The sequence below is a fragment of the Lemur catta genome, chromosome 20 (genome assembly GCF_020740605.2).
Source record: "Lemur catta isolate mLemCat1 chromosome 20, mLemCat1.pri, whole genome shotgun sequence".
Taxonomy (NCBI): Eukaryota; Metazoa; Chordata; class Mammalia; order Primates; family Lemuridae; genus Lemur; species Lemur catta.
This window is the reverse complement of record NC_059147.1, coordinates 29,883,993-29,996,476: the sequence shown is the minus strand read 5'-3', so window position 1 is coordinate 29,996,476 and position 112,484 is coordinate 29,883,993. Positions and strand designations below refer to the sequence as shown.

The 112,484-nt window shown below is 59.2% G+C and overlaps 4 protein-coding genes and 1 long non-coding RNA gene across 12 annotated transcripts; 4 read left to right on the top strand and 1 right to left on the bottom strand.

Annotated features, from left to right (window-relative positions):
* Window positions 1-2,287: 2,287 nt before the first annotated feature.
* LOC123625276 lies at window positions 2,288-10,719 on the bottom strand. Of its 2 annotated transcripts, XR_006730447.1 has the most exons (6): window positions 10,441-10,719; window positions 7,102-7,180; window positions 6,790-6,990; window positions 6,299-6,437; window positions 5,710-5,934; window positions 2,288-3,639 (listed from the first exon to the last, which is right to left on the bottom strand). It is a non-coding gene; the product is annotated as an uncharacterized LOC123625276 (long non-coding RNA). The 2 variants fall into 2 exon arrangements; XR_006730446.1 differs by lacking the exon at window positions 10,441-10,719 and having other exon boundaries at window positions 7,102-7,577.
* On the top strand, window positions 10,198-47,128 carry ADGRG1 (adhesion G protein-coupled receptor G1). 4 transcript variants are annotated; one of them, XM_045533631.1, is made up of 14 exons: window positions 10,198-10,290; window positions 35,740-35,838; window positions 36,379-36,801; window positions 37,737-37,869; window positions 38,227-38,374; window positions 38,970-39,101; window positions 39,443-39,559; window positions 39,799-39,844; window positions 40,078-40,181; window positions 40,969-41,087; window positions 41,813-42,099; window positions 43,098-43,206; window positions 44,024-44,292; window positions 45,669-47,128. In XM_045533631.1, the coding sequence occupies exons 2-14, from the start codon at window positions 35,775-35,777 to the stop codon at window positions 45,797-45,799; spliced, it is 2,082 nt and encodes a 693-aa protein (XP_045389587.1). In that variant the 5' UTR covers window positions 10,198-10,290; window positions 35,740-35,774; the 3' UTR covers window positions 45,800-47,128. The 4 variants fall into 4 exon arrangements, with proteins under 4 accessions (XP_045389587.1, XP_045389588.1, XP_045389586.1 ...); XM_045533632.1 differs by lacking the exon at window positions 10,198-10,290 and adding an exon at window positions 11,223-11,449; XM_045533630.1 differs by lacking the exon at window positions 10,198-10,290 and adding an exon at window positions 17,542-17,714.
* A 2,764-nt stretch (window positions 47,129-49,892) lies between these two features.
* Window positions 49,893-65,171, top strand: ADGRG3 (adhesion G protein-coupled receptor G3). Its single transcript, XM_045533628.1, has 12 exons — window positions 49,893-50,031; window positions 52,529-52,682; window positions 54,736-54,874; window positions 56,416-56,562; window positions 57,337-57,471; window positions 57,944-57,983; window positions 58,181-58,281; window positions 58,429-58,541; window positions 60,760-61,040; window positions 61,205-61,298; window positions 62,462-62,745; window positions 64,324-65,171. The coding sequence occupies exons 1-12, from the start codon at window positions 49,980-49,982 to the stop codon at window positions 64,434-64,436; spliced, it is 1,653 nt and encodes a 550-aa protein (XP_045389584.1). The 5' UTR covers window positions 49,893-49,979; the 3' UTR covers window positions 64,437-65,171.
* Window positions 65,172-68,267: 3,096 nt separating this feature from the next.
* DRC7 (dynein regulatory complex subunit 7) lies at window positions 68,268-88,889 on the top strand. Of its 3 annotated transcripts, XM_045533626.1 has the most exons (19): window positions 68,273-68,314; window positions 70,728-70,959; window positions 71,356-71,530; window positions 72,246-72,371; window positions 73,059-73,253; window positions 74,937-75,095; window positions 76,259-76,477; window positions 78,768-78,896; window positions 81,230-81,302; window positions 82,093-82,221; window positions 82,366-82,494; window positions 83,832-84,052; window positions 84,820-85,035; window positions 85,604-85,714; window positions 85,799-85,909; window positions 86,789-86,983; window positions 87,686-87,825; window positions 87,919-88,171; window positions 88,616-88,889. In XM_045533626.1, the coding sequence occupies exons 2-18, from the start codon at window positions 70,763-70,765 to the stop codon at window positions 88,010-88,012; spliced, it is 2,619 nt and encodes an 872-aa protein (XP_045389582.1). In that variant the 5' UTR covers window positions 68,273-68,314; window positions 70,728-70,762; the 3' UTR covers window positions 88,013-88,171; window positions 88,616-88,889. The 3 variants fall into 3 exon arrangements, with proteins under 3 accessions (XP_045389581.1, XP_045389582.1, XP_045389583.1); XM_045533625.1 differs by lacking the exon at window positions 88,616-88,889 and having other exon boundaries at window positions 68,268-68,314; window positions 87,919-88,196; XM_045533627.1 differs by lacking the exon at window positions 88,616-88,889 and having other exon boundaries at window positions 73,095-73,253; window positions 87,919-88,196.
* Window positions 88,890-91,198: 2,309 nt separating this feature from the next.
* Window positions 91,199-112,201, top strand: KATNB1 (katanin regulatory subunit B1). Of its 2 annotated transcripts, none has more exons than XM_045533624.1 (20): window positions 91,199-91,252; window positions 92,607-92,903; window positions 97,339-97,469; window positions 100,746-100,863; window positions 106,253-106,353; window positions 106,686-106,727; window positions 107,293-107,376; window positions 107,509-107,624; window positions 108,096-108,167; window positions 108,287-108,437; window positions 108,582-108,772; window positions 108,899-109,029; window positions 109,407-109,457; window positions 110,126-110,193; window positions 110,318-110,437; window positions 110,543-110,692; window positions 110,966-111,042; window positions 111,115-111,189; window positions 111,441-111,557; window positions 111,797-112,201. In XM_045533624.1, exons 2-20 carry the CDS (start codon window positions 92,864-92,866, stop codon window positions 111,927-111,929), a joined length of 1,968 nt encoding a protein of 655 aa, XP_045389580.1. In that variant the 5' UTR covers window positions 91,199-91,252; window positions 92,607-92,863; the 3' UTR covers window positions 111,930-112,201. The 2 variants fall into 2 exon arrangements, with proteins under 2 accessions (XP_045389580.1, XP_045389579.1); XM_045533623.1 differs by lacking the exon at window positions 91,199-91,252 and adding an exon at window positions 91,353-91,510.
* Window positions 112,202-112,484: the final 283 nt, after the last annotated feature.

Below are 112,484 nucleotides of genomic sequence, written 5' to 3'. Positions count from 1 at the left end.
GTGTTTGTCAGCCCCAGGGGAGAAGTCCCTTCCCTTAGGGGAAGCCGGCTTCCTCCTCAGCCAACGGGCTCATTCCGCAGCTGGGTTATTTATTTCTCCGCAAGCCTTATCGATGTCCTGCATTTGTATGGTTTAAAATAATCATGGTTGCCTGGGGTGGAAGTGGAGGGGAGACTGACTGCGAAGGGGCACGAAGGAACTTTCTGGAAAGATGAAAATATTCTACATCTTGGTTGGGGTGTTTATTACACGCGTGTACACATTTGCCAAGTCATCAACCTGTACACTTAACATGTGGAAATTTTATTGTAAGTAAATAAAGTTGATTCAAAAGCAAAATTCAAACCAAAGCCACAACTATTCATTTATGTTGGGAGCCACTCTGGTTCGTTTCCATCTGAGTTCTGACCCCTGTTCTCTTCTGCACCGTGTGCTAGCTGTCGTTCAGCCGTCATTTCAGCTGCTCCCAAAGTCAGCATTTACAGACTTCTGCCACGTGCTGGTCACAAGAATGGATAAAACAAAAGAGAGATACATTTGGCAAAACAGTTAGCACAAGTCAGGCAGGAAAAGGTGGATTAATCAACAAGTGGTGCTGGGACAATTGGTTCTCCATTTAGAAGCAAAATTAGATCACAGTAGGGTGACGATTGTTAACAAGAATTGAGAGCATATTTCAAACTAACTAGAAGAGAAGGTCTGGAATGTTCCCAACAAGCAGAAATGATAAATGTTTGAGGTGAATGATATCCCAATTACCCGGATTTGATCATTATACATGTATCAAAATACCACACATACCCCATAAGTATGGACAACTATGATGTATCAATTTTTAAAAAGGGCTTACTCCACAAAAAAATTGAACCCCTGCCTCACACCATGTACACACGCATAGACATTCTGGATGGAATAAAGATGGATGGATTAAATGTTAAACAAAAACTATAAAAGTATTAAAAGAACATACAGGGGAATTGTTTAAATAAATTCCAATCAGAAAAAGCCATTTAAAGCAAGATATGAATGCCAGAAGTCATAAAGGAATGTTACATTGAACTATATAAAAATGTAAAACTTTTCTATGACACCAAGAATTTAGCTAAAAAGCATGCAGTAGACCACGGGAACATAGTTGTTTCTTAAGTATTAAAGAATTCAGGTTTCTAATATGCAAAGAGGTCCTGTCAATCAGTAAGAAAATGACAAAAAGCCCAATTAAAAATGGGTAAAGTGTATAAACATTTGTTTCACAGGAGGAGAAATAAAAACGGATGATTTATGAAAAGCTATTCAGTCTCAAGTATAATTGCAGGTAGGCATAGTAAAACAATGAAATCACCTCTCTCTAGATTGACAAAAGTTAAAAAATATCGGTGTGGATGTGGGCAAATGGGAGCTTTCATGCAGTGTTGGTGGGAATCGAAATTGATATTACTTTTTAAGGGGGTGCAATGTAGCAATATTTATAAAATTTCTAATTGCACAACTCCATGGCCTAGCAATCCCTCTTTTAGGAATCTATCCTTCAGAAATAGCCCCAAAATATATGTTAATTACTGCAAAGTGTATTATGCTAAAAATGGATACTGCCTAAATTTCGTTCCATAGAGGATTTTGGCTAAGTAATTTTACATTCTGTGCAATGGAATTCTTGCATTAATTAAAAAGAATGGAAGAGAACTGCATGTACTGACCCGGAATGATGTCCATTATATCTTGGCAAGAGAAAGAAAAGCACGTTGCAAACACCGTATAGCATACTAATCCTATTTTTGTACAACAATTGCCTATGTGAGTTATAGGGATAACATATTAGAATAACAATGCCTTACGGTTATTGAGGGTTTGTTGTACACACCAGGAGCATGGAATTATTATTATTCCTATCCTGTAGATGAGGAAACTGAGGCACAGAGTGGTTAAGTAATTTGCCCAAGGCGACACAGCTAGTAAGTTACAGCGCAGGGATTTGAACTCTGCAGCCTAACTCCGCAACTTGAGCATGTGACCTTAGTGCATGGTCTTATAGGCCAAAACCACTTCTGTGGCTAGTGGTGATCTCTCAAAGCAACACTGGAGAGGCCAAGTCACTTTTAATAAACCCTTCTCAATAGAGATTAAAAAACACAAACTTGTACCAAGGACTTCTAATGAAAAACCCCAGTTTCCTCCAAACCCCTCCCCAGGGGCACCCACTACTAACAGTTTTAGTTCATACGGCGGTTACCTTCAGAGCAGTAAATAACACACTTTCACTGCCATTTCTTGATTTATTAACCTTGAACATTATCTGGTGGCTTCTGCAAGCTTCCAAAAAAGGAAAACCCAGCTTATCTTTGGTTTTTCTTTCTTCTTGCCATGGTGCTGCCTGATAACATACCACAGTCGCCAAGACTAGGCCCGCTGAGGCTCAAAGCTGAAAAGGGATTTGCCCAAAGTCACTGTGAGTTGGTGATGAAGGGGACACTTGACCCCTGGTCTTCGTGGCTTCAGGGCTGGGCTGTCTCTGTGACAGGCTGTGGCTTTCCCTGGGGCTGACCGTGGTGCCCCTGGGCCCAGGAGGCCTCTCTCACTCCGGCAGAGGCCTGGCAGGGCTGGGTGGGTGGCCCTGGCTGGGCCTCCTGTGGCTCCGTGGCAGGGCAGGCGTATTTGCAGAGCGGCAGGTGCAGCCTGCAGGTGTTTGACCAGCCGAGGGGTTTATTCTCCGCCACTGGCTGATCGGCCTAGACTTTGACCCTCGGGGTGTCCACACAGCATCCAGATCACCGCCCCCATGGCCCCTGCATCTCTGGGGAAAGGCTGAGCCAGTGGCTGAGGCGGGTGGAGTGCTGAGTGCCTGACACCCCAGCCCCTTGGGAAGAAAGCCCCTACTCACATTCCCGACCTTGTAGTCACCTTTAAAACATTACCAGTACTGCTCACCATCACCAAATCAAATCAGAGACTGCGGTGGGAGGCCTTGGGTCTAGATGGAGAGGAGCCCAGAGAGGGCAGTGATTTGCTGGAGGTCACGCAGCAGCCGTGAGATGCGGACACGGGAGTGTCCTGTCTTCAGCCTGGAGAGAGGCAGGCTGGCGGGTTGGGGACAGACAACAAAAGAAACGCAGGGTTGGGGTTCAAACCTGGGGCTCGTGGGGGGCCCTGACAGTGAAGGGAGGCCTTGCCCACCATGCAGGGGACCCTGAGAGAGTGTGAACCGTACTGTCCCCACCCCTGTAGCCTCCTCCGCCCTGAACGGTGAGCTCCTTTGCAGTCTTATTTGTGCTGTGTCTGCCCTAGAGACTCTTTGCCTCTCTCAACCTTGGTCTCCCCACCCATAAAATGGGTATGTGGATGGGAGTGAGGGTGGAGGTCGAAGACTGTGGGAACCTTCTGGTTTTAAAATTATGAACCACAAGGAAGATCCCTTACGGAGCCCGCGCAAGGCAGGCTATGACTTTGGTCGCCGTAGCAGACACAGAATAATGGTGGAGTCCTGTCCGTAGCCACTGCCACCATGTCCTTCGGTCAGCGGGCAGGGGGGAAGCAGGAGGAGGAGGCTGAGCCTCTTCTTTTTAAGGACGTGATCCAGGAGTTGCGGACTTTACTGCCACTCACATCCTACTGTCCAGAACTTGGTCGTGTGGCCACAGGTAGCTGCAAGGGAACCCAGGGAATGACGCCTTTATTCTGGGGGGCTGAACAGAGGGGGCTGTATTGCTACAGAGGGGGCAAGTGGATATCGAGGAGCACCCATGGTGTCTGACGTGCAGCCTAGAGGTTGCTAGCTGGGGGCCCGTGGGTGGGATCTGGCCTTCGACAGGCTTTGTCTGGCTTCCAACGAGCTTTAAATCCATTTGAATTAATTCTCAACTTCTAACAACTAAGATTTTCACATAATTGCCAAATTCCTGGCATCGCTTGAAAACCTGATCAAGCCACATGGGGCCCGTATTCTGTCAAGTGACAATTCACTGGAGCTGGGCAGTGCCCCCAATATGGCCTGTACTCTCCAGTTAGCCCCAGGCCCCCTCACTCCCTACTGCCTTCCACCCACCCCCACTTCCCTGTTCCTCTCGCCAGCTCTGCCGCCTGGCCTCTGTGGGCACTGTCGTTTGTAACTCCTGGTCCAGCGTAGCTGCAGGTTCTGCAGACAAGGAAACTGAGGCACAGAGAAAAGAAGGGACTTGCCCAAAGTCACCCAGGGAGCGTAGACAGAGCTGGGACTGCAGCTCCAGCCTACAAACTCAGCCTCAGTGTACCTCCTGCCACGCCGGTCGGCCTGAGGATCAGCCGGGGAGGAAGGATGGCGCAGTGGTTAAGCCAGTAGGGTCTTCGATCCTGGCTCCGCCGCTTGGAATGCCAGAGCAAGTGACATGGGCTCTCCGAGCCTTGTTTTGTTTCATTGTTTGTTTTTGTTCTTGACGATGACATGGGCTAATCACACAGCCCGCCTTCGCAGAGTCATGTGAGGACTGAAGTGAGGCGCAGGGCCACTGGCACCTGACAGCGAGCACCTCAAACTGCATCCTAAACACCTCGCCCGCCTCAGCCTGCACAAGACGCTCTCATTATTGCGACAGGAGCTCAGAGACACGTGGAAAAACACAGCGATTTATCCTCGTGCGAGTGGGAGGGGCCGTGGCTGCCCCTTCCGGGTGACGGGGCACAGTTTTCTCCCTCTGGGGCATGGCACCCCCAGACTGCGGAGCCCGCTCTGCGGGGCGAGCAGACTCTGTGTGGGGCCCCGGAAGCACAAACACCCTCTGACTGAGCGGCTGCGCCCACCCGCCTCCGTCTTCAGCAGTGAGGGCCGCCTGCTGGGGTTTTAGCTCCGACATGGTTGGTGCAACCTCGGGGAGGCCCCAGCTGCATCTCCTGCCAGCTCCTCCACCTGCAAGGGTGGCATGCTTCGGGGCCAGCGCGGCCGCGGTCCCCAGGGCACTCCCCGCCACAGCCCAACATTTGGATTCTAGCTCTATTTATAGACATCTGTGTACCTCGATGCTCACGGGACATAGAGTTTGGTTTTGCTTTGATTGCACGAAAAGCATTAGAACGGCTATCATGGAAATAATTCTAAAATAGAAAAAAAGCACCCACAATCCTGTCGGCTCTGCTGCCTAATAGCATCGCTTAAGTGCGTGTGACAAACCAGGCACCCTGCTCCCACCGTTGATCTCCCGGAAGCTGCACAACCATCCAGGGGCAGGAGGAAACATGTTACAGAGGGGAAACTGAGGCGCTGAGTGGTGACCACCTCCTCAAGGTTACGCAGCTAGGATTTGAGGCCACCTCCAGTGTCCCATGCTCTCCCACTGCGTGGGGCTGTCCCTCCTTGCCCCGTGTCCCTGCCCCCCCTCAGCTTTACCCAGAAACAGAAATTCTCCACCATCATTCACGCTACGCAGAGCTCTTCTGAGTAGTGCAGGGCATCTGCCCTGTCTCAGAGCGGGGAGACAGATCCCTGCGACAGGTGGAGATACTGCCTTTCTTTTCTGCTTGTGTCACTGAATGTCACTGTTACAGTGGCCCCTCACTGTTACAACGGTCCCTCGGTGTTCGTGGGGGATTAGGTTCAGCCCCCGTCCCCCAAGGATGCCAAATCCAAGGATGCTCAAGTCGCCCACCCCTGCCAACTTATACGGATGGCCCACTGCGTAAGTACTTTATTTTTGATGTGACCATATAACCACGAGGCAGAGGTGACCAACCCTCCCGGTTTACCTGGGACTGTGGGGTTTCCTGGGATGCAGAAATTTCAGTGCTAAAGCAGGAACAGTCCCGGGCAAAATGAGAAGGCTGGTCACCCGGAGGGCAGAGCTGGGCTGTGCTTTCTGGGCCAGTTCCTGGTGTTGGGCACTTGGGCTGTTCCCAAGTGTTTCCCGTTCGGGCTGAACGGCCCCGTGACCACAGCTTGTCGCTGGAGAGTCCTTTCTTCAGGGCCCCTCCCTGGTAGGAGGAGACCAGGCGTTTGGGATTGCTTAGAGGAGATGGACAGGACCTCACCAGCTTCCCTGAACTGTCCCTGCAGGGAGGTGGGCTGGGCACACAGGACAGGGCCAGGGGAGGCGGGGGCCAGTGGTGTGTCCAAGCCTGCTGTTCTGGCCTGCAAGAACTGGTTGTTACGATTTTAGACATTTAGTGAGTTGGCTGTTAAACATACACACTATTAAGAATTAAATTATATAAACAAAACTAAATTACGGTCACATGCCTCGTAATGTTTTGCACAACGACAGACTGCATATATGAGGGGCAGTTGCCCCGATCTTGACCCTGGCAGAACTCAGTCAAATGGAGACACGGGGCAAACCTGGTGACGTCCCATGATGCTGCACAGGGACAGCTCCCGCAACATCACGGAACACCAAGGATGTGGCCTGACGCTGCTGACTCACGGAGGCTTGGGTGAAGCGCCGTGAGCTGTCTTTGGTTGCCCTGAGTCTCCTTATCTGTAAAATGGGGCCAGATAACATGCCTCAGAGATGCTGGGACAGGCAGATGAGGCTCTTGTTGGCACAGTGCATTTCAGAGTGGCCCCCTGCCCCCTGCCCCCTGCCCTGGGTCTTCTCATTTGAAAACACTGCAGGACAGACCTTCTCATTATTCCCATTTCACAGATGAGGAACACTGAGGCTCAGAGAAGGGCCTGACCCGCCACACAGCTGGTGAGTGATAGCCCCAGGACAGGAATCAGGTCTCCTGAGCCCAGACGGAGTGCAGATGGACGCTCACATATAGACAGAAGCTAGAAGACTGGATGTGCGTGTGACTGAAGGCTACAGAGAGTGGGAATGGACTTACCGCGGGAGGCAGGTAACACCACTGGCCGGCCCTCCGCCTCTGTTCTGAAAGGCCTGGTGGGGGTGGTGGGGCTGGTCTGAGGGCTGGCCGTGGAGCTGTGGGCTCGCACATCCACATCTGGCCACGGAGAGAGACCACTTCTTCCAGATGTGGCCGGAACGGAGGAAAGTTGTCCTGTTGTTCCCATGCAAGGAGCAGAGGCTAATACCGTTCCACAGAGAGGCAACACGGAAGACCAGAGGGGGCCGTGAAAGGTCAGTAATTTAAGCTCCCTCTGCATTTGGACACGGCGAGCATTTACTGGGCACTTACCCTGTGCGGCCGTGGTTGGAAGCACTTTAGTATCGTCTCGTTCAATCTCGTCTAATCTTCACAACTTCATGGATAGATTCTGCTCTCAGCCGCAGTTTGCAGATAAGCAAACCGAGGCGGAGGGAGATAAACCAAGTGGAGCTGGATCCACACCCAGGAAGTCTGCTCTAGAGCCCCGTGCAATCACGCCCCCGCTGCCTGCCCTATGGGCGGTTTGTTTTCTAAAGCTTAGGGCCCCGGCACCCAGCAGTTACTGTGCAAATATCAGCCTAGTGGATGAATACGTGAATTAGTGAAACGTGGCCCACGTAAACTAACCTGGGAGCAGGAAGCGATTTTAGAGACTATTTAGTCCTCCCCGTACATGTGGCAGGTGGCTTCTCTGCATCACCCCCCACTGAGCAACAACACCTTGGCTGCCCTCAGAGACGGGAAGCTCACCCCCGGCCTTGTGGGAAGCAACAGCTCTCGGGGGGGGGGGGGGAGCGTGGAGGCTGAGCCTGGGGCCCTGCTGGGGCACAAGATGTCCGAGCTGGGGGCCCCTTATGCCCCTCCACGCCTCCCATGTGCCCAGACAGGGAAGGGGTCTGCATTTGCTGGGGTCCCCCCGAGCAGGGGTGGGCGTGGGCAGCAGAGCGAGGCTGGGATCACCCAGGGTGGGTAAAGGGCCTGGAGTCCTGGTGAGAGCTCAGTCGTGCTCCTCAGCCCCTGTGCCCTGCCTGCACGCGGGGGCTGCTGCCTCCCGGGGTGTGGCGAGGAATCAAGGACTTAGCGCGGTGCCTGGTGGCCAGGGTCATAGCTGTCACTGCCATCTCTGCGGCCATTAGATGTGCGTGTTGGACACTCTCCGGCTCCGTTTCATTGAATCCTTCATCTGGGTGCTGGGCTAGGTCCTGGCTTGGGGGGTCCCAGAGATCCAGCCCCTCACTCACAAATGCCCCTCAGGTACCTGCCCTGGCGGGGCCTGCCGAAGCAATCTCCTGCCCCCATCCCTTCCCCTCCTCTGGAAGGCAAGCAGGGCAAAGGCGCGAGTCCTCATTTAATAGATGACCTGAGGCACAGAGAGCTTGAGCAACTTCCCCAAGTGCACCCAGCAAAGGAGGGTCCGAGCCAGGGCTCCGGGCAGAGATGGGGAGACCATCGCATGCCAGGGACCCCGGGGGCAGCGGGGGTGCGGGTGGAGCGTGGTGTCAGGAGTGGGGAAGTCACCGGTGGGTATACAGGAAGTCACAGGGACTCCCTTGGTGTCCTTGTCAGAGTGGGTGGCATCTCGGGGGCCGTGGCGGAACTCTGGGGCTTGGGAGTCAGGCGTCGTCCTGCAGGCCTCCCCCTCTCAGACACTCCATCTGCCTCCCGGTGCCCCCCATCTGTGCCCAGCCAGGGGGCTCCCAGCTTCCTGCTGGGCAGAGCAGCCGCAGAAGTGGCATCAGCAGCTGGGAATTTGCCATGGGGAAGAGCAGAGAGGGGATCTGGGGACCAGGAACCCCAAGGGGTCTGGGCTGGTCTCCAGGGATGGGTCTGAGCTGTGGCCGGCAGAGAGAGCCCTTCCTCGCCTGCTCGGGGGATGGAGCCTCTCCAGCAACTCGCCAGACCTGTGCTCACCCCCACTCCCCTCCGTCCATCTGTGCGTCCACCCTCACGTCACCTCCCTGGCCTCCTCTTGGCCTCACTCCTTCATCCAGCCACACAGCCGAGCCGGCCTCCTCCTCGTTCCGTGAACGCACCAAGCACCCACCCCAGGGCCTTTGCACGTCCTGTCCCTTCTACCTGGAACTTGCCCACTCCTGACAACCCAAAGGCTCCCTCCCAGCCGGGGCCAGTCTGTGCTCAAGAGTCGCTTCTCAGAGAGAGTCTGTGCCCACCCTCAGCCTCCATCACCTTCTCCCCCCTTCCTGGCTTTATTTTGCTCCATAATTCTGACCACTGGATGTATTTCATATTCATTTGCTTATTGATTCGTCGTCTGTCTCCCCCAGCTCTAAGAGGGCAGAGATTTTTGCGTTTTGTTGGCTGCCGTCTCCCCCGTGCCGGGAACAGTGTGGGAGCACAGTAGCCCCCCGTGAGCGCTTGCGCAGTGCCTGGCTGCAGCCGTCCTGTCGTCCCTCGTCATCCTTTCCTTCTTCCCGCACTCCCTCCTTCACCCACATTTCTCTGTACCAGGCCCTGCGCTGGTTCTTGGGTTTGGTGACCTGGCGGCGGAGCACACCCCTGGGGGATTGGCCAGAGACGGGGAGCCCAGGCGGCTGTGGGGGACACAGCGGGGTGGGGGTCAGGGAGGCTTCCTAAGGTGCATTATGGACACACAGCGCCCCGCAGGGCCTGGCCCACAGCGGCAGCTGACACAGCCTTTGGAGAATGAATCGGGACTCCTGGACCGTGTCTTAGAAGCAGCGGCAGCAAAGCGGCAGTTCTCGATGCTGGGAGTGGGTGCCTGGGTGTGAGAATGAGGCCTGCAGGTGGAGCAGGGGCCAGCAGGAGGGGCAGGGGCGAGGGGGCAAGGGCAGGCACCTCCTTCGTGTTGGGGGAGGGGACGGGTGCGCCCAGGGCGCCTCTGCTGTGGGGTAGAGACCCCCAGGGCACTTCCCCAGGAAGAGGCTCCCATGCCTGCCCACTCTTGTCTGCCTCAGTTCCCCCTTTGTCCCGCGTCCTGCAGGAGGCTGGACATTGTGCGAGCAGGAGGCCCATCCCCCCGCACCCCACCCTCACTCCTGCCTGCTGCGTTTGGTTTTATTACAGGCAGGTGAGTCTGGGCCCAGGATTCAGGTGGGGCCTCAGCTCAGGGAGGAGGCAGGAAGAAACTCACAAAGGGCTGGCAGATTCTGGATGGGGGGCAGCACCTCCCAAAGGCCCTGGGGGGGCCCTGAGACCCAGAGACACCAGCGGCTCCCCCGGCTCACCCAGCAACCCTAAGCGGCCCCGCTGCCCGGTGCAGAGGTGCCAAAGTCCACGGAGAGCTGAGGTGAGGGGTGGGGGCCTCAGCACCCACCGGGGAGGGCAGCCCTGCAGGGACACCCAGGAATGAGAGGGGGTGGTGGCAGCTGCAGCTGTGGGGCGGCCGGAAGTGGGGCCAGACACAGGCGGAGCCTCACCTGGGGCTGTCGCCTGCCCAGACAAGCTCAGACGGCCCGTGCGCCCAGGGAGGCGGAGGCGGCCCAGGCAGTCTGGCGAGGAGCCTGCCTGGACCTGGAGGTAGGCAGCTGCTGTTGAGGTGGGGGACGGGGCGGGAGAGGTCAGCGGGGGTGGCTGCCAGCCTGGCCCACTTGACCTTGGCCGTCCCTCGGGTCTGGTTCATTGCCCTGAGGGTCCCTGTGCGTGTGGCCTGGCCCTTGGCCTGCTCACCTTCCGGGCGTCTCCAAGCGGGGGCACCGATTTGGAGGTCCCGGCTGTCCTGGGGTTACTCCTTGCTGCTCAGAGTGGGGTCACCCTGGCACTGGGAAGCTGGCAGGGCGTGAGGCGTGTGCCCAGCGCTCAGAGGAGGGGACCGCGGGACGTCAGGGCAAGGGTGAGACGGTGGACCCCAGAGCTGGACGGGAGGCTTGCGGCAGGGACCCAGAGCCTCCCGCTTCCCTGGGCCTAAGCCTGCTTCCTCCTGGGATCCCTGGGGAACCGGTTTGGGAGCAGGTTGGCCAGGGTTGCTTGACTTTTGACAAGGGGGAAGAAGGCAGCCTCCCTGGTGAGCGGAGTGGAAGGGACAGGGCCCAGGCCTGGGGGTGTGCACGGTCAGGGGCCAGCAGAGGGTCCCTCTGCCTCTCCCCAGTCCCCTGCACCCAGCAGCACAGCCGTCCCCACCCTGGCGGCACGAGGTAAAAGTCAAAGGGTCCCCTCTGGGCCAGGCCCACCACCGGCTGCTACCCACTCTGGGCCAGGCCTCTGTGGTGAGGCTCCTAAGTGGCAGTGGAGGACGCCCTGGGACAGGGAGCCGTCACGGAGGGGCCTGTTTCCCATCTGTGCCATGAGGGAGGCGGACAGGGCAGTGGGCCCCTCCCCTGGCCCCTGCACACCCTATTTCACGGGCCCCACAGCCAGCCAGGCAGAGGTGGGTGGCTGGAGTCGGGGGGGCGGGGGGCTGGCACTGGGCCGGCTCCGCCCCACCGACCTGGCTCCCTGGGGTGTGTGGGCAGCAAATGGGCCCCTGCTAATGGGTGGTTGTCATCATGGCGCCATTACGCCTCCTGAGCCACCTGCGCCCCAGCACTTAGGGGGAGACCCCGGGGGCTCCCTGGCACGTGCAGAAGGCGGCCCTTCTGGGAGGGGCTGGGGGCTGGGTGCTCCGTGGGCTTTTCCACAAAGTAGTTTCAACAGCAGCTCTTCACTTGGCCGACAGAGAAGTGGTGGCAGCTACTTCCAGGTAAGGACACTGAGGTGCCCCGATGACCCCCCAGGTGGGTCTCCTGCAGCCAAAACCTTAGTGCATTCTGTGCTGGGCACCAGTCGGGGTGTGTGCGTGTGTTGGGGTGGGGGTGGGGTGCATGGGGAGGTCAAGGCTGATAGCATTGACCTTGGGGACTCCGTGACAGTCCAGTGAGATGGCGCATTATCCCCCTCAAGATGGAGCGAATCCTGCCATCTTTGCACACTGCTGTGCCACCTTGTGGGTAGTCACTAAACCTCTCTGGGCCTCACTTGCCTCCCTTGGCCCAGGAGCGAGGATGCCTCACTGCCTGACCAGAGGCACCTGGCCTACCTCGCAGGCCAGGGCAGAAGTAGCCGCTGATTCGAGGAGCACAACTATTGGGGGCAGCTGCAGTTGGGATGGCCTTGGGGGAGAGGGGACGCAGGTGACCTCATCCCAAGTCTGGGCCCCCTCCTTCAGGAAGGGAGGCCCCTAGAGAGGAGTTAGAAGCCTCTCCCGCTCCCCACTACACACTGGGGAAATTTGCATTTCACAAGAGAACTGGGGTGGGGCAGAGGTTGATGCTAAACCAAGGACAGGATGGTGCAGTGACATTGTAATTCCCAGAGGCCCATTTTACAGGGGCACACTGTGGTGAGGAAAGGTCCGGTCCCGACTGTTTGGTGCCAGAGCCCACGGTTGGCCCTTTGCAGGGCTTTGGGCCATGGTGGGAGGAGCATATCTGGGCTGAGGGGCAGGATGGAGCCCCCCAGCCACCGGGCTCCCCCAGGGAAGGCTGCCTCTAAGCTGGGCGCCGGGCAGGGGTCCTCCCAGGAGCCACACTTGGACGAGGGGCTGCGGTCCTGGCTCCAGAGGGAGAGTGTGAAGCCACCATCCCGGGCACCTAGCTCCAGTCCCTGAGCTGCAGAGGGGCACCCTGAGGCCAGAGGCAGGCAGAGTCTCACCTGGGAAAGCCAGGCCCCTGCACGCCCAGCCTGCGCCCTGCAAGAGGGGCCCAGGCTGGCAGGCATGTGATTAGGGCGAGGAGAGGCTTGTTAGAGGTGGCCCCCATCCTTGCCCTGGGCTCAGGGGCTTCTGGAGGTTGGAGGGCAGGGGCGCGGCCATCGTGACCTAGGCCTGTTCTGGCTGGATCCAACATTCCTGCCAAATGCCCTTGGGAGCAGAGGGTCAGACATTCCGTCATGCCCAGGAAGAGGGGCCGGCCACCCTGTCTACCTTCTATCTCAGGCAGCTGGGCACCCAGGCGTGCCTGCCCCCCGGGGCGGTCAGCGGGGGTGGCCCTTGGAGGCCCAGCCAGCCTGAACTCTAAGGAACTGCATTCTGCAGCGGCCCCTTCCCGGCAGGGCAGGAACACGGTGACCATGGGGGAGGGAGAAAGTCTGTCTGCGCCAGGTCCAAGGCCACTTGTTGGCATACGGTCAAGATGCCATCGGAACCAGGAAGAGGGTACTAAGGGGGAAAACAAGACTTCAAGTCGCATCCTGGCTTGAATCCTGTGTGCTCTTGGGCTGGCCTCCCCCAGCCGCCAGCCCCAGCCTCGGTCTCCTCCTCTGGCAAATGGGGCAAAGCCTCCCTGACAGCACCGTGGGAGAAAATGCAAGGCACTTGCCTGGCACAGGATAAGAGCTCAGGAGGGGCCCGTGGGCTCCAAGTCTGGAACCTTCCGGGGAAAGGGTGGAGAGGGGCCAGTGCTGTGGCCAGGCATGGACGCAGGAGCCTGGCTGGCATCCGGGGAGTGGCTCTTGCCTGACCACAGCCACGGTGCTTTTGAAACCGGACACAGGTAAACGTGGGCAGGGCACCTGCACGGGCTCCACCCCCGAGGGAGCCGGCTGGATTGAGCCTGTCCTTGGAGCACCAAATAAGGTCTCAGAAAATAGGCTTAGGACCGGGGCGCTCTCCTCCCACCTGTCTGGGCTTTCATTCCTTCACTGAGCTGGCACCAGCCTCTTGCACCCCAAGCCCGGGCTTGAAGCTCCGTCGGACTCGTGCCATTTTAATGGCCGAGGCCAGCTCTTGCCCCCCCCATCTCGGCTGTGTCACGCTCCCTGCTCTTTCCCCAGCTGGGGGATGGGCTGCGGGTGGCGGAGGCAGGCCCAGGGCACAGGGCACACAGCTCCCTTTGTGAGGACGGCTGAGTCACATGCGCAATGCCATCCCTGCTGGGCCCTGGGGCGGGCGTGATGGGAGGTGGCGTTACTGTGTGGCTGCGGCTGCCCCCGTCCCCAGGAGGCTTTCCCACGGGAATGAACCGGGAGGTGGCTGGGAGCACAGGCCATAAAACACATGGTCTGGGTTCAGGTTCCGACTCTGCTGCTGACTTGCTGTGAGGCTTTGGGAAGATCCACTCTCTGACCTCAGTTTCCATCTCTGTTAAATGGGAACGATCATCACTGTTTTGTAGAGGAAGTAGTGGATGTGAAAGGGCGCTCCACACTGTGGAGTGCCGGGCCTTTGGCATGTGTGTTGATTTTATGGTGATAATGACATTGGCCCACATTTATTAGGTACCTACTGTGTGCCAGGCATTGTGCTCGATGATTTACAAGGTCACTCAGCTTGCAAGGCGAGAAGTCTGGACTTGAGCTGCTCTTGTCCAATAAAGACCCATCTCTGAGCAGGCAGTGGTCACCCACGGCCATTCGCATGGGTGGGTACAGCTCTTCAGTGTTTGCAAGGCTGGTTCACACTCAAATGCTGCTCTGGCTGGAGGGTTAGAGATGGAACAAGGGGCTAAAGACCCCCTCCCAGTCCCAGGATGTCCTCCTACTCACCCGGGCCTCTCCCCAGGACTCAGTCCCGGTGGGCAACAAGGATTGCCCGACCTCCTATCCCTGTCCTGGGATCCACAGGTTCTATAGGCCTCCTCCTACCTCCCTGGTGGCCCCATCCCTGCCTGCTCTGCGGGTTGCCCTGAGCAACAGTGCCCAGGCCAGCGCATCAGGGTGCTCGTGCTGTGCCAGGCCTGGGCTGTGAGCTCTACCCATGTGGCTTCATTTAATTGGCCCAATGGGCGGTGCTGTTTTTGTCCCCACTTGACAGGTGAGGAGATGAATGGATAGAGAGATGCTTGCCCAAGTCGCCCAGCTGGCAGGGCTGGGAGTAGTGGCCAGTTGGCCCGAGACGGGAGTCTGGCTCCTGACTTCTCAGTGGCAGCGTGAACCCCCCTCCTTTGTCCCTTAAAGTGAAGGGTTTCCTGCACCTTCAGATCTCCGTGCTCGTCACCGCGTCTATGGCCTCTGTCACCGGTCACTAAAGCTTATGACCTCCTCTGGGGCTGGGGCACCCTGCCCTTCCCGCTGAGCTCCAGCTGCGTGTTGGAAGCGGGGTGGGGTGGGGGGGTGTGGCTCCCACATGCTGCAGGGCCCCCCCATCCCCTGTGCCACGGGCAGGCTCTTCCCTGCCTTCCAGACCCGCACCCCATCCTGTGCCCCCACGCTGCAAGGACATTTCTGACATCTCCCCGCTCCCCCATCCCTACATGTCGGGTCTGGGGGGTCCCAGCCCTGCTTCTGTGGTGAGAACCAAAGGAGGTGGTGAATATTACGTGCCTAGCGAGGGCCTGACGCCTGGTGTCAGGTGTCTGGTTAGAGCCCACGTGCCAGCTGTGTGTCCTTGGCCAAGTTACTTCGTGTCTCCGGCCATCTCCAACATACTAGCGGCACCAGCCCACAGAGTGGCAAGGATGAAATGAGAATGCCCCACACAGAGTGTCCAACGCGGTAAACCCTCCCGGCATGGCGGATTGTTATTAGTCCTACTGTTAGTACTGATAATAGACAGTATTGTGTTTAATAATAATTTATTTGGTTTCTCTCCTTTGACTCCCAGAGCCCTCTGGGCTCTATGGTGCTGATAACCAACTCCGAGTGTCACCACGGTGACAGCCAGGCTTGTCTCCCTGGCCAGACTCAGAGCTGGGGCTGCTTCCCCACCTGCCCGCCCCAGAGCCTGGCACAGTGCCCAGCACATAGTAGGTCTCTGCAAAGCCTGGGGGTGGGAGGGGCATGGAGAGCTTGGCAAGGCAGCTCCTGCCCCGGCCAGGCTGCCCCACAGGCCTCTCCTGTGTGGCCAGGGTGACAGCTGGCTCCAGGCTGCTGGGTCCCTCCCTTGGCCATCTGCAGAGAGTGGAGTCTTCAACCCTCCATGTGCCCTGCTGGTCAGCAGCCTCTGTGGGCTGCGGGGCGGGGAATGGGGGGACAGCTGCCCTGCTGGCCTGGCCCCTGGGGATCAGCAGAGGCTGCCCCAGCTACCAGCTGGCCAGGCCCTGAAGGACTGACCTTGGGGAAACTGAGGCTTAGAGGCAGCAACTTGCCCAGGGACATGGCATGTCAGGGACTCCCCAGCCCTTCCTGGATAACTCGCTCCTGCTCCCTGTGTGCTGGCCCCACAGTGTGGGCTGACCGTCCTGCCCTGGCAGTAAGGAGTGCCCACCGCAGCCCTGGGAGGGGCGGCAGGCCTGACAGGGGCCAAGTGCTCACCGTGCCCGCCTGCCTGGGCATTGTGCCCACGGCCTGGACAGCGAGGCTGTCAGTGTGGGGAGCACAGTGCCGTTTTCTGGACGCTCTGGCCTGTGGCCTCCCCGCACCCCACAGCGTGGCTTTGCTGCTCTTGCCCCTCCCTGCGGCTCGGTGTAGGGCAGGCGGGTGAGGGGCGCAGTTCACCTGCAGCAGCCGGGCTCCAGGGCTGCCTGGAAAGCTCCCTGCCTGCTGCTTCCACGTGGCGTCGGGCAGCTTTTCCAGCCCCTCTTTTAGGTCCCACCCGGAGCAAAGGGACCTTAAGTTCCCTGAGCATCCACGCGTCCAGCCCCCACGCCGGAGGCCAGGGGAGGCCGGGCGGATAGTGGCTGGAGAGCCGGCTATAGAGCCACCGCCCGGGCTCCCCCGTAGCCTGGCACTGGCCGGCTCTGCGACCTTGGGCAGGTCAGCTCTGCTCCCTGAGCTGCGTGTCTCTGCCGCGTTGTCCCCTCCTGCTCCCTACGCGGACGGAGAGCATCTGCTGAGGGCTGGCAGGTGCCGGGCGCGGGTCTGAGCCACAGGTTAGGCTCCTCGGCACGAGGCAGTGGCACTGTGGCGCTGGCGCTAGGAGGGGCTGGGATTCATCACTGTTGTTCTCACTGCTGTTATTGCCGCCGCCGCCCGCCCTCCTCAGGCTGTGACATCCTCACGGCTTCTGACCCTTCTGCCCGGGCTGCGGGAGCCGGGAATCTCCGCAGGGCGAGTGAGTTATCCGGAGCTTCCCGGCTCCGCGGGCCGCGAACTTGGCAGCGGGAGGGGCCGCTGGCAGGCGAGTGGCCAGAGGGGGCAGGGGCGTTGCGCCGGCCCGTTTCCAGATTTCTCTCTCCGAGCTTTTGGAGCCGCCAGGAGTGGCTCTTCCCCTGGGCCTCAGTTTCCCCCGTGGCTCAACAGAGGCCGTTTCCAGGAGCCCCCGGGGTCTCAGAATCCAGAACTTGAGTCGTGGCGTGCTGAACCTGTGGGTGCTCGGGGAGCACTGCGCCGGGCCCCTCACGGTGAGGACCGACTCGGGTCAGCTGGTGAGTTGTGCGTGTCCGGCTGGCCTCGCGCCAGGCCGCCTGACACCCCCCGCCTCCCGGCCTGCCTTCCGCCCTGCCGGTCAGTGCCGGCTCCCGGCTGCTGCCAAGGAGGCTGGACTCTCCTTCAGGAAGGGGCAGTTGTCGCCTGGGCCCGGGGGTGGGGGAGGGCAGCATCCGAGGGGCCTGTTGCCGTGGCAACCCTGGGCTCTTTGCGGGAACTTTGGGGAGACCAGCTCCGGGGAAGTGACAGATGGAGGGTGAGGAAGAAGAGTTATCCCCAGCTGTGCCCGTCCCTGAAGCCTGGCACCTGTCTGCCTGGATGAGCGGTGAGGCTGAGGTGACCCCTCGCCCGGTGCTGAGTCACGGGCATCCCCCAGGGTCATGGTCTCAGCCCTCTCAGTCCTGCCCCCTCTGGTGTCTCTCGGAGAACTGCGTGACTCATGGCATCCTCCGTCATCCCCAGCCCAGCGAGCTCAGGGAGGAGGGAGGAGCCCAGCTGGGGCAGGGGGGTGTCCCCCACCAAACACACCGGCCCCTCCCCCGGCTCCGCACTGGCTGCCCGCCCTGCCCGCTGGCCGCCGCAGGAGAGGGGCTGGGAGCCTCCCGCATGCGCCGGCCCACTCGGCAGCCTGCGGGGACCAGGACCGGCAGGTTCAGCCTCCGGGGTGGACCCTGGAAGGTGGTCCGGCCCTCTGCCCCCACGCAGGACCCTCCACCTGGCACCAGGTACCCGTCCCAGGGCTCGACAGCAGGCGGGAGGAGGCATGGGGGTGTGTATGTGTGTGGCGGCTGAACAGAGAGTGTGGGGGGTGTCGGTATCTCTGTGGGGTCCAACTGAGCATGGCTGTGGAGGGGTCTCTAGAGTCGGGGTGCTTGAACAGGGAGATGCCGGGGTGAGGGGGCTGGGCCCAAGAGGAGCAGAACCTCTCAGGGCCACGAGTCGTTTGGTAGCTGGGGAAACTGAGGCTCACAGTGGCACAGTCACTGGTCCCAGCAAGCTGGGGTCTGCTCTCTGGGCTGTGAGGTCCCTGCTCCCACTGTAGAGATGGGAGGACTGAGGCTCTGAGGGGCAGGTGGCTTGCCCATGGTCACATAGCAAGTCCAGGGACGCGAAGCCGGGCCAGCTCAGGGAAGAGAGGGCACTTTGGGCTGGGCACGGCGCCTCTGCGGGCGGGGTCCCTGCAGCTGTCCTGGGGGCAGGGTCCTGCTCTTTACCGCCAAGTCCCTCGTTGGGAGGAGATGGTCCCGGCAGTGGGGTCTGAACACAGGGCACGCGGGAGACGGTCCTGGGAGCCGGGGCAGAAAGACGGGAAGTGCAGGCTGGGGACCCAGGGCCCCTGCCCGCCAACCACCAGACCTCAGGGCTCCCGTCTGCTTGGGACTGATAGGACCTCCCGCCCGCCCCCACCCGGGGGTGGGAAACCGGTGGTTCTTATCCTTCCCCCACCACCAGCCTCCTCTGTGTGCGCAGAGTTGGGGTCTCAGGGCCCCTGGGAGGGGACGGGGGCCCTTTTACTGAGGGGGGTGGGGGACGAGTCCAGGCAGGGCTCATGTGTGGCCGCTGGGGCCTGGGGCCAGTGGGGCGGGTAGGAATAGCCGGTGTGGCTCCTTCAGGGGGCCAAGGAAGTCAGCTATGTTAAGTAAATATTTGTTGAGTGCCTACTGTGTACTCCATGCTATCCTGGGGACGTGGCAGTGAATGAGGCAAGGTAGGTCTCTGGGAACTCCTGTGTGGCCCAGACCCAGGGCAGGGGTCTGCCCTCCCTGCGGGTTCCCTGGGGCAGAGGCTGGGTGAGAAGGAGCCTATCTGGTCAGCAGGAGCCACAGGCTGCCACGTTGGTTTCCCCAGAGCCCAGGCCAGGGTCCTGGGGGTCTTCCTTGCCAATGTCCAGGGGTGGGACACCCGACTTTGCTACAGGGCCCCCAGGGACCCAAGATACAGACCCGCCTCAGCCGTAGCATCACTGCAGCCACCTTGCCCTGCCTCTCCTCTGGGCCTCAGTTGCCCCGGCTGCTAAATGGGTGTCCTGCCCGGGGGGCTGGGGCTTGGCTCTGAGAGTGCAGGTGAGGGAGAGCTCGGGCTCCAGGTGTGGCCACGAGGGAGGGGCTGTGCCCTGGCCTGAGCCACTGGGCCCGGGCAGTCAGCCTGGTGTGACACCCCCTTTCGGGGACACAAACAAACAAGACAGGGGGTGAGATTAGCAGGTTAACAGAGGACCAGGGAGTCTCTGCAGAAGGCAGTGCACTGGGAGGACGGTGGGAGGGAGAAGGCGTTGACATGTGTGTCCCAGCACGGGGGACAGGAGGGGCCATTCCTAGCAGAGGACGCTGCGTGGGAAAAGGTTTAGGAAATGATGCGAGGTGGGGGGCTGGGGGGCGCTGGAGACCCGGCATGGGTCATGTCATGGCGCTGGGTGGACCATGCTGGTGGGTCCCAAGCTGCTCTGCAGGGGAAGGGAGATGGGGGCATTTGGCAGGGCGCGGCCACCAGCAACCGGGCCAGGTGGGTGCCGTGTGGGGCTGGGGGCCCAGGCTGCAACCCCAGCAGGACGGGGAGGGTGGGATGGGTTTATGATGTGGGGCTGGCCGCGCCGTCCCAGTCCCTGTCTGCTAGGTTAGGGCTCATGCTTAGGGGCAGCTTGGTGGCCGAGGGGAAGGGCGAGTGGGAGGTGGAGCTGAACTGGGCCCCAGGTCCCTTCATCCCGGGCAAAAGCTGTGTATGGGTGGGGCGGGGTGCTGTGCCGGCCTCAGGGATGCAGGATGGGCTGGGATGTGGCAGGGAGGCACGGAGGAGGCCGTGGGGATGTCGGAGGAGGAGGGGAGAACGGGCGAAACTTGGCAGCACAACCCCAGACCCCAGTGTAGCCTCCTCCCCCCTGGACCGGAGCCTGAGCGGGGCCCGGCACCCCATCCCCATCCTTGTCCCCATCCTCGGGGAGGCCCCGTGGACCCCGCCTTCTGACTCACAGCAGATGGGGGCATCATGTGAGCGAACTCGGCAGCCGGGGGTGACCAGACTCCAGGGACCGGGCAGATGGCAAATGGGGGGCGGGGCTGGCTGGCACAAAGGGGCCTCTCAACCGGGCGGGCGGGGCCCTGGCACGGCCTCAGCCTCCCCCCTGCTTTCCCCTGGGACCTCGCCCCTCCTCCTGCCTCTGGTCTTCACGCTGCATCTGCAGCTCCTGGAGGCCCCTGGGGAGCCCTGCAGATTCTGGGCTGAGGCTGGGATGCTGGGTAGGGGGCCGAGGGTTGGGCAGGAGCCTGGGACACGTATTTTCTGACCAGGGCCCAGTGCCGGCCTGCCCTGGCAGGAGTGGGTGAGACACCTCCCTGGTCCCTGTGGTTTAGAGCCTGGACTAGAACAATCCTGGACCTTCCTTGCCCTCGGACTCTGCCAGGCCCTGGACTGCTGTGCCCACTTTAGAGATGAGGTCACTGAGGCCTAGGAGGCTTACCCAGCGAGTAACTCCATGTCTTTGGGGCTCCGGAGTCTGGGCTTTTGTCTCTGGGGGTGGAGGGCTCCTGGGCTGGCCGAGCACCATGCTGGGAGCCGGAGGTCACGCGCCTTTGTCTCGAACCCCTTCCCTGCCACTGGCAAACCCATACCCCTTTAGGGTGACGAGGCCCATAGAGGTAGCAGGGCTGGCTCTCCCAGGGAGAATCTTGGCTTTGTTTCTTTCTGATTGTGTGAACGCAGGCCTGTGCCTCAGTTTCCTCATCTGTAGACTGTGGATAATAATCACATCTGGCTCGGGGGCTGCTGTGGGCACCAAGAGAGTTTATAGGGAAGCGTATAGGACGACACCTGGCCCGTGTACACGGTGAGCCTTATCGGGCTGATGGGTGCAGGGAGGCCCAGAGATAACCTGCGATGACTCGTGGGCCCTTCTTCCTGTCCCCCTCTCGCCAGGAGAGCTGGGGCCCCCTGGACACCAGCGGGACTCCCTCGGCCCCCTTCAGCCGGACTTATGCTTTGGCGGGGAGGCCCGTGTGGCGGACACAGGCTCCCGGAATGGCGCCGGCTCGGGCGGTTTATGGTGCGCTTGGCAGTTTCCAGGCAGAGATAAAAGCGCAGCCCTGGAGGAGCTGGCAGGGCTTCCGGGCAGCCGTGGACAGGCCCGTCTGCGTTAGGGGAGACGGCCGGGGCTGCGGGCTTTGCTGTCCGGGCGTCAGCCCAGCTCTGGTCCCTTGGAAGATTGGTGGTTCTGTGGCTAATGGCTCCAGCCTGGCTCTCCGGGCTCCCGGCCACTTACACCAACTCCAAAACAAGCGAGAACGAGGTGGCAGGCTGCCTCCGCCATGCACGGACCCTCCCGTCCCCAGGCGCCCTGGCTGAATGCTCAAGGCGCGTGGGGGCAAGAGGACCCTTGAGACGCGCTTTGGAGACTTGCGTCCCGCTGCCAAAGGTCGCAGCGTCTCTAGGCCTCAGTTTCCTCGCCGGTCAGTGGAGATAACAACACCATTCCCTTGCAAGGTTGTTGCTGGAACTTAGGGCAACAAATGGCCGCAGAGTGTGTACCTAGCACAGTGTGTGGCTTCAAGAGGTCCTCCCGAAACCTCAGCTGAAGGGTCATGGGCTGGCTGAGTTAGAAGCAGGTTCCAGTCCTTGAAAAGTGGCCTTGAGCAAGAGACTCGATTTCTCGCAGTCTCACTACTTGGGCTGTAAAAATCTCTCACATCTAAACGAGACCCTGTGGGGATTACCTGAGACAGCCACACGTCGTAGGGACTTGGGACAAGGAGACCCTGTCCCCAGCTGTCCTGACTGTTGCTTCTCCATCCCCCAGCCCAGCTGCCCCCTGGGAAAGACAGCACGAGGTGGGCGGTGAGAGGTGTGGGCTCTGAGCTGTCTGATTCGGTCCTAGCTCTGCCGGCTGTGTGAACTTGGGCAAGTGTATTAACCTCTCTGTGTCTCATTTTCCTAAGCTTTAAAATGAGGATGGTAACGACACCTCGAGAGGCATAAGTGAGCCATTAGATTTTAAATGGTGAGTACAGTGTCTGGCACGCCATAAGTGCTCTTGTCACTGCCACTATTCTGGGCCACCACCAAGCCCTTCTCTTAGGGAGCAGCAGAGACTTTATCCCTAGATGTCACTGGGAGAGACACCAATCCCCAGAGACACCAAACCCTTGGGCACTCCCATCCAATGGGGTCTTGGTCTGCTGGCCTGAGGTGGTGTCCAGCCCGGAACTCCCTCCTGCTCCCCAAAACCCGAGGCCTGGCCCCAGGTTTCCGAGTTAGTTTTAAGTGACCCTAAGCCTGGGGAGCCACAGAACTGCTGACCTTTCAGGCGACCAGAGGCCACTGTCCTAGGCCAGGAGAAGAGGCCTGGATTTGAGCTGGGCTGGCTTCCTGGGGCTGAACAGCGCTCTGGTCTCTTCTCTGCGGAGCTCAGCTCCCTTGGCCCCCAGGGGGTGGGCAGAGCAGCTGACCCCTTCTGGGTCCCTGGCCTAGTCTGGCTTTTAGGGTGTGGCTCTGTGGCTGGCACCCTGGGTCTTTGACCCTATGGCCGAGGGACAATTGCCCAGACCCACCTGCCTTGATGGTGACAAATGCTAGGGGTGAACCTCAGGGGCTGGCTGGGGCAGCTGAGTCATGCTCGGCCCCGTGCCCTCTGCCCACGGCTCTGCTGTGTCGCCGTCCGGGCATGCGCCAAACACTTCTCTGCCTACAAAGACCCTCATTCAATCGCGGGTGCTGCTGGCCCTCTGCGATTTGAATCTTTATCCACATTTCACAGATGAGGGGGCAGGTCCAAGGTCCCTGGGCAGTCAGTGGTCGTGGGACATGAACCTAGTCTCTTGCCTGTGAGCCTGGACTTTTTCCCTGTAGTCCTACAGATGGTTGTTCCCACTGGAGGTAGTGAGTTCCCCGTCCCTGTAGGTGTTCAAGTTTGGCAGGGAAGATGTAGAGAGAACTTGGGCATCGTGTGAGGCTCCTCTTCACGACTCCTTTGAGCCCTTAGCTTTTCTGGCCCTGGGGGAGACGGGCACCAAATTCCCACGGTCTCCCCGGTTGTTAAGTCCCAAAGCAGCACCCAAATGGTGCAGTGAGCCGAATGGGAGCCACAGAGGGGGACAGGGACCGGCAGAAGAGGCCTGGAGCTGGGGTCTGATGGGGGGGTCTGGAGGAGGTGGGACATCCACCTCCTGAATCTTCAGGGCCCTGCTGTCCCTTACCCAACAGGCCCGAACCTGCCCCAAGGGTGTTCCCAACCCTGTGGCACTTCCCCCTTCCCACACACCTGCATGTGACATCGCCTCCCTAGAGCCGTGGGCAGTGGGCAGGGTCAGAAGCAGCCCTGGTGCACAGTGTCCTCAAAGCTGTACCTTATCCTGCGCTGTGGCTGAGCCTGCCACACTCTGTGTGGGGGCCAGAGGGACGGGGCTGTTCTCTGGCTCCTCTCCTGCCGGGGTCCTGGTGCCTGAGCTGGGGGAGGGGGAGCAGGGACTGAGTGCAGCACCCTTTGGCGGCCCTGGTCGGGGAGGACAGCCAGTGCCTCTCCTTGGAGACCCTGCCGTGGACGCCAGCATGCCGGGAGCCCTGGGTGTGGGGAACCGGGGCCAGAAGCTGCAGTAACTGCCACCCAGGGAGGACGCTGGCGTTTGCAGCCCACGTGAGCATGGGACCGAGCGAGGTCTGGCTGGGCCCTGTTCCTGGGCTGTAAAGCCGTGGGCCCGTGGCTCAGCCTCTCTGAGCCTCCATTTCCACCTCCACACAGTGGCTGTGCTTATGCTCCGTGTCGTGGAGGTGCCAGGCCAGGGGGCGGGGGTGCCACGCAGGACAATGGAGGCAGCACAGGGAAAGGAGTGCACAGAGCTGCATTTGGATCCAGTTTTACCGGCTCTGTGTCCCTGGACAAGTGGCTTGTCCTCTCTGAGCCTCAGTTTCCTCGGCTATAAAATGGGCATGATAGTCTCTCATAGGGTGGCCATGGAGTTATGAGAGGCCAAGTGCATATCACGTGGTTTGTGCCCACATGTGGTTCCCTTCCCTGCCCTAGCTCCCTTGAGAGTCTCTGCAGGTTAGTCCTTGGGGCACACCCCATCCGCAGGTTCCTAGACCCCAGGTCCTCCCTGGCCACAGACAGGTGCCACTTCCCCCTCCTTGCTTGAGAAGCCCATGGGGAGCCCAGGCAGAAGCTTGGCACTTGCAGCAGTGGGAAGGTGACCCACCGGCAATGGCAAATCTCCTGCCTGGCCCTCCCGTAGCCCTGAGCCACAGGAGTGGGCCTTCTGGGGCCTTGGGGGTGTAACTCTGCATTTGTGTAGAGAGAAAACCCAAGGTTTGCTGCTCATAGATTCGGACGGGATCTCAGACATCCTCGAATCCAGCATACATTAAAACTGTCTGTGGCCCCAGTGGTTTAGGAAAGGCAGCTTCTGCACAGCAGGACTTGTCAGAGCCTTTACCAGGCAGATGTGTATTGGAGGGGGAGTCAGCCTGGTATTTCGGATCCTATCCCTGCTCTCAGGCTATGCAGAGTCTTGGAGGCCCCACTGTGGCCAAGCACCTGGCAGAGGGGTATGTGTCCCTGATCCAGGCAGAGGCTGGGAAGTGGGGGATGGCTTGGTGCTTGACCTCTCCCCTCTCCCCAATCCCCATATACCCCGAGTGGCACTTTTGGGTTGGATCTATAGTGTCAGGAATTGGGTCCTACTGGGGAGAGGCTTGGAGCCTGCCTGACCTGGGTTGGAGCCCCAGCTCTGTCTCATTCACTCACTCATTCAACGAGTAGTCCCAGGGCCTCTCCTGTGGACCAGGCACTGTGCCAGGCACGGGAGAGTCAGTGGGGGGCAAGACAGACGAGACGGCACAAACGCTGAGACGTGGGTGACAAGTAAGCAGATTGCAGGGTTGTTTTGGTGTCAGGGGCCACAGAGATAACAAAACAAGCACGGAAGGGAGTGACGGATGCAGAAGGCAATTTCGATGGGGTAGTCATGGGGGCCTTCTCAGGGGAGGAGACATTTGAGCTAAGGCCTGGGCAGGAGCCAATCAGGAGAAGGGTCCTGGAGAGAAGGTCCTGTGTGGCGGGAAGAACACGTGCAAAGGTCCTGAGGCGTGTCTGAGGACACAGGAGGTGTGTGTGGAGTTGGCGAATGCAGGGAAGGGACGGGGTGGTGGCGGGGTGGAGTGGGCTCGTTAGCTTGGCAGTCACGCTGCTCCCGGAGCCTCAGCTTTCTGACTTATAAGCCTCGTCATTTGTGTCCCCCACCCTCCGCCCTGGTCAGGGTGTCGTAGGTGTGAAGTAAGCAAGTGGCTTGTCACCCTCTTTGGCGTTTGGCTCTGCACAGCCATGAGCTGTCAGAGCATCTTTACTGCTGTGCGTGGGTGGGGTGTTTTGGGGACTACGACTGGGACGGGGGAGGCTGTCTGTCTTTCTCTGGGCGTTGCTGTCGTGTGTGTAAAAGGCCGGGTGTCCCATCTACGCCCCCGGGTCCCCTGATCCGCAGCCCCCTGCCAGTTCCTTTCAAGCGCAGGAGCCTTTGATCCGACAGAGCCGCCTTCTCTAGCCCGGCAGGCCCCGATCCTTTCCGGGCGAAGGTTCCACCAGAGAACAGCAACTCCTTTCTTTGCTTTCTTTTCCTCTTCCTCCGGGGGGCCAAAAATAGTGCCTGAATGGGACCCAGCTCTGGGCCGGCAGTGGGACAATAGCCGCCTCCTGGCTCTGGTCCATGGCAGGGATGCCGTTGCAGGCCCCCCCCCCAGGCCCCTGTAGCCTTTCCCATGGCCTCGGCCAGAAACTGTCCCAAAGCCCCTCCACCCCGTTGGCGTGTGATGGCCAGTGGGTTCCCCACTTGCGCTCTGGGCGGGTGCCCATAGCTGGTTGACTGGGACCCGGGGTCCCCTTGCACCCCTGAGCAGCCCAGCCGTAACCGCTGGCCCCGCTGCTGGTCTGCAGCCAAAGGCCTCACTGGGGGCCCAGACCGCTGGCTCTCTTTGGTGCCTCGTCTGGCACACGGAGGACACCTCAGGGTTTTGATGTCCTTTTCCCTTTGACTCAGTGGCTATGAAGGACTCTTTAGAAATCAAAGGAATGTGTCCTCTTGGGAGGAAGTGAGCTCCCTGTCGCTGGAGGTAGTCAAATAAAGTTTGGCTGTGCACCAGGAAACCGGGGGAAGTGGAGGGTTATCAAGCATCAGATGGACGTTTGGTCTGGATGCCTTCACCGCTCGGAGGAGATCTCTGTTTGACTTTCACACCCCTCCCTCACCAGCGAGGCGGCCTTGAGAAAGTCACATCCCCTCCCTGAGCCTCTGTCTGCAAGCCGGTTCCACAGGGCTGACTTGGCAGAGTGGGGGGCACGGATGCCTCAGGTGCCCAGTGTGGTGCCTGGCACAGGGGAAGGGTTTCAGAGGTGTGTCTCTGTGTCCCTCCCTCCCCAGGTTGGAAGAGAGAGTCCGAGCCACTTCTGGGCCCCAGGGAGCTCTGGAAGAAACTGCCAGGAGGGACCTCCAGCCCCAGGGCTAACTCAGAAGGGGGATTCTTGATGGACTATGACGATCTGGGAAGGCTTTCTGGAGGAGGGGGACCCTAAGGAATTTTTAGGGAAGTATGATGCACACGTTGTGCCCACGACAGCCAATGGTGGGAGTTAAGGGGTGCCCAGCCTGGCGTGAGGCCAAGGCCACGGTCTGACAGCCTCCAGAGGCCAAATCCAGCTACCAGGAGGCATAACTCGGTCACGGGGGTAGCTCCTACTGGGTTCTGAAGAGATGCGGTTTTAAAGTCAATGAAATTTGCATGAATTTGCATGAATTTGCAAATTGCAAGTAAAAATCTACGGTTGTGCTTCTCTTCAGAAACTGGAAGCTCTGGCCCCGTGAGGGCCCTTCGGGACAGGCAGGTGTCCCCACTGTGCCCCGTACCCTGCTGTCCTAAACCCTGCCCTTCCTCCCGCCAGCGCCCTGCCTGGACCAGACGGCGTCCGAGGCGAAGGACTTGGGTACAGGACAAGTCAGGGAGCCGCGCCACCATGCTGGGTCGGAGCCCAGCAGTGACTTAGTCCTTGCAGCTGCCAGTGGTTGCCAGGGCAACGGTTGCCAGGGGCTGCTGTCACCTGCGCCCCTTCTCCCGCGCTGGCGGCTGAGGCTTCTCAGCTTATCTTCCCCGGCCGCCCCCTTTGTTTGCGGCTCCATTGAGGGGGTGGCGGCCGGGGTGGCCCAGCTTCAAAGTCCCCTCTGTCTTCTCAAACCCGGGGAGACCGACCCGCCACCCCAGCAGGCTGCTGCCCGCAAACAAGGAGAGCGCTCTGCTCAGCCATTCGCGCTCTTTACATGTCTGTGGTCCGCTCTGTGCCACCCGGAGGCGTCCAGGTATGATTCTGCGCCCCCTCCGCCCCCGTCCCTCTCACTCCTGGCCCCTCTCCTCTCTCCCTTCTTCTCCCCTCCCCTCCTCGCCCTGCCTGCCCCTCCCCCTCCCCCATCCTCTATCTCAGTCCTCTCCCTCCACCCCTCTCCCCTGCACTGATGGTGCAGCTAGCGGGTGGGGTGGGCACGGGCCGGGGTGGCCGTGAGGACCCTGGGGAGTCACAGGTGGTATCCTACGGGGACATGGGCAGTTGGATGACAGCCTCAATCACAAGGAAGTGGTTGGGGGTGAGAGCTCCACACCCCTCCTCTCCGTCAAACCCTGGCTGAAGAAGATTCTTTCTGGTGCCCGGGCCGCACCCCAGGGTCAGAGAAAAGCCCCTGTGACGTGCTGGGAGGGGTGTCCCATGCGTGAGGAAGGCAGGAGGTGCAGGGGCGGGAAGAGCCGTGGAGTGGGGCTGGGGTCCAAGGTCACCTGGGCTGTCGGTGACAGCCCCCCTGACCTGGGCCCTTGGGGGACTGGCATCGAGCTAAACCCAGGGCAATGCATTCTTGGAAGCATTTTTTCCTGTGACTTTTAAAGAGAAGTCCTTTCTAACGGCCGGCAAGTTCAAGAGGGAAACAGGCTCCCAGATGAAGAGCTTGGGTTCCAGGGCCGGCCCTGGGTCACACCCAACCTTCACTGCTCGCTAGCTATGTGACCTAGGCAGGTGACTTGGCCTCCCTGGCCTCACTGTCCTTACTTGCTAAATGGGTGTGAGGTTTTTAGAAAGATTAAATGTTTTGCTATGTGTGAAGAGCTTAGACTCCCATCTTGCATGTTCAGAGAGCTTAGTTAATGCTAGCCGGAGCGGAGAGCACCGTGCCCGGGCGGCTGGGATGGATTTCTGCTCAGCGCCGCCACTTCCCTTCCGCAGAGGGGCCCAGGCCCCCAGCGCTTCTGGGGCAGGGCCCCATCCCCCCCCCCAGCCAGGGATCTGGGATCTGGAGGAGGAGGAAGGGAGAAGGAAGGGAGGTTGGTGGCCGACCTTGGGAATGCTCAGGGTGCTACATTCCAAACATGGGCGTTCTGCCAGGCCCCGGTAGCTGAACTGCAGCCCCCAGAAAACAAGCAGGGAGATAACTGGGCTGGCCTTGGGCAATATGTGAACACAGACAGGGAAGGGGAACTTGAGCCAGACAGCTGAGGTCGGCTGTGGTCTGAGAGGGAAGAGGTCTGGTCGTGGTGGGAGAGGGCCGGGCACCCTCCTTGCGCCCACGGGGAGGTAAGCCCTGCCCGTACCTGCAGGTGCTTGAAGCCGGCCCTGTTTTGAGGGGCCCTGGGCTGCAGAGAAGGTAGGTGGGGGACCGGGATCATAGTCGTTCACTTGACAGAGGAGGAAACTAAGGCCCAGAGAGGGGACAGACTGGCCCAAAGTTTTCAGGCCACTTGGCCACAGAGATAATCCCAACTTTGTTCCCCTGACTCCTGCCATCCCCGCTCTGGGAATGTGCATTCCTGGGCAGGTGCTGACTGGTGTGTGCGCGCGGGAGGCCGGCTCAGCTGCTCCTTGGACGGGGCAGGGTGCAGACGTGGCCAGAAGCCCCTGCCTGGCTGCAGACCGCCCGGGAGCATGAGCCGAACCGGCCTGGCACCCGAGTCCTGGGACTGCTCGTGCAAATCCCTGGTGCCCAAGCCCTGCCCCAGACTGGGCTAACTGAGGGCAGGCAGGTCTGGGACCCCAGGACTGGCTGCCCTCCTAATCCCTTGTCCTCCCTCAGCTTCTAAGTCACTTTAATCAATTCCAAAATTCTGAGAGGCTTTGATTCTCAGCTCCTCAAAACTCGTGCATCTTCAAATTCTCTCTCTCTCTTGCTTTCTCTTCCAACATTCTGAGTGTCTTAGCTGCTTGGGGCCAGGCCTAAGGCCCAGCTGGCTGTGGCTGCCTTTAATGGAATGGCCCACCTGGGGACAGGCCTGGCAGTGCCCCTTTCCCCATGAGCTGGTGCCGTGGGCCAAGGGAAGGTGGGATAGGCCTGAGTATATCCCCGGCTCACTGGGGACCTCTTGCCTGGAAGTGTCAGGGATGGTGATAAGTTGCCCTGGGGAACACTGGAGTCTCAGTGGCTCCTGCAGCCCATCTCATGCTAGCTAATGGCCTTTGGGATAGCTCAGAGGGGAGGAGGGGGCCTGGAGAGGCTAGCCGGCTTCTATCTCCGTAGTGTCAAGATATCCAAGAGCTTGTTTTTCATGTTGATAACAGGTGTCCATGCAAAAACGGCTCCCCCTTCACATCGGGCTGGCAAACTATGCCCAACCAAGTTCTGTGGGTTTCTTCCTGCAGCACTTGTCAGAACCTTTGATGTGCTCACGTACAAGAGGAAGTAGGACCCACGAGCATTTCTCTCATCTGGGGACCAGTGCTCCTTGAAAGTGCTTTGGCAAGTTATCTCATGGCAAAGATGAGGAGACTGAGTCCCAGACAAGGGAAGGGCCTCCATCGACCACAATGGCTAAAAGCGTGGCCTGTCAGGGTAGGTGGACCTCGGCCGGGCTGGAGTCCACGCTTGGTCACTTACCTGCTGCGTGATCGTGGGCATCACAGCTTCCTTACCTTTAAAGTGGGGACACAGGTAGCATTGGCTCTGCAGGGCGATTGTGAGGACTGAACAATTAGTTTGCGGCAAGTGCTTTGCGCGATGCCGGGCGCTGAGGGACGCTGTGACCCCCCCCCCCCCGTCTCCTCGTGGATTCCAGGGTCCTTTTCACTGTGCCAGACAGAGCCCTGCTTAGTCTCCCCGACCTCTGATGTCCTGCCAGGCGCCGTGGGGCTGGGGCATGTGGAGGCCTGAGGCCCGGAGCAGTGGGGCTCTCACAGACCTGTCGCCAGGCCGGCCTCACAGGGAGGAGGATGGTTTGGAGGCGGGAACAGCGAAGGCCAGGCTCATCCCTGCCTGGGTGACTGTGCTGGCATCTCTGAGGCCTCTTAGGCCAATGCCCAGGTCCAGGTAAAAGAGGCTGCAGGGCGGCCGGCTTTGGACGACGGGCTCTCTGGGAGGACTCAGAGTCCCTTCGCGGGGACGGGCCCTTCCCCCCCAGGCTGGCAGGGCGCACCCCTGCTGCTCCCCTTCCTCGGTCTCCCCACGGGGCCCGGGCCCATCTGGGCGCGCAGAGAGACTCGTGGCCCAGGGACTCGGCTGGACCAGAAGCCGCAGGGGGGTGAGGCCTGTGCTGGCCGGGGTGGCCGTCCAGCGGGTCTGGCGCGAGAGTCAGCCTCCCCCTGGGCAGTGGCAGGCCGGGCCTGGGCACCCGCCAGCGTCGGGGGCAGGCGGCTCACTTAATTTTCATTCTCCTTTATTGTAGAAAAATTCCTGAAGCCTGAAGTCACTCTGCTTCCCCCGCCACCCCGTGATCCCAGAACACCCTTCCCGTGGCCACCTCGCCCACCTGTGACGTGGGGGTGGGCGGAGGAGGGAGGGCCAGCGTTTGCGAGCTATGCTCCCAGGAGCCATGGGGGCGGCTGGGAGACGGGGGACGGGGCTGGGAGTGGCGTGTGGCCCCGGGTCCCGCCTGGGTCTGACAGGGCGTCTCCTCTGAGCTGTCAGGTACATGGTGTTTCCAAGTAAGATTTACTTTTATAAAGAAGTTTGGAAACCGCTGGAAGGAGGGTCCTCTGAGCTTCCACCCCACCCACCAGGGAGGAAACACCTGCAGGAGCCTGTGCTCTCCGGGCTGGTCTCCTGCCCTGTCCCCTCGGCCTCTGCCTCGATCTGAGCAGCGTCCTGTGCCTCCTCTGCAGAGCTAACTGCCCCCCGGCCCCCTGCACACGCACCCCTGCACGTGCAAGCACCCCGTGTGCACGCCTGCACGCCCAGCCCCGGCCCCCGGGCCACATCCTTCCTCCCCAAAGCCCTCTGCCCGGGCTCCGTGTGGCCCCCGCCTGCCGGAGAACAGCCGGGACAGGAGCTGGGTCCCCTCCCTCCTGCTGTCCCAGCGAGGGCCCCCTTGAGTGGGAGGCCCCCATACGGGCGAGACCAGGCTTGAACCTGGAGACCGACTTTGGGGCTCCCTCATTCCCACCTCCCTGGCCCTGTTCCCACCGCCCCCCCCTTCTCCGGCTTTAGGCGGCCCCTCCCTGGTACCGGCACCGGCACCCGGCTAAATGCTCGGGGAACCAGAGCGGGGCGGGACATGGGCTTGTCGCAGGGCAGGGAGGAGGCAGTGCAGGAAGGCAGGTTGTCCCCCGGCCTCCGAGTCCAGGCCCTGCCATTTAGCAGCTGGGGGATGTGGGGGGGGCCCCACCCCTCTCTGACCCGCTCTCCTTACACCTGTCCCCGGCTTAGGCTTGCAAACGGTGCTTCCCAAGCCCGGGCGTGTCACTAATGGGGCACTTGTTAAAGCCGGGCCCCTGAGCCCCACCCTGCCTGACACATCCGCTCCTCAGCGGGCAGGGCCTGTGAATCGCGTTTTGGCACTCGGGGACGGGGCTCTGGCCCACGGCTAGGTGTGGGCACCGCTGATGCGACCACCTCATGGCAGTGGGGGCGTGTTGAGTGTGGGCCGTGGGCCGCAAGAACACGGTTAATTCTGGTGGCGATGGGTGATTAGGGACAGCTTCATGGGGAAAGCGCGTCTCGGTCCCGCTCAGAGATGGGTGGAATGTCACAGGGCCGGGGAAGGCATCCTGGGCAGGGGACAGCGTGAGCAAGCCTGGGGGTGGGATGCCTGCGTCTAGGGGCGGCCGGTGGCCCAGCGTGTGTAACGGGAGGGAGAGGGACAGAGAAGGGGACCGGTCAGGTCTTCCCGGCTGGAGGTGGCAGGGAGGCGCCTGCCCGAGGAAGGGTTAACCCCAGAGTCACCGAGGTCCCGTCCACTCAATTCCGCCTCCATCCTCTGAGGAAATGGCTTTTCCAGGAGCTTGGCCGGGGCCGGCGGTGACTCGAGGCTCCACACGGGGATGGCGGAGGAAGTGACTCAGGCCCCCCGGGAGAAAGTGAGCCGTGGGTCCCCTGCCCGCCGTGTGGGGGGCAGGGCTGGGCCCCAGCTGGAGCCCCTGTTCCTGGACGGCCAGCCCCGGGGGGGGGGTGTCTTGGCTCAGACGAGCCCTGGCCCCCTCCCTCCTGCTGGACCCGTGGGGCCCCCACGACGTGGCCCCCATTGTGTCCGGGCAGGCCGGCCTGTCCTTTCTTGTGTGTGTTTACGGAAGGCCTGAGGTCAAGGGCGGCTGCTCTGGAAGGGGAGCTGGCCCAGCCCCCTCTCAGGCTGGAGCTCTGCCCCCCCACTTTCCTTCTCTATGGCGGGGGTCCCAAAGCCAGGGGTGGGCACGTGTCTGGGGCCTTCACCAAGGCCGGCTCTGCCAGGAGGGGCGGGCTCGGCACCACCGCTGTGGTCTTGGAACAAGCAGCCTGTCCCCAGCCTCGGTTTCCTCATCTGTAAAATGGTACAACAGCAGGCCCCGCCTGACAGGGTGGCTCTGAGGATTCACTGTGATAGTGCAACCCTGGCGACTCACGCCACAGTTGCGGGGCTGCTGCTAGGGCACCGCTGCTCCGCGACTCACACTGTCCCTGTCCCCGTGCTGCCCGAGGGGAGGTGACGGCCTGGCCTGGACTGGGTAGTGGGCACTTGACAGTCGGGGCCAGTTCTGAGGTTCCAGGACTCCAGACACCCCCGGTGCCCTGGGCGGGGGGTGGGTGGCAGGTGCGTGTATGCGGGGCAGACCTGGGGGCGCAGCGTGGCGGGGGACGAGGGGAGGCGCTAGGTGGACAGGCGGGACAGTGCCCTCCCCCTGCCCAGTCTGGGCTGGAATCTCCCTGTCCCCAGCCAGCCCTCCTGCCCGGCAGGGCTGCGGGAGGGAAGTTTCTGGGTGGGGTTCCAGCCTCCCCGTTGCACTCCCGGAAAGGAAGCTTCATGTTCTAACAGTTTCCCCTCAAGGTGCTCTGCGGGTGAGCTGGCTGCGGGGCGGGGCGGGCATGGAAGTAGGGGAAGGGTGAGGAGGGGCCTTTGCCAGGCCCAGGGGACAGGCATATTTAGCTGACATGACGGTGCCTGCCGTGCCCATGGCCCTGTTCTAAGCCCGTGACAGGCATCAATTCATTCAATTCGCACAGTGACCCCGGGGGTGGGCTTGATTTTGATTCCTCTACACAGATGAGGAAAGTGAGGCCCAGAGAGGGTGAGTAAGTAGCCCAAGGACACACAGCTAGCGAGTGGGGCAGCCAGGATTCGAACCCAGGCGGTCTGGCTCTAGTGTCTACCCCACTAACCATGGCCAGGCAGCCCCTCCCCCTCAAACCTCAAGAATGCTGATGGGGCCCAAGTTGTGCCCCTCGGAGTGGCTGTTCCAACAGCCAGGGAGGACTCAAAGTGTCAGGGGTAGTTTGTCCCATGTGTGTGTTTAAATCCCTTCCATGGCACCCCGTGGTGGTACAGTTGCGCTTGTGGCCTTCCAGTGATGGGGAGCTCACTCCCTGTCCCTTCTGTCTTACTCTCAAGGGCCAATCCGGGAGGGTCGATGGCAGGCGACGGTTCCGGGCTGTCCTGCACCCTTGTCGCCCGACGGTGGGGCTTGGGTTCTGGCCAGCTCCTCCCTGCCCGCTGTGCGACCGCAGGAAGTCACTGGCCCTCTTTGGGTCTCAGATGGGAAATTTGAGTCAAATTCTCCAAATGATCTGTCAGCTGTGAGTTTACAAGTGGAGAGTGGTGGTCACAGCGAGGGGGCTGCCTGGAGGAAGTGACATTTGGATGGAAGATTAGAGGTGCCCAGCCATAGGGACTGGCAGAAAGTAGGAGAGAGGCGGGGGTGCAGAGGGACATGTCCCTGGATGTCGGGCTTCCTTCCACCGGCCTGAGGTGGCAGGAGGTGGTTTTGAAAGGAATCAGAATGTAGAGAGACAGCACAGTGAATCACACCCTGGGAGACTTGGCCGTTCCCTAAAACACTTTCACATCCTTCTCTAGGGGTCCTGCGATGCCACCAGGGCGGGATGATGAGCTCATGTGCCCTAGGATTGGACCAATGAGGCCTGAGAAATTGGGGATCCATCCACATGGTGGGACATAGGGACATAGGGGACCGGCTGTCATTTGAAGGGGCCAGGTGCATTCGAGGAAGGACTGGTCCGAGAGACAACGAGCTCCTGCCTGAGATACCCCTGTCTTTAATGCTGTCCTCAAATATTCAGTTCAAAGGCCACCTCTTCCCGAAAGCCCTCTTTGGTTTCTCCCAAACTGAGACTATTTGTGTGCCTGTGCCAGGTATCCCTTCGTCTGGCTTGTGACAGATGAGCGCATCTGTCACTGTGGCCAGATGCAGCTTCCCACAGGATGAAGTTGCCTGTTTATGTCTGTGCCACCCGCCTCTGCCACAGGGCCAGCTGGCAGCACAGAGGGCCAGGCCACCCGGCAACTCTCTATGAGCGCCAGGCCCGCAGGTTCCCTGCCAGGCACCGCAGTCCTGAGCAGGCAAGGAAAGGCCCTGGCCTCCGGAGCGTTCTTGGGCAAGTCATTTAACCTCTTGGGCCTCAGCTTCCAAATCTGCGTAATGGGCCGACAGTAGTGCCCACTTCACAGGGTTGGAGTGAGAATTTGTGCGGGTATGGGGATGGGGTGGGGGAAACCCAGACGCTGGCAAATGGAAGATGCTCCGCCAGTAGATGCCGTGGCAGAGACAGAGGTGTCCACTGAATGCCGGGGTGGGGGGCCTCCCCCGGTTTGGGCAACACCGAGTCCCAGTCCCCAGCAGAGGCTGACATCCCTCTGCTGTTCCAGCTGCTCCGGCCCCTGGGAGCTGCCTCCCCCTGGTGGTCATGCTGGGAAGCGCCATCCCCTCCAGCCCCTGTAGAGGGCGCCGTGGACACGCTGAGCCTCCAGCTCCCTCACCCACCCACCCCGCGGCCTTGGTCCCGCAACCTCTGTGCTCAGGCCCTGTCCACGGAGATGGATCAGGAGCTGCCCCGCTGACCGAGCAGGGACGCACCATCTCGCACTGCCTGGGGGAGGCTTTGGCCAGTGGTGGGAACCAACAGAGGCTGGGACTGACTCTGGGGGGAGTTGAGGAAGGCTTCCTGGAGGAGGTGTCCTCTGAGCTAGGTGTCAGGGATGGCGATGGGATAGGTAGCTGGGGACAACTCTGAAAGCTTCCTTTTTTCCATACCTCCTCCGGGTTTGGCAGGGGCGAGATGGTGGTTCCAGGTGGAACCCTCACCACCAGATTCTAGGCAAGATTGCCCCGTCGGTTCTGGGTCCTGGAGGGAGGTACTTTTATTAGCCCCATATTGAGTGACTTGCACAGGGTCCTGCAGCACGTGGAAGGTGGAGCTGGGACTTGAACTCAGCCACCGCCTCTTGACGCGCAGCTTTGGCTGCTCTGGGGAGGTGCACGGGCTGTTTCCACACTTGCCTCCCCGCCTCATGCCGTCCAGGCTCCCGGGTGACACTCCTGGCCTCTTGCAGGCGGTGACTTCTCAGTGTGACTTGGCGGGACAAAGATGGCTGCCCAAGTGCTGCTGCGGATGGCGCTGTTCCTGCCGACTCTGCTCTTCCTGGTCCAAGGTAGGCTCTCCCGGGGGCGCCTGGGGGCTGTCGGCACTTAGGTTAAAAAGCCCACACATCCGGGGCTGCTGCAGCACTCATGCTGACTCCTGCAAGCACAGGCCAGCTGGTGGCTGGGGTCTTGGAGAAAAGAGGTGCTCATTCCTTCTGGCACACGCAGCCCCACAGCGCACAGCTTGGGGTGGGAAACTGGGTATCAGCCCCACTCATCTCTGCAGCTACAGCATCCTTGTGCAGTGCACAGCCTGTGCAACCATCTATAGCAGCCATGGCCTCATTAAATACTTTATTTCTCTTAAAAATATTTTTTTGCCTTTGAAATTTTTATTTTCAGTTTGCTCTTTTCATGTTTTGAAGCCAGTAATTTTTGGGCGGGAAAGACTAACATAGTTTCGTAGACTCTTTGAGGTAGTGTAGGCTTTGGAACGTGTGCGAGTCCCAGGCTCTGGGCTCGCGTGTTCTCAGCCCAGGGCCTGTCTGCTCCCGTGCCTCTGGCTGGGTCCCGCCACAGGGCCCCATCTGCAGTCTCTGCCTCCTCAGGAGCCCACGGCGGGGGCCCCCGGGAAGACTTCCGCTTCTGCGGCCAGCGGAACCAGACGCAGAGGAGCAGCCTCCATTACCAACAGTCGCCAGAGCCGCACATCTCCATCGGGAACTCCGAGGAGGCGCTTACAGTCCGAGCCCCCTTCCCTGCGGCCCACCCGGCTTCCCGGGTCTTCCCTGAGCCCAGGGGCGTCTACCACTTCTGCCTCTACTGGAGCCGGCGTGCTGGGAAACTGCATCTTCGCTACGGCAAGGGCGACTTCCTGCTGAGTGACCGAGCCTCTGGCCTCCTCTGCTTCCGGCACCAGGAGGAGAGCCGGGCCCAGGGCCCCCCTCTGCTCGCCACCTCCGTCAGCTCCTGGTGGAGCCCCCAGAACACCAGCCTGCCGGGTGCGGCCGGCTTCACCTTCTCCTTCCACAGTAAGGCGACCTCCGGGCGGAGGTCTGGGTGCAGGAAAGGCAAGATGCAGGGGACACGGCCCTCAGTGTCGGGCCACCGAGCTCGGGCTTTGTTCACAGGCAGTGGGGAGCCATTGAGGGTGTCTGAGGAGGGGAGGAGTGTGGTCCAAGGGGCGCTGCAGGAAGCTTTGGGGGGTGGTGGCGAGGCTGCAGGGACGGTCCAGGTGAAGGAGGAGGAGGTGTGACCAGGGTGGGAGACGGGACTGGGCATCAGGGGACATGGGAAGGATTCTTCATTGGCTTCAATGTAGATCGTTTATCCCCATTTCACAGAGGAGGAAACCAAGGCACAGAGAAGGTGCCCAAAGTTGCACAGCTAGCACACGGGGGAGACGGGATTTGAATCCAGCTGCTGATTGGGGTGGGGGTGCGGGGAGCAAGAGAGGTCACAGGTCAGGAAAGTAGCGAGGCTGACTCTGAGGTCTGGAGACTGTGCCTTCTGCCAGGGTGTGACAGGGACGATGTGGCCCCTGCCTCCTGTTAAGTGCTGATGGGACAGGGCGGGCGGGCAGGTGGGTGGCCGGAAGGAGCGAGAGGCTGTACTGGGGGGTCCCGATTCCTTTCTGACGCCTCAGGTTTGGGCTGGGGCTCCGCAGGGCTGGGGCCGCAGCACCTTGCTGTGTTAGCAGGCCCGTGACAGTGCAGGGCGGTGGGGCGGTGGGGCGGTGGGGCGGTGGGGCAGTGGGTGGTGGGGCGGTGGAGCGGTGGGGTGCCATCCAGTGCAGCACCCTGGGGGAGCCCACTCCGCTTCCTGGAGCCTCAGTTTCCCCTTCGTAAAGTGGGGAGAGAAGCGTGCGGAGTCCCGTGAGGATTAGATAGGAGTGCGCTGGGGGGGTCTGGCAGGTGTGGCCTGGAGCCTCCATCAGCGGCCTCGGGGGCCCGTCCTCCCCCCGCAGACCCCCCCCACAGGGCCCCTCTCAACGCCTCCCCCGACGTGTGTGAGCTGAAGAGGGACCTGCAGCTGCTCAGCGAGCTCCTGACGCATCCCCGCAAGGCCCCGAGGCGGCCCTCGGCCAGCCCGGCCGGCCGGTGAGTGCGGGCCTCCCTGGCTCGAGTGGTCCCCGGACGCTGGTCTTTCCGTTTCGGCTCCGCGGCCACAGGCGGGGCCGTGCGGGCGGGGCTGGCCGGGCCCGGGTGCTGCAGCCCGGGGGGGCCCCGCCGACCCTGTCTCCCCACCGCCCCCGCGTCGTTCTTCCTGTCCCGCAGCAGCTGGCTGGCTTTCTCTTCTGTGTCCTGTCTTCTCTCCCTGACCCCTGTCCCCTCTCGTTGTCTCCACCTCATCCTGCTGTGTCTGCCTGAGTCCCCTGTCCCTCTGCCTCAGTCTCCCTGCCAGCCCGGGCGCCCCCCTACCCCCCGCATCCCCCACCGCTCTCTCCTTCCCGCCAGGCAGCTGCAGAGCCTGGAGTCGAAGCTGAGCTCTGTGAGGTTCCCCGGGGACACAGTGTCCTTCGAGGAGGACCGGATCAACGCCACGGTGTGGAAGCTGCCGCCCACGGCCGGCCTCCAGGACCTGCACATCCACTCCCGGCGGGAGGTCAGGGTCAGGTTCAGGCTGGGTGGGGACCGGGGAGGCGGAGCTGTGAGCACTCCCTGCAGTGCAGTGTCCCACCTCGGCCTCTCCCGGGCCCCCCGGGAAGGTCCCAGGCCCCGGGGTCACCGTCCTCAGTCAGTGGCTGCCCCGTGGTGTCGAGGACCCTACCTGGGCTTAGTGGGGGACCTGCTCCGAGCTCCCCTGTGTGAACGGAAGGCCAGGCCCCCGATGCCCGTCCGTGCACCCCTGTCTTGAGACTGCCCTTGAGTTTCTGGGTAGCTGGGAGCCATCGCTCCCCCTGCGTGGCCCCCACGCCAGGCTGCAGTAGGCGGAGTTGGCGTCTGAAGCCCCAGACAGCAGGGCACCCACCGCGTGGTTCTCCCAGGCCTGTCGGGAGCCCCAGGGTCTGACCACAAGGCTCCCCGGCCAGAGCCGGTGCCAAGGAGGGGAGGGAGGAGAAGGGCTGTCCTGAGTCAGGCACGACTTCCTGCAGGAGGGGGGCTTAGAGGTGGCAGCGTCCAGGGAGGAGGTGTGTGCATGTAGGGGGTGGCCTGGGGGTCCACAATTGGCCGGGCCCTGAAGGGACTCTGGGCCGCAGGAGCCGCAGAGTGAGGTGCTGGAGTACTCGGTGCTGCTGCCCCGAACGCTGTTCCAGAGGAACAAAGGCCGGAGGGGGGAGGCCGAGAAGCGGCTCCTCCTGGTGGACTTCAGCAGCCAAGCCCTGTTCCAGGTACGAGGCCCTCACCCTGTCCTCCCCTGGGGAAAGCAGCCTGCCTGGCGGGGAGGTGGAAAGCAGGCTCGCAGCCGAGCTTCTTCCCCAAGACTCCAAATCCTCCCTTGTAAACTCAGAAATTGAACTACAATTGCAAATCTCCCTGCGAGAGGTCTAAGGGGTGTTGTTCTCACTACGGTGTAAATGACTACACATGCACAATTGGTTCCAGAGGGAGACTCAGCATCTCAAAGCAACGTGCTGGGAGAAGCAGTAATCTAGAGAGGCTAGGAGACTTCTGGAGCCTTCTCAGCCCTGAACCCCCTCCCTACTCTCTTCCCCCAATCCCTTATATCTAGGACAAGAATTCTAGCCAAGTCTTGGGCGAGAAGGTCTTGGGGATCGTCGTGCAGAACACCAAAGTAGCCAACCTCTCAGAGCCTGTGGTGCTCACGTTCCAGCACCAGCCACAGCCGGTGAGTGTGAGCAAACCAGCCATGGGGACAAGGGTCCTTGCTTGGCCATGTCCTCCTTCCCTCCCCCCTCCTGACTCGCGAGCGAGTCTTTGATGAAAAGATTGCCCGGTGGGGGGCACCTGCCAGTCAGGTCCCACTGGGGCGGGCGGTGGCTTGACCCTGTTCTAGACTTCCTCTGCCTGGCCTGTAGACGGGTGGACCGTCATGGGATCCGCTCTCCTCCTTTCTTGTCCCTGCAGAAGAACGTGACTCTGCAGTGCGTCTTCTGGGTTGAAGACCCGACACGTGAGTGTGGAAGGGTCTCTGGGCTGGGCAAGGATGTGGGAGAAAAATGGGGTCGTGGAGGGCGGGGGAGCTGGAGTTAATCCCGGACGGCTTCCTGGAGGGAGGTGGGCTTTGGAGAGGGAAGGATGGCAGGCTAGGGATCCGCCGAGGGACACAGTTGTGCATGTGGGGTGGGGAGGACGGGGCCCTGGGGGCGAGGGCTTGATCAGGGTCCCCTGCCGTCCCCTCCTCAGTGAGCAGCCCGGGGAGTTGGAGCAGCGCTGGGTGTGAGACCGTCAGGAGAGAAAGCCAGACGTCCTGCTTGTGTGACCACCTGACCTACTTCGCGGTGCTGATGGTGAGCGGTCCCCTCCTGCCTTGCAGCCACGCCACAAGCTGAGTTCAGGTTCTGTGCCAGGCGCTTTTCACACACTGAGTCATTTATTCCCCCTAACAACCCAGCAAGGTAGCTCGTGCTGTCCCGTTTTATAGAGGAGGACACAGAGGCTCAGAGAGGTTAAGCGCTTTACCCACGGTCACACAGCTAGTAAGTGAAAGGGCTGGTCTCCAAAGCCCTTGCTCTCCATTCCCAAACGTTGGTGTGTGATCAAAGTGCAGATCCCTGGCCCTAACCCGCGGTTCTGATTCCCCAGGGCCGGGGCCGGGAGTGCGTTTCTAATGAGCCCCTGCGTGGACGCTGAGGCCCAGCATGGAGGCCCCCGAGGGGGACTCCAGTGCCCCTGCATCTCAGAGGCTTTGTGTCCCAGGCTCATGCTCCCAGAATCGTAGGATTCTCTCTGTGGGCGCCCAGCTGTGGCTTGAACACCCCTGGGTCCGGGAAGCTCACCCCCTCACAGGAAACCCATTGACTGTTATAGATAAATAGTTAATGCCAGGACAGAAAACGGGGTTCTCTGGTGAGGGGCTCTTGGCCTTTGCGGGTCAAGGAGCCATTTGCGGATGTGGTGAAAACTGTAGGCTGCACCCCCCAAAATGCACTCACGGGCCACGTTCTGCCCAGGTGGAAGGGGGCGTTCATAGGTTCCGGGGATGCAGCGGGGACCACGGGTTAGTCCCTCACGCAGGGCAAACCCTCAGGGTTGAGCCGGGGACACGGAGGCCAGCCCCGCTCTGTCTCCGGCCAGGTCTCCGCCGTGGAGGTGGACGCCGTGCACAAGCACTGCCTGAGCGTCCTGTCCTACGTGGGCTGCGTCGTCTCCGCCCTGGCCTCCGTCCTCACCATCGCCGCCTACCTGTGCTCCAGGTGAGGCCTGGGAGGGCGGCGCCAGGGGAGGGGGCACCTCCGTTCCGCGCCCCTGGCCAGGACCCCACCGCCGTGGACCCCGCCCCAGAGATCGGCCCGCCCGGCTGACCCCACGGGGGTACAGTCCGCTCATCCCTGGGGGCCACATTTCCTCCTCAGACCTGTGGTGTTTGGATAAAATAGCATCTACGAGCTTTAATTAACTGCCAACATTTAAAATGGGGAGAGTTCCCATGAGAGTCTGTGTGTCTGCCTTTGAATGAGCACATGGGGCGGCACCGGGCGCACGTGGCACTATAATGGTGACGACGATGCTAATGTTAACGCTCACATCCACGTGCCACGCGCTGTTCTAAGTGCTTGACAAGCGTGGGCTTGGTTCAGCCTCACAAAGGCCCTAGGAAGGAGGGCTCAGAGAGGGTAAGTGACTTGCCTGAGGTCACACAGCAGGAAGCAGCAGAGGTTGTCAGCTTGTCAGTGCTTGGCTTGGCCTAAATTGGGGTCCCCTTACAATCAGGCCCTGGGCCCATCTGGGGAGGAGGGAGACACCCTTAGTTCTGGGGGATACTTGGAGTGACCTCACGGTCCTCGACCAGGAGGAGGTGAGAGTGGAGCTGTGTGTGTGTGTGTGTGTTGGGGTGGTGGGGTGGTGGGGGAGTCTGGGAAGGCTTCCTGGAGGAGGAGGAGCACACTCCCCTCTTTGCCTTCCCACACTGGCCCACCAGGGTGCCCCTGCCATGCAGGAGGAAGCCTCGGGATTACACGATCAAGGTGCACATGAACCTGCTGCTGGCCGTGTTCCTGCTGGACGTGAGCTTCCTGCTCAGCGAGCCGGTGGCCCTGACGGGCTCCGAGGCCGGCTGCCGCGCCAGCGCCATCTTCCTGCACTTCTCGCTGCTCTCCTGCCTCTCCTGGATGGGGCTGGAGGGCTACAACCTCTACCGCCTCGTGGTCGAGGTCTTCGGCACCTACGTCCCCGGCTACCTGCTCAAGCTGAGTGTCGTGGGCTGGGGTAAGTGGGTGGGGTGAGGATCTTCTCCTGGCTCGGGGTGGGGGTTAGTGGGCCCCCCAGACCCACCTTTGTCAAAACACAGGCACCCTGTTCTGCTTCTCCACCCCTCTCTGCCTCCTCCCTCTGCTGCCCTCAGCCATCCTCAGGTGTGCCTCACCTTGGCTGGGTCAAGGTCCCCTTTAGGAAGATGAAGTGATGAGCTCTGTCCCCAAGAAACCCTTCCATTCTCCACATCACTCACTCCATTCCAGCGGGATTTGTGGGCAGGGCCACAGTGTATGGACGTGCAGGTTGTGCACTGCTCAAAGGCACACAACCTGGAGGTCAGTGGGGCTGAAATCCAGTCCTCCTCCACTCACCTAATTCACTCCGGCTGGCAGGGCCCTGCCTACCAATCCCCATGAACTTCGGGTAACAGATTCCCTGTGGCTTTGGCATTTTATTCTCGGCCACCAACAGTCCAATTCACCTACGGCCCAGACCGCTCGTGTCAGACCCACAGCCCAGGGGCGCTCGGACCGCAGTCTTTTCGGACACTGCACAGGCACCTACCTCCACATGTCCCAAACCCCACCTGCTGCTCCTCCTGTGTTTCTCATTGGCCCCTTCTTTGTTCACACCCCATTCATGTGACAGCCTTCAGGGTGGGCTCTGCATCGGGCCCCAGGTGTTTGGCGGTGGGCCGCCCCCTCCAGGGAGCTCTCGATCTCTAACTAATGGACGAGGTCAAGGCCCAGTGTAGACATCCCCTGGGGGCAGCACTCTTGCCTGTCCCATCTCTCCTGTGACATCCAGCCCCGCAGCTGGGAGCTGCAGGCCTTTCTCCTGGGGGCCCCAGGATGGTGAGGGGACAGGGTCAGGTTAGGGGAGGTGGATTCCTGTTATGGGGAACCCGAACTGGGATGAGGAAGGGAGGGTCCAAGCTTGGGGGACCTTCCCCAGATGGGAGCCCAGGCCTCAGAGGGTGGGGATGGAGCTCCACGCTTTGCTGTCCTCAGGCTTCCCCATCTTCCTGGTGACACTGGTGGCTCTGGTGGACGTGGACAACTATGGCCCCATCATCCTGGCTGTGCACAGGACTCCGGAGAGTGTCATCTACCCTTCCATGTGAGTAGCTGTGTGCGATGGGGACAGGAATGTGGATCTCTGGGTGCAGAGGCCAGAGAGCGGCCCAGGTCACGCCGGCCAGGAGCCACCTGGGCTCCAGTCCCCTGGACGTATTGGCCTGGCGGTGGCTGGAGCAGTGGTCTAAGGGTCATGGAGGGTGAGAAATGGCCCAGATATGCCACTGCCTCTCGGGTGACCTTGCACATGTCCTGGCCCTTCTCTGAGCCTTGGCTTCCTCACTGGTGAACAGGGGTGGGGATTGGAGCAGAGGGCCCCACCGTGTTCCTTGGCCGCACTCTGTCTCCCCTGCAGACGGAAACACGGAGGCTCAGAGAGGGCAGGGGCCACTCTTGGCCACACTGAGGGCCAGAGCATTGCTCAAAGGCAGGGGACGAGTGGGGCTGAACTCCAGTCCTCCTCCACGTGCCTGCTTTGCCCAGGCTGGCAGTGGCCCTGCCTGTGCGTCGCTCCAAACCCTGACTGGGTTCCTGAGCTCCAGGCTGGGCTGGAGTCCTTGCCGTTGGCTCGGTGTTTTGAAATTTTCAGCCCTTCATATCACGACCCAACGAGTTTTGCCTCCCTTGGGTACCATCTGTATCATTACTTTCTTAATATTTTTCTTTAAATCATCTGACTTGTTAACGTAAATGTGTTTTTTAAACCATCACATCAACACTATAAATAGAAAACAAGCAGCATTTGCCATACACAGTGCGTCATCATGGAAACAAGCATGGTGACAATGGTGACAACCACAACCTCCCGGGAAATGCTGCTGCAGCCTGGCTGTGTGCTTTCCCACACGCCCTCCCCGCAGGTGCTGGATCCGGGACTCCCTGGTCAGCTACGTCACCAACCTGGGCCTCTTCAGCCTGGTGTTTCTGTTCAACATGGCCATGCTGGGCACCATGGTGGTGCAGATCTTGCGGCTGCGCCCGCACACCCAAAAGTGGTCCCACGTGCTGACACTGCTGGGACTCAGCCTGGTCCTCGGCCTGCCCTGGGCCTTGGTCTTCTTCTCCTTTGCTTCTGGCACTTTCCAGCTTGTCGTCCTCTACCTCTTCAGCATCATCACCTCCTTCCAAGGTGGGTGTGGAGAAGACCACGCCCCCCTGGCCCAGATGGGGTGTCTAGACATGGCGCACAAGGCAGGGGAGAGATGACCCGGGCAACCCGAGGGCTTCCCTTCTGTGGGCCTTGGTCTTCCCATTCATAAGATGGGGGTACCCAGGCCACAGTTGACAAGTGTTCATTGAGCATGTGCTATGTGCAGGCCAATGGCAAGCCTTGGGGCTACGGTTGTGAGCTGGGTGAGCGTGGGCCTTGCTCTCGGGGAGCTCAGCTCTCGGGGAAGACCGTGCGTAAGAACGCACGCGGCCATCGGAGGTGACCTCACAGAGCAGGGAAGCGAAGTGGGCAGCGTGATGGCAGGGCCTGGGCTGGGCTGGGGCGCCCTAGGGAAGGCAGCCAGGGGGGCCTCCCTGTACAGGAGACATGCGAGGACAGCAGGCAGACCCAGCCATGGGGAGATCTAGGGCCTCGCTGCTCCAGCTGTGGTCCAGGGGCGGCAGCATCGGAGCGTGTTAGAAACGCAGCATTTGGCCCACCCAGACCTGCTGAAACACAATCTGCGTTTTCACACAATGCCCAGGGGTCCATTACCGGGGGAGGAGCCCTGGCCCAGGGAAAGAGAGCTCCAGGCAGAGGGAGAAGCAAGAGCAAAGGTCCTGAGGCCGGGACAAGGTCGTGTGTCCACAGGGGAGCGAATAAGGGGCAGAGGGGCAGGATCACTTGGGCCTGGGTTGATGCCAGCAGGGCCCATTCCTGCTCTACCTGCAGCCGTGCGCCGCGCCTCCTCCACTCGTTCAGACACACACACACACACACACACACACGTGCACACACAGACCCCTCTGTTCCTGGCCGTGCTGAGTGGGGAGTGGCGCGGCCAGGCCCGGGGCTCGCAGGGGTTGCGAGGCCAACCCCCCGCACGGGCCACAGGATGGGGAGGAAGATGTCACTAAATTCCAGCTATTTCACTTTCGCGTCTTCCTTTTCTCAGCTGTGGGGCTGTGAGGAAGGCCCTCGCGTCCACATGTCCCCCGAGCTCTCGATAAGGCATGGCAGTGTTATTTGTGGGCGCAGCATCGCGCAGTGCCTAGATGGGGGGCTCCGGAAGGAGCCTCTTCACCACCATTTGGCTCCTGGCTCAGCCGAGTCCCCTCACCTGGGCCTCTGGGGCCTCAGGTTCCTCATTTGTATGACAAAATAGTAATGAATAGGACCGACCTCTGGGAACCTTGAGAGAATGCAGTGAGGTGACGGTCAGGGACAGTAGGGCTCCCTGGACGGGGTGGGGGAGGGGCAGAGCAGATCTGCGGCAAGGTGGCCCCAGCAGGGGTGGGGTGGGGATGGAGGGGCTGCCGCCAGCCTGCTCAGCCCTGTGTCCCCGCTGCCCGCAGGCTTCCTCATCTTCCTCTGGTACTGGTCCCTGCGACTGCAGGCCCGGGGCGGGCCCTCCCCTCTGAAGAGCAACTCGGACAGCGCCAGGCTCCCCATCAGCTCGGGCAGCACCTCGTCCAGCCGCACCTAGGCCGCCCGCCCGGCCCCGGCGGTCAGTCGGAGACTTGAGAGAGCCCGAGGACCCTGGGCTGTCATCATGGCAACTGGACTCCCAGGCCGGGCCTTCTGAGTTGGCCGTGGAAGCCACTCGGCTGTCAGATCCAGCCCCCAAGGGACTCAGGAGAGTGTCACCACGCTGGCTGTGGGACTGTCACCATGCTGGCTGTGGGACTGTCCCCACAGCTGTCCTAACCTGGGGCTTTCCTCACCACCCCTGGGCCCAGCCCTCATTGCTGGGGGTCGGGCCTTGGATCTGGGAGGCCTGACACATCCTTAGCTCCGTGTCCCTGCCCGGGACAGACATGTGGCCCTAGCCGCTCTATTGCTGGTGGTCACCTGCGGACACGCTGCGGCTCCTATTTTCACCTAAGGGTGGCAGCTGGGGCACACGGGGCTCGCAGCCGAGCTCGGGGGCCAGAGCCTGGAGGAGGAGAGGCCCCTCCCCGGGGCAGAGGGCAGCTCGCCTACCTCTGAGCTCTGGGCCCTCTCCCGCCATCAGCCTCCTCTCCCGGGGCCTCCCGTCCTTCACCCCCAGCCTGGGGCCCCAGTTCCAGTGCTGTGACTTGGGGTGGTTCCCAAGGGCTTCCTGGTGTCTGCTGTAAATTTTATCTACTGCCCAGGCCTTGGCCTGCCCCGACGCAGGCTCAGCATCGACTCTTGGGCTGGGCTACGTCCGTCTGTCCGTCCAGGCCCCTTCTGAGCTGCATCACCCCTGCTCACCAAGGCCAAGCACACACCTCAGGGGAGCCCCGGCCTCTCCCAAAGCCCTCTCTTGTGGCAGGAACTGTGGACCGTGGCAGTCTCATCTTGTTCCATCCCAGCACTCAAGGACTGAGACCTACCTCTTCTGGTGACACTGGCCTAGAGCCCAACACTCTCCTAAGGGGTCCTCTCCAAATCCCTGCACGTGGCTCCAGACACACTCAGCTGCCCGACCCGCAAACACCCACGCGGCAATCGCCAGTCCGTGCTGGGGGGAAGGGACACGATGGCCAGGCCTGGTCGCTCCGGCTGCGAGCCCTCAGTCTAGTGCGTGAGCCGTGCACCAGGCCAGACACCCTGGAGCTGCAGGCCCAGGTCAGAGCTGCCGCTGCTGGCTGGGACTGCAGGAAGACTTTCTGTAGGAGGTAGCATCTGAACTTGATCTCAGCCTTAGAGAGGTAGAGGATGTTCTTTTTAAGTAGCAATGCATTTGTGTTTTGATACTAAAAAGAAAAAGTACATGTTCGTTGTAGAGAAGTTGAAAACTGTAGAAGGAGTTCGAGATGAAAAGTAAAAATCAACTGTTGATATCACCTAACCTGGTGTGAGCATTTTAGAGCATTTCATTCTGAGCTGTTTTCTGTGCTTCTGTTAAGAGGGTCACTAATACAACCCCCTCGGGGCCAGTCAGGAAACAGGAGCGAGGGAAGAGGGCTACCTGCGGGGGGGAAAAGCCGACTGCTGGAAGTCCTGTCAACCAGGGCAAGGGGAGGACAAAAGGCAAGTTGGCGTCCGTGTTGGGGGCACAATGGGGAGAGGAGGGGTCTGCGGCGAACTGGAGAGTCCAAACCCCACGCTGAGGGGGCGGCCACTCGTCAGCTCTGGCTGGCTGGTCACTGCCTTGCAGGCATGAGGGCCCAAGGGGCCAGACCACCTGGCTTTTATAAGAAACGAGAAATCCAGATTGCGGTGTGAAATCCCCTGATTTAAAAATTTTGGTAAGTCCAAAAAATTCTCTGGCCAAAAGCATCACATTTGAGGGCTGCATCCAGCCCACGCCTGGCCCTGTGACGTATGTAACCAGTTCATCTCCCCGGCCTGCCTTCAGCCTTGTCCTGCCGAATCTCTCCTCCCCATCCTGTGACCCGGGTGAGGCAGGACTCTGTCCCCGACCCCCCCCCCCGGGAGCAGCCAGGTTTGATCGCCGCTGCCGCGGGGTGCAGGTGAAAAGTCCCCCTGCCTCTGACTCAGCCCTGCCCCCGGCCCTCAGCCCTCTCCCTCCACAGCCTCCTTCCCCCTCTCCTGGCCGCTCCTGGAGCTCGGGCAGGGGAAGAGGCTCCAGTCACTGGGGTTGGCGCGGGACAGGTGTGAGAACACGCCAGCAGCACCGGCTGCCAGGGCTACGCTGGCAGCACCCTCTGAGAGGCATGAATGTGGCATCTTTGGGGACCTACAGGAGCCTCGGTGTGTGGGAATCTTCTGCAACCTGCTGTTCTCGCTACCCCCCACCAAGTTCTTTCCTTTGGCCTCTGCCCCACCTTTCTCCACACAAGGGACACCTGAGGACAGAGGCCAGACCTTCCCAAGCCCCCGCCCCCAGTGTCCTGATGGGGCAGCCCAGCGGCGTCAGAGACAGCCTCCCTCCTCACAGGTCTCTGGGTCTCTGCAGGGCAGTCTCCCCATCCCCATGGCTGGGCTGGGCCTGGGGGGAGCGGGGAGGCGAGGCCCCCATCATGACAGCTCTATGGTGCTCCTTTGATGGTCCCAATCACGCACCTCCTGGGCTGCGGGGCTTGAGACCACAGGACGGCCCTTTCCACCGGGCACGACCAGGTCTGCGCCCGGAAGCATCTCTCTGGCATGGGAAGTAGATTGCAGTGGCCAGGGGGGTCTGGCCGGAGGACAAGCCGGGGACAGGAGGTGGCAGAAAGGGAAGCTACAATTCTGTTTGCCCTGGGATTTGGGGGTCCCAGGGCTCCATAAGTGGCTCCACGCCAGTCCGCTGTCCCCGGGGACCTAGGAAGCGTGACTTTCAGAGAAGGGGCTTCAGGGAAAGGTGGTCTTCCTTCTGGCCCTGCCTGACCCTCACCTGTCCCCTTCCCGGCTGCCCTGAGCCTGCCTTCCCAGGAGGTCTGAACGCTCTGCGTCCCAGGCTGCAGACCTCTGGGCCCTTCCGCCCAAACTGGCACCGGCGAACCCCTCTGGCGGCCCAGGCACCCGTGGTGGGGCTGGGGTCCCGCAGTGGCCCACCACTTCACCTCCCCCTGCCGCGGCTGGGAGCGGAGGCCGGGCAGACCCAGCGGTTCCCGTCTGCCCGCCGGACCTTCCCTGTAGAGGAAGTTTCTGGGGCTCAGGAAGCCCTGGGCTCTGACCTGCTGCCCCACACCAGGTCCCCACCTGCCTCCTGCCCCCCACAGTGACCCTGACACGCCCGCCCCAGCCCTCCCCAGGCCCAGAGGGCTCAGCCGGGACCGAGGCCTGTCTGGACACCGAGCGGCAGGCGGGGGAAACAGAGGCCAGCGGGGGCCAGGCGGGCCCCCAGCTGGACCCCCCAGGCTAGCTCTGGCCTCGTGGGCCTGAGGCGGGTGCTGGTGAGGACACACTTTCTTGGTGGTGCACCCTCTCCCCCTGATGTCCGAGCGGGGCCAGCGTCACCCCCACGGCTTCCTTGGGGCCAGCGGAGTCGGAGCCTCAGGGTCGGCCCTGCCCTGCCCCCGTGCCAAGGCCCACGGAGATCTGCGGCCCCTGCCTCCCTCCCGGGCCAGCAGTGGCCAGCGGGACTGAGGACAATTTCACGGTCCTGATGGTCAGAAAATGATGGTAACGGTCACAGCCCGTCCTGTCATCCAGGCTGGGGGGAGGCTCGGGCCGCAGGGCCAGCTAATGCCCTCGCCCCCCACACCTCCAGCCTGGCTCAAGCCAGCGGCACCGTGCGCGTCTTCGTCCTCATCCCCAGAGCCAGGCTCTGTGCCTGGCTTGTTGCCGGTCTCATCCAACCCCGACACAGCCTGAGGAAGCAGCCTTGTTGCGATCTCCACTTTACAGAGGAGGAAACCGAGGCTCAGAGAGGCCCCCAGCTTGCGAGAGGAGGGGTGTGTGTGGCTGTGCCTGACTCCAAAGCCCATGCTCATCTCCGATTCCCAGGGGTCTGCTCCGGGACGGAGGCCTCTGAGGCTGCGGGACCCCAGCCCCACGGCACCCACCCGGCGCGGCCCTGGGAGCACTCCCGGGGGGCGGGGGCGCAGCAGCTCCCTCTGCAGGTGGACTCACGGCGGGGCGAGGCTGGGAGCGCGGCCCAGTTCCCCACCCTCACCTTTCACAACCCCACCGATGGCGCCACTGAGCAGGAAGGGTGAGAAAGCACAGGAAGCGGCGGGCCGGCTGGGAGGGCTCCGGGCCTGGAGGCCACACAGCCACAGGGCTCTGGCCAGAGGCAAGGCTGGCCAAGGATGGTGACACCCAGGGGCCTGGTGGCCCTGCTCCTGCTGCTCCTGGCCTCAGGTGAGCAGCCAGCTCCTCGCCCCTCCTGCCAAGCCTGGGAGACCCTGCTCTGCGGAGGGCTCGGGGCAGGGTCTGGGGTCGGGGGAGCCGGGGACAGGGCCAGGGGTGGAAGGGCGTGAGGACTGGGGTGTCCGGGGTGTGTCCCCTGAGGACCCTCCCCGACCGCCTTGGCACCTCCTCCAGCCTTGTCGCTCTGGGTCAGTTCTGTCGTCCTGCCAAACCTCAGGCAGGGCTGGGTCTCAGGGCCCCTTTCAGTGCTGTGGGGACGGGGGGAGGACAAGAGTGTCCCCACCCCCGACTGGGGCTGTGGCTCCCTGTCAGGCCTGGCTCTGGGACAGGGGTGGGCCCTGGACAAGCTACTGTCCGGCTGGCCAGCGGGCTCCTGGGTCGAGGGTTGGGACCCGCTGGAGGCTAAGGCCGGGCAGGGCTCGCACCCTTCCTCTGGTCCCTCCACCACACACAGCACCCCACACCCTCCCTGTCCCTGTCTCCGCAATGGCCTGTGGTCCTCAGCGACAGGGCCAGGCCCACACTCCCCCCGCCCTGGCCCCGGGTCTCACTCAGGTGCACAGGCAGCTGGAGGACCCCTGGCCCGGCCCTCGCTGTCCCCTCTCCCGGGAAAGCCACCCCTTGCCCGCCTGGCAGGCTCCACTTACCCTTCCCGGCCACTCTGTGGCGTCTCAGCCGCCCCCTCGGGCGGAGGGCCGTGTCCTCCTCGGTGTCCCCATCTCAGGGCCTCGCGGGCTCCTCCTGTCTTGCTCTTGACTCGGTGACGGCCCGAGCGGCATGTCTGCCTCCCTGTGTGTCTGTCCAGCGTGCGGTCTCGTGACTTTGGCCACGTGGATCAACCTCTTGGGCTTCAAAGAACCCTCTTCTCTTCCAATGTTGGGCGCGTCCATGCAGTGCAAAGTTTAGTCCCTGGCTCTAAAAAGGGTGAAAAATGGCAAGTGCTGTCCTAGCGGCCTGGGCAGGTCCTGGTACAGAGGAGGCCACCAGGTGGCACTTGATGGCTTCATTAGCTTGATAACCGAAGGTGGCCGTCATCGGGTCTCACGGGCATGGTAGGGCCAGGCGCTTTGCAAAAGCTGTGCTCGCTGGCCGGGCGTTCAGGCCCTCCCAGTGACCGTGTTCCGCCGTGGTGATGCGGGAACTCTGGTTGGGGCAAAGCGTCAGCTGTTTGAATGGGCGAGGAGCTCTGAGAGGTTCGTATCTAGAAGTAAGACGCTTCCCTTTGGGGACGTGTGTGGGTTAGTCACCATTGGCTCATTCGTCCATCCGTCCATTCATTCATTCATTCACTCATTCAGCTGTGCCAGGCCCTGTGCCTGTGCACCTGGCCCCTGCCCTCAAGGGGTCACAGCCTAGCAGAGTGGCAGAGCGTGGTGAGGACCCACATGTAGGACCGGGCAGTTAGGGCCAAGCAGGGGACAGAAGCAATGGAGGGGCTTGCATAAAGGGACACGTTTCAGGGGTGCAGGCAGAGCAAGGGGAGCCAGGAGGGGGGCTGGCACCCGAGGGCAGCCCCCAGCACCCGGGCCTGGAGGGCGCGGGAGGGGTCGGTCCCCAGGGTGCATGGATACCCGCTGTGGCCGCAGGAGGGAGCAGCAGTGCAGCGGTGGTGGGCCGGCAGGGAGGGGCTGAAGGGGCCACGGGGGTGGGGCCAATGCCCGCCTGCCCTCTGACCTGCAGGGGGGCGCCATCCCATACACAGGCCGAGTCTGGGGTCTCCTTGTCTGGACTAAATGCTTCCGACGTCCTCAAAGAATAATCATGGAAAAGATACTTAACAATTTTCTCTGCGCTGGGTGCTCGCTGCGAGCACTGAAATTCCCAGCAGGCTGGGGGGGAGGCCCTGTCATCACCCAGCAGGTGCCACCTGCACCCATTGGTGACCCGCTGGGCAGACAGCAGGACAGGGAATAGCATCTCCCCTCAAGTTGACAATTTTCTCTTCCTTCCTCTCCTTTTCTCTCCTCCTCCTCTCCTGTCCCCTCTGTTTAAAAAGCAAACATGGGCCCTGTTACATACACGCTCACCTGCCGTTTGCCGTGTCCCATGAAACAATGTATCGTGAATGTCTTTACAATCTGACAGCAACGTGAAGTGCCTTTACAAGCTCATTAAAACAACATGGTCACATAGAGTAGAGTATTATAAAATCCACTCTGAAAGATTATTTTTTAACCTTACGTTTACTTTTTGTTCAGCCATAATTTTTACGATGTATTATTTATTTATTTATTTATTTTTTGCTGTAATGATTAAAAATCTACTTGTTTCTTTTAAATTGTGAAAGTAATACTGGGAATAATTTTTTTTTTAAATCAAACACCAGAGAAGGGAATAAAAAATGAAAAGCGACAATCCCTCTGCCCACCCCACCCCAGCTCTGTCCACCCCAGCGGAAGCTCACCCGCACCATCAGACTCTGGATGCTCCCCGCCCTTGCTTCCTCTCCTGGCCCAGCCCACTCACACTCTCTGCATCCCTCCCTTAGGCGAGGAAAACACCACCGAAGAGCCGAGAAATGTCTGCCGGAAGCACAACAATGAGGACTATTATGAAGCCTCCAGCTTGGAGGACAAGGCTGAGTGTTTCACCAAGTGTGGGCAGCCGGAGAGTGAGTCCTGTGATGTGGAAAACCTGCAGAGGTGAGGGGGCCCTCTGAGCTGCAGCGGGAACCTGGGATTCCTGGGAGCGGGGCCATTAGGAAGGGATGGGACCATCTACTTCATGGCCCCAGAAAAGCTGCTACAGAAGGGTGGGCGAGGTTCCAGGTTAGCCCAGAGGAAGGAATTCTGCCAAGGCTTCACAGAGGAGGCAACCCATGAAAGGGCTTTGAAGGGTGCATAGGAGTTTTCCAGTTGAACCCAAGAAATGGTGGAGGATACAGGCAGAAGATCTGTAGAGTACTAGGGGAGAACTATAATGCTTTGAACTGTGAGAGCATAAAGTGCTGGGGGTGGAGGAGACAATGGGAGACAGGATGGGTGGGAGATGGGACTGGGAGTAATAGCAGGGACTAAGGTGTGAAAGATCGTATAAGTTATACCAGTGGGGGGAGGAGGATGGCATATTTTAAGCACAAGAAGAGTGTAGTCAACTTTTTATTTCAGAAAGATTGCTCAGGCTTCAGGGAAGGCTACAGGGGTGGTGATGCAGGAAGGGACATGACAAAGTAGGGTGCAACTGCAGTGGTCTGGGTAGGATTTGGGGCTGAACCAACGCCACCACCACTACCAGCTGGCATTGCGCACTTGGAAGAGAGAGATGGATGAGAGATGGTATGATGTAGAATCAATAAGACCAAGGGACTGATTAGATGTGGGGTGACGGAGAAAGAGTGTTTAGAATATAACATTTTCAAAAATCATCTCTATACTGGGCAAGGTGGCTCAAACCTGTAATCCTAGCACTCTTGGAGGCTGAGGCAGGAGGATCTCTTGAGGTCAGGAGTTCGAGACCAGCCTGAGCAAGAGCGAGACCCTGTCTCTACTAAAAATAAAAAAAATTAGCTGGGCATAGTGGCACATGCCTGTAGTCCCAGCTACTCAGGAGGCTGAGGCACGAGGATTGCTTGAACTCAGGAGTCTGAGGTTACTGTGAGCTAGGCTGATGCCACGGCAATGGAGCCCCAGTGACAGAGTGAGACTCTGTCTCAAAAAAAAAAAAAAAGTCCTCTCCAAAAATATTTCTACCTCTCTCTCCTCCTCTCCCTTCTAATCAAAGTTACCCAAAACTCTTCTGGGATACCCAGAAAAGCACCTGGCATACAGTTGGTACTCAATAAACATTTGTTGAAGGAAGGAATGGCAACCTTGTGCTCTCAGGCACGGTGTTAGGACGGCGGCCTGATTATAAGACACGATTTCAGTGGCCTGGAAATGCTCCCATCTTGCCTGCAGCCGCTCCAGGTGCTTCTCAGCAACCGAAAGTTGCTGGAGGGCTCTCTCCGTGCTGCCTAGGTATATACCCAAAAGAATTTAAAACACGTCTTCAAACAAAACCTTGTGCATGAATATTCATAGCAGCACTTTTCATGATAGCTGAAAACTGGAAGACCCAAATGTCCGTCAGTGAACGGATGCACAACCAAAATACGGTGTATCCATGCAGTGAAATAACATCCATTCATAAACAGAAGGGAAATACTGACACACGCTACGACACAGATGAACTTTGAAAACATTGTGCTGCGTGAAAGAAACCAGACACAAAAGGCCCCATACCATGTGATTCCATCTGTACGAACCACCCAGGATACGCAAAATCGTAGGGACCGAAGCAGATCAGTGGTTATCGGGGGCTTCGGGGAGGAGGAAGGGAGTGACTGCTTAGTGGGTCTGGGGTTTCCTTCTGGAGTGATGAAAATGTTCTGGAACTAGACAGTGATGATGGTTGCACAACACTGTCGATGTACCTGATGCCATTGAATTGTACATTTTAAAATGGTTAAAATGATAAATCTTATGTTATGTGTATTTTACTGCAAAAAAGACAAGCACGTGAAGTACTCAAAGGGACTCTTGGCTGGAATCCCACAGTACCAGCCTGGATTGCTCTTAAGCCACAGCTTCTTCCTCCTACAGTGACCTCAGGGTCTTTAATTTGATATTCTGGTCCGGCCTCTCACCACAAGAACCTGGTGAATGAATAACTCAGCCTCCAAGACCCTCCCCTCCTCTGTTCCCCGGCCCCCTGCAGATACTGGCTGGACTACGAGACCCACCTGGTGGAGAAGAGTTTGTCGGAGACAGTGAACATGTCTTTCGTGAAGGCTTTGGTCCGGAACTTCAGAACTGATACCCCAGAAGACCTAATCTTCTCTCTGCAGCCCACTCAGGTGACGCGGTCTCCTATCCCTACTGGCTGGTTCGGACCCTGTTTTCCTTGGGCACGTATTTCATAATTGTAAGGCAGTCAAGTCCTGTGCTTAGAGTCCATCAAAGCTTACCCTGCCACGTCCCGCTGGGCAGGGCTCTGCCACCTTGTTAGCGGGCGCTGGCGAGTTAACCGGGTGAGTGGACCCTGGTAATAGAGTGTCCAGGGTGCTACGATGGGCATTTGGGGGACCTGGGTTCTAGTCCTCGACCTGCCACCACGTCACTAGATGTCCTCCAGGAAATCCCTTTCCCTCGGCGTCCTCAGCTGTAAAATGAGCTCTAAGTGTATCCAAGTCTGCAATTCCCACGAGCTCGTCCACCCAGGGAACATGTTGAAAACCAGGGAAGGGGCACACTTGGCAGCCACGGGGCTCAACGGGCTGAGTCTGGATTCCCACTGATCCAGATTCAAATCCCGGCTCTGCCGCTTACCAGCCATTGTGATCGCAGGCAAATTACTCCTCTGAGCCTCAGTTTCCCCATCTGTAAAATGATGAAGGTATTGCCCGTTTTCAAGACTGAGGGGAGGAGCAAATGAGATCACGCGCAGGGAACGCTTGCTACGATGCGGTCTCTGTAGCCACCTCCCACCTGCCTCAAGGAAGGAGCTGATGCCGGACGTTCAGGCAGCGAGACCGGCTGGGCATCAGCGAGGTTCCTGTCGGTCTGTCTGGAAAAGGGAAGATAGACAGGGCCTTTCTCACGTTCTCAGCCGTTTAGTATGTCACTCAAGCAGCCGAGCCCTCTGCGTGGGGTACCCACTGGCCCCAGAAATCACCCACATGTCCTTGTGACAAGGGTCTGGGCAGGGAAGGAGAAGGTTGGGGCTTCGGCTCCGGCTCTAGCGCCGTGTGTTCAAGGCGCGTGGGTGCTTCTGAGCCCGGCGGGGCGGGGCAGCTGCAGCCCCGGGGAACAGGGGGTCAGGGAATATGGAACAGGACATGCTTTAGCACGACCACCAGAATTTAGTGCAATATTTTGACCGCCGTTAGTTTTTAAAAAATTCGTTGTTGTTGTTGTTGGGTGGGGAGGTTTCCACATTCGGTGTGAACTTGTGTGTCCTCCGTCTCTGCCCTTGTTCTCTCCCTTCCCGAACTTCCTTCCTGGTGGCTTTATTCTTTCCGTTTATTCCTGAGTCAGAAGCCAGACGCTGTCCCCAGCAATCCCTGCGTAAACACAGGGGCTGTTAGGACCCTGGCCAAAAGCACGCGACAGCCCGCTGTCCTCACACTTGCACAAGTGTCACCTCTTCACAGCCCGCGTCCGCCCGGCAGGTGCCCGAGCAGGCACTGGGTCAGCTCCGTCCTCCAAAGGGTCATAACTTGTCCAGGGGCCCACAGCAGAGCTTGCGCTGTGCCCAGGTGTCCTGCCTCCCAGAGCTGCTAGTCCCAGCGCTGCTTCTCCACCCAGTGTGCCTCAGTTTCCCCTCCCAGCTGGGGGAGCGGCAGGACCTGCATCGGGGGCTGGGTAAAGATGGGAGCTGCTGGGTGTGTGGTTGCAGATTCCGAGGCAGGTGACGAAGGATGAAGATAAGCCCCCAGACAGAGTCCGACTTCCCAAGAGCCTTTTTGGAGCCCTGCCAGGCAACAGGTCCATGGTCCGGTTGGCTGTCACTGTTCTGGACATCGGTCCGGGCAATATCTTCAAGGTGAGGAGAGGCCTAATGGGGACTCAGGGAAGCTCCAAGATTAGGTGCTAGGTGCTCCAGGGTCCCCTGCGCCAGCTTGTGCTCACTGGAGCCTGCTAGGGGACCCGAGGGGGACGGGGGAGGTGGTGAGCCTCTCGAGAGTGTTTCTAAAGCAGCTGCAGTCATCCAGGACCCTTCTCTCCGGGTCCGTGGACGGCAGGCTCAGGCTGGTCACACTCACACTCAGATGTCTGGCACCCCCCACACCAGTATTCTTTGGCCTGTACATGTGTCCCAAGTGTGTTCATGTACCCTCATGTGTCCTTGTGCATGCACATATGTGCATTTCCTTTTCTGTTCCTGCACACACATAATCACGTGTGCTCAGGTGTGAGCATGTCCACACGGGCTCTTGCAAAGGTGTGTAGCAGGTGTGCGCACCCTGAGCTGCAGCTCCACTCGTGTGCACATGTGTGTATCTCTGAGTGCTGGTGTGTGCACCATGGCACCCACTGTCCCCCACTCCTTGGATGCTCTCGCCTGCGCCTCTCTAGTTAAGAGGGCTGGAGCTCCGGGGGCCGGCAATGGAGAGCCGCCAGGTGCACAGCTTTGCGGCCAGGTGGCCAGGAGCATGGGGCCTGGCTGGGCCCAGCTGGAGCAGGAGGCTGCGGGGAGCAGCAGGGAGAAGGTTGCCTGTGGCCTAAGGGGTCCTGGTGCCCTGGGCTCAGGCCCCCGGCCAGGGTTGGGTTGGGACAGCCCCTCCTGCAGCCTGGCCTCCTCCGTACCCCCTCACAGGGTCCCCGGCTCAGCCAGGAGGATGGCAGCAGCGTGTTGAACAATCACCTGGTGGGCTTGAGGGTGGGCCACACCCCCGTCACCAGGCTGGCCGAGCCTTTGGAGATCACCTTCTCCCACCAGCGTCTGCCCCCCGTGAGTCACTGGCAGTCACTGGGGGGCAGACAGGCGAGTGGGCACACGCAGGCCTGTGGGCTCTGAGCATGCAGGGACACTGCACGTCTGTCCCTTGCCCTTCCACATGCACCCAGGAGGATGCCGCACACACAGTTGTGCCCAGAGACACATGCCCACCCTGCGCACACGTGTCCCCCAGACACCCTCCCACTCACCTGCTCACACAGGTGCACGGAAGGCCCCGCACCCCTCCCTGCACGCACACGCATTCCCCTCCCCCCACACGCACGCTCGCACAGACTGGCAGACCCTGCCGCCCACAGCCCCACGCCACCCTCGGGCCCCTCACACGCACAGCTGATTTTCCTGTGCGACCCACGGGAGTGAGCCTCGGGTTCTGCCCAATGCACACACAGCCCAGACCCTGCCCTCCCCTGCCCGCCCCCAACCTCCCCCTTCTGCTCCCCTGACTCCCACTCTCTGGTTCCAGAACATGACTGTCACCTGTGTCTTCTGGGATGTGACTAAAGGTAGGGCCTGCAGGACCTTTTCTGGGGTAAGATAGGTGGGGGGGGGTGCGGCTCCCTTGGGGGCGGGGCCGGTTGCACTGGCTGGGGCCCTCCCCTCCCCTGCCCTTCCCTCTCCATGTTCCCACCCCCCCCCCTCCCTTCCTCTCCCCGTCCCTCCCCTCCCTGCCCCTTCCATGTTCCCCTGGCCTCCTCTCCAGGGCCAACTGGAGACTGGGCTTCCAAGGGCTGCTCCACGGAGCCCGGAGCCAAGGGGACTGTCTGCCGCTGTGACCACCTGACCTTCTTCGCCCTGCTGCTGGTAACAGCCCACTCCACTGTGATCCCAGCAGTCCCAGAGGCTTCCAGCTCCTGCCCCTGGGAGGGGGCGGCCTGGTGAGCCCAGGGCCTTTGGGGTGCGCGGGCCTGGCCTCCAGCTGATCTGGTCCGGGTTCGGGGTTGCCCACAGAGGCCCATCTTGGACCGGGCCACAGTGCAGGCCCTCAAGCACATCTCCCAGGCGGGCTGCGGAGTCTCCATGGTCTTCCTGGCCTTCACCATTGGCCTCTATGTTGCCCTGAGGTGAGTGACCCCCACCTGCCCCCACGTCTGCCTCCTGCCCTCAAGGAGGCAGCAGGGCAGGGGAGAAAGCTCCCCGGTTGTGTGGCCTTTCACTGGTATCCTCTGCGCACCTGCAAAGTCAGGCGGCGGTTGCAGTGCATCAGGGCTGTTGTGGGTGCAAGCGGCAGAAACCCAGCTCCAATCGGCTTAAACATACAGGGAATGTGTGGCCCATGTCAGTGAAAAACTCAAGGCAGATGGACTTCAGGCAGGGTTAGATCCAGGGGCTCAAAGAGGTCCCAGAACTTGGTTTCCCTCGGCCTCTCCCAGCTTTGCTTGGCCTTGACAGTCACGTCAGGCAGCTCCTCCCCCTCCGGGGGACCCTGGGGGCCCTGGGCTTGCGTCACAGCTCCGCAGCTGCTCATGCAGAAACGAAAGCAGTCTCCTCTTCGCAACTATTCTAAACTCAATCCCAGAATTGAGGTGGTGGTGTTTGTTTTTTTTTTTAAAAAAAAACATTTTACCTTGAAATAATTATAGATAGAAAGTTGCAAAAACAGTGCAGAGTCTTGTTGTCCCCTCCCCTAGCTCCCCCAGCGGAGACACTTATGTAACTGTAGGACGACGTCAAAGCCAGGAGGCTGACGGTGCAGTACTGTCGACAGGAGTGCAGACCTTGTTCGGTTTTCACCATGTTTTCCATACATTTGCGTGTGTGTGTGTGTGTGTGTGTGTGTGTGTGTGTGCATCAGCCTCTGCAACTTTGTCCCATGCATACAGCAGAGTGGATTTTACTGCTCTGACCCGGACCGTGGGCCGTGCCCGAATGGGGCCCTGTGGTCAAGGGGTGGACTCACTGACCAGCTGGGCCAGGCCACGCGCGCTGTTGCCTTTGAGCTAACAAAGCGCCAACCGCCACCACCACCTGCCTCCCAGTGCCACGGTTGAGAGTGGGGAAGCGTATTCCCCAGGGAAACTTGGGGCTGTTTCCAGAGGCAGGGGGAGCGGGCGTACGACAGGCAGAAACGGCAGAGAGCACTGCAGCCTCACTCGCCTGGCCTGGGCCATGGATAAGGGACCCGCAGGACCCGCCAGCTTGAGGGAGCCAGGGGACCAGCCCGTGCCCCAGCCTGCCCTATCCAACGCCTCCTAGAGGCGCCTTCCTCCATCCAGGGCTCTCCTCTGTCCCCTCCACGTGGCTCTGTGCCTCTGTCACCATTTGAGGTGGGCTGCAGACCCCCGAGCCCCACCCACTCCAGCATAGACCAGCCCGTGAGTGTAAGTGGTGCCACCCCCCCCCCACGCCTCCAAGCCTATGACACGGTCCCCAAGCCCGACAAGCTGAGGAGGACCTGCCAGCTGGCCGCATGGCTGGACCCTGTGCACTGGGCTTGGAGTCATCACCAGCTCCCAAGGGCGGGGCCTGGCATCCGGGTGGTGGGGACATTACCCTTTATGCCCCCTCCAGGCAGCCTGGGTTCCCACCCCTTGGGTGAGAGCCTTTGGGTCTGGTTTGCTCAGAGTTCAGAGTGGGGGCTGCACAGAGAGGGAGGGGGGCCCGGGGGAAGCACTGGGCAGGGAGTCTGGAGCCGGGGTTGGAGCCCCCGCCCTGCCCTGTGACTCCGTGAGCGTCCCTGTCCCTCTCTGAGCCTCACTGTCCCTACTCCACGCACCCCTCTGTGCATGCCCCACGCATGCACCCATGTGTCCGTCCCCTCAGCTGGCGATTCCTCAGGCCTCGCCACCGTTAGGCCCGAGTTCACAGCGTGGGAGAGACGTGATAGCGCAGGGCAGAGAGTTACACGGCGCTGCTGGAAGCTCCCAAATCAGCCCGGGCCATTCAGACACAGCCTCCCCAGAAGGGACTATCCAAGTGGGGTTTTGAAGGCAGAGCAGGAGTCCGGCAAAGAAGGTGGGAGGAGCGGGGAGAGGCATTGAAGGCAGAGGGAAGAGCACGGGGAAGTCTGGGAGGTGTGCGGAAGCAGGACGCATCCAGGGACTTGCTCGATACGCGGTTTGGCCGATGCATCGAGTCAAGGCCAGAGGCCGCAGATCCCTGTGGGCCGTGAGAGGGCTCCTGGACTTGAACCTGAGGACGCTCACGCTCTGGCTGCTGCTGGCAGGGTGGAAGCTGGAGGCTCAGGCAGGAGCTGGCGGTGGGGGTGGAGAGCCACAGGCTGGCAGGACGGACAGGCCCGGGTGCCCCGTGGGAGCTGTGGCCTCTCATTTCTTGCCCCAGGCTTTCCCGGCAGAGGTTCAAGTCGGAAGATGCCCCCAAGATCCACGTGTCCCTGAGTGCTAGCCTGTTCCTCCTGAATCTGGTCTTCTTTGTCAATGTGGGGAGAGGCTCAGGGGTGTCCGATGCCGCCTGCTGGGCCCGGGGTGCCATCTTGCACTACTTCCTGCTCTGCGTCTTCACCTGGATGGGCCTGGAAGCTTTCCACCTCTACCTGCTTGTCATCAAGGTCTTCAACACCTACTTCGGGCACTACTTCCTGAAGCTGAGCCTGGTGGGCTGGGGTAGGTGCAGAGGGGACAGCTGGCCCTGAGGGTGCAGAGAGGGATACAGGCTCAGGGAGAGAGAGAAGGGGCTCCCGGGGCTCAGGGGATGGGCAGCTGGGCCGGATGTGGAGGAGGACGTGCCCCGGGAGCCCTGTGATGCCGTACCTCTTCCCTCGCGCCAGGCCTGCCTGCCCTGATAGTCATCGGCACCGGGAGTGCCAACAGCTATGGCCTCTACGCCATCCACGACCGGGAGAACCGCACCTCGCTGGAGCTGTGAGTGGCGGCTGCGGGGGCAGGGGTGATAGCGAGTCCCTGGCTTCGCACGTCGGGGCTGGAGGGAGGTGGGGGGAGGAGGGAGTCCCAGGAAGAGAGACCAACTATGTCAAGGCCGGAAGGATCCTCAGATGCAGCCGGCTTGTGGCACAGAGGGGTAAACTGAGGCTTGGAGAGGGGAGGTGAAATGAGAGAGTTTGCCCGAGAAGGGAGAGGGAGACCCGGATCAGGAGGCAGGTGCCGTGCTGTAGACGGGGCCGACACTCACCCACACGGCGCCTTCGGGCAAGGAGGAAAGGTGGTCCCTGCCCACGCCGGGTGCTCGGCCTGGTGAGCGGAGGACATGCTGCACTTCAGCCCCCACCTGCCCCTCCACCAGGTGCCCTTGCGTAGGGCACAGCCTGCCCAGTGATTCCCAGCAGCCCTGGGTCTAGCCCCGGTTCTGCCCTTGTCTACTGTGTGTGCAATCTTGGCAAGCCCATCCTCTCCCAGGGCCTCAGTCTCCTCATCTGCACAATGGGGGCACTGATCGACAGGCTGTCTCAGGCCCCCTGCCCTGCAGTGCGGGGGGCAGTGGAGCTGAGCTGAGCCTCCAGACTCCACCCGGTGATCTCCCAGGGTGCCCGCCACTGTCCCCATGGCTCTGTGCTCGGAGGGGCTGGCAGGGCCTTGGACCTGTCCCCAGGGCCTCTTAAGCAGGGGCCACAGGAGCCTGGGAGGTAACATAAGTGCACGTGGTGGGCCAGGTTGGGGACGGTGGCAGACGAGCAGTCACAGGCCCATCTGATGGGCAGTCCGTTATGGTCCTTCGGGAGGGCGTCCGCAGAGCTGCCAGGTGGATGGTTGTGTAAGAGAAGCAGAAATCTGGGCAGGCACGCCAAATCTTCCGATTTTAAAGAGTGGGCCAGCCATTAATTCAGTTTTTTTTTTACAACGTAATATGGGGCAAATGAAACATGTCCTTGGGGTCACTTTGGCCCTTTTGCACCACGAGCCTGAAGAGTCAGCAGACTGGAGGCTGTCGGTGGCCCCTGCCCAGCAGAAGAGCAGGGGACCCGAGGGCGGAAATGGGAGGAGGTCACAAAAGGTCACTTGGGGGAACTGCATGGGGCTTGCCGGTCGTGGGTCCCTCTCTCAGTCCCGCTGGCCCCCGCCTCCTCCAGGTGCTGGTTCCGTGAAGGAAGGGCCGTCCCCGCCCTCTATGCCACCGTCCACGGCTACTTCTTCACCACTTTCCTCTTCAGCGCGGTGGTCCTGGGCCTGGTGGCCTGGAAGATCTTCACCCTGTCGAGTGCCACAGTGGGCAAGGAGAAGGGGCAGAACTGGAAGGGTGTGCTCACGGTGCTGGGCCTCTCGAGCCTGGTGGGCGTGACGTGGGGGCTGGCGGTCCTCACGCCCCTGGGCCTGTCCACCGTCTACCTCTTCACTGTCCTCAACTCCCTGCAAGGTGAGGCGGGCCAGGGAGGCGGCCAGCTGCCCTTCTGCGCTGGGGGAGGGGAAGGGGAGAGCGGTTTGCTAGAAACAGCGTTCCACCCGGGCCAGCTCCGGTCAAGTGTATGGATTCTAAACACCCGGGGCCCTCTGAGGGATCCCAGGCAGCAAGGGTGGCTGCATTCACGAGAGATGCCACCGGGACCGGGAAAAGCCACGCAAAGCAAAGCAGATCCTTTCCCCACCTCTCTCTCTGGAGCTGTGTGTGTTTCCCGTCTGGTCGTGGAAGCTCCTGTGTTCTCTGGCTGCTGTCCTGTCACTCGCCAGGGTCCCCAGTGGCTGCCCAACAGGGCCCCCTTCACCCCACGTGAACTTCCACATCAAGTGCCCCTCTCTGGTCCCATCAGCTGTGACCAGGAGTCAGGGTCAGGTGACTTGATGTCCACATGACACAGACGGAGTCTCCAAGGAGCTGTGGAAGCAGAAGGAAGTGATTGCTGTGGCTGTCACCTGCCCCCGCAGGGTCCTTCTTCTGAGACCTCAGCAAAGGGGGAGGGGCGCAGGGCATGGGTCACAATTTCCTCTCTCTTAGCTCCTCACACCCACAGCTCAAAGAGGTGTCACAGCCTGCCTGTGAAGTTAACAGCCAAGAAGGGAGTGACAAGGCTCATGCCACCCAGAGGAGTCACTAGGAACCCAGGCATCCTAGACACAGTGGGTGCAAGCCCACAAGACCAGTGCCCCGGGAGACTGGGTTGCTTAGTGGTTGGGGCCAGGCAGCCCTGGGCCCAGATCCCAGCTCCACCCCCAAACACAGCTCCCCTGATCCTCACTCTAAAGTCCAGATCACCCCAGTACTTAGCTCACCAGATTTCATGATGAACGACTGTGGTGAGGCACGTGTGGACTCAGTAGTCTTCAGTGTGTGAGAACTATATTAGTAACAGTAGAAATCATTGCTGTTAGACCATCTGAGATTGTTCCCAGCTGAAGAATCACAAGTCCATGCCTGGAACATCCCAGGGGTTAAGGACTGGGGAGAGATGCTCATTGAAACTGTAAATTGTATCACTGGTCTTTCAGAGGTTACCTGAATATTTAAGCCTGCACACTTCACTCTGAGTTAAGTTTCAGCTGAGCCTGAGTTATTCAGTATTTCTGTCTTCCTCCCGAACACAACAGAGCCCTTGGTACACTTTTACTGCCCATTTGAGCTCTTCGCAATATTTTTATTGATGTGTAGAGTTCTAGTTATAAATTTTCCTGAAACACACACGAAGTTTTTATTTCTCAGTCCCTTTCTGTACTTACTAGAATTTCTTGCACTCCATACTTTCCCTCTTCTTCTTGCTGAAGCGCATCCTGCAATAACCCTCTACGGAGGTGGTGGTGGTGGTTTTGTATGTCAGAGAGTTCCTTTATTTTACTTTTTCTTTTCTGTGATAGATGTGTGTATTTTACTTCAAGATCTCTGTTTTTCATTTCCCAGATTTCTGTTTGGTTCTTTTGCAGGTGTAGGTTTCATTTTTGCCTGACTTTTTCAGAAGTACTTGGGCGGTGACCGTGGTACTCTTTCTCCTCTCCCCCCTGACAGGCGTCTTCATCTTCTGCTGGTTCGCCATCCTCTACTTCCCGGGTCAGAGCACCGCAGCCCCCTCTTCCGGCACTGCCCGCGTGGACCAGACCCACTCTGTGTCTCACGGATAGGACGATACAGCCCTGCACTCTGGACTCAGCTCTGATGCCCCGTGGGACCTTGGGCGGCTTCCTGCCTCCCTCGGGGCCTTGGTTTCCTTCTCTGTACCGTGTGGCTGGGGAGGGAAGAGAGGGTGACCAGGTTGGACCACGTGGCCTCAGAGGTCCGCCCAGGTCTGTCCATGGGTCCGAGAGTCCACGCACGCAGGTTTGCAGCACTCTGACGTTCCCGTAGTCGTGAGACACCCCCCACCTCCGCCAGCAAAGCACGACGTCTTCACCCCCACGTTCTGCCCTCACAGCAAAGCAGCCCTTCTCTCCCTCATCCACCTTCTGGTCTCAGCGAGGGCCTGAGCCCAAAGACGGGTGTCTGCTGTTGGTGCAGCCTCTTAGGGGGGCCCCCAGCCTCTCCCTCCTCCCCCTTGTCACTGTCCTCCCACAGCTGCACGCTCCCACTGCCCGTATATTCAGGGGCATTCGGGAGGCCATCGTCCCCTCAGGCACTGGGGGGCCGCCTGCCCCTGCTTTCTGCCCAGCCTGTTCTCACGGAAGATACCACTCCATTCGGTGGGCTGCCACCCCCCAGGTGTCTGGGGACGCTGGATTTCAGAGAGTGCCGCTCAGTGGGTGCACTACCTCGAGCAAAGCCTTATTCCCGCTCTGACTGCCACGTGGGTGCCCAACCCCTGATCTGCTGTCCTCGTGGAGGGAGAAGACAAATGCGCCCCTGGGGTGCGGGGCCGAGGGGCGAGGGTGGGGATGGGGGTGGGGGTGGGGGCATTTCCACCGGAGTCTGAGCTCGTCCAGCGCAGGGCCCCGGACGGCCTCTCTCGCCGGCCAAGCACAGGGCCCGGCCCCCGGCAAGCCCTGAATAAATATTTGTTGGCCGAGTGAATGGCTGTCTGAGTTTGGCCCCAGCCTGGCAGGGCCCAGAACCAAGGGACTGTCCCCGGCCAGACCCGGGTTGGGCATGGCGCTTCCAGCAGCGGGGCCTCCGTTTCGCAACTGCACGCAGCTTCCTTAGTAGGAAATGAAAAGGAGCAGAGATAACAGAGATAGAGGTGGAGATACAAAGATAGAGAGATGGAGAGAGAGATTTAGCAGACAGGCTGACAGGAGAGGACAGAGGCAGAGACAGATGCAGAGATGCAGCCCCGCCCTCGCGCCCCACCCAGGGGCACAGCAGGTGTGGGCATCAGTCCTCTCCCCGGGGCCTCACCCCACAAGCTCTGCCCCCACTCCAGCCTTAACTTACCCACCACCCTCCCTACCCAGCCTCCAGCCCTCTCCAGCTTCCCGGGGTGCCGTGTGGACTGTCGAGCACTTTCCACAGGAGGGAAGTTATTGTGATTGTTGGAATCGATCCCCCCCACCGACAGCCCCCAAAGCCGTGGTCTCAGCCCCCCTCCCCCCCACAGCCGGTGCTGATGTGGGGAGTGGGTGCTCCCTCTTCCCCCCGCTCCCCACACGCAGTTGAAAGACAGGAAGGAGGGCCTTCGCTTCCTCCCGGGAAAGGAAACCTGGGGTGTGGACGTTGTGTCAGCTGAGCCACGTGACCAGATTTTGTGGACAGCCTTGGTACGTCTGCTGGTTTATCTTCACAGACATGTTTCTCCTGCCAAAGGTCCTGCCCGCCTTTCTCCCAAGCCTCAGCGCTAGCACCCCGAGAAACAGCTGCCCCTCTGTCCGACAGGCCCGGGTTAAACCCCGGCTGTGCTATTAGATGCTCTGTGACCCCGGCATGTCAGCTCAGCCCTATGAGCCTCAGTTTCCCCTCCATAAAATGGGAGTTATAAAGTCCTTGCGTCGTCCTGACAGCATTAAGTGAAGTGAGGAAGATAAAGTGCCCAGCACCGACTCGGCAGGAGCTCGCTGGCTCTCGAGCCCCGCTTGGTTTAAAGAAAGACCAGCCGAGGGTGTCGGAATGAGGAAAGGGAGGCCCAGACGGGCCCAGCGTCCTGCCCAACCGAGGCCACTCCGTGAGCTGGGCTGCCGCTACGGCTGGGCCTCCCTGGGTTGTGGACTCCTCCTCCCAGAGCATCCCCTGGGTTCAAGAATCATCACCTGGTCCCCACCCCCAGTCTCCGGGGAAACCCTGGGCGGGAGCTTCCCCAGGCTGCTCGGTGGCTGTGGGGCCAACAGCCCTGACGGCTGGGCACCTGGGCAGGTGTGGCCGACATGGGGGTGCTCTCCTTTTCCGGCTGGCTCTTCACCCCAGGGCCAGGCAGGGGCTGAGGGGCTGGGGTTCCTCACTGCCTAGTGTCACTCCAGAAGCAGTTCCAAGTGCCCAGCTGAGCACCTGTGCTAAGGCCAAGCGTGGCTATGGCAACAGTACACCCCGAAGACCGGAGCAGATGGACGGGGTTCCTCTGACACTGAACAGCAGTGTGACATCACCACGATTAAGAACGCAGACGCTGGCAGCGGCCTGCCAGTTCCACCTCCTGCCTCTGCAACTTGCCTTGGGCAAAGTGCTCACCTACGGAGTGGAGCAGGGACAGCAGTGGCAGTGTGCCTGCTTCGTCCCCCAGGACGGAGGAAGCAAATGAATAAATGAGTTAATGACTGCAGGGACCGCCCAGTGCCTGGCCCACGTGACACAGCAGGAGTGTGACCGAGCCAGGGCTTTGCCTTGGCCGTCCCCTTGTCAGGCCCTGGGCACAGTGGTCGTCCGTGAGCTGCAAGAAGGTCCCTTCTACCACGGCTCCTGCCTGGTTCTCTGTTCTGCCCACATGTCTTCATTCCTGGTATTTTTTCATTACCATGTGACAAACATACAGGAAACAAGAAGACTTCTTTGCTCCATGCTTTCCGACAGACAACTTAAATATGAAAAGACATAAATCCTTCACCCACTAATGAATTAGTTCAATGCAATTCCAATAAAGATTCTGATTGATTTTATTTTTTAGATTCTCCAAAAACTTATTCTAATATTTATACGAAAGCATTATAGGCCTTAAATCGTTAAGCCAGCCTTAATGAAAGAGAGCACAGAAGGAAGACTTGACCTCCAGATATAAAGATATTGCAAAGCCGGAGTGGTAGATGCAACATGGAGTTTGTGCAGGGATAGGAAAGAAGATCAGTGGAACAGAACGGAGCGCTCAGAGGCAGACTCAAGTACTCAAGTGGAGGACTTAATTCATGATGAGGGTAGCACCACCAAGAAGGGGCGAGTGGTCTGATGATGGTGTTGGAAAATTGGCTCATTATATGGAGAAAAAGGAAAGCAAGATCTTTGCTGACCCGTCGTGCTTTTTACATGCTTGGCTCTGCAAAAAGATAACATCCACAGTGGCTAAATTCACCACACAGTGGGGCAGGGGCCGTGGCAGGCTGGAAAATGTTCAACAACTGGCTGGCTGGGAGTAAAAGCCCTGTCTGTAGCATCTGCCAATTCCTGTGGTGTAAACAACCCCATGGCCACTTTTAAGCTATCGGACCTTACTGAACGGAAGTTGAGATGCAAAGCGCTCCCCCCCCCCCAGTATCTAGTATTTCCATTGTACTGACACAAGAGCATAAATGACTTCAAGAGCATAGACGATGGTAAAATATAGTAAAGTAATTAGTGATGGGTCTTGAGTATTTATTACTTTTGTTTTTAACAGAATGATTTTGTTTTTATAGAATTATTCACATGGGTTTTATCATTTAATTTTTAATCATGGCTGGGTTTGACAACTGGCTCACAAAAATCCCTGGAAGTTTAACCGCCAGCCCTCTCAAGCTGCTGCGTGGCTAGACCGGCACACCGCAGGCACGGGACCGAACTGTCCCAGAAGACTACATTTCCCAGAAGCCTCCTCCCCCGGGGACCTGCTCTCAGCTTCCAAAGCTGTTACCATGGAGATGGCTAACAGATAGCACAGGCTGTCCTCGGAGGGGTGAGGAGGGAGCAGCGGACGGGACTGGGGGTGGCTGGACACTGTCCCGCAGGGGAAGGGGGAGGCTGGTGGGGGAAGGGGGCTGCTTCTTCCTGGGGCCCCCAGCCCTGATCTTTCTGGAGAAGTCTGTGGGGGGGGTGGGCGGGGGGAGGAGGTTGCTACCGGGGAGGGGTGCAGGAAAGGGCCTGGGGTGCGGGCAGGGTCCAGGGAAGCTTGGGGCAGGCCTGCCCTCCACACACTGGGCCCCTCCACATGAGGGTCCCCCAGCTCTGTCTCTGGAGGTACCTGCAGCCTTGGGCTCAGGCCTATCTCAGCACCTGCCTCGGTGGTAACCCTGGTGCCCACTGACACCTCGGCTTTCTCTCCATCCTGTGTCTTTCTTTACTCACTACTCCCCCCCGCCGCCATCCCTTCTAGAACTTTCCCCTCTCATTAGGCCTGGGGGCACATGGGTCTCAGAACCAGAAGTATATGGGTTCAAACCCCAGATCTGCCACATACCAGCTGTGACCTTAGACAGTTCACTTAACCTCTCCAGGCCTTAATCTTCTCGTCTGCAAAGTGGGTATCATGAATGTCTGCCTTATGGAGTCCTTAGAGGATAAATGCGATGATTTCTGCACCACCCTTAGGGCAGGGCCTGGCACCCAGTAGGTGTTCAGTGAACTATAGGCGCCTTGTTATGGCTATTACTGCCCTCCCTGGGCTCATCCGGCCCGGGTCCAAGATGTAGACAAACAGATCGATGACCAGGCAGTGCCGCTTGGCCAGAGGTTTGCCCCTGGGGAACCGGGGCCCTGAACGGCGCTGGCCCACCTGGGCCGTGGGTGGGCTGACCTCCTGCAGCAGGGGCGTCCAGCCCCTCCAAGAGCACAGAATGTCAGAATTGAGCAGAAAATCTCTGTCCCTCCCTTCACATCGCAGAAGGGGAAACTGAGGCCCAGAAAGGGGCAGAAGGTGGAGCTGTTGGCAGAGCCAGGGTTTCCCCCAGCCTGGCTCGGTCCTGGCTGGTGGCCTGTGACTCACCTCCCCGGGAGGTCGAGGCAGCCCAAACAGGGGTGTGGAGTGGGGAGGTGGGGCCAGCCTTCACCTCTTGGTCCCTTTTGCCGTCCTGGTCATGGCTTAACCCCGGGGGGTGACGACAAAGCTGGGGAGACTCTTTTCTTCTCTCCCCACTACCCTCCCCCCACCCCAATCTTGTGGGTTGGGTCGGTTTTCCTCCTCTCTGGAACCTCGCCCTGTTTGCCGTAAAGAACACAGATATTTGAGGTGGCCAGCGCTGGGCTGGGGGCTACAGACGGGTGGGTCAGCTGGAGTGACACTGGGTGGCTTGTGGCAGGGACCCGAGTAGGGGCTGAGTTTCTCATGCAGTGGAAGGTTGGCGGTGGTGTTCCAGGACGCTGGGGCACCACTGGGGACCTCAGCTCCCTTGTCTCTCTGCCCTGCCACCCTTAGCAGGCAGCTGGCCCTCGTGTGTGGTCACTTCCCAGTCTCGCCTTGGCCGCCCCATACCCCACTTTATGTCCGCGTTCCAGGCAGGCAGAGAAGGGCAAAGGGCCACACCTCATCTGCCAGAACTGGGTCACACCCCAGGGCCACCTCTAGCTGCAAGGGAGTCTGGGACGCTGAACATTTCAGACCAGCACTCTGCGGCCCCTCTACAAAATTGAGCTTCTGCTGCACGGAAGGGGGGCCCGGATCTTTGGGTGGGTGACAAGTGCAGTCTACTTCAGCAAGGCTGTGCTCTGTGGCCGCACACAAGGCCTTCCCTTGGGCACAGGAGCACGTGTGGCATCTTGGGTGGCTCTCAGAATGATGCCTGTCCTCTGGGCTGACACAGGGCTTGGCCAGGAGAGTACGGGCTGTGTCACCTCCACCCCCCACCCCCGTCCAGTGCCTTGGTGGCAGCCCTGCCCTCTCACTCTCTGTGCCTCAGTTGCCAGTCTGGTCAGATGAGATATCATTCACCTGCCACCTTCATTTTTTTTGTGACCTCTTCTGTATCACCTTACGAGTATGAATGATTTTCTTTCAACCAATTCACTTACATAAATAGGAAACTTTATAACACGACAGTGATTCCTACAGCAGGAGCATCCCTTGCCGAAAAGGGAAGACAGCTGTCAAAATAAACCTGCTAGAAGCAAAGCAGCACCTGCGCCTGCCCTGGCGGCGGCTCCCAGCCCGAGGCCTGCGTTGTCTCTGTCGCAAAGGGGCAGGTGCAAGCGCTAAAGGTGTTACAGGTGCGCTAGCAGCGGAGACTTTCTCCTTGATTGGAAGGAAGTTTCGGAGGGAGTCACTTCCTCTCCATGTGATCGGAACCACCCCAGACCCCCTCCCAGGGCACCCAGGGACGCGCAGGTGGCCTGGTCTGACGGTTGGCATTGCTGGGTACATTTCTCCTTCCCCGCAGAGACGCTCCATCTCCGGACAGCCGGACCTGCCGGCATGGAGGTCTTGAAGGAGAAAGTGGAGGAGGAGGAGGAGGCCGAGCGGGAGGAGGCGGCTGAGCGGGCTGAGCGGGCTGAGAAATTGATGCAGCCTGTCGAGGTGCGGAAGGAGGAAGTCACCCTGACCCCCGAGACGCTCAGAGACCTGGAGAAGCAGCTTTCGGAGATTGAGACCCCTGCCTCAGTGGGGCCCCCGTGAGTGTGAGGGGCGGGGGCTTTGGGCCCAGCGGCCCTGGCCAGGGCAGACCAGGGTTGGGCACAGGAAGAGCCAGGCGGAGCGGTGGCTGGCAGGGGGACCAGGACGTAGAGGGAGTCAGTTAAGAGTGAGGGCTCTGCTTTCGGACCGCCTGGGCCGAGTCCCCACTCTGCTCCTCACTAGCTGTGTGACCTTGGGCAAGTCACTCAACCTCTCTGTGTTTCAGTGCCCTTATCCATTTAAAAGTGCAGGTGATAATAAAGACAGCTGCCTCCTATGTAGTTGTTCGTATTAAACGAGGAAGGGGCGGAGCCAAGGGCAGCCAGGTGGGTCCAGGGTTCCCGTGTGCCATGCACAGCCTCCCTGGGGCTGATGCCAACCCTGTTGTGGCGCAGGGTCATTACCAATGACACCATCGACATCTCCAACCTGCCCCTTTCCTACAAAACCAACACCCCCCAGGAGGAACACCTGCTGCAGGTGGCAGAGAACTTCTCCCGCCAGTACAGCCACCTGTGCCCGGACCGTGTGCCCCTCTTCCTGCACCCCCTGAACGAGTGTGAAGTGCCCGTAAGGCCGGGACGTGGAGGGCAGGGGTGGGGGGTGGGGACTGGAGAACACGGGGAGGTGGGGCTGGTTCTCCAAGGTCTCTGGGCCAAATCCCAGACGCTTGTGGGTCAGAGCTTCTAGTCCAGGCACAGCAAAGACTCAGAGGCCAGCAGGCTTTGTGTGAATCAGTCCTGGAGTCCTGCGGTGGCCTGAGACCCCCTTGAAGAGGCAGCCGCTGATGGCTGCAGGGAAAATGCAGGCCTGGGGTTCCCAGAGCAAGGCCCTGGGAGGAGACCACAGAGCTCCGAGGAAGCCTGGGACACAGCAGACCTGATCTCACTCAGCCCTGATTTGCTGGGTCACCCTGGGCAGCTCTCTAGGCCTCTCTGGGCCTCAGGTTTCCCGCTGGCGCCCTGGGGTTAGAGGCAGGGAGCCCTCAAGGCCGTTCCAGCCCGAATCCAGATACGCTTGTGCTGTCTCTGGGTGCCGGGGGCGCGAGGGGGGCCCCCCAGGCGGTGCCACTGCTCCATCGATTGCTGCCATGTGCCAGACCTGGGCGTCACCTGGCCGGCCAGGGGCTGCTGTGCCACCCCAGGGCGCACGAGCCTGGCCTTCTGCACGAGCTCGGGCCCCCAGGGGCTCCCTGTGGATGTGAGGGAAGCCCTGCCAGGCACTGGGTCTCACAGGTCCCTCCTGAATGAAGGTGGCCCTGCTGGCAACATCTCTCCCCTTGCAGAAGTTCGTGAGCACAACCATCCGGCCCACTCTCCTGCCCTACCCCGACCTGTACAACTGGGACGGCTGCGCCCAGTTTGTCTCCGACTTCCTCACCATGGTGCTCCTGCCCGACCCCCTCCGGCCGGTGAGCGCCACTCACAGGCTTCGTCCTCGGGCCCGTTAGGCACAAGATGGGAAGGCAGGCATGGTCCGGCCACAGCCCCTCAGAGACCCCCTGGGGGAAACAGGCCCAGAGAGAGACAGCCACTTGCCTGAGGGCACACAGCAAGCCTGGGCTTCTGGTCCCCACCTCTTTCCCTCCTTTCCCTGTTTCTGCCGTCAGAGCCTCCCCTGCTCAGCTTCAAGGGGTGCAGGAAGGAGGGGGGGCCTGGCTGCCTATCTTGGGCTTCAGACCGGCTTGGTCTGCTTTTCACCCAGAAGGGAGGGGGGGGAGGGGGAGGGAGGCAGGGGGAGATAGGGCAACGGTGGGGAATCGGTAAAGGGAGGAGGAGGGAAGGATGGGGGCTAGAAGGAAGGGGCAATGTTGGAGCAAAAGAATAAAGCAACCCATCAGAGGCCATTAGAGCAGAAGCTTCTACAGTCCAGTCTTCCCTATCAGGATGTCCACGAGCCCCTTAAAATTCTAGGCAAATGTGGATTGTGCGGGGTCTGGTCCCCATCCCATTCTTAGCAGCTCCCAGTAAGGGTTAGGAGCCCTCTGGCGGTCCAGCCTGCACGTTGCCCCGGCCCCGCCCCGACAGGTGGGCTGTGACAGGCGAGGACAGGTGGGGGCTGCGGGGGCCGGCTGTGCTGACCAGCCCGCGGTGGCCAGCCCTCGTCCCTGTACTCCTCGACCACGGTGCTCAAGTACCAGAAGGGCAACTGCTTCGACTTCAGCACGCTGCTCTGCTCCCTGCTCATCGGCTCCGGCTACGACGCCTACTGCGTCAACGGCTACGGCTCGAGGGACCTGTGCCACATGGACCTGACGCGGGAGGTGTGCCCGCTCACCGTGAGGCCGAAGGAGGTACGGCCAGGCGGGAGCTGCCCGGGCACCCCAAGGGACGTGCGTTCCCGGTGCTGTCGCGCCATCCTTAGAGTGCCTTGTCCCTGCCGCTGCCTTCTGCCCCTGTCCTGGCCATGGGGACACGGCCCCATCACCAGGCAGCCCTGACGCACATTTCAAACCACTGCGGATTTCTCTGTCCTCAGCATCTTAACACCTTCTGCCCAGTTCTCCAAACTGGCTGTCCCCTCCCTGCTTGTTCTAACTCGGTTTCAGCTACGGGTCTCCCCACTCGGTAAATTTTATGAACACTACATGGCTTAAATCCTAAGTCAAACGATTCCAAATCTACCCTTTTGGTAAAAAATCCACCCAGGCATTTTTATATAAGGAAATAACAGACGAGTGGGCAGACGTTTGGTTCCCAGTACCCGCCCACCCCCACCCCCGCCCCCACCCCAGGGAAAATGGCCCCCTTTTAATAGCAAAAAAAAAAAATCACCAACCTTCTAGTGGGGAGTGGTTGACTGAGAGTTCCGGAGTGACTAGAGGCTACTGCAAACACAAGAAACACTCTTAAATGAATTCTAATTATAGAAATCATAGGAGCACCTCTTTACGTTTGCAAAATAGTCACACTACAGACAGAAAGTGCTTTTTGTGAACCACATTCATTCCAGGACTCTGCGGTCGGGGTCGAGCCCCTGGGGGTGTCTGAAGCTCGGGGGCGGGGATGCCCGCACACCTGCGAGCACCTGGGGAGGCCGGGCTGGGGGTGCCCTGGTGGAGGAAGGGCAAGAAAGCAGGGGAGGCCTCGCTCGCTCGCTCAGGCCCCCCCACCCAGGAGAAGCTGGAGCAAAACTCCAGCACAGCCTGTGGCTTCAAAAGCCTCCGAGCTCACGCATGGGCCTCTTAGCTCAGCCAAAAGTTTAATAACTAAAATGATATCCATAAGTACCAGATGCAGAGAACTTCCTGGTTTATAATCCCCTTTCATGTCCCTTGGCTTAGCTGCTCCTCACGATGGCCCGGTGGTGTCATCACTCTGGTTTTTGCAGGTGAGAACGCTGAGATGAAGGCGGAAGGTAAAATAACGTGGCCAGAGTCACAGAGCTGGTAAATGGAGGCCCAGAGACCGAAGCCTGGGTCTGTGTGACTCTGAACCCTGGAGAGTCTCTGTTTGTCCCTTATCACTGTCACAGGCCCTCTGCGGCCTCTGCAGTGCTCTTTCCTGGGAGCAGGTCTCGCCACCTGGCACACATTTGTGTACACACACACACACACACACACACACACACACACCCCCACCCACCCACGCTTTCTTCTCCTTCCTGGCCTAGTAAACTCTTACTTTAAGTCAACACATGAAACCCTCCAATGCCAAGGTCTGGAATATTCAACTCCTGATGACTCACCCGCTCCTGGATCAGATCCGGATGGTAGGTAGGACGGGCAGCGGCTGCAGAGAGGAGAAAGTGCTTCCTCCTGAGCTCCCGGCCCGTAGGCCTCCCACTCGGGCATCTTCCTGCCTGCGCTTCTCGGGACGAGCCTGACGTCCAGAGTGGCGAGGGGACCTCCCTCTGCCCGTGGGGCCAGAAAGTCCGCAGGCTCCAGGAGCAGCTGCGACCCCCTGGTCCAGGGGACCGGCGTGAGTGAGGGAGGCCACGCAGGGCCACTGATCCTCCCTCTGTTGTCGGGTGACAGCCGGTCAAGAGGCAGGAGAGGCTGCTGTCTAAGAAGTACACCATCAAGCCCCCCAGGGACCTGAGCAGCAAGTTTGAGCAGGAGCAGGAGATGAAGAGGCAGCAGGAGATCAGAGCCAAGGAGGAGAAGCGGCGGCAGGAGGAGGAGGAGCGGCTCATGGTGGGTCCCCAGCTCAGCGGTCAAGGAGGGACTGCTCGGGATGGCGAAACAGGCACAGGTCGAGGGAGGGACCCCCAAAGCACCCTCACAGCCATCCCCCACCTCTGCCTGGCCACGTGGGAATCTCCCACCGGTGGTCAGCCCCCTTCTGATGACAGATTGCTCACGCCGGAGGGCTCTACTGCCTGGGCAACTCCCGTGCTCTCCTCGTTCCAGACTTTCCCTGGAGACGTGCCTACACACGCCCACCCCTCCATCCTCCCACCATCCATCCTGTCATCCCTCCTCCCATCCATCCTCCCATCTCTCTTCTCATCCCTCCTCCCATCCATCCACCCTCCCATCTCTCCTCTCATCTACTCTCCCATCCATCCCTCCTCCCTTCCCTGCTCATCCCTCCTCCCATCCATCCTCCCACCATCCATCCACCCTCCCATCTCTCCTCTCATCTACTCTCCCATCCATCCCTCCTCCCATCCCTCCTCATCCCTCCTCCCATCCATCCTCCCACCATCCATCCTGTCATCCCTCCTCCCATCCATCCTCCCATCTTTCTTCTCATCCCTCCTCCCATCCATCCTCCCACCCATCCATCCTGTCATCCCTCCCCATCTCTCCTCCCATCCATCCCTTCTCCCAGCCATCCACCCTCCTATCCATCCTCCCCTCCTCCCCTCCTGCCATCCATCCTCCCATCTCTCCTTCCAACATCCATACTCCCATCCTCTTCTCCCCGCCTTCCCTCTTTCCTTTCCTTCCGGAGAGTATGTGCTGAGCTTCTCCTCTGGCCCAGGCCCCGGGGATACAATAATGAACATGATACAGTCACATTTCTCCCAGAGGGAGGCAGATAAGGAAGCCACATGGTGTCCCATTATCTTTCTGTGGATGAAACCGCAGCCAGAATCACAAAGCCAGTAAAGCCCAGATATCCAGAGGCCTGAAGAGTTCATTTTGTAAACCGCAGATCGAGTCAGATCTTCACATTGTATTGATTTTTAAAATAGGCTTGGGGTGGGGGGTGACAGTCACACGGCCAGCCAGTGGTGTACTCTGGATCAGAACTCAGTTCTCCTGCTGGTTCCCCAGCCCTGGCGAGACGTCTGAGCCCTGGATGCCCCCCTTCCCACCCATCCGCCTCATGGTCGCCCACCTCTCTGCAGGAGGCAGAGAAGGCAAACCCTGACCCCCTGCACGGCCTGCGGGTGCACTCCTGGGTCCTCGTGCTGTCGGGCAAACGCGAAGTGCCCGAGACCTTCTTCATCGACCCGTTGACGGCGCGCAGCTACAGCACCCAGGACGACCACTTCCTGGGCATCGAGAGCCTCTGGAACCACAGGAACTACTGGATCAACATGCAGGACTGCTGGAACTGCTGCAAGGTGCCTCGCGGGGCTGGGCAGGAGCGGCGGGCACCGTGGGAGGGGGACAGAGGGGAGACCTTGGGGACAGCTGGCCCTGAGGCCACAGGGCTTTGGACTTCCCCCACAGCTGAGTCCCCACAGCCACTCCGTTGCCCATAAATAACCCTTTCTGATATGATTATCGTCCCTCTTTCGATTTGCATATCCTTTTAAAATTCGGATTGAGTGAATTTTTTAAAACTTTGAAGTGTAACATACATGCAGAAAAGTGCATTCATTCATTAAGCGCACAGCTCAACAAATTCCTGTAAATTGAACATAGCCCAGATCAGGAAATAGAGCATTGCCCAGACCCCACAAAGCCCCTCGCGTCCAGTTGCTACCTCCCCCAGATTGTGTTTTTAACTTCTGTAGGTGGCACTGATACACACACACACACACACACACACACACACACACGAGTGTGCAGAGGACAGCGTCATTCTAAGTGTACACCTCATTGAATTGTCGCACATCGGACACACCCACATAACCAGGACCAGCGCCTCAGAAGTCCCCTCCTGGCCCCTCCTGGTCACTAGCCCCTCCATCCTCCCCAGACTTGAGCACTGTCTGAACTCCGCACAACATCCATTGGTTTTACCTATTTTGGGGACAGTCTCCGCTCTTATGCCTGGATTTGCTCACCGATTGTCATGTTCATGAGATTCATCCATGTTTTGTGTGTAGCTGTGGTTTGTTCATTTTCATTGTTTATTGATTTTCCGTTATTTGAAATCCAGAACTTATTCATTCTGTAGTTGCACATTTAGGTTGTTTCTCGTTTGGGGCTATTTTCAATAGTGCTGCTATGAACACGTTTATACATGTATTTCAGTGGACAACGCACATACTCGTTTCTGTTGGGTAAATACTTAGGAGCGGAAGTGCCGGGTCCTAGGATAGGCATGTGCTGTTTTAGTAGATGCTGCCTGTTTCCCAGAGGACTGCGTCAATTTACACTCCCCCCTGCAGTGTGCGAAAGTTCCAGGAACTCCACCCACATCCTGGACAATATTGGATGTTTTCTGTCTTTTTCATTTTAGCTATTCTAGTGGATATGCAATGATATTGCATTATGGTTTCACTTAAAAATGCAATTGATGCTGGATGTAGTGGTTTGTGCCTATAATCCTAGGACTTTGAGAGGCCGAGGCCAGAGGATTGCTTGAAGCTGGGAGTTCAAGACCAGCCTGAGCAACACAGCGCGACCTCATCTCTACCAGAAATTAAAAAATTAAGCCAGTTGTAGTGGCACACCCCTGTGGTCCCAGCTCCTCAGGAGGCCGAGGCAGGAGGATCACTTGAGCCCAGGAGTTTGAGGCTGCAGTTTGAGGCTGCAGTGAGCTATGATTGTGCCACTGCACCCAGCCTGGGTGACAGAGTAAGACCCTGTCTCTACAAAATAAATAAAAATAAAAATGCTATTGACTTTTGCAAAACTGTCCACATATCCTGCAAGTTTTAAACTTGCTTATTAATTCTAAAAATTAATCTGTAAATACTTTGGGATTTTCTACATACACAATCATATACCAGCAGTTTTGTTTCTTCCTTTTTAATTCTTTTATTTATATAAAATTTTATATAAAAATTAGAAATACTTTTTATTTCTTTCTGTTGTTTTATTTCTCTGGTTAGTACATCCTATCTAGTGACAAACTGAGGTGGGGATTGTGGGCGTTCTTGCTCATTCTTGACTCAAAGCCTTAGTATCACAGCTTTTCACTATTTGTATGATGTTTATGTTGACTATAGGGTTTTTGTAGCTACCCTTTATTCAACGAAGGGGATTTCTTTCTCTTCTTAGTTTACTAGCAGTTTGTTTTGTTTTGTTTTTTGTTTTTTTTTCTTTTTGGGGGGGACATGGTCTCACTCCTTGCAGGCAGCTGATCTTCTGCAACATGATTCGGGGTGGGGTCCCCTCGCCCTGAGGAGTAGTCTGGAATGTGGGGTGCTCCCCGCCTGCCAGGCTGAGCCACTGTTACCGAGGGGACCCAGGCCTCAGGTGGGCCGGGTGAAAAGAAGGCAGAGGACCCCACCACGGGAGGAAGTGCCCAGCTTCCCCTCCTCCCTGGCTGGGGTGAAAGCACGAGAGGGTCATGAGGGTCATGCCGTGACCCTCTCTGCCCTGGTGAGATGGGGGGGACATGGACTCTCCGACATGCCGCCCCTCTGAGACCGGGGCCCGGGTCCCTTCTCTGCCCACCGAGCAGGTGGGGATGTGGTGGCCATGGGTGAGCCCCGCTGATGACCCCTCCCCCACCAGGACTTGGTCTTTGACCTGGGAGACCCCGTGAAGTGGGAGTTCATGCTCTTGGGGACCGATAAGCCCAACCTGTCCTTGACAGAGGAAGATGACAACGAGATGAACGATGAGGATGACGTGGAAAATCTGGTGAGTCTCAGCGGTGCGTGGGGCCAGGGGGTGTGTGGGGAAGGCCTTGCCCCCTGCGTGGCTTCAGGCAGCCTGACGAATGTCCCCACCAGCATGTATGTCGGCGGGGCGGGAGGGGGGGAGTGGGAATGTCCAGGCAAAACAATTATAGATTCCTCAAAGCAGAAAGGCCTGGACAATGCCTCATTTTACAGATGGGCAAACTGAGGCCCAGACAGGTCCAGTGACCTGCCCAGGACCCCGCAGTGGGCTAGGGGAAGGGTGGGACTTGCATTCGGGTCTCCTGTTCAGAAGTTGCCCTGCTCCTTTAGAAAGTATACCCTTTGGTGCGGGGTCATGAGACCCTCTCTGCCAGTCCCTGGGAGCCCCGAGTGACTGTTCTTCAGCTCCACCCTGAGCAGCCACCGTGAGCCCCCTGCACTGCCAGGCCTTGGTCGTCTGACCTGTCAGATCCCCTAAAGGTCATTGGCCCAGGGTCAGTTCCCCAAATCTTCAGCCTCCCTTCCAGGGAAGTCCGCGTGAGGCCCTGTGCGTGGAGGGGCCCAGGGGCCCTGGTTACTGACAGCGTGACCTTGGGCAACTTCCTCATCTTTGGGAGCTTCAGTTTCCCGGCCTGCATGTAAAGTGGGGGGAGCGAGGGGGTGCCACGGTTGTACTCACAGCAATCCCAGTGGGCATATTAATGCTCCAGCAAAGGCCCACAGACGAGGGGATTTATTTTCTAACAGTTCTGGAGGCCAGAAGTCCAGGATCAAGGTGGCGGCAGGCTTGGTTTCTTCTGAGCCTCTCTCCTCAGCCTGCAGACGGCCGCCTTCTCCCTGTGTCCTCACACGGTCCTCCCTGCGTATGAGTCTGTGTCCTAAAATTCCCTCTTCTTATAAGGACACCAGTCACACTGAATTAGGACCCACCCATATGGCCCCATTTTAACGTAATCACCTCTTCAAAGACCCTGTCTCCAGATACAGTCACATCCAGAAGTACGGGAGGTTAGGACTTCCGCATGGAATTTCGGGGGACACAGCTCAGCCCACAGCAGTAGGTAGCGCACACGTGGTCCTTAACAAGCACCGGGCTCTGCTGGACACGCTTAACCCGAATCAACTCGTTTGAAGCTCCACAACCACCCGGGGAGGTGGGCACTGGTACTGTCATCCATGATGAGCATCATCCCATTTTATAGGTGGGAAGACTTACACACAGTGGGGTTAAGTGACTCACCCACAGTGACAGCCAGTAAGTGCCGGAGCTGGGATTTGAACCTAAACAGTCTGGTGCTTCAGAGTCTGGGTGCTCAGCGGCAACTCTGTTCTATATCAGCAAAATGAGACCACCGATGTGATGTGCTTGGCACAGCCCCGCAGACGTGCCTGGAAGGGGTATCGCGGGTTCTCAGCGCCCTCATCTCTGGAGCCTGGGGACCTCCCCCGTGCAGTAAATCTAGGCATAGGCGCCCCCTGCCGGCCTCCAGGAAGGGACCGGCCAGCACCCAGGGAGCCCAGCTGGGGACAGCATCCTTAGCACCTCAGCCCGTTCATTGTCAAACAGTTCCAGTCACAGAGTCCCGTGGCATCCCCGGACCGGGAACCCCTGTTACAGCCAAGATGGACAGGTGGTGACCCTAAGACTCGGAGCCCAGTGGTGCGTCCCCAGCCTCTGGCCACGGCCCACCCACCTGGCCATCTTAGAGATTTTTGACAATGCTTACCCATTTTCGTCCCCGGTAAGAAATCACAATTAGATGAGCAGTTGTCAGAGGACTGAGCAGTGTTTGTGGGAGAAAAGTTTTAAGTTGAGAAAGTCTTACCCAAGTTTCTGTGATCACCACTTGTTTAGATCGGGCTTTATTCTACAGATGGGAAGCTAAGGCTCAGAGACAAAAAATAATAATCATGTCAGCCAGGCAGCGTCCCAAGGCCTTTCTATATAGTGTCTCATTTACTCCTCCCAGGAGGTCTAGTCTACAGTTAAGGAAACTGAGGCTCAGAGGGGTTGAAGGGCTTGCCCAGGGCCCCATAGCTGGTGTTGGGCAGAGGGTGGGGCTTGGGCGCACCTGACTCTGGCATAGGGCGTGTGGCCGGCTCAGGGACGGCAGGGCACGCAGGGCAGCAGGTGTTGCCATCCTTCGCCAGGAGGGTGCAGAGAAAGGCTCTCTGCCCAGAGCTGACTCCTCTTCCCCCTCATGCGTCATACTCATGACCTCTGGCTTCTCTGGGGAAGCTGACGGACCACCTTGGCTTGGCTCTGGGGGGAGAGACAGAAGCTTTGACCATAACTTCTGCTGCAAAGCCCTGACCCGCAACCCCCCACCCCACCTCGTCCCCTCCCAACAGGGCAAGGAGGATGAGGACAAGAGCTTCGACATGCCGCACTCGTGGGTGGAGCAGATTGAGATCTCCCCAGAAGGTATTTGCTGTTTGTGTGTTCACGGGTCCTCTCCAGAACCAGTTCCTGGGCCTCCGGGGAGCTCGCAGTGACAGCTGCTGGCAGGGGGACATGGCAGAGGCTGCCCTGGCCTTCATTCCCACCCTTCTGGCTTTCACTGTCTGGGACGCAGCCCTTTCCCCTGTCACATCCCCCAGCTGGTGCAGGGGGTGTCAGCACTGGGGAGGGGCAGGTGGAGAAGGCAGGAGGCGGGGACCTTCATGCCCCACGTCACCATCTGCTGGCCGCTGGGGTGCCCATCTGGGATCACCCAGACCCACAGGGAGGGCACGGGACATTCACCGGGGCGGGACATGCTAGAGAGGGTGTCGTGCAAACGCAGAGGAGGAGTACGCAGCCCAGCTCCAGGGTTAGGGACTGGGAGGTGGGGGGGCAGAAAGGGGTTCCAGAAGGGGAGGGGTCTCCGCAGCTAAGTTCCAAAGGCTCAGAAGCTGGCAGCCCACAGGGGCAGCAGGGCTGATGTTTCTGCAGCGAGACCTGCACAGGGAAAGGCAGGTGAGCGAGCGTGGCGTGGCCGGGGGCGGATCCTCTGGCTGGGCTCCGTCCCGTTCTTGCACAGCGTGTGCTTCGGCCTGAGAACTCCCCAGCGCGGGAGCCTCCCCCGGTGACTGTTCTCTGTCTCCCTGGCGTGGGCTCGGGGCCTGGGGGAGTTCAGCAGACAGTGAAGTGGGCGGGGGCCAGAGGAGTGGCCGGGCGGGGTCGGCCCTCCCTTCCCCAGGCTGGGAGACCCCTGCCCCCTCTGTGTCCACAGCGTTCGAGACCCGCTGCCCGAACGGGAAGAAGGTGATACAGTACAAGAGGGCGAAGCTGGAGAAGTGGGCCCCGTACCTCAACAGCAACGGCCTCATGTGCCGCCTCACCACCTACGAGGACCCGGAGTGTAAGGGAGGCGGCGCTGGCTCCGGGGCCAGGGTGGCGTCTGCTCTCCTCGAGTGCGTGGGGGCATCGCGGCCCCTGCGTGCCTGGCACGGAGGTTGAAGGCCGGGCCCTGGCCTGGCTGCAGCAAGCGTCCTTCGGCCCACAGGTACCAAGACCGTGGAGGTGAAGGAGTGGTACCAGAACCGGGAAGACATGCTGGAGCTGAAACACACAAACAAGACCACGGGCCTGATCATCGACTACTTCAAGCCGGGCCACCCCCAAGCTCTGCGTGGTGCGTGGACCTGCTGCTGGGCCGGCCGGGAGCCTGGGGCGGGGGACCTCACACGCTCTTCAGAGCAGCTGCCAGGGCGGGTGGTGTGTGGCGGGAGGAGGCAGCACCTGCATTCCGGTGGGGTTCTTGGTGGCAGCAGCAGCCGCCTCTGCCTCCCTAAGCAAACCAGCATGTGGGAGGTCCGGAGAAGCTCAGAAAGTCCAAGGAAATGTGACAGACATTCCTCTGGGACAGCCAGGGCCACGTGCCCATTCTGTGATTGGGATCAGGCAGGAATCCCACCAAGAGGGCACCCAGTGGGGGCCACATTTAGAGGGGGTGAAGATACTGAGCAATAAAGCCAGCAAACATGCCCACAACGGCAGAGGGCAGAGAGTCCGACATGGCCGTGAGCCCATGAGGTTGGGGAGGGTGGGGAGGACATGTCTTGGGAGAGAATCAACGACCCTAACCAAGAATTCACAAAAGGGGCCAGGCGAGGTACTCATGCCTGCAATCCCAGCTTTGGGAGGCCGAGGTGGGAGGATCACTTGAGGCCAGGAGTTCAAGACCAGCCTGGGCAACATCGCAAGACCCCCATCTCTACAAAAAATTTAAAAAATTAGCCAGGTGTGGTGGCTCATGCCTGTAGTCCCGGTTACTAGGGAAGCTGAGGTGAGAGAATCTCTTGAGCCCGAGTTCAAGGCCACAGTAAGCTATGATTGTGCCACTGTACACTCCTGACTGGGTGACAGACTAAGGCTCTGTCTCAAAAAAAAAAAAAACAAAAAACAAAAAACCCAAAAAAAGAATTCATAGAAGAAAAGCACAGGTCCACATACATTTGAAAAGACGATCAACCTCATTTTGTAGTTTAAATTAAAAAATGAAACTAAACCTCTAAGGGACCGTCTTCTAACCCTCGTGTTGTCAAAGATGAAAAAAAAGGTCCTACTAGGTGTGAGCAAGTGTGGGAAGCAGTAATCACTCCCTGTCACTGTTGGTAGCAAATTGGCACAACTTTTCTGGAGGGCAGTTGGGCAAAACATATCGATAATAGCCTTAAAATGTGTATACTTTTCGAAGCAATTCTGCTGAGAATTCGTTCTTAGCAAATAATGGGCAAGAACAAAAAAATGCACAATGCAGATGTTCATCATGGTGTTGTTTATAATAACAAAAAGTTGGATACGAAGTAAACACCCAGCAATAGGGGACTGGTCACATAACGAATGCTCATCTATATGTGGACCTGCCTTCTCGCTGGGCCTGGGGCTGGGTTGTCGAATGAGCAGCCAGAGCTCTGAGTACTCACCCGGCCGTCTCCCCCTGCCTCCCGCCCCGTCCTCCCACCCCAGTGCACTCGTACAAGTCCATGCAACCTGAGATGGACCGCGTCATGGAGTTTTACGAAACGGCCCGTGTGGATGGCCTGATAAAGCGGGAGGAGACACCCCTGACGATGACAGAGTACTATCAAGGACGCTCAGACTTCCTCTCCTACCGCCACATCAACTTCGGGCCCCGAGTCAAGAAGGTTGCTCTGGACAGCGCAGAGTCAAATCCCCGGCCCATGGTGGTAAGAGCTCCCCGGGCCTGGGGACGGGTTGCCTGCCTTTACTGGCAGCTGATGTCACCTCTGATTGGGGAGACCCCTGGCTCTGGGGTGGCATCAAGGCCTGAGACGTTTGCAGGGCATGGACTGTGAGCCAAGCATTTTACCAAATGCACGGTCCCGGGGCTGCCTGGGCCAGACTGTCCTTAACCACCGGGCCAAGGAGGCATTATTTCCTTGTTGTTATAAAACATACACACTCATGACTAACCATTTGGAAAATACAAAGAGAAAAGTAAAAATATCTCAGAATGGCAACTCTTAGATCTTACTGTAGATTAATAGGTTTGGTTTTGAGAGTTGGGAGGGAGGTTAGAATCCCCATATCACCCATTTAACATTAAATTGTGCATTTTCCCCCCTCCATGTCATTACAAATTATTTGGCAATTGAGCTTAATGGCCGCATGCCAAAGAAGCTCTTCCTAAGAGATGTCTGGTGATGGGGTTGGCTGCCTGGAGAGGTGGTGAGCTCCCCATCGCTTGGGGTAGGCAGGCAGAGTCTTGTTGAGGGGACTAGAGAAGTCCAGCACCACACTAGCCTGGAGTGGCCTGGCCCTGAGAACCCACGGGAGCCGTGAAATCCCTTGTCTGGCTAGCAGGGGCTGCTCCACACGAAGCCCCGACTGAGCCCAGACTCTAGCATCCCGAGTATCTGTTGCTCCTGCCCACTGGGCATGCACAGAAATCTCCTCCCCTGCCTCTCACCCTGTGTGCCCTCTGGCCTCCCAGAAAATCACAGAGCGGTTTCTCCACAACTCTGCGAAGCCTGCGGATGAGGATGTGGCCGAGCGCGTGTTCCTGATCGGCGAGGACCGCATCCAGCTGCGCTACCACTGCCGCGAGGACCGCATCACCGCCTCCAAGCGCGAGTTCCTGCGGCGCACCGAGGTGGACAGCAAAGGCAACAAGATCATCATGACGCCCAACATGTGCGTCAGCTTCGAGGTGGGCCAGGGGCCACGGCGGGCAGGCGAGGGCCGGGGTGGGCTGAGGAGAAGGAACTGGGGCCCTGCGGCCCATTCCGGCAACTTGGGAGGAGGACTGGGATGGACACTTTGGAGTCACGGCCAGGAAATTCATCTTTGCCCCTTGGGAAAATCGAAAGCTCCCAGCTGGGGACTTGTCTCTTTGTACCTCCTCTGAAAATCTTGCCTTTTCCACCAAAAAAGAGAACCCAGCAGGCCGTGACTACTGCTCATGGTTCCCATTCCCCACCCAACCCCTGGTCAGAGCAGACCCCAGATCCTAGGGAACGATGCTGTAGGAGAAGGTTCTCACCACCCCTGAGGGGCTGGCCTTCCTAGTCACATCCCCACTGTCCTGGCACAGCCCTTAGCCTCTGAGTCTTCAGTGCCTCTTCTATTATTAACCGTACTTTTGTAGGTGAGGAAACTGAGGCCCAGAGAGGTTGAGCAACTTGCTTAAGGTCACACAGCAGGAGTAGATTTGAGCCCAGGTGGTCCCACAACCCTGACCACTGCAGCCTGGCTGTGTCACTGTGGTTGTTGCCCAGGTGGAACCCATGGAGCACACCAAGAAGCTGCTGTACCAGTACCAGACCATGATGCACCTGAAGGACGAGGAGAAGCTGTCCAGACATCTGGCCTGGGAGTCGGAGCTGGAGGTAGGGTCCTGTGGGAGAGTGGGCAGGTGGGGGGTGGCGGGGTGGGGGTGCCTTCTTCCTGCCCTCCATCGCTTCCCAATTCAGGTGCTGGAGATCCTGAAGCTGCGAGAGGAAGAGGAGGCGGCGCACACACTGAGCATCTCCATCTACGACACCAGGCGCAACGAGAAGAGCAAGGAGTACCGGGAGACCATGGTGAGCCGGCCCCCTTGCCCGGGCCTCCTGGCTGCCAGGGTGGTGAGGCCATCAGGGATTCTGCGGAGAAGCGCCCTGAAGGGGATGAAGCTGATGACACCGTGTGGTCCTCCTTGCTGCTGAGCTGCCCGTGTCTGCGGTTCGCCCCAAAGAGTACCTGGGATCCGGGCCAGGCCTCCCCCAACCCCCAGGGGCAATGGCCAAGCCAAGGACTGTGGTGCATGGGAAAAGAATTAGAACTGTGCACTTACCTCCCCCCGGGGCTCCCACTGCCCCAGCCAGCCAACCCTGGCCATAGCCCAAGCTCTCTGATGCCTGCAACCCAGGGCTTTCCGGTTACACCCGCGGGCTGCAAAGCCCAGCTTGGTTTTCAGGGCCGGCTTCTGAGTCCCCTTCACCAAGCTAGAAGAGATGTCTAAAAATAGTTTGGGGTTGGTGAGGTGGGACAGGGCATCGGGTGACTGTTCTCAGATCCCCAGGGGAAGGTGCTGGCCCTCACATCTCCAACTTCACTGGCCCCTGTCTGCTGGGAGAAAGAGAACTTTTGAACTAACTTTGTAATAACCACTACCGTTTATTAGATAAGCACCTACTGTGACTGTCAGGCAGGCTGTGTGCTTTACAGACGTGATCTCGTCTGAGAAGGAAAATGAGGCTCAAGTAGAGAGACGCGAATGTGTGTAAGAAACAGGAGTTGGCTGTCACCAATAAACACGGGTACAAGAGACCAGCACGTGGGCCCCGCTAAGGCCTGTCTCAGGCGCCAGCGCCGGGACTTGCCTTTGAGGCCTGGTTTCGTGCTGGCACCGGTTGCTGCAGGGCCAGTGGGGCGGTCTCTGCAGCCCCAGCCGATCCAGCCGACTGTCCCCACCTCCGTAGGAGCGTGTGATGCACGAGGAGCACTTGCGGCAGGTGGAGACCCAGCTGGACTACCTGGCCCCATTCCTGGCCCAGCTGCCGCCGGGAGAGAAGCTGACACGCTGGCAGGCGGTACGCCTCAAGGATGAATGCCTCAGTGACTTCAAGCAGCGGCTCATCGACAAGGCCAACCTCATCCAGGCCCGCTTCGAGAAGGTGTGGCCAGGGCCCTGGCAGGGGAGGGGACCTCAGCATCCCCATCTAGCAAGCGGGCCCAGGGCTGCCTGTGCACCACCTCTCAGACTTGTGGGGGACTGGTCAGGGCGAGAGTGTGTCGGTGCTTGGGGCCTCCCGATGACTGAGCTGTTCTTCCTCGCTCTTGTTTGTTGGATGGATGTGTGGGTGGATGTACGGGTGGGCAGAGGACAGGCAGAGGGATGGACGGGTAGAAGGATGGCTGCGTTGGTGAGTGGGTGGGTAGATGGACGGACGTATGGTGCATTATGACAACTCTTGGCCTGTGACCCATGTCTGTTGGTCAGGCACACATAATATAGTCCCCACACATCATCTGATTTAATCTTGACAAAGAGCTCTACAAGATGTAGGGGCAGTACAATGACCCTCATTTTGCAGACAAGAAATTGGAGGTTCTAAAAATGTCAGTAACTTCTCCAGAGCCACATGGCTGTCTTTCTTGACCCCTGTTCTGACCTCACGGACATGATATTCTCCTAATCACACCACAGTGGCTCCCGCCCAAGACATTTGGTGGCCCCTGACTCCGCTCCTCTGGAATGTGTGGGTGGGGGCATTGGGCCCAACCGCCATGGGGCTGTCTGGTGGCCAGTGAGGCTGCAGCCTGGGTGAGGGTCTGTCCTTGCTAACCCTCCTGCTCTGTCCTCCCCGTGCCCACAGGAGACCCAGGAGCTGCAGAAGAAGCAGCAGTGGTACCAGGAGAACCAGGTGACCCTGACGGCCGAGGATGAAGACCTGTACCTGAGCTACTGCTCTCAGGCCATGTTCCGCATCCGCATCCTGGAGCAGCGGCTCAATCGGTGAGGGGGCCGGGGTGCGGAGGACCCACTGGGAGGCCAGACCACTGGCTGTGTACCCCCCTCACCCTGTCTCATTCCTCCCTCTGACCTCAGACACAAGGAGCTGGCCCCGCTGAAGTACTTGGCCTTGGAGGAAAAGCTCTACAAGGACCCACGCCTCGTGGAGCTCCTGAAAGTCTTTGCTTGACACTCCTCCTGGGGCAGAGCCGCCAGAGAAAGCCAATCTCGCCCACAGCCAGGCCCCTGTGCTCCCTCGGCCCAGTTCATGCCATCTTCTCAGACGCCTGGCCTCGCTGCCACGCTCCCCCCTGCAGCCCTCCATGTTCCTGCTGCTCCTGACTTCCCTGTAAATAAACACATTCAGTTTGCCATTTGTGCCTCTGATTCACAAGCTCCAGTACCAGCCTTTTTCTCCTTCCCTTCTTTATCTCCCGCCTGGGACCAGCCCTTTCCTCCCCACCTTGGCCACCTTCCTCATTTGCTTCCTGTCCTCTGTCCATTGGAATGTGGCGTCTTCATAGCGCCTCTGCATATGGTCCCATAGCCACTGGCAAACGAGATCTCAGTGTGGCTAGGGTGGCTCAGCTCACAAAGTGGGAGGGGCAAGGCAAAGGTGCATGACCCAGAGGTTGAGGGCTTGACATTAGAGTGCAAGGGGCTGAATCCCAGTTCCTCTTCTTACCCATCTGTGAGATGGGGATGGCATTGTCGTGTTAAATAAGACTTACAAGGTAGAGAGGCTGGCAGTATCTACTAAAGCTAAACTATGGCTTAACAATTCCACTCCTAGGTTCCACTCCATCCACCCATCCATCAAAGAAGAATGAACAACTCAACAGAAATGGAGATACGTAGACAGCTATCCACCAAAAGGCATGCACTAGAATGTTCACAGCAGCACTACTGATAATAACACCAAACTGGAAACCACCCACGTGCCCACTGAGAGTAGAATGGATGCATAAATTGTGGTCTTGGGATATTTTTGGTTGTCACAACTGGTTAGGGAGAATGCTTCTGGCATCTAGTGTGTAGAGGCCTGGCATGCTGCTAAACATCCCATAATGCACAGGATAGCCCCCCCCCCCCAGCAAAGAATTATCTGGCCCCAAATGTCAATAATATTGAGGGGGTTACAGAAAAATGAAAATGAATGAACTTCAACAACATGGAATGACATGGTTGAATTTCTTAAGTATAATGTTGTCAACAGATTCCAGATACCAAAAGGTACGTACTGTAAGATTCCATTTATACAAAGAATAGAAACAGGCAAAATTAATGGATGGTATTAGAAGTCAGGAGAGTGGTCATAGTGTGAGGGTTAGTGAATGGTAGTGAGTACTGGGGGCTTCTCGTTGCTAGTAACGTTCTGCTTTTTGACCTAGGTGTGCTCAGTTTGTAAAAATTCATCAACCTGTACACATACAGTATGTGTCCTTTGAAGTGTTTTTAAATGCTTGTCATGAATCTAATCAAGCCTTCAGACCTAACTTCCATTTAACAAGAAACTCAGGGGAAGAGGAACAAGGTAAATGACACTAGAAGAAAACAAATTCATGATGAGGGACATCTATAAGGTAAATGGTCTAATCTCTTCAAAAGATCATGTCATAAAAATAAAAGTTGGGGGACAGAAATAGAATGACGTTAAAAGAGCCAAGTGTGCTGAATCTTGATTTGTTCCTACTTAGAAAAAAAAGTTATTAAAGATACTGTTGGGGCTGGGCGTGTTGGCTCACGCCTGTAATCCTAGCACTCTGGGAGGCCGCGGCGGGAAGATCGCTCGAGCTCAGGAGTTTGAGACCAGACTGAGCAAGACTGAGACCCCGTCTCTACTAAAAATAGAAAGAAATTAGCTGGACAACTAAAAATATATAGAAAAAATTAGCTGGGCATGGTGGTACATGCCTGTAGTCCCAGCTACTCAGGAGGTTGAGGCAGAAGGATCCGCCTGAGCCCAGGAGTTTGAGGTTGCTGTGAGCTAGGCTGATGCCACGGCACTCTAGCCCAGGCAACAGAGCGAGACTCTGTCTCAGAAAAAAAAAAAGATATTGTTGGGACGATTGGGCAGATGTGACTATAGACTGGGTGTTAGAGAATTAGGGGTGGTGACACAATGATTATGCAGAATAAGGGCCTTATTTTTAAGAGCTACCTGTTCGGTATTTAGTGTCAGGGGTGAAACGTCATATCTACAATTTTCAAATCGTTCCAGAAAAAAAAAAATACACAAAGCAAATATGGCAAACTTGTTAGCAAGTATCAAAATCTAGGTTGTATCATTATATTATCAAGTTTTTCATAATACACAGTGAGGGGAAATGCAGGCTGGACAGTTTAGATCCAGTGTTACTCTGTTACTCTAATCTTTTAAGAGTGTTCCAATGCCTGGGACTGCTTCCCAAAAGTATCACGGCACAGGTGGACCCTCTGCCTCTTGTCGAAGACAGAAGAGGTGCGTACAGTAGGCAATCCCCAGGCTTTGGCTTTAGGGACAAGGGTTCGAATGCTGGGGCCATTACTCTTTGGCTGTGTGGTCTTCTATCAGCACCTTAACCCGGGACTCAGTTTCCTCATCTGTAAATGGGAGCAAGAATTCCTACCCCTGAGGGTTGTGGTGAGCGTTAGTGTCAGCCCAAGCAGCCCCGACCTGCGCTGAAAGACGGGAGGATAAACGGGAAAGTTCGAGGGTCTTTAGAAGCCTGGACCACCTCGCGGCCGACGGGGCCTGGCCCGGGCAGAGGCTTCCGTGGGGCCGAGTTTCTCCTAAGCGGCCCCGGACCAGGCGAGGGGCCCTGACTCGTGGCCGGTTACTGCTGTTCCCGGAGCCCACCCCGCCCAAGGTGTCACAAAGTCGGCCACTCTCGACTTCCTAGACTGTGGTCCCCTTACGGGAGCGGCCACTTGCGCATTCATCCATTGGCCGAGGCTGCTGCGGGGCAGCACACGTGACTCGGACCCGGAATCAGGCTGTCTCCCTCTAGGCTTCCCGCGGTGGAGGATTCAGGCCGTCATCGATGAGGGGCAAGCAAAGTCCTCAGGCCACGGCGGCGGTCTGCAGGGAAGGGGCAGACAGACAACTTCGGCAAGATGCCGACTAAGGCCTCAGGCGGCTTCGCCCCACTCCAAGATGGAAGGGCCACGGCTTCGCACGGCTCCCGCAGGCCCCTTCCCATTGGCTAGCTGGGAATTGGTTTTTCCAATAATGCGGACGCTGATTGGCCGATCCAGGACGGTTGCTAAAGCAATTGGTGCAGCCGCCATTGGAGGGCGTCTCGCAAAGTTTTCAAACGCAAACTAGGTTCAAGGAAGAGAAGGAAAGGGGAAGTAGAGGGAAAGCTTGAGACAGAGGCGGGAGCAAGGAAATGGCAGCCCGCATTGGTTCGTTAGAGGCCGAGGGGAGGCTCTTGAACGCTCCTTCCTCGTGAGTAGTCCGATTCGGGAAAAGAGGGCGGGTACTTAGGGAAAGCGGCAGAAGCGCCTGGTTCCATTGGTCAATCCTGACGGGAGGCGGAGCGCCCGCCGCGGCTGATTGGTGCGGGAGGTGAGGTGGGCGGGGCTCTGGGCTGGAGGGTTTGTTGTGAGGGTCGGTTGTCAAGCAGCGGCCAATCAGGGCAGGGGATGGAGGCAAGTAGGGGTCGCGCCGGGAGCAGAGCCTCGGCCTTCCGAGCCGCAGCTGCAGGTGGAGTGGGCAAGGGGACGAGGAGGCGAGGGGACTGTGGGCCCTGGGCCGGGCCGAGCCAGGCGGGGCCGGCCGGGCTGCGGGGAAAGAGGGCTCCCGGCGGGGGGAGGCTAGAGCCGGTGCCCCGCAAGCTGAGAGGGGTGGGAGGATCAGCCGAGGCCGAGGGACCAGCCCAGCCTCCGGACGAGCGGGGCCGGCGTGGAGGCGGGAGGGGGAAAACCAGGGAGGCCGGAGGCAGAGCTGGGGGTCTGCAGGAGGATGCATAATGAATAGGGAGAAGCAGGAGAGTGAATGAATGGGGGACACCGATAGCAGATGGGAGAGGGGAGTGAAGGGAGTGTGGCGAGTCAGGGGCCAAGTTAGGGAGCTCAGGAGACAGGATATGCCTGACTGGGAGACTGGGGCGGGGGATGGGAAAAGAGGGTGTGTGAACGGAGGACTAGCGAGGCAAAACTAGGGGACCCAGGAGAAAGGGGACGGGAGGCGAGAGGGTTCATGGGAAAGAGGTGAAGTGGCTGTGGGAGGCACCATGAGATGGCCTTTCAGTTGAGGAGTCCTACCCTCTCACACCCAGACCGGAGGCCTAGTTCCCAGCCCTGTGCTAGGGAATTGCAGTGGGCAGGAGTGGTTCCCTTGCCAGGAGCTGGGGTTTGGACCCTCAGGGTCCTCTTTGAGATTCTCCCCAAGGAGGACCTTCGGTGGCTGTCTCTGGGTTGCCTCTCGTGGGCCCCCAAGCTTAGCTTCTGACTCCACCCCCCATCCTGTACGTCAGGCAAAAACAGTGACTCCCAGAAATCTGTGTGAATTGCAGACACGTGGTCTTCCCCGCCCCACTGCAGCTGCTGCACTTTAGGCAGTCAGCATCCCGGAGCAGCCGGCTCCCATTAGCCCAGCGTCTGGGAGGACTTTTTCCCTGTGTTCAAGTCACCCTGCCCGAGGTGCTTCCTCTGGGATTCTCAGAGCCAATTTGTGATGCAGCTTCTGGCTGTGGTTGCTTTGGTGGGTGTTAGTCTTTACCGAGTGGCCTTGGTGATCCAGGGAGCTGCAGCCCTTACCAAGTTTTCCTAACCAGCCATTGCCTCTGTTTGTGTTCCAGCCCAGTGTTGAGCTGAGATGGCTCAAGCCTGACATTCCATGATCCTGGGCCCTGACCGATGTGTACAGGCTGCTGCTGCTGTGGATGATTTAAAACCACGAGGCGGTCCGGGGCCAGGAGACGAGGATTCCTCTGCCTGGATGTTTGGAAACTCCTTGCCAACTTGATTGGTGGATCTGGGGGGGATCCACCCCCACCCCACAAGGAAAGCACAGTCCATTTTGTGGGTGGGGCTTCAGGTGCCAGCCAGCGGAAGGATGGCCACTCCTGTGGTCACCAAGACGGCCTGGAAGTTGCGTGAGTGGTTTTTGTTTTTCTTCGTCACCTCGTTTCTTCTGTTACCTGCTTGTTGCTGGGGGGCCTGAACGCTCAGCTTTGTTCTTGGCACAGGTGGAGATGCTCAGGCCTTGAAGTAAAATAGACCCAGGTGTAAATCATGACTGGTGCTTGTTAGCTGGGTGACATTGTGCAGGTGACTCAACCTCGCTGAGGCTCAGTTTTCTCATCTGTACAATGAGATAATCACACCTATGTTGGTTGGTTCATACCTGCGTTGGTTCTATAAAGTCACGTGAGAGAATGACCGTGATAAAGCACTTAGCACAAGATTTCCAGTTAGGCTGCCAGGCAGAATGGGGTGGGAAATCCGGAAAGTTGTTCTCCGCATTTTCAGACCTCTTACAAGTCAAACTTCCCCGGTCAGATAAAAGCATCGCGGGAGTGGGGGTGGCGGTGAAAGGAGCAGAGGGGTGGGCAGCGGAATGCTAACAGGGCTCTGGATGCGTGAGCACCCCATCCCCGCCTTTACTCTATACTAGTGGTTCTAAACTCTTCGATCTTACGACTTCTTTGTACTTTTAAAAATTATTGGGGACCCCAAAGTGCTTTTGTTAATGGGGGTTGTATCTATCAGTATTTATCATGTTAGAAATTAATACTAGACATTTTAAAACAAGAATATATACTCAAATATATGTTCTGGAAAACTCCTCTGTATGCTTGTGAACACACGAGTGCAAAAAGCAAATATCATCTTAGCAGTAGTATGAAAATAGCTTTGCCCTCTCAGATTCCCTGAAAGGATCTTGAGGATCCCAGGGTCCCCAGATCATTGAGAACTCTTCTACACATTGGCACCACCTGTGATAATTGGTTGGCATAGCTTTGATGTGCTCCACCTGGTCACCCTCTGCTGTGAGCTGTCCCTGGGCTGTGTTCAGTAGCTGAGGCAAGATCCACTACTTTTTAACCACGAGACCCTGAGCAAAGCCCTTTGTTGGGGCCTCTGTTTCCTTATTTGTAAAGTGAGAGGTCTGGGCCATTTTCACATTGTTCCCAAAGCCCTGGGTTTTTGGGAGAACGCTGTTATGGATTCCTAAGGAGGGTACACTTTGGACAGAGTGGCTTTGTATTTGGGATTATGTATCCATCCGTTCAACAGCGGGTCTTTCCCGAGCATAGAGCTAGTGGGGGACAAAACACACAAGGTCCCTGTACAGTGGGCGCTCAGAACCTGGGGAGAGCGACAGGCAAGTATTAGATCACCGTGCCCATCTGTCTCTCATTCTGTAATTCCAAGCTGGTGCCTGTGCTTTGAATCAATTAACTGGGTGATAGAGGTGGTGGTTGGGGCAGGGAATGCTGTAGGCCGCATGAACAGCAAGTGCAAAGGCCCTGAGGCAAGAAGCTCAGTGTATTGGAAGGACTCAGAGGAGACCATGGGCTGTGACACAGCTACAGGAGGAACATGGTGCCGCATGAAGCTAGTGAGTTCTGCAAGGGCACATGTCCATGGGACCCAACCCTCCTGATGCTATAGCCAGGCCAAGCCATCTAAGCAGAAAGTAATGTGATCAGGTGTGTGGGGCATCTGCTGAGGATTTCATGTGCTTGTGGTTTCCGTGGAAATAAACTGTCTGAAGAGCCCATGGCCGCATGACCTCTGGCTCCTTGTGGCTCTAGGCTCTGGTGAGGATCAGAGGTGCTTGGCCAACATTCGTCATTGAAACCTGGTTCTTTGCATCTTCCACTGGGGATGCAGGTCCGCAGCGCCTTTGGCCAGGGTGCAAAGTGTTCCCCAGCTTTGTCTGAGTTGTGGGGCCCGGATTGTACCGCAGAGCTGGGGACACTGGTGTGGGCTTGTGCCCCAGGGCAGAGCAGCAGCTGTTAGCCGGCTGCCAGTAGACACTGAGGGTTTTTGTTTGCATTAAAATCAGGTACCCGGGCCTAGGCCACTGGCGTTTGCTGTCCTGTGTGGCCTGGATAGAGGGGGAGCTCCCGGGGCCAGTGCCCTGTGTCTCCTTTGCTGGTGCTTATGCTGTGTCCCCAAACCCCCACCCACCCTGTCCCTACATGGTCTCCATTCAGTCCCTGGTCAGGCTGCTTGGAGGGAGTGGTGTGGGCCCTTTCAGAAGGGCCCAGCTTCCAAATCCTTCTCCCCCAAAGTCTGTGGCTCTGCCAGCTCAGTGCCCATCCTGGGAACCACCTGATCACACTGGAACATAAAGACAGGAACCTTCTCTCTCTCTCTCTCTCTCTCTCCCTCTCTCCCCCTCTCCCCGTCTCTCACCCGCTCCCGCGCTCCCCACAGCCTCCCCAGTGCTAGCCCTAGAGCAGGCACCCAGGAAATACTTACGTTATGAATTACCGGCTGTCTGCAGGGGCAGCAGTCCTGAGGCCCAGTGAGGTGGGGCCCAGCCAGAACTTTCCCTGGGAGGGCTGAGAGCCAGGGTAACAGACAGGCCTCCGGGCAGGTCTGGGCAGAGGGCAGCACACACAGGGGGTATCTGCAGGGAAGGGCAGAGGGCTCAAGGCTCAGGAACTGAATGCCCGGGGAGAAGGAGGGTTGCCCTCTTTCTGGGTTGGGCAGAAGCTGTTGAACAGACAAGTGTCTGTCCCCACAGTGTCTAGAAGACAGAAGCCTCTATGGTTGACATGAAGACTAGAGGGGGGCCCAGCTCCCTTGGATCCGAATGGCAGGGTCCCCAGTGGCTCACGTTTGGGCCTGCAGGGAACTCTCGCCCTTGCTGGGGCTGGGTGCTGCCTTTGCCGGCTCTGCCCTGGCCAGGCCATGCGGTGGGGTGTCATTCGTGAGCCTGGTTCCCGGGGCATTTTTGGTAGCCCCTGTGAGCCAGGCTGCCCAGCAAGCAGCTTTCCTGGGCCCCGTTTCCCAGTCTCCTTGTGGTCCGAAGCCCACACTAGAGAGACCCGGGCAGGGTGGAGTCCGGAGCTGGGGCACAGAACGGGACAGATGCAATACCCTTTCCTCGGCGTCACCCAAGCCAGCCTCCCAGTTGCCTCTGGGGATCGGCATGGTGGGGGTTTCCCCTGGCCTGTATGTGGAGATCTGACTGTTCTCCTCTCTCCCAGGAGAGCTCACTCGGGCACTGGCTCGGAGGCCTGGGCTGCCACTTGCTTTCTTGCCCGTGCCCCGTTCCGTTCAGAGCACTGAGGAGGCCCTCTGAGCCGCATGTCTGCTGCCCTGCCGCTGCCTGCAGGCCTGGCCAGGGGCCCTCGTGGCCGCCCACGGACCCCCTGCTCTGTCTGGTCAGCCCTCACCCCCGCCCCCCAGTCTGCTCAGTCTGCTGCCTCCTGTGCCTGCCTGCCTGCCTGGGGTCCCCTGGCCGCCTCTCGCATGGCGACTAGTCCTGATCCTGCCTAACGGCCGCGGGGCGCTCACCCACTTTGGAGCCGCTCATGATGTGTTCTTGGAATCGTTGGCATCGGGTGTCGAACGATCGTTCCCATTTACCAGACCAGAACCCGGCCCTCAGAGAGGGCCAGTGACTTATCTAAGGCCTCACAGTAGCAGATAGCAGAGCTCAGACTGGCAGCTGATTGGTCATTCTGAATCTGTGAGCTGAAGCCTGTGCGAGCTTCCATAGGGACAGCTGGTCTAGAGTCGACTTGGGGTTTTTTGTTTTTTTCCAGACAGAGTCTCGTTCTGTCGCCTGGGCTAGAGTGCCGTGGTGTCAGCCCAGCTCACAGCAACCTCAAACTCCTGGGCTCAAGCGATCCTCCTGCCTCAGTCTCCCGAGTAGCTGGGACTATAGGCGCTTGACACAACGCCTGGCTAATTTTTTGTTTCCATTTTTAGTTGCCCAGCTAATTTCTTTGTATTTTTAGTAGAGACAGGTGTCTCACTCTTGCTCAGGCTGGTCTCGAACTCCTGAGCTCAAGCGATCCTCCCACCTCGGCCTCCCAGAGTGCTGGGATTACAGGTGTGACCGTGCCCGGCCTCAACTTCAGTTCTTAAAGTATGTTGTGCTAAGCGTGTGTGTAGAGCAGTAGCTGAGAGGTACTGAGGCAATGCTTGGGTCAGTAATTTTTATTTTAATAGTTTTTGTTTTTCTTTTTGTATCATTGGAAAAAGTATGATGAGTGTATCAAACTTGTAATTTATGGATATTATTGCTTAAGACAAAGGTAACTAAAAATAGCAAGTCAGTATTAAAAATTGAGTATAGCTGGTCAATATGATCAGGTGATATTTGGAAAAAAGAAAAAAATTACAAGGCCCAAGGGTAGGACAGGAACGACTGCAGTTGACGAAGGGTTGCTTCTGTCTCGGGCCCACGCCTTTCCCTGCCTGCTGGTCCTGCAGCTCCTGCGGGAGGGGTCTGGGCACCACGGGGAGCTGAGGGAGGCAGAGCTAGTGGCCAAGCAGGGCCCCCCGACCTCCATGTGGCCGCATCAAGCCCCCCTGACTGCCTGTCTCTCCGTTCCTGTGTAGAGGAGATCGTCGCGCACGCCAGCAATGTGTCCTCGCTGGTGCTGGGCAAAGCCTCCGGGCGGCTGCTGGCCACAGGCGGGGATGACTGCCGTGTCAACCTGTGGTCCATCAACAAGCCCAACTGCATCATGGTGAGCAGCGGGGGATGGGGCAGGGCGTGGTTGGGGGCTGGGGAGCAGGCGCCTTTGCAGATTCTGTGGAGCCCAGGGCACCCCATCCTCTGGGGGCCCAGCTCAGGGGTGGAGGGAGGAGTGTGTGTGTGGGGGGGGTTGGACAGAGCACACCGTCAGCGCTCCCCCCAGCTGTCTGCTCAGGGAGGCCCAGGACACCCCAGGGTGGCTGGGACAGCAGCCAGCCCCCAGGAATGAGGGAGGCACCTGCCTGTGGGACAGAAATCCAGACAGTCTGCAGGAAGAGGCTAAAATAAGCCTCTCGGCCTGTGACTGAGCTGAAAGGCCTGTAGTCCTCCCCTGCCCACCTGCCCATCTGCCCGCCTGGCGTCTGCGTGTGCAAATTTATTTTGATTCATTCCCAACCTCATTCCACAGCAAGGATTTGGGGGAACCTGGTTGCAGCTGGTTAGGGAGCTAGTTCTTTAGTAGCATTTTCCCTCTAGTTACACAACTATGTTCAATGTTGGAAACTGTTTTCCAAACAGGGAAGCATAAAGAAGAAAAATTAAAATTATTAATACATAGAGTTCTATTATCCAGAGACTACTACAGTTGGTGATTTGATCTGTGCCCTTGTAGGTGCTGAGAAAGATGCATGTATACATGTACACACACATGCACACATGCAAAAGCACAAATGCACACACACACATATGTAAAAATACATTTCCACATGGTGGCATGTGCCTGTAGTCACAGCTACTCGGGAGGCTGAAGCAGGAGGATCACTTGAGCTCAGGAGTTTGAGGCTGCAGTGAGCTATGATTGTACCACTGTGCTCTAGCCTGGGCAACAGAGCCAGACCCTGTCTCTAAAAAAAATATACATACATATATTTTTTTTCCTATACACTATCTTATTCCTGTGTAGCCTGTTTTTTTTTTTTTTAAATAACAATGTTGTAAGAGTTTTCCTGTGTCAACAAATATTCCTTTACGACATAATTTTTAATGGCTTCCTGGTATTCCATTGTGGCGATGAGCTGTAATTAACTTAGCCACACCCTGTTGTCAGCATGGAGGTTGATTCCAGTTTTTTGGCTCTGCTAAACCATGTGGTGGTGAACATCCTCATCTCCCCAAATCTTTGAGCAGATCTGTGATGGCTGCATTAACTCCAAGGGCGTGCACTTTTTAAAAAGCTTTCAAAACATATTGCCAAATTGCCCTCCAGAAATCAATTTACATTTTCACCGACAGCATAGGAACCTAACCTTTTTTCTCCCTGCATCCATGCCAACAAATGCAGTATCATTCTTTTGACTCCTGGTGAAATGAAGGTAAAAAAAAAAAATGGTGGGAGGTGATATTCATTAGTAGAAACTTAATCACTTCGTTGTTTTTGCTAGATCCAGGTCTACCCAAACCGCAGCCAGGGTACTGGGGTTCAGTAAGAACGAATTAAGATGGTCTGTTTGTTTGTTTGTTTGTTTTGGACCCAGGGTCTTGCTCTGTTTCCCGGGCTAGAATGCAGTGGTGTCATCGTAGCTCACTGCGACCTCAAACTCCTGGGCTCAAGCGATCCTCCTGCCTCAGCTTCCCCAGTAGCAGGGACTACAGGCATGTGCCACCACGCCCAGCTAACTTTTAAAAAAATTTTGGAGAGATCTGATCTCGCTGTTGTTCTGGCTGGTCTCAAACTCCTGGGCTCAAGTCATCCTCCCTTCTTGGCCTCCCAGAGTGCTAGGATTATAGGCGTGCGCCACCGCGCCCAGCTTGTTTTGTTTTACTTTGTTTTTAGAGTTCAGATGTGTTTTCTTCCCCCTCAAATGCCAAAGGAGTAACATACACACTTGAAAATCAAAAATGGGGCAGGCCATGACCCCATGCTCTTGCCCCCAGAGAAGCACGGTTATCAGTCTGAGCGTGGCCTTCAGACTTGTCTTTGGACGCCAGGTGCAGCTGTCAGCCCCAGCAGCGTCCGTCTCACCTGGGCTTGATGCACATGCACGCCCTCTGCAGACTGTCCACTTTGATTTATTTTTGTTTATTTTTGAGTTTGTGATACACTCATACGGTTCAACCTCCCAAAGATAGAGGGTAAACAGTGGAAAGTCTTCCTCCCGCCCCGACCCCACAGCGCTCCTTGGAGGCAGCCACAGTTCTCACTTGCGTCTGTGTCCCTCCAGAGTTGCTTCATACGTGTGCAGGCAGATGCGTATGTCCTCCCCTGCTCTTCGCACAGGCGCTATCATGGTGTGTACGCTGTCCTCCATCTTTTTGTACCTAAAAGTGTGGTGGATTAGGGTGAATCGCATTTGAAGGGTTCGTTGCCTCACTCGTTTCTGGGCTGGGCAGTAGTCCACCGCGTGGGCGAGCATGGGTGAGCCAGCAGCTGAGCTCACCGGTTTCCTGTCATGGGCATTTATGTTGTGCCCGATGTCTTGCTGGGTGACTGCGGTGAATAACCTTGAGTCTGTGTGTGTAGAGGGCGAGTCCCCAGAGGCCGAGTTGCTGGTGTGAAGGGAGTGGGCGGTTTTGCCCAGTTGTGCTCCCTGGGGTCTGTGCCTGTGTGTGCTCCTACCAGGGACGTCTGGGAGTCAGACAAGCTGCTTGGAACTCTCTGACCCCCGTGGGGACTGCTGTCCTAGCAGACACTGAAGCGGTGCCATTGTGCCTCGGGGTGGCCAGACACCATGGGCCTCAGGTGTTCCAGCCTCCTCTCCAGAAAGCTGGAGAAGCCGGCACCTCCCCCGACAGAGTGGCTGAGCCGGGGACCTGCTCCGAGTTGGGTCCTCCAGGAGAGTCACTCCATGCCCTCGGGGTTCCGCGGGCCCTGCGTGGGCGCATGGCGTGGCGTGTGCCCACAGCGAGCCCGGCCTCCGTTCTGCCGCGGCGTCCCTCGCTGAGGGCCTCGTGTCGGCAGAGAGCAGGGGCAGAGCCTGGGTGGGTGGTTTGCACGTAGGGCTGCAGGGACCGCAGCTCCGTATCTTGGCCAGCTGCTCTCCTCAGAGGGGCCCAGGGCCATTTTCGCAGTGACACCCATGTCAGAGCACGGGGGGAGGTGGGAGGTGGCTGGGGAGTGACTGGGCTTTGGCCCCGGGAGCTGCGGCTGAGAGGATGGCGTCTCGGCGGCCGTCTGCAGCAGAGCCTGGCGTGGCCCCTGTGGGCGCAGCCTCCCCGCGTTGGCCACTGCTCGCGGAAGCCTTCCCTGGGACCCAGAATTCAGGGTGTCAGCCTGGGGGGGTGGCGTCTGTCCACGCAGTGCACTAAAGCTGTCACCCTCTCTCCACAGAGCCTGACGGGTCACACGTCCCCCGTGGAGAGTGTCCGCCTCAACACCCCCGAGGAGCTCATCGTGGCTGGCTCCCAGTCGGGCTCCATCCGCGTCTGGGACCTGGAAGCTGCCAAAAGTAGGCTCCGAGCTCGCCTTCCCCTCCCAGCCACACGGCCCACGTTAGTCTCCAGGCTGTGCGGCTGAGCGCCTCCTCCGAGAAGCCCGCCCTGCTAGGCTGGCTTCTTCACTCCGGGAACACTGAGCACACAGGGCGGTGCCCACGTCCCTGTGAGCCTGGCAGCAAAGCGCACTGCTGCCTCCTGACTGGCTGGCACGGGGGGGGGGGGCGGGGGAGGGGGGCAGGAAATGTCTAAATGAATGACCGTGTGGGTGGATGTGCGGGTGTGTGTATGGATTCAGAACCTGGGAGGACGTCAGGCGCTGCCAGGGACCCCACAGGACATGTGAGCGAGTGAGGTGGCTGTGTGGGGAGAGCTGTGAAAAACTGGGGAGCGTGGGCCCCGATTCAGCCCCGGCTCACTGGTGCCACCTGGGATGTGGGCCTGGGGGGCAGATCTTCTGTTGGTTGTGTTTTATTTTAGTTTCGTTCGCATCTACTCACAGCGCTTCTCCTACCCTCCCTGGATCACCACTGAAATGCACAGTGTTTACACTGCAAGGGCCACGTGAATGTCTTTCACAGCCGATTGTGTTTCTTTTCTTTTTATGACTTAGTTTCCGTGGAGTTAATAATTGTTCTGTTCTTCATCTGTATATTTTCAGTGTCCCTGTCAATAATTCATCCCCAAATTCTCTGCCAGAAGAGTAAACCTATCCCATAATCCAGGTGTTCTCAGAGCCTCTGTCCTCCAGGACCCAGTGGCCTTGGACCTCAGGGGCCTGTAGCCCAGCTGTCACCGTGGGCCTCTTTGTCTCCTCTCTGGGAAGTCTCTCTTTCCATCTGCTCTTCCTGGTCTCGTATCGTCAGCTCTCTCGGTTTTCTCCTTCTTTTTGCTGGAGCACATGCTTTCATAGCTTACTGAGAAACGGTGCATGGCAGGCGTGGTTTTAGAGACCTTCCATGGCAGAAAATGACTTGATTTTACCCTCATACTTTTTTTTTTTTTAATAAGTTTAAATATAGAATCCTAGGTTGGAAATAATTTGCTGTCGGAATTTTGGAGGTGCAGCTCTACCGCCTTTTAGGTTCCAGGGTTGCTACTGGGACAGTGGCAACCAGGAGGGCCGGTGCTGTTCTGATCCCAGGTCCTTCACAGGGAACAGCTTCTCACCACCGGCGACCTCTCTCTCTCTGCAAGCTTATAGGGTCTGTGTCCCAGTGTTCTGCAGTTTCACAGTGATGAGCCTTGGTGTGGGTCTATTCACCCCTGTGCTAGGTCCTCTTGGGGATCTTTCAGTCATGAAACTCGCGCCCTCAGTTCTGGGCCAAGTAGAGAGTCCCGCCTGCCGCCACTCAGCCTCAGCAGGTGCTGCCAGCTCTGCAGGCTTTTTAAGAGAATCTGGAAATCTGGAAATTCATGTGGAATCCACCCATTTTTAAATGTCAATGGCTAAGTCAACAGTTTTTCAGAACACTGAGCGGGCCAGCACTGTGAGGTCCAAATAAGACCTGTTTGCTACTGCTTTTTGGCCGCCTCTGGCTTGGACCTTGCAGCATGCCAGGCGAGAGGCCACCCCCCTAAAGCCCCGGAGAGGAAACAGCAGCGTGGATCTTGCCGAGGCTGCTTTTTCTAGAAGAGAGCCCTCGTGCCTGGCTGAGACTTGAAGGTTCTTCTGGGCCTCTCTCCTGGCACATTCTGTACATCGGCTGCAGGACAGTGGGCGTCCACCGCACACGCCCAGTGGCAAGGTTCACTGTGCTCGAGGACAGTGGGCTTTTTGTGTAGGTGCTCCTCAAGAAAGGTGGTGCCCCTGGCCCCTTGCGTGTTGCTTGCATACCTGGTGGTGGTCTGTCTAAGATCAAAAGAGGCCGGATGTGGTGGCCTACACCTGTAATCCCCGCACTTTGGGAAGACAAGGGAGAGGATCACTTGAGATCAGGAGTTCAAGACCAGCCGGGACAACATAGTGAGATCCCATGTCCAAAAAAAAAAAAAATTAGCTGGGCGTGGTGGCGCGCACCTGTAGTCCCACCTACTTGGCAGGCTAAGGCAAGAGGATTGCTTGAGCCTAGAAGTTTGAGGCTGGTGTGAACTGCCACTGTAGCTCTCTAGCCTGGGCGATCACTATCTCAAAGAAAAAAAAAAAAACGAAAAGAAAAGAACAAAAGAGCCCAAGGACCTCTTTGATAACAAGCAGGGCTGCTTGCTTTGTGTCTTAGCACGTGGTCCCCACCACCTGGCCACACCAGTGCTGTGGGGCAGAGGAGGCGTGAGCCCCGGCTGGCTGGGCTCTAACTGAGAAGGCGAAAGGCTCGGACAGAAGGTGGTCACCTCCCTGGACCTGAGTCCCAGTGCATGGCCACCAGCCTTTGACTGTTCACTGAAGAGCAAGGGACAGAAGCAAGAAGCCAGGACGCCGGGCATGCTGCTCGGGCTTCCTTAGCCATGTTTGTTTTGATTACAAGGGAAATGTGAGCATTTCTTGAGGTGGCCAAGAAATGAAAACCGAAGACCTCTGGATTCTGGGCCCTGGATGCCCAGGGCTGGCTACCCCACAAGGAGCCGCTTACAGATGCCTGGCTTGGACCCCACCTGATCAGTGGCTGGTGGGCCCAGAGTCTGGTTTTCAGGAAACTACCAGGTGATTCCGATGCAGAGCCAAGGGCACAGGGCCCCCGTATCTGACACGTGAGCAGACAGGCCCAGGGAGGGCGCTAAGTTTCGTAAAGACCCTGTAGCTGTGCATAGCGGAACCTGGGACCCGCATCCTTGTGTGAGGACTCCCATCCCAGTGCTCTGTGCTCTGCCATTGGCTACCTCACATTTGACGGTTCTCAGATGGACGAGAAACTTGCTCTCGACAGCTGGAGCTGAGACCTCAGGCCCACCTCCATCCCCACCTGCCAGAGCGTGAGTGACAGTGACAGAGGCAAATTGAGCCCCAGGTGCAGAAGAGGTGCGAAGGGGGCCTCCTGTCACATCACATGCCTTAAAGGGCTGCCCCTCCCCGTCGCTGGAGGATTGAGGCGGAGGCCGAGCAGCTGCCTGGCTGGGAGGGTTTGCAGGTTCCCGTGTGTGGCCGACAGACGCCGGAGACCCCTCCACGATGCGGTTCCCAGAGGCCATGGCTGAGTCCGGGCATCAGGAGGCCTCCAAGAGCCCTGCTGGACAGAAGAGCAAAGGCAGGAGTCACGGCAGAAGAATGCGGTCGTGCCGCTTCCCACGGCACAGCCGCAGGGCGAGGGTGGCCAGCCCAGCGGATCCCACAGGCCCCCACAGGAAGGTGGCCTGCCCTTAAGAAGCTGGCCCACGCAGGGGTGGGACGCCACAGGGCGGGGCAGGGCTTTGAAGCCCCGCCATGGGCTGCAAAGCGAGTGGGCTGAGGGCGGGCGTGGACTGGAGCGGGAGCCAGCACGAGGCTGCGTCCTCCCGCCCTGCACTCACCAGGCCTCCCTGGTCAGCGGGGCAATGCCACGGCCCCAGCAGCCCCTGACAGCCGCATGGGACAGCTGTCCCGGGTTCTGGTGCCGCTGCATTAGATGCTCATGTGACAGCCTTGAGAGGGTGTGAAGGTTGCTTGGTCCCAGTGCCAGCACCTGGCAGGGCCTGCTGCAGAGGGGCATGGATGCAGTGGGCGGCTGGACGAGGAACGGGCTTTGTCCTCAAGGCAGATAACAGAGAGAGCAGATGACTTTTGTCCTGCTCTACCCTGTGCCTGGCCTGTCCGAGGAGCTGTAGCACAGGTCAGCCGCCTTGACCCAGGCAAGGCTCCTGGTACAGGAAGCTGCTTAGCAGGCGGACGCCTGGGCCAAGTTCTGGTCCGACCCTGCTGTTCAGCCTGAGGCCCTCGCCCACCTGCTGGCGTGTTGGGGGGCAGGGCAGGGGGAATCGGTGAGCTAATGCCCAGAAATCACTCAGCCCGTCGAACACCGGCAGTGCTCAGCAGACATCGTGGGGACAAGGGAGGTGCCCAGGTGGCCATGGTCCTGGGTAGTGGGTTGTCACTGGAGCCAGAAGCGGGAGAATGAGGACCCGTGCTCTGGCCTGAGGAGGAGGAGAGAAGGTCCAGCTCGGGGGCAGACAGGAGGGGATGGAGGCAGGCCTGCTGCAGGGAGAATTAGAACGGCAAGAATCGTAGCTGGCGTTTACTGAGTGCTTAGCGTGTGCCGGGCCCAGGCTAGCTCTTTATGTCCGTTTGCTCACTCAGTTCTGACCACGACCCAGGGTGAGTCTCAGAGAGAGCGAGTGATCGGCCAGGGTCACACAGCAAGCGAGGAGCAGAGCGGGGACTGATCCTCGGACTGTCTGGCTCTAGAGCCCACGTGCTGACATTGAGGGGTGGAGGAGAGTATACAGTGGCGTTCCTTTAATTCACCCAGTGCTTCGATCTTGACTCTTCCTGTCCCTAAAGTGTTACATCCGGAGTCTTGAACACCTCCTCCAACAGAGAGCTCACTACCTCACCAGGCTCCCTGTTTCACCTTGGCTCGTATGTAAGGATGGCTGGACTTCCATATCCCTTGGCCTCAGCGCTCGCGGGCTGATCTGTTTCGTTCAGACAGTGGAACTGTAAATCTTTCAGAAAGCAAGACCCGGGAGACAGGTTTGAATGGTACCAGAGAATGCTGAGACGGTACCACCAAGTTTGCCTGCAGGCTGGGCGGGCCTGGCCAGGGAGCCAGCTGCACACCCCCACAGGTCGGGTGGTCACGGGGTGCTCAGTCCTGGGGGTCTCCCGTGTTCTCCCAGTTCTCAGAGCTCCTCAACTTGTCTTCACGGCCTCCCTCGAGATCCCTTGGACAGGGGTCTGAGCCCAGAGGACCAGTGTGAGCACCAGCGTCTCCCCAGACGTGCCCTTCACTTGCCATCCTTGGGGCCTCTCCCCACCTCTTCCATCTGCCTAACACAGCGGCCCTCATCCTTTACCCACTGACATCTGCTCAAATGGCGCCTCCTCCGTGAAGCCTTCCTGCATTCTCTTTCCAACCAGCTCCTCTTCCAGCTGGAAACTCCTGGCCTCTGTCCTTGTGCTGTCCCGGGTAGGGTTGTGCGCCTTGCAGACTGTGAGCGCCACGTCCACAGGGCCTGAGCTGAGTGCAGTGGTGACCTGGCTCTGCAGCCTCTGGGGGTTCACTCATGAACAAGCCCACGGGCACAGTCTAGGGAGGTGTGATGTGTTTTCTGGGGACTTGAGTAACAGAAAGGGCTGTCACCTCTTAAGAGGAAAACGGGAAGACTGGTTGTTAGCGTGGCGGGACTCTGATTGATTTTCCCCCTATTTTTAAAATCCATGTTGTTCTAATTTTCTGGACAGTTAATATTAAACCACACAGAAAACGCAGCCGCCCCTCTCTGCCAGCCGCCTCGCTCTCACGCCGTTGTGTCTGCTTTCGTTCTTGTTAGTTCTTCGCACACTCATGGGACACAAAGCCAACATCTGCAGCCTGGATTTCCACCCATATGGCGAGTTTGTAGCCTCTGGTTCCCAGGACACGAACATCAAGGTGAGATGCCACCCTGTGCCTTGCGTCTCCCGACAGGCCCCGCCGGGTGCCGGCTGGGGCCTGACCTGCCTGCGGGGTGGGCTTCCTCGGTCTGGGGCGTCTTCCCTCTCTGCAGCCGCGTCCTCACCCTCCCAGGGAAGGCGGACGTGCGGGCAGCGGCCAGACATTCTGCTCAGGGTGCCCGGCTTTAGCGAGCAGTTTGCCTCCCTCTGTCGTTGTGGGGCGTGATGAGCCCCACTGTCCGCCCATGGCTGCACGCTGCCCTCTGCCCAGGCTCCTGGACTTGGCCATGACCTCTCCTGACTCCACCCCTCTGTGTCTGTCCCCTGCAGCTCTGGGACATCAGAAGGAAAGGCTGTGTCTTCCGATACAGAGTAAGGACGGCACCCTCTGTCGGCCACCCCACGGGTACCTTGCACACTCTGGGCAGGGCGTGGTGCCCAGACCCTGGCAGGGGTGGCGGGGATTGCTGTCCAAGGTGGGCGAGAACGTGAAACGTGGACCTGGAGTGGAGCAGGAGTGCCGTGGGGGGCCCACCCGCACCCTCTGCTTTCCATGAGTCCCCCACAGCCATGTTGATCAAACTGTGCTCCGAGCAAAGCCAGGCAGGTGACTGGTGTCATTAGGTGAAGGGGGTTCTTGTTCTCGTGTGTTTGGTAGTTGGAGGTTTTCAGAGCCTTTGACATTAAAAGAGGGCATTTAACTCTCCAAAAGGGGGGATAAATTACAGTTTCCCAAACGATATGACCACACAGGCTTGATTTCCTGGAGTGTCCTGCAGGCCTCACACGGAGCGATGTCCTTCCGTGACATCTGAATGTAGCCACCTGTCGCCTCTGTGCCTGTCCCCCAGGAGGGCACTGTGTGTCAGGGACAGGGATGGAGTGAGGAGTCGGGCCCAGGCCCCCAGGGTGAGCTCGGCACTCTGTCCTCCCTCAGGGCCACAGCCAGGCCGTGCGCTGTCTCCGGTTCAGCCCCGACGGGAAGTGGTTGGCATCGGCCGCGGACGACCACACGGTGAAGGTAGCTCCGCCCGACCTAGCCGAGGGCTGGGGGCAGCGGTTTGTGGACACAGAGCTTGGGCTGGATTAGAGGGAGAGCCGGCAGCAGCCGAGGTGCCCAGCCTGGCCCTGACCTCCCCCCGCCTGCCCCCAGCTCTGGGATCTGACTGCCGGCAAGATGATGTCTGAGTTCCCTGGTCACACGGGGCCTGTCAACGTGGTGGAGTTTCACCCCAACGAGTACCTCCTGGCTTCCGGCAGCTCCGACAGGTGAGGAGGAGGAGTAGGGCTCCCGTCCATGACTGCCGTCCCTCCCCACCTCTGTCCTCTGTGTGTCTCCATTCCCAGTCTGTCTCTGCCCTCGGGTGTCATGTGCCACACAGATGATCCTGTGTGGACTGAACTGGCTTTCAGCCAAGCCAGGACTGGACCTTGGTCCCGTGTCTCCCCCAGCTCTGGTTCCCTGGCCCCAGTGTCCTGGGTCTGTGCCTTGATGGGTAGGTTGGGTCCCAGGGCACCTGGTGGGAACACACAGTGCAGGGAGGCCCGTGGCTGTCGGGGCCAGCACACCCAGCCCCCTGCTGAGTCAGGGCCTGCCCCTGCCCCAGACGTTGTTCCTCATGGCCCTGGCCCTGGGGGGAGAGAGGTTTCTGGAAAGAAGCTGACGTCCCAAACCACGGGCCCGTGTGGAGGCCAGGATGGGGGGACTGGCCTCCTGGCACAACGTGGCTGCCTTTGTAGGACGATCCGTTTCTGGGATCTGGAGAAATTCCAGGTGGTGAGCTGCATTGAAGGGGAGCCGGGGCCTGTCAGGTACACGGGCGGCTGAGTGGGTGGGCGTGGGTGGGCCTCCCTGGCCTGGGCTCTCCGGACTTCCTGGTGGGAGGCTGGGCTGGGTGCCACCAGCCCACGCTGACTCTTGCCTGGCGCAGGAGCGTCCTGTTCAACCCCGACGGCTGCTGCCTGTACAGCGGCTGCCAGGACTCCCTGCGCGTCTACGGCTGGGAGCCCGAGCGCTGCTTTGACGTGGTCCTCGTCAACTGGGGCAAGGTGGCCGACCTGGCCATCTGCAATGACCAGCTGGTGAGAGAGCCACGGCACCTGCCTCCCACCCTTCCACTGGGGACCCGCCTGCGTCCACCTGGGGCCCCCCCAGTCCCCTTCCCCCTGCTGGGATCTGGCCCCTCCAGCCCCCAGGCCTGGCCCCAGCTCTGCCACTTCCCACAGATCGGCGTGGCCTTCTCCCAGAGCAACGTCTCCTCTTACGTGGTGGATCTGACACGGGTCACCAGGACAGGCACGGTGGCCCAGGACCCCGTGCAGGACAGCCGGCCCCTGGCCCAGCTGCCGCCCAACCCCAGCGCCCCGCTCCGGCGCATCTACGAGCGGCCCAGCACGACCTGCAGCAAGCCTCAGAGGTGGGGCGCTGCGGCCCTTTGAGGGCGGGGGGTACGGGAGCAGGCCCACCACGGGGGAGGCCCCAGGAGGCAGCCCTGGGCCTCACGGGGACCCTGCTTCCTTTCGGCTGGGCCCTGCACCCGCAGGGTGAAGCAGAACTCGGAGAGTGAGCGCCGCAGCCCCAGCAGCGAGGACGACCGGGACGAGCGGGAGTCGCGGGCGGAGATCCAGAACGCCGAGGACTACAACGAGATCTTCCAGCCCAAGAACAGCATCAGTGAGGCCGGGCCCCCGCTCCCCTCAGCCCGGTGTCCCTATCTGTGAAACGGGGGTGGAGGGTCCCTTGGTCCCTTTAGCTTCATCCCTAACCCACACCGGGGCCCAGGCCCTCTGCTCGTGCTCCTGTGGGACCGAGGGGTAGGACCCTGGGTTGCCCCTGCCAGGCCCGCAGCTGCTCCTCGCCTTGCCCTGCCCTGAGTAGAGGGAGGGCCTGCGGGGCGAGCAGGTGGGGCGAGCGGGCTGGGGGGCAGGGCCAAGGGTCTGCAGCCGCGTACCGGGGAGCCACCTCCCGTCCCCCACACTCCGACAGGGCCCTGGGTCCCGGGCAGGCCCGGCCGGGAGGGCTCGCACACAGGACCCCCTTTGGCTCTGCAGGTCGGACGCCGCCCCGGAGGAGCGAGCCCTTCCCAGCACCCCCAGAGGACGGTGAGTCGGGGCAGGGCCTGGCCCGCCGGGCCCCCTCTCTCCCTGTGAGCCCCTCCTGCCAAGACCTTCCCCAGACACCCCTCCCAGGCCCCGTCGTGGCACAGCCTCCGGCCTCTGCTGCCGTCTTCGTCCTCCGCCTGTCTCCGGGCACCTACGACCTTGCGTGCCGGGGCCACGCGAGGCCCTGGCGACAGGCGCTCCCCTCAGGACCCACAGCTGCTGTGTGGAGAGCAGACAGTAGGCGCCAGCCACAGTCTGCTGGGGGACGCGTGTTGTAGGGGACAGAGAGGAGTCCCTGGGCCTGCTGTGGATGGGACTGTCGGGAGGCTCTGAGGAGGCTGCGCACCAGCCGGGGCCTTGTCAGGCCGGGCGGGGGTGGGGGAGGCCTCGGGCCTGGGGCAGCGGCAGGAGCTGGGGGAGGCCGGACCCACAAGGCCCTGGCAGAGGGGTTGGGACTTAAAGCAGATGTTTTCTCCTTTCTTATGACTAGAGAAGGGGCAGGGCTGGAGCGAGCACCTTGTCCGACAAGGCATCCGTCCCCTCCACCCGGCTTTCCCCTCAGGGGACCTCATCTTATCCCTGCCTTACCGCTGGGTTTCCACAGAGCCTGTCCCTCCTGTCCCCCCATCCCCCAGCCCGACCCAGCGCTCTTTCCCTTTTGCCGCCAGACACAGCCACAGCCAAGGAGCCCGCAAAGCCCAGCCCAGCCATGGACGTGCAGTTCCCGATGCCAAATGTACGTCTGGCGGGGCGGGCGTGGTGGGGGGCTCTCAGAGGGGCTGGAGTTGGGGGACCCCCGTGTTGAGAGGCAGAGAAGAGGTCTCAGGCTGGCTACTCATTCCCACTTTGGACCCCTTCAGCTTGATGCCCCACCCGGGTCCCCGGTCATCACTTCCACCCCCGCACCCAAGGCCGAGCCAGCCATCATCCCTGCCACCCGGAACGAGCCCATCGGGCTCAAGGCCTCCGACTTCCTGCCCGTGAGTAGTGGGGGCCCAGCCCGGGGCGGGGTGGAGGCCCGTGGGGCCAGGGCAGGGCTTTGCCGCCTGCTCCCGTGCCAGCGTCTGGGTGCCCGTCCCACGCAGGCCGTCAAGATCCCCCAGCAGGCGGAGCTGGTGGACGAGGATGCCATGTCACAGATCCGCAAAGGCCACGACACCATGTGTGTGGTGCTCACTAGCCGCCACAAGAACCTGGACACCGTGCGGGCTGTGTGGACCACCGGCGACATCAAGGCAAGCGCCCACCCCCTTCCCCTGCAGCCTGGGCTTCGGGCTGAACCCACAAGGGGCAGGTGGGGGCAGGCGGGGGCCAGGCAACGCCTGTCATCGTACTGAGATTGTCATCATCGTCATCACAAGCTGTTTATTGAGCACCTCCTTAGAGGCCCGGTCTTGCACTCACATTAGGCGTAGTCTTGTTAATGCCTTCCAACCAATGCCACCAGCCCACCCCACCCTCTCGGGGCCACACTGCCCCCACGCCCTGACGGGGCTCCGTTTGCACAGACATCAGTGGACTCGGCCGTGGCCATCAATGACCTGTCGGTGGTGGTGGACCTTCTGAACATCGTCAACCAGAAAGCGTAAGTGGCCGCAGGGGGAGAGGGGGCAGGGGCGGGGCGGGGCTGACGGCACCGTGTCCTGGCCTCCCCCAGCTCGCTGTGGAAGCTGGACCTGTGCACCACGGTGCTGCCCCAGATCGAGAAGCTTCTGCAGAGCAAGTACGAGAGGTACGTGTGGGAGGCGGTGCCCGCTGCAGCACGGCCAGGGGCGAGGCAAGACGCCTTGGCCAGGACCCCAGAAAGGAACCCGAGGGCTGGGTGTCCCTGGGAGGGGGCGGTGAAGCATTGTGGCCCCCGCTGTGGTCCAGAGGGGTCAAGGTGGGAACAGGCCTGCGTGTCTGTCTGCTTGTCTCTCTCTGCCCCACTCCCACCCCCGTCTCTATCTTTCTGTGACCCCATCCATCCATCCACCCCTGAAGCTACGTCCAGACAGGCTGCACCTCCCTGAAGCTGATCCTGCAGAGGTTTCTGCCCCTGATCACTGACATCCTGGCGGCGCCGCCCTCTGTGGGCGTGGACATCAGCCGGGAGGAGAGGTGAGGGCCCTGCTGTTGCCAGCCGCACTGGGGCAGTGGCTCAGGGCATGGGTGGGTGTGGCTGGCACTGGGTTCCTTCGTGCTCGGGCTGTGCTCCCCATCCCTGGCGTGGCCCAGGGGGTCCTGTGCCTCCGCCTTCCCAGGGGGAGGGGCTGGCGTGGTCAGGACAGCGGGAGCCCCAGCGTCGGCTGCGGCCATGGTGGCGGGGGTGGCCCCCTGACGCTGCCTCTCCGCCGCAGGCTGCACAAGTGCCGGCTCTGCTACAAGCAGCTCAAGAGCATCAGCCGCCTCGTCCAGAGCAAGTCCTGCCTGCGCGGCCGCCACGGCAGTGCCTTCCGCGAGCTGCACCTGCTCATGGCCAGTCTGGACTGAGGAACCCAGGGCGCCTCCGCCCCAAGTCCCGTTCCCTGCGCGCCCACCGGCCCGTGAGCCTCGGCCCGGCCCCCGCTGCCGCCCTGTGGCCATCCTGGAGGCAGCGGCGCTGGCCCACTGTCACCTCCACAGCCCCGGAACTCTGAGACAACTTCCTCTCCAGCAACGGCTGCCCAGCTTTGCCCAACTTTTGCTTCTCTTGGGGCAGCGAACTGAGCCCCGGGGCTGCTGCTGTAATTTATAAGGTGAATTTTATTAAATTTGTAACTAGTCCCTGGTTTCCTTGCGAGGAACGTTATCCTCTGGCCCCGAGGCTCTCCCAGGCCCAGGATCGCCTGGCCTCTTCAGAGGTGAGACACGGCCCCTGGGAGCCCCGCGGGCTGTGTGCCCAGCAGAGTGCAGGGCCTGCCGGGATGGCCCGTCCTGCCGGCCAGGGCAGGAAGGGGAGGCAGAGCCCCCTTCCGTGGCTGGGAGGAACAGGGGAGGGCTGGGCCCCACCGGCCCCTACCCGTGTCTCAGCGGCACCCCAGCTGTCCTGTGGCCTCCTCCAAGGCT

What these genes read in the sequence shown, in the direction of transcription:
- ADGRG1 (XM_045533631.1), top strand. Translation starts at nt 35,775, where the DNA reads ATGGCTGCCCAAGTGCTGCTGCGGATGGCGCTGTTCCTGCCGACTCTG. An exon ending in TCTGCTCTTCCTGGTCCAAG is followed by an intron (nt 35,839 to 36,378) that starts GTAGGCTCTCCC and finishes CTGCCTCCTCAG; the next exon opens with GAGCCCACGGCGGGGGCCCC. An exon ending in GCTGAGTGTCGTGGGCTGGG is followed by an intron (nt 42,100 to 43,097) that starts GTAAGTGGGTGG and finishes TGCTGTCCTCAG; the next exon opens with GCTTCCCCATCTTCCTGGTG.
- ADGRG3 (XM_045533628.1), top strand. Translation starts at nt 49,980, where the DNA reads ATGGTGACACCCAGGGGCCTGGTGGCCCTGCTCCTGCTGCTCCTGGCC. An exon ending in TCTCTCTGCAGCCCACTCAG is followed by an intron (nt 54,875 to 56,415) that starts GTGACGCGGTCT and finishes GTGTGGTTGCAG; the next exon opens with ATTCCGAGGCAGGTGACGAA. An exon ending in GCTGAGCCTGGTGGGCTGGG is followed by an intron (nt 61,041 to 61,204) that starts GTAGGTGCAGAG and finishes CCCTCGCGCCAG; the next exon opens with GCCTGCCTGCCCTGATAGTC.
- DRC7 (XM_045533626.1), top strand. Translation starts at nt 70,763, where the DNA reads ATGGAGGTCTTGAAGGAGAAAGTGGAGGAGGAGGAGGAGGCCGAGCGG. An exon ending in CAAATCCCCGGCCCATGGTG is followed by an intron (nt 84,053 to 84,819) that starts GTAAGAGCTCCC and finishes CTGGCCTCCCAG; the next exon opens with AAAATCACAGAGCGGTTTCT. An exon ending in AGGAGTACCGGGAGACCATG is followed by an intron (nt 85,910 to 86,788) that starts GTGAGCCGGCCC and finishes CCACCTCCGTAG; the next exon opens with GAGCGTGTGATGCACGAGGA.
- KATNB1 (XM_045533624.1), top strand. Translation starts at nt 92,864, where the DNA reads ATGGCCACTCCTGTGGTCACCAAGACGGCCTGGAAGTTGC. An exon ending in CGGACGACCACACGGTGAAG is followed by an intron (nt 107,377 to 107,508) that starts GTAGCTCCGCCC and finishes GCCTGCCCCCAG; the next exon opens with CTCTGGGATCTGACTGCCGG. An exon ending in GGGGAGCCGGGGCCTGTCAG is followed by an intron (nt 108,168 to 108,286) that starts GTACACGGGCGG and finishes TGCCTGGCGCAG; the next exon opens with GAGCGTCCTGTTCAACCCCG.